Source organism: Glycine soja, chromosome 6, assembly GCF_004193775.1.
Source record: "Glycine soja cultivar W05 chromosome 6, ASM419377v2, whole genome shotgun sequence".
NCBI classification, from domain to species: Eukaryota; Viridiplantae; Streptophyta; class Magnoliopsida; order Fabales; family Fabaceae; genus Glycine; species Glycine soja.
Genome location: NC_041007.1, coordinates 41,974,143 through 42,118,321, shown reverse-complemented (window position 1 = coordinate 42,118,321; position 144,179 = coordinate 41,974,143). Strand labels below are relative to the sequence as shown.

At 31.9% G+C, this 144,179-nt stretch overlaps 8 protein-coding genes, 1 long non-coding RNA gene and 2 pseudogenes across 15 annotated transcripts; 7 read left to right on the top strand and 4 right to left on the bottom strand.

Moving 5' to 3' along the window:
• Window positions 1–8,414: 8,414 nt before the first annotated feature.
• Window positions 8,415–11,163, bottom strand: LOC114417010 (organelle RRM domain-containing protein 2, mitochondrial-like). The gene is made up of 4 exons (XM_028382071.1): window positions 10,913–11,163; window positions 9,750–9,818; window positions 9,516–9,622; window positions 8,415–8,891 (listed from the first exon to the last, which is right to left on the bottom strand). Exons 1-4 carry the CDS (start codon window positions 11,073–11,075, stop codon window positions 8,793–8,795), a joined length of 438 nt encoding a protein of 145 aa, XP_028237872.1. The 5' UTR covers window positions 11,076–11,163; the 3' UTR covers window positions 8,415–8,792.
• Window positions 11,164–25,447: 14,284 nt separating this feature from the next.
• Window positions 25,448–31,113, top strand: LOC114417009 (beta-glucosidase 25). Of its 5 annotated transcripts, none has more exons than XR_003667691.1 (13): window positions 25,448–26,171; window positions 26,415–26,481; window positions 26,590–26,648; window positions 27,367–27,442; window positions 27,523–27,594; window positions 27,684–27,771; window positions 28,023–28,278; window positions 28,740–28,855; window positions 28,958–29,181; window positions 29,297–29,328; window positions 29,716–29,818; window positions 30,144–30,265; window positions 30,605–30,748. XR_003667691.1 is itself a non-coding variant. In XM_028382067.1 (13 exons), exons 1-13 carry the CDS (start codon window positions 26,043–26,045, stop codon window positions 30,795–30,797), a joined length of 1,524 nt encoding a protein of 507 aa, XP_028237868.1. In that variant the 5' UTR covers window positions 25,449–26,042; the 3' UTR covers window positions 30,798–31,113. The 5 variants fall into 5 exon arrangements, 4 of the variants coding, with proteins under 4 accessions (XP_028237868.1, XP_028237870.1, XP_028237871.1 ...); XM_028382067.1 differs by having other exon boundaries at window positions 25,449–26,171; window positions 30,157–30,265; window positions 30,605–31,113; XM_028382069.1 differs by lacking the exon at window positions 25,448–26,171 and having other exon boundaries at window positions 26,418–26,481; window positions 27,411–27,442; window positions 30,157–30,265; window positions 30,605–31,113.
• A 6,936-nt stretch (window positions 31,114–38,049) lies between these two features.
• On the top strand, window positions 38,050–43,829 carry LOC114417008 (mRNA cap guanine-N7 methyltransferase 1-like). Its single transcript, XM_028382066.1, has 13 exons — window positions 38,050–38,400; window positions 38,739–38,878; window positions 38,971–39,039; window positions 39,131–39,202; window positions 40,463–40,564; window positions 40,817–40,873; window positions 41,363–41,501; window positions 41,754–41,818; window positions 41,939–41,989; window positions 42,237–42,299; window positions 42,408–42,531; window positions 42,691–42,752; window positions 43,399–43,829. The coding sequence occupies exons 1-13, from the start codon at window positions 38,325–38,327 to the stop codon at window positions 43,495–43,497; spliced, it is 1,119 nt and encodes a 372-aa protein (XP_028237867.1). The 5' UTR covers window positions 38,050–38,324; the 3' UTR covers window positions 43,498–43,829.
• A 3,315-nt stretch (window positions 43,830–47,144) lies between these two features.
• Window positions 47,145–50,144, bottom strand: LOC114417007. Of its 2 annotated transcripts, XM_028382064.1 has the most exons (5): window positions 49,860–50,144; window positions 49,624–49,772; window positions 48,452–48,632; window positions 48,278–48,371; window positions 47,145–47,854 (listed from the first exon to the last, which is right to left on the bottom strand). In XM_028382064.1, exons 1-5 carry the CDS (start codon window positions 50,022–50,024, stop codon window positions 47,493–47,495), a joined length of 951 nt encoding a protein of 316 aa, XP_028237865.1. In that variant the 5' UTR covers window positions 50,025–50,144; the 3' UTR covers window positions 47,145–47,492. The 2 variants fall into 2 exon arrangements, with proteins under 2 accessions (XP_028237865.1, XP_028237864.1); XM_028382063.1 differs by having other exon boundaries at window positions 49,624–50,118.
• Window positions 50,145–59,949: 9,805 nt separating this feature from the next.
• LOC114417006 lies at window positions 59,950–62,169 on the bottom strand. The gene is made up of 2 exons (XM_028382062.1): window positions 61,617–62,169; window positions 59,950–60,298 (listed from the first exon to the last, which is right to left on the bottom strand). The coding sequence occupies exons 1-2, from the start codon at window positions 62,068–62,070 to the stop codon at window positions 60,243–60,245; spliced, it is 510 nt and encodes a 169-aa protein (XP_028237863.1). The 5' UTR covers window positions 62,071–62,169; the 3' UTR covers window positions 59,950–60,242.
• A 19,506-nt stretch (window positions 62,170–81,675) lies between these two features.
• LOC114417004 (G-type lectin S-receptor-like serine/threonine-protein kinase At4g27290) lies at window positions 81,676–86,390 on the top strand. 2 transcript variants are annotated; one of them, XM_028382059.1, is made up of 7 exons: window positions 81,676–83,023; window positions 83,118–83,222; window positions 83,500–83,645; window positions 83,755–83,965; window positions 84,082–84,319; window positions 84,406–84,553; window positions 85,088–86,390. In XM_028382059.1, exons 1-7 carry the CDS (start codon window positions 81,730–81,732, stop codon window positions 85,379–85,381), a joined length of 2,436 nt encoding a protein of 811 aa, XP_028237860.1. In that variant the 5' UTR covers window positions 81,676–81,729; the 3' UTR covers window positions 85,382–86,390. The 2 variants fall into 2 exon arrangements, with proteins under 2 accessions (XP_028237860.1, XP_028237862.1); XM_028382061.1 differs by lacking the exon at window positions 83,118–83,222.
• A 2,524-nt stretch (window positions 86,391–88,914) lies between these two features.
• On the top strand, window positions 88,915–97,538 carry LOC114416290 (annotated as a pseudogene).
• A 6,243-nt stretch (window positions 97,539–103,781) lies between these two features.
• On the top strand, window positions 103,782–115,689 carry LOC114416998 (G-type lectin S-receptor-like serine/threonine-protein kinase At4g27290). The gene is made up of 7 exons (XM_028382051.1): window positions 103,782–105,221; window positions 105,366–105,476; window positions 114,063–114,208; window positions 114,312–114,522; window positions 114,642–114,879; window positions 114,981–115,131; window positions 115,218–115,689. Exons 1-7 carry the CDS (start codon window positions 103,934–103,936, stop codon window positions 115,521–115,523), a joined length of 2,451 nt encoding a protein of 816 aa, XP_028237852.1. The 5' UTR covers window positions 103,782–103,933; the 3' UTR covers window positions 115,524–115,689.
• Window positions 115,690–117,985: 2,296 nt separating this feature from the next.
• On the top strand, window positions 117,986–124,754 carry LOC114417001 (G-type lectin S-receptor-like serine/threonine-protein kinase At4g27290). Its single transcript, XM_028382057.1, has 7 exons — window positions 117,986–119,386; window positions 119,526–119,633; window positions 123,227–123,372; window positions 123,473–123,683; window positions 123,808–124,045; window positions 124,146–124,296; window positions 124,381–124,754. Exons 1-7 carry the CDS (start codon window positions 118,120–118,122, stop codon window positions 124,672–124,674), a joined length of 2,415 nt encoding a protein of 804 aa, XP_028237858.1. The 5' UTR covers window positions 117,986–118,119; the 3' UTR covers window positions 124,675–124,754.
• A 3,019-nt stretch (window positions 124,755–127,773) lies between these two features.
• On the bottom strand, window positions 127,774–130,300 carry LOC114416287 (annotated as a pseudogene).
• Window positions 130,301–133,315: 3,015 nt separating this feature from the next.
• Window positions 133,316–134,142, top strand: LOC114417003. The gene is made up of 3 exons (XR_003667690.1): window positions 133,316–133,373; window positions 133,512–133,599; window positions 134,109–134,142. It is a non-coding gene; the product is annotated as an uncharacterized LOC114417003 (long non-coding RNA).
• Window positions 134,143–144,179: the final 10,037 nt, after the last annotated feature.

The window sequence follows — 144,179 nt, the reverse complement described above, 5'->3', positions numbered from 1 at the left end:
AATTATATTTAATTAAATTAGGAAATTGGCAGCTTTCTATCAATTTTTTAAAAAATGAAAGGATGTTTAAGGACAAAAATAATATTTTATTTATAATTTATCTTATTTTTCCTTTTTTCGTACCAAACAAACTAATAAAATTATTCCTCCTTTGTTTGTTTTTCATTTTTTTTAATCAAACAATATATATTTTAACTTTATTTCTTACCTATTTATCTTTTTTCTTTTATCATTTACATATTTTTCTCATCTACCAAATATAGAACTAAAAAGTGCATAATGCACTGTTTGAAAAGAAAAAGAGACTGAATGCTTATCAGGAATTTGACAATTTAGAAATCATTAGGTATTTTAATTTAGTATGGATAATCTATTGTTAGGTGGCATGGGGAGTTATATCTTAGAAGTCTACCAAATAGATCCTTTATAGTCTCATCAACCATCATAGTGGAATTTATAGTTTGCTCTAAGGCATCAAATCACAAGATGTGATTGTGAAACTTTGTCATTTACATGCCTGTTATTACCAATATTTAGAGATCATTAAGGATTTATGTGAATTTGATAGTGTTTTACTCCAATAAAAATAAGAGTTCAATCAAGTTAAACGTTATTGACATAAAGTATTTAGTTGTTAAAGAAAAAATACAAAAAAATAAAGATATTTATGGAACATATAAAAAATACAGTATGCTAGCTAACTCACTAACTAATGATTGTCACTTAAGGTATCTTCATGAGCATATGTTGTTCATATGGTGTTATTTTAGTTGTTGTCTTGATTTAGTGAAAGTTTTACTTATGTTCTATGTTTAGATTTGGATTTCATATATTTGATTTTCTGCATAAATAAAGATTATGTTTTGTGAGTTTATTGTTTATTTATGTGCAATATTTAAGTTGGATAAGCTGAAAATAAACATGATTGATATCACCCTGTCATGTAACTGTCATGTTGTTCATCGATATTGATCTATGTCATTGAGTGTGGTAATGTGATGATCATTAGGATTTAGTCATATTTTACAACAATTGTAAAAGCCACGGGGTTTCATTATTGATACATGAGATGAACCATATTAATAAAGTGGAAGTCTAAATATAAATAATGTATGAATGCACCACTAAGAAATTTTATGTTTCAATAATTAGGGTGGGCTAATTATAAGATAATTAAATTAGTTATTTATTATTAGTAATTTTAAATTATGTGGTCAAATTAAGTGAATTTATTAAACTACTAAATAAGGTAATATATGACAATGTTACTCCACTATTATGGAGTAATGAGAACCACATTGCATTAACACTATAGGAAGACTATGATCTCCAATATAGTGAGTTGATGTACATAATTTCTCTTCTCTCCATATGAAGAGATGTGATGGTCTCATTGAGGAATAAAAAGGTTCTCCAGTTGAGGAAGAGTCGTAAAGTCATCAACGATAATTATTAAAGAACACTTAAATTAGAAACCAACAGCATATCCAAATATTTATTTTAATCCTTAATATATAATCAAACATGTTATATATTCTAATACCTTTGATAAATTATTTTAGATTGTATATTAGTGAATTTTGATTTCTACTAAATCAAATAAGGTAATATATGTCACTGTTGGCTCACTATTAGAGGATAATGGAAACCATATTGGTTAACAGTCTATAAAAAGACTATGATTCCCAATATATCAAGTCATTGTTCATAATTTATCTTCTCTTCATATGAAGAGATGTGATGGTCTCATTAAGGAATAAAAAGATGGTTCAATTGAGGAAGAGTCATAAAGTTATCAACAATAATTATTAAAGAACACTTAAATTAAAAACCAACAACAAATCCAAATATTTATTTTAATCCTTAATATATAATCAAACATGTTATATATTCTAAGACCTTTGATAAATTATTTTAGATTGTATACTAGTGAATTTTGACTTCTACTAAATAAGGTAATATATGTTAGTGTTGGTCCACTATTAGGGAATAATGAAAATCACATTGGTTAGCACTATATAAGAAGATTATGATTCAATATACCAAATCGTTGTTCATAATTTATCTTCTCTTCATATGAAGAGATGCGATGATCTCATTGAAAAATAAAAAGATGGTTTAATTGAGGAAGAGTCATAAAATCATCAACAATAATTATTAAAGAACATTTGAATTAAAAACCAACAACAAATCCAAATATTTATTTTAATCCTTAATATATAATCAAACATGTTATATATTCTAAGACCTTTGATAAATTATTTTAGATTGTATACCAGTAAATTTTGACTTCTGAGTAAAAAATAAATAATATTCAATTAAAGATTAAAGATTAAAATTCTAACAATTATTAAGTACATAAACTTTTATTGACCATCGTTACTTATGTTTAGAAGCTTTAAAATTGCAAGTTAAGAGAAAAATACACGTAATTCTATCGACAGCTCGACTATCTAGTTATTATTATTTTCGAAGTCAAGGCTCTTTTGCAGCCATTAAGGACAAAAAACCTCCACTTGCTATAACTAAAAACTTAGTACTAATCTAATCTATTCTAATTAAATCATGAGTGCTCGACAACTTTTATTTTACTTAACAATAACATGTCACTAGACTACTAGCTAGTGGAGTTTAAGGTTTAAAGTGCATGTGCAACCAAGTGTCCATTTCATTGGTGTGTACCATCTGGCCCCAACAATTACCACTATTAAAAAAGTTTCATAGCTATAGCCTATCAATAATCTCAAAGTCATCATCTTAGAAAAGAAAATATATTAAAATAATTATCGTATAAGTGTTATTGAATAATCTTTAAACATTTTTTCACATTTATATTTATAAAAGTAGAATACTAATACTAATTAAGTAATAGGAAAAAACAATATTTTAAAATATTTATAATTACTATCTTTCATTTAAGAACAATTAAAAATATTACTTTCAATTTATATTTATATTTATTTTACACATTATATCTCAGCTTTGTAAGATATCTTCAAAACCGAGCATGTGCATCAGTTGGTATGAATTGTTTCAAGCATCTTGTGGTGTTAAAAAAAAATGTAATATACCTGGTAAGTTTTAGAAATTGTTGTATTTATTAATCGGTGGTATCTCATGACTTCTTAAGTCATTACACGTTCAAGTAAACCTGAGTTTGCTAATAAATTTGTTTACAATAAGATTATTTTTATCTTCAATCTAAAATAAGACTTTATTCAAAATAAAGACCCTGATTGATTGAACTTTGAATGAGCGAAGCAGTTCTGATATGATCAGCTCAATTTGTTAAAAATTAAAGCCTTGAAAAAAAAACAAATAAATATATAGTTGAGATTTTATTCGTACTAGACTTCCTTCCTGTCCCTTACCTTTTGAAGAAGGTAGAAGAGATTCTCTTGATCAAGCTTTAGATTTTATTCTCATGCAACCATTCACATTTCATTTTAAGGTCTTGACAAAGACGCAACAATAACTAAATAAAACCTATTTCCCACCACAACATCTAAGTACATATATGCATTTATATGCAGTGGCTTTCAGTTCTCATGTAACCATTTTTCCATCGAGAAAACTCGTTTGGGTTGCCAGGTCCTCATGAAGAAAATTGACATGTCTGGAACAAAGAAAGTCCACATAAATGTTTTAGGGAAAATTTTGTCTTGCACATAGATAAGGTTGAACTTTGAAGCCGATGAGAAACGAAAACGCATTTAATTTCATCGTTCCAATTCCCTTCATTGAGATGATTGGTGACAAAGCACTTTAAATGCAAAATATCCACTGTTTCGTTACTCTCAATATTTGACTTGTGGTACGTGTTTATTCGTGTTGCTTTGACAAGAGGGCATTGCTCTAATACCATTGGTCCGTTCCAAAAATTGCTTTCATGGGGCTTTTTTATTTTGGTCCATGTGTGGTTTGGTAATAATGTTTGGGTTTAGAAGTTGTTGGATTACGAAATTGCATGGGGTCGCTAGCTTCATAGTGTGTGAACTTCATTTTTGACGACATTCTAATCAATGTAACAGAAAGTGAGATCAATAATTGTTAGGAAATATCAACGTAACTAACATTTGAAAGCAATAACAACAGTGTTTGCTACTTGATGAATTGAATTAAAGAGGGCGTTTTAATTCAATTAATAGAAATCTTGGCTACTTTAATTTATACGTCTCTGATCGATTCAGCATTCAATTTGATTTTAGTATCTAATCTTGTGGCATAGTCTTTATCTTTGTCCTATGCCCCATCGTCGGTGTCATTGAAGTTTTTAGAACGTTTTCTGTGATAAGTTTTTACGCATTACATTCGCACTTTATTGCACAAAATTGCATAAAACTTGATCATATTGTGTGCCTGTTAACCATATAGTATTAGTACGTGGTATTAAATAAAAAAGATTTATGTAGACAATCACAATGAATCTGTCTTTTCATCCTAGCTTCTAGTTTTCAGACTTTTCCCTTTCTTTTCTTTTTCTGTTTTTATACATTGCATATTTACATATATATTGGATACCACACAATATATAATATTATTGATTAAATAAAATGTCGGCACTGTCAAGTCCAAGGAAAAGTAAGATATATACTGTACAAGAACTTGTGTTGTATATGTGTCCTGTGCTATCATTAAAGATTTTAGACATTTCTTTTTTATTTTAAAGCGAAAAGCTTTTATACATCATATTCACATTTATCATAGGAAATATATTATATGAAATTTGATCATATATGGTATGCCTATTTTATGCTATATTGAAAGGGTGGGGCTATTAACATTTAACAATATCTAAATTGCCTTTTTTTTAATCTACGTCCTAAGGTTTGAATGCAGCATGTGATACAAATTATTCAAACTCTTTTTCAGATTTTTCACTCCCAATGTATCATGCGTAGAATTTTAAGCGAAAAAATAAGGTGCATACATATTTAAAATTAATTTTTTATCATTAAGGTTTATGTGACTTAAATATAAAGTGAAATATTATATTTTACTAGATAAATCTTAATTAAATGAATACATTGAAAGTTATTTTTGTTTCAACTTTTAAGAGAACTTGTTTATTATAGTTGATGATAATTTTCACTATAAATAAAGAAGAGATGAAGAAACAACACATGAAGAGAGAATGTGTGAGAAGAGAGATTATAAAACAAAGTCATTTTGTTGAGAAAAAAATATTTTATATGAGAGTGTTATCATTTCTTGTAACCATTGAGTGAGATACTTAAGTTTGTAGAATGATACACTATTTGAAGTGAGTTACAATCTTGTAATCATTTTTGTGATAGTGAAATATTTTTTGAGATCGTTTCGTGAATGTAGGCAAAAAATGTTGAACCACAATAAATTCTTGTATTTGTTATTATTCCTACGGTATAATCTTTGTTGCATTCTCATAATCTTTGTGAGTATGGGTAATTTTATTTGTGAGAGCGTTAATTACCGATGTCTAATACTGGTGCTTGCTCGAAAGATTGGTGTCGCTGGGTCACTTAAGATAGGGAGATTAATGCATAGTGATGGATCCTTGCAAGTGCTGATGGCATGATATGGATATTGCACATGCTATAATGTGATAGTTGGTATCTAAGACGTTGCTGTTTTTTTTTTCTCTTCTGTAACAGGGGAAGGGAATTGTATAAGTCTACACGGATGGTTATCAAATATTAGTAACCAGTTGAGGGAGGATTGTGGGAAACTGTTCTCTGTTGTGTTTCTTGTATAGGGTATCACTTATGCCCTTTTTACGTGTATATATATATCTTTTTGCTGACAAAAAAAACTCTTTTTTTTATTCTTAAGATTAAAGTATTTTAGCTTATTGACTTTTTTTTCTTTAGACATATACATTAGATTAAAATTTAGCCTATTTGCTTTTAAATTTATCTTCCAAATTATAGTATTTTGATTAGTATGTTGACGGGCTTCAAGTATTTTGAATAAATTATTTATTAGTACAATTTTTTCATACTTTATTATGTGTTGATCAATTAATGAAGTGTTGATTAGTATAATTACTGATTTACTTGTGGATACCTACATATATTACTAATAAAAATTTGTAGATATCCGCTTAATGAATACTCGTGTGAGTAAAAGATGAGCATGGGATTAAAATTTTATCTAACTAGACAGGTGATGAGAGACTATTACTTGTATCCATCGTGACCCATTATCATCCCTAGATGTTGGGAAGGTTTATGCTAAGAGGAAGAGTTCTTTTCTCCCTAACACGAGTTTGTGTTTGAGAATAAAATAAGAGAAAGGAAAGAAATTGTACTCATACACACCCGCTCACAAAAGAAAAGAAAGTTTGTAACATTTCATTAATCATTCTCTCTTATTTGGTGAATCTCTTCTTCATCATTTCTAGTTATGATTAAGTTCATTTACTTACACTAGCACTATAGCTAGTTTGCCATCTCATTTTTTCGCAAATAGGTTTCAGTCAGTGGGTGCTACCGTGCCACTTAATTAATGTCCACACTGCAATCTATCTCAAATCTCATACCATGTTTTTGGTGTGCGCTTCAAATGGTACAAGAATTTCTTTGACTTGCACACACAACTCTAGTGAGTCTTGCTTTCAAAACTCCTTATATATATATATATATATATATTTCAGCCTAGCTCACCATGTAAAAATGTTTTTTGTACACATCCATCTGCCCAGAGCCTCTGCCTATTGCTAGTTGCAAATGCTAGAAACAACAATACAACACTTATTTTAATCATTCAAAAAAAATATTTTTTATATAAGTATTTAAAAAAACAGATAGAATTTATTTCTTTAAAAATGTATAAAATTATTTATTTTAAGTAAAGAAAATTTAGAAAAAATACATAAAAAAATAAAAAAATTATTCATTTTATTTAAGAAATACTTATTTTAAAAAAATAAATTTAAACAAACTAATCTTTGTCTCGTCATAATGAGATAATCTTGTTCATACTTCTGTGAAATTTCTCCAATCACTAAACAATTTGTGCTCTCCACCAATCCATCAAGATGAGTCTTCGCCTCATTTACTCGTTTACGGGAAATGGTTGTACTCTAGAAGGTTGTGTTGTGGCACGAACTCTTAGGTTTCATTCTAGTTTAGGGCATTAATTGATCTCTTCCTCCGTTGCATTCCTTTGATTGATTGGGTTTTCCATGCACAGTTAGTTCTTTCACGTTATTATCTTTAATCAATGTTGCATTAGCATACTTTCGATTAAGTTGTGGAACTTCTTCCTCCAATTCCTCTCTTAGTCTAACTTCCTCTATACAATTTGTTAAGCGATTCTATAAAATGGGTTCAGTGCTTGCAATAATGCTGCTTGTAGGCAAAATTTGCAATCTGTAACATAAGCTTGTAAGAAAAAATTGGGTGCCTAAGGTAATAAGGAAAGATTATGACTTTTCATTTTGAACCTATGGGAGATTTTCTTCTCAACTTTTTTAAGTTGATTTTGGTTTTCTAACTTCCTTTTGCTATGTGTTTTCTTTCGTCCTCTTTGCTTCTGCTTTAGTTTGATTGTGTTCATCTTATGTTTATCATCAGTATTCTTCTTAGCGTCTTAGTTTCAGTTCTAATATTTGATCAGATAAAGGTAGTTCTTGCTGTCTTTTTTCATATTGTGTTTTTCTTGGTCTATTTACATCAAATATTTGTATTTTCTCACATGTTGATCACCTTCACAGTTTCAATTTTGATCTTGCTCACTTAGTTTGTTGCCTCAATAACATCTACACTCATTGTTGGGTTTGGTTCTGTTCATTTTTTGTGATACTGAAGTGCCTCCTATAAGGTAATATCCTTAAGACAATTAGGTTTTCTATGCAATTTCTACGGAAGAAGTTCAAAAGGATGTGGTGACAACAATAGTAGATACAAGTTCGTTGGAGGGTGATTTGATCCATCTTAAGTTAGAATAAGAACAAATCTTGGGGCTCGTATAATTACAAGGCTCCGAATAAAATTGCCGTATTTATAGTTTGGGGAAACTAGGAAGGCATTAGTAATTTTCCCACAAGCTGTTTCCTATATAAAACTTTAAAAACAAAAAAGAAAAAAAAATTTTGTAATTACCCTTAAAAATGGTTTCTATAATTGTGTAAGACATGCCTACATTTCAACTCTGATGTTGCTGCGTCTGTCTAGTATACAATTTTAGTGTTCATGGTTCTTACTAAAAGTAGACTAAAAAACCCATTTGGGTTGAGAAAATTGCGTGCACACCTACGACTAACAACCTAGCACCTATCAAATCTTGTGCGCGTAATTGTGCAAGACTCGCCATGGTAACCGTTAATATTCAGCAACAATCAAGTGCAGGAACCAAATAAAAACATCTCAAGTATCAATATGGTGGATATGCAACTGTTTTGCAGAAAGCATAAACACACAACACAAATAAACTCCCAGAAAAGTATATGATAACATGTTCATATATCGTAGACAATAATCATTTTTATCTCGTTTCAAGTATAAGGGTAAGGGATTATCAGACCAGATAACCCCATCGTGTCCAGACATTGGCATCAATCTACTTAAGTACAAACAGGAAGCTACTTTGGAGTAACCATAACCACAAAATATGCAAGGCTATCAACGAGAAATCTTGCATTACAACAATATCATAAGTTATCCTCCCATTACAATAATCTAGAACTTTTATAGATAATTAAAGATCACCCGAGCATCCATGCCCTAATAAATAATACTTTTTGAATTGCAATTGCTAATTGAGACAACCAGTTCAATGGGCATAAGAACGTTTTAGATAAATAACAGGAATCACTGCCGGCCATACTGAGAACTGTTGCTATTTAGAGGTTGGCCTGGTGGAGGTCTTGGTCTCGCATACTCTGCAAATATAACCCAACCGTCCAAAAACTGCATTGCATTGGGGAAATAACAGTCAGCATTACAGGAATAGCCACAGAAAGTTGGTAAGAAAAGCCAAAGCATAAAGTAACCACACAAGATCAGAGTTGATATATCAAACTATGCATATTTATGCCAACTTTGAAATCCAGATAAGGTTTGGGGTGGTTAAAAAGCAGATACTCTAAACGTTTGGTACACGTAATATTCTTTCGTCCCGGAGAGTCATGTTTCCTGAGATTTATGTTTCCTAAGAATGTCATAGATATGCTGTGCAAGATATTCCTGGGAATGAGACACATAGTTAATAAAAAACTTTCCCCTTCAAGGAATCTTAGATTCCCACCCCCTCCCATAGGAAAGTTTCAGTGGTGAACTTAGTTAAAGAAACGATTCCTAGGAATGTTAGATTCCAGGGAATTATTTTTAAAATATTCACACCAATATTTTTCATCTTCTAATGTGCACCTATGCTGCAGCAGTGGTATTTAATGCATAATTATCTCAGTTTGTCATACTGAAGTCTTTGAATGAATATACACAATCAGACACTAATCCAAGACAAACAATATTCTGAAAGAGATTTCCATGTCTCCACATTAGGTGTAAGCTTTAAGGTTTAATTTAGATTACCTTGCCATCCATGCCTTCAATGCCCTTTGCAGCATCTTCTATTGTAGCATATTGAACAAAACCAAACCCCTTAGAGTAACCTGAGACTCGATCAGTTACCACCCTTGCTGAAAAAAGCAAACAGTTGTGTTTCAGAGTATATTTTCAATTTTTCAATATATTACGACAAAGTGTAAAAATATAAATGGATGAACAATTTCAATGTTAAAATATGCTTAGACATGGAGAACAAACCATGAACAACTTCACCGAACTTTGCAAACTCCTCTCGAAGCCTTTCTGTATTAGTACGTTTACTAAGACCTAAAAGTAAGATACAATGATATATCAAAAATCAACATAGTCAACTACATAATACAAGTGACAAGGAGTTAGCCAATTGCATGGGAAAAAGGCTTTTAACTATAACAATTTGTGGGGCATTCAGTCCTGGAAATTTGGAGCATCAAAACTTAAAAGCAATATCTTGGTGGCTTTACATTTACAGTGATTTACTGTTTCTTGTGTCAGCAAACCAAACAATTAGAGCAAGTGTGGATTAAAGCAAAATGGCTAGGATGCCAGCAAAGCAAATCAGCAACCAATCAATGCAACTCATTCTGGCCCTGAGAGTTTGTTTTTAAGGAATATGTTTTTTTGATTTAGGTTGGTTGATGGTACTGATCATGTTCTGAGCATAAATTTGGGCAGTGATTTAGGAGTTTTCCTTTCTGTAGAGGCTTTCTCCAGCATATATCATCTCTCCAGTCTCTACACCAACTCATCTATTATACAATTTACACTTTACAGCCCCTTTATTTTCTTCTACTTACCCCTATTGGTCTCTAAACCAATTCAGATAGAAGAGTTTCATCTTTCAACTCTTACAGTGTTTTTTCTAGTTAGTTATTCCTTCAGTTTCTCACTCTTTATTCCAACCACCAAACCCTCTACTTCACCAACAGAGTTGGAAAAAGCTCTTTCCAAGGTCAATTCATTTATTCAGTGCTTAAAAATTAATAACAAAAATTGCATTTAGCAGATTGATACATCTCACCTATTCTATAGCTTCTAAAAACTAACTTATAAAGAAAAAAGAGAATCATGTGTAAAGAAAAACAAAAACTTAAGCTGTTTAAGTTAAGTTGTCAGTATAGCAAAAGATACAATCTAGAGTAGGCAATCAAAGTTAAACGAGAAAATCTGCTCAAAACCTTAACCTCGTCAAAACCTAAAAAACTCACAGCTACATCAAAACGCACACATTCAACTCACAATTCATAATAACACCTAATTATACTAAGTATACAGTATCAAACGACAACAAGTCTAAAACTTTCTATTGCCAACAACAACGATAGTAAATAAATAAAACTAATATAATTTGATTAACAGTGAAAGAAAATCGAGAGAGAGACCAGAGACGAAGAGGTTGGTGTTGGGCTCCGCCGTGGGTCGGGTTGGGGCGGGGGTGGCACCGGGAGGCAGCGTAGGAACGAAGGGGAAAGAAGAAGAGGCTGAGTTTGTGCAGAAAAACCGCCGCAAAACGCGCGGCGCCGCCACTGCTGCTCTCGTCGCCATGGCCGCGGGTTTAAGCTAAAAGTAAAACCCTGATGAGAAGTAGAAAGAAAAGAGGCGAGTGAGGAACAATAAGTGGAGCCCCTGGGGTTTTATTTTATAAGAAAAATTTATATTATTTATAAGAAAAACTGGCAAAAATGAAATTACTCAGATGGGCTTTGGTGTGTTGGTACCAAGTTTAGCAACTGTGGATCTTTGGGTTTGGGTTTTTTTGGGTTTAAGAGTTTTGGTATCAGTTTTTAGTTTTTCCTATCTTTATTCCTAATTATAAACGTTTATAACTGATTTGTACATATTAAAAATAATTAATTTAATTAATAGCATTAAATTTATCTATAATTATAATATTTTTTTAAAATTATCATTGAAATTATTGCAACTAACTATATTACTTTTCTACTTAATTAGTTTCCCCCTAAACAATTAATGTATGGAGAGACTAATAGTAGTGGAGTTTTAATCTTTGAAACTAAATTCTTCAATTCTCATATCCTTACAAAAAAAAAGAGAAAGAGAAATTTTATAGAAATTACTATTTATGGATAAATAATTAAGGGTAAAAAAAATACGAGGAAAAGTGAGAAAAAATGTTATAAAAAGGATCAAGGAAATTTCAAAACAATGTCTTATATTTAGGTACGGATTGATTATTTTTATATTATTATCACTATGTTATTGATATAATCCTGACTTTTGTTGATGATTAATTACTTAGAGAACTTGATTAGTCACCTTGAGAGATTTTCTCTCTTCCAACATTTTTATTTATCTACAAGGTTCAAATTCAAAACCTTTTTTTAAGCTATTTAAGTCTAATTCTACACAAATCAATGACATATTGATAGTTTCAATATGAGTTTATATATTTTTCAATTGAAAATAGATAGTAAAGTAAACCCTAAAATGGATCGTAAGTAATTTAATGAAGTGTATGGATTAAGCTAATAATGTTTAAGTTCAAATATATATTTTAATTAAGAAAAAAAAAGTGTTATACACCGACAGTGTAAATCTTTTTACATATAATCATCCGATCATAATATATCATGTATGATAAGTCTGTTAAATTTTAAAATAATTATCTTAAAATAATTCAAAAGTTGAATTATAATTGGATGAGAATATAAAATGATTAGTACATTTGCATTAAACTCTTATTTTAGCTAAACTTAAGCTAAAATGATTTTGTTTGACTTGAAAGATGGATGAGTTTGTTTAGAGTTAAGTTAAACTTGTTTTGTGATTCTAACTTTAGTTAACTAGTATTTTAGTTTTAGTAATGTATAAGATAAATATTTATTTTTATATAACTAAAATTTATAATAAATAATTTTATTTTAGTATTAAAATTATAATATAATTAAAATTCATAAGAAATACAGTTTAATGATAATCCACTGATACTTTAAAACAATTTTAAATTAAGTATATAGATAAAGATATAACATCTAAGGATTGATTGGTTTGAGATTGTCACTAATGAAACTTTTGAGCTCATCGCTGCAATTTTTTTGAAAACACAGTGTCCTAACAAACTTAAACACAGCTAATGATGCATGGTTAAAATAAACATTTTGTTAAAGCATTTGTGTGGATTAGATAACACAATTCAAGATTAGAACAATAATTATTTTATATAATTAACTTTGATGGAGGTGTTCATGGATGACTTTTGTGTTTATGGCACAAACTTTGATAAATATTTCCTCAATTTGCCTAAAATTTTACAAAGATATGCAGAGGTGAATCTAGTGCTTAACTGGGAGAAATATCATTTCATGGTATACGAAAATGGATTGTACTTAGACACCTAGAGGCACTGAGGTTCAGCGCGAGAGATTTGTTTTAATTCCATGGTATAAGAAAATGGATTGTACTTAGACACCCTTTCGCCCTGAGACCTCAGTGCCTCTAGGTTTTTCTTCAAACCTAGTCGCGGCCACGACAAAGTGTGTAGTGTAACATCAGCGCCTCTAGGTTTTTCTTCTAACCCACGATCATCCCTTTCGCGCTGAAAGCTCAGCACCTCTTGCCCTTTCTTCAAACCTCACCCCTGCTTGATTCTGTTCCACAGCCTCTTCGTTCCTTCTGACGACTTCAACCTTCCCAGCGTCGGGAGGGTTCCAATCGTGGACAATGACAAGCAGCTGTGACCTCCAACCTTACCTGCAAGTGGGGTAAAGTCACTGCCTTTTCAGCCCGATTTTATATTTCCAAAACAAAAAACAATTGCTAATCAGCATGATTGATTAGGTCTTATAAAAATGTTTTAATGGTCTAATGTTCAAATGGTCTGTTTTATATTTGTTCTTACATTCTTAAACATTTAGTTTTAAATTTTTTTCTTGAGTATGACATCAACTTCTATCTCTGTCATTTTGTTAATCAGGATCCTGGACCACAGGTGCCAACTAATGTGACTGGTATGCTTAAATTTGGGACAAATCTTCTTCAAGCTCTGGGCCAGTTCAATGGTAAGCATTTAAAACTATTGTTCTTCACTGTCATCCTAATAGCTATCAATATATGCATCTTACTATATTGTAACCATTATCATTGTGAAGGTCGTTATGTTGTACTTTTATGACTTAATGTGTGTTGTGATCCTCTGATTGGATGAACTGCATTTTCGTAATTCATGAGTCACATGCAGATAAAGCGAAGGATGTAAAGTTTGGTTGTGTTTTTACATTGTTAATTAGAATCATAATTTGCATAATGTATGCTACCAGGTGAAATGTCAATGGAGGTGTTGTAATAATTATATAGATTAGAGTATAATATGAGTCGTTTTTTTTGTCACCAAATTATTTGTGCATTCGTATAATTTTATAGTATGTGAAGCCACTGTAGGTTGGTATAACTGATAAACCAAACATTTGAAATTATGCATCAGCATTTTATTAATTACAGAAAGAATTTATAATATTAGCTATTGTAATAAAGAAAGACCTTATGGATGGCTGCAAAATGAGTGGAACTCTGTTCATGACAAAAGTAAGGCGCAAAAACACAACCTCTCACACATTTCCTTCTCAGGAACTTGCAGGCTCCACAAGGAGAACCAGAACCAGTCATCTTGGCCTTTTGTTTTGGGGGTTTAATTTGTGGTGTTTAGGGATTTTGGGTTTTTTCTGAGTCTATTCAGCTTTGTGCAAATCATAGTCATTTATCACCATCTTTATATACACCACAACAAGAGGAAAGGGTGGATTAGAGTAAGGAATATTTAATTACACTAGGTCCCCTTAATGGCCTACAGTGTTCATTATTTTTTCCCCATATAAAACACTATCAACCCCCTCTACCAAAATTTTATTTGCCACAAAAATGAGATTCCATTCAACATGCTTATACGACAAAAGAGGTAGCATTAACCAAACCCATTTTGTTTGATGATTGGATCTATCTGTTCTTGTCCTTTCTTTTCTGAATAAAATGTATTGGTACCACGGTCCTTGGGTATATATGCAATAGAGTACTGATAGCCGCAAGTTCATTTATTGTACTACTTATTCATATATACTTAGTTGACTGTGAGAATATGGAAATGGAAGAAACAGAATTCCATGGCTTATTTAATAATTGTTTTCTGATTAAGAACTCAATTGTCACAGCTTTAACTTATTAGTCTATTAATGTAGATGCTGATTTCTCTTGACCAAAGACATTTTGATTGAAACTTGGAAGCAAGAACTATCTTCCATTATATATGCGACAAAAGAAGAATGCCCATGCCAACTATTACCCAACCCAATTTTTCCTCCCCACATTTCGTAATTATTTATACATCATATATGTGTGATAAACCAAACATTTGAAATTCTGCATCAGCATTTTATTAATTACAGAAAGAATTTATAATATTAGCTATTGTAATAAAGTAACTGCACACTTTTTTGTATGTTCAAAATATGAATTGAATGATTGGATCGTAACTGTACAAGGTTTGATGATGAAAGGGAAATGATCTGTAATCTGAATGGCATCATTTGACTTGTGATACTGACTGTAAATATTTATTGATTGATATTTGATTAGTTTAAATTACTAAAACATCAGTGTGATAACAATAAAAATAGACAAGGCAAAGAATGTGATAATATTAATTTTACTTTAGATGAACATAAAGTTCAATCTAGATTGTTTGTGGCACTAAATTCTACATGATTGGCTTTAAAACACCTTACTGGTATAATTTATGGCCTCTTTCAGGTAACCCTTGCTCTAAAATCTTCCCATGATTCTGATTGCCAAATCTGATAAAGTACTTATTCCTCAAGATCAAGATAACTCTGCATCCTTGACAGATCAACTTGAAACTCCTGATATAACCTCATAGGATATGCAGGTGCTTTTCTCCTACTCCATATAGAATATGTTAATGTAATTAGTTTTGAATTTTTGTTGTCACACACCCTTCTTTGTACTGGTTTTCTTGCCAAATGCATCTGGAGCATGATTGAAAACTTTGTGGCTTTTTTATTGCAAAATTGGTGCAATTTAGGTGAGTTTTATTTAAATAAAATTATCCAAAAATTATCCGGGCTACAAAAGCTTTTTTATCCAAAAATCCTACCTCTGCATCTTTTTTAGGCTTGGATTAGTATCATTTGTTTCTGTAGTTGACATTAGGAGTGCAAGGCAGATACTTGTAATAGGTTCTGCTATGAGCCCTATTCTGGGGTGGACCAAACACTTGGCTGAATTTAAATACAGCAGATTTGTAATCTCAATCCTATACCTTTTAGTACCTGTGGTACTCATTTAATATACATATATATTTATTTTGGCTGACCAAAAAAAAATTTGTTTCTGTAGTCTCCTTTGTTTACAATTAAACTTTTTACTATAAGAGTCAAAAAAGGACACTAGCATGGCTTAATTGTTCAAAATAAGTATTAATCAAGTAAAAAGCCTTCCATCCATATGAATTTATGAAACAATAAACCTCTCTCCATTTTAACAGAATAATATTTAACAAACCATTTGTAATGTCCTTATCATTCAACAAGATATTGTCTTGATTCAAAGCAACTTGTCCTTCAGGTTTCATCTCATTGAGTGTTGCATCCCCGCCAACAAAGATTTCCTTACTATCATCGTTCGAGGTATGTATGTGATTCTCACACTTATGTGCTTAAGTATGTCATTCTCACACTTATGGCAACAAACTTTTGGGTCAAATTTTTTTTGTCTGATAAGCATGGTGTTTTGATATATAGTTTGGGTGTTAATTACTATTGTAAATATATTTGCATATAGCTTTTAGCTAGCAGTCACAATCGTTTTGAAAATATTAGCCTAAAAGTTCAAATATTTGGTGGGTTTAAAGTTGAAGTCGCATGGCCAGCCTCTTCTTTACTTTCTTGATTATCATCTGAAGGAGGAGTACCTTCTTTTTCTTCCTCTGGATTTCATTTTGCTTCTTGTGATGGTTCTTTGGGTGGTTCTTTTTCAGTTGGTTGTGTTTCTTTCTTAGGGACTTTCCCCGAAATCGTTGGAATTGTAATGATGACAGTTTTGCCATCAAACTTCCCCTTAATTTTGTTGATGTCATAATATTATGGAACTTGCTATAATGCATTGAAACGTGCCCTTCTATTGTGAAGGAAGGAAGAAAGATAAAAATGATAAAGAAAGAGAGAAAATAATAGATGTGAGGAGAAATTAATAGATAATTAAGGAAGAAAAATGAAGCTAAAACGAGATCAAAGAGAAAAAAGATACATATGATAATAACTACTACAAAAATTGTTTTAACAAACATAACTCATACACAAACCATAATAATCCAAGAAAAAAGGACTAACAAACAGAAAAATCATGGACAATACCTCCAATGTCCCATTTACCAAATTCCTACCAATTACTAACAAAGCATTAAACAAACTTTGTTATAAAATAATGCATTACATTCCTTTGGAATGATAAAACTAAATAATTCCATAGAATTGCAGAGATAATAATGTTTCTAGAAACCCTATTAGCCCAAAAAACAAAAAATACAAAATTTTAGTTTTTCTAACACCATTCTTGATTACTCAAATCATAACTCAAATTTCAGCCAGAACTAAAGGTGTTTTTAGCTTGACGATAATGACACCCTGCTAGCATAACCTCAGTCTTAGCCTTCGACATATTGAAGAAGCTCTTTCTGTTTTGGTGTAACTGCATCTCGATTCCTATCCTATACTATCAGTTCAAACTCATCTATACCAGCTTCCAGCTTATTAAGTAGTTCAACTCCATGTCATTTCTTTGATTCAGCTAACCCCCCAAAAAATATATTAGTAGAGTCTTATTCACCAAATCAATGCCCTGAAGAAAAAGAATGCCAAACTATAAAGCAACTTATTATACCCTAGGTCATGCAAAGCGTAGGAAAGGGATTTTGGGCCACAAAAGTGAATGCCGGCTTGGTAGCTGAACAAGTTAGGAAGGCGAAGTCAGAATCAACACTCTAAGGTGTATTTGAAGCTATTAAAAAGAAGCATGTAAATTTAAAAAATAAAATGGTAGTACAGGATTCTAGGAATCACAAACTTCTTAGGCGACTAAATGTCTCAGACGACACTTTTATCTTTTCTGAGTTCAGATCAGCAGACAAAGGTTAACAGAGTTCAGATCAAGCAAATTCCATCCAAACCAAAGAATAGCCTCAAATACCAATCCTAAGAATATTAGGCTGAAATTTATTAAAAAAATATTATTAACTTATATATTATTAAAATTTTATCTTTGTTATAGGTTATGACTTACTACCCCTGCCCTTAAATATAAAAAAAATAAATTGACTCACCAACTAAGAATATTACTCCCTCATATGTTAAATATAAGAATTTTTATTTTAAATATAAAAAAATATTAACTAATTTTATTTTATTTAATGTTATTATTCCTAAAATATCCTTCATTTAATTGAGATTTTAATTCCAATGACTCTTTTTGTCTATGTCAAATTCCACTAAAGGATAAATTAAAAAAAACTTAATCTTTAATTGAAATTAATTGATACAATTAAACGTGATTAGTTAATTTTCTTAGTTAGTATAAATCATTTTTTTTATTCTTATGTTTGAGACAGGAAGAAATAGTTAATTATATTTAATAGCACAAATATCAATTAAAAATTAATTTTTATCCAACTTATCCTTCATTAAAATTTGATATTAGAAATAAAAAGAATCATTAGAATCTAGAACTAAATCCTTGATTAAATGATTTCATACTATCTAAGAATGTTAAATAATTATATTTAATCGTATTAATTACAATTAAAAATTATTTTTTTTGGCAATTTAGAACTTTGATTTTTTTTTTAAAAAAAATCATTAGAACTAACACGTTAATTAAATGAATAACATTTTAAAAATAATAACATTAAATAAAATAAAGTTAAATTCCATCCAAACCAATCTGAGCATACAAAGGTTAACAGAGTTCAGATAAGTAGCAATAAGATAATGTGACCAACATATTTTAGAAGCAAAAATAAGATCAGGCATTTTCTATGAAAGTCGAAGTTTCTAATAAAATTTGCAACAAAAGTTAGTAAAAAAAGAGCAGTATATGAACAATAAGTATGGCAAAGATTTGTTGGTTTCTTTATACTAACATGTGTGTCTTACAATGAAAGAATAGAATAATCTTAGACACAGAGAGAGAGAGAGAGCATATCATATTCAAATTAACAGGAGAGTAATCTGTTAGGCTGAGTAAGTGAATATATATTAGCAAACTCGTCTGGACTGAAATTACTACTGCTTTGGATCAAAGTCATAAACCAGATATGAGTATCTCTGTCACCTATGCAACCGACCTTGCTAGACATCTTGTTCAACAGCTTCATCTATCTTACCCTCGTTGTACAGATCAACAGCCATGGCATTATAACTAGCCAAACTAGGAACTGAGCCCTTGATCAAAGCTTCGTGAATCATGCGTTTAGCACTTTCTATATCTTTACCATCCGAGAGGTGGCCAAGATCAAGTCGGCTATAGCATCTCTTTGGTTCCCACCCACCCTAGCACCTCCTTTATCCTTCCTGGGTTACTGCTCCAATAGCTGCAATTTTTTTAATTTTCATTATATATATATATATATATATATATATATATATATATATATATATATCAAATTAATTAACATTTTTTCATAAAAAAAATTAAAATACCTAGGATTAGGAACTTACTAGCTTGTTCCAGTGAAGGGAGTTGGTGAGGAGGTGGGAGTGCATGTTACAGGGACGACAAGGTTTTGAGAAAGTACTCCAAGTAGCAATATTGTCAACACTGTGGAAGAAGTAGGATTGTGCATTTTGCTCACCATTATTACTCACTGCTTAATTAGAACACTCTCGGAAAGAAAGAAAAAAGGTATATAGGACAGGAAAGAATGGTTTGAATGGAATTTGCTTGATACACGAGAATGAATTTATATAGAGGTACAAGAAACAAAATACCAAGATAATACGAGAAAACAGACTAAATCTAAACTAATGAAATAAGATATCAAACAGAAAAAATTATCCCTTCCTACTTCAGCACACATTATGTTCTCCCTTTCTGGTTTTCTATTATCAAGTGGGGAGAGAGAGAGAGACACTATAGCAACTCTTTGTGTGGCCTAAATTATGTCCTACACAAAAATTTGCTTCCTAGATGGGAAAAGGGAACTATTTTACTGGTTGCAAATCTTGTAAGTAATAACAAACTAAACTGGTTGTCTGTAGAACTGTTAAATTCTATAATTCCTTTCTCAATTTGGTTTTTTTTTCGGTCACTTATTTTTTTTAATTTAAATTTAGTTTCCATTTCACATCAATCAGACACTATTCTCAAACCTAAATGATAAACTTATTTCTACTGCTGACTAGTCATATATCTTTATCAATGGAATGCTGACTAATCTTATCACCACACAAATCTTCATTTTTCCTCAGCTTTCTTGCTTCCTATCTGTCTGCTTTCCTGCTCGGCCTTTTATTTGAGATTATGTGGAAGACAAACTAACAGACTAACCTTTAGTGCTTGATCTTCTCGTAAGTAACATAAAATGTACACACTGTTGCTTATGGAGATGATGTAGTAAGGGTGTGTGTTGACACTGTATACGATGGTGAAGCCATTGTCCTGTTACCCACTTCAGAGATTCAGTATGTCAGGGACGCCGTGAACTCATTCATTGGATGGCCCAGACATCTAGTGAAACCTTTATCTTATGTAAGTAATATAATAATCCCCCTGCCAAATTGTCATTTGAATACACAATTGTAATATTTGTTAAGTTGTTGATTAAATTTAATACTTATTTTCTTGTACCACTTAGGATTCTGACCTTAATGTGCGGAAGCCAGTTGAACATAGTAGTGATGCAAAGCTTGCAGGTGAATCCGATCCATTGGGAGAGTTGATGAAGATATTGTTTTATGTGTACCAGAAACCAGTGGAAGTGCCGTGGGAGGCGAACCAATTTGGACTTCCTGATATTGGGGCAAAAATTTTACATCACACATGCAGATCTAGCGGAAATAATATCAGGTGACAAGTGTTTAAACATAGCGATACTACAATTGGACCATGTAAGTCATTTTCCTGCAACCTTTTTGTTTGATTACCTGATAACCATTATTTTTAAATCTAAAACATTTAAAATAATCATGACTTGTCTTCCAAATAGATTTATGAATGAGTGCGGTAGAAGCAAAGTTGATCAGTCACTATATGGTTTGCAGGAGCCTCAATCTATACAAAATGCTAAGGAAAGACGTCAATAATGTCAACAATACATTGAAACATGGGTTAAGGAATCACAAAGGCAGTTGTATTTAAGAGCTTACTTGCATTAGTAAGTTCAATTGTTCTTTGAATTTAAGTATTTTTTTGTTGTTGTACAATTCTGTTATTATAATTGTCCAATTCAGGGCACATTGGCAACTATTTGTTCTCCACCCAAGGGAAAACACGGTCGTTTGGTTTTGTTCTCTGAGGAAGAAGCCTGATATTAACATGAAAGGCGCAATTAACAGGTTCTATTCAAATATACAAATCATGACATCCTTTAGTTGGTAATTGTTGTTACATATACAGGAAAAATGGTTGTCATATATATGCTATTTTTTTTAACTAGTGCAATGAAGACAATAACCAGTTCTTTTGAAGGCATGTCTAATCAAGGTGCACCTCGGTGGGTTGAACCCAAGGTAATCAGTACTTGTTTGTAATGAATCGTTTGTACATCTTTAAGTGTTGAATGTTAAGTAGCCATTAAAAATGTTATATGTAGAGTAATGTGCAAAGTGGAGGATTTGAGTGCGGATATTATGTCATGCACTGGATGTGGTGCATCGTGACTGTCGGTTTGAAGGATGACTGACACAAGGTAAACATAATGCATGGAGTCACAATTGTAACTTTGGTTAATATTTGTTAAGTTACTAATAATTTTATCTAATGTTAATTTTGTAGTGGTTTTCTGATGGCTCATCGTTAGACGTGGAGGTCATCACAACAGTTCGACAGAAATGAACAACTTACTTTTTATCTTTTAGGAAAAACAGTTGCTAAATTTGATTTGTATTATGTACAAGTACCATTTTTCCTGTGGTTTCATCAAAGAATTAGAACAATTATGGCTACAACTTTGTAAATTGGATACATTAGAGAATCATTAATTCAAAAAAGGGTATTCAATTTGCATGGACTTATATATGTAGGATGCATGTCATTTGATGCTATTGTTCAGATTTCAATTGATGCTATTATTTAATTTGCATGGTCTGATTTAATTTATAGGTACCAGAGATCAATGTAAAAAAAACATCAATAAAACGAAGAAAATAAAAAAAATTAGACATACAAAGACGGTTCCCGAAAACGTCGTAAAATAACAACATAACGTAGACCTACAAAGACGGTTCCCATAACCGTCATAAATTGGCATAACATACAAAGACGTTTCCCATAAAACGTCTTAGTATGCAGTCTAGATATGCCATCTAAGACGGTCATAAAAACCGTCGTAAATTGTCACAACATACAAAGACGGTCATAAAAACCGTCTTAAAATGTAAATTATGATTATTACAGTTAAGATGATTTTCAAATAACCGTCGTAGACGATGCGCACATACTAAGACGATCATTCTAACCGTCTTAATATCCCAAAATTATCTGTAGACTTTAAGACGGTTATAGAAAAAATGTTGTAATATTTAGCATATACTAAGACAGTTATTTCTAACTGTCGTAGTATTCAAAACTTACAACGATGGTTCCCATAACCGTCATAAAATAGCTTATACATTTTACAACGTTGACATCAGCGACGACGGTTGAAAACCGTCGTGACATAAGTATAAGAACCAACTTAAAATCCAATTTTTCTAGTAGTGCATGCAATCACTACTTATTTCTTTTTCAAAATGAACTCTTAATTTTTCAATATTCTTATTGAAATGTGAGTAAAATTAATATTTTCTTGAATACGATGTTTGCACCTCCCAAAATTAAGTTTGCCAACGAATCCAAAGGCTGTCATTTGCATTAGTCAGTTAAATGTCCATAAGAATGCATGTCATCATAATTTCAACTAGAACTCAAACAATCTCAAAGGGTTGATTTGAGTGCTGCTAAATTTAATATTTTTAAGTAAAATTTTAGTTCAAGTCTTATGAATAAAAAAAATATAATTAAATAATCAAACAGATGATTCTACTAAAAGTGACGGATATAAATTAATATTCCACAAAATTAATATTTTTTTTGTATAAGTACACTACTTCTAATAACAATTTTTATATACACAACTTTAGGAGATATCCTTGAGTCTTTCTCTTTTCTAGTGGAACTTCCACTTAATGGAGAGAAATGGACCTCCAATTTTAGTAGTAAAAATGTTTGTACGGATTCTTAAATGAATACTACTCTCCCATTCAAGCTTAGACACGTATGTTTAACTATTCCTTTTCAGTCAGAGGAAAGCAACAGCTAAAACCGCAACTCCAACTCTCCAAAACAATCTTAAAATTAAAAGCATCACATCCCACAGATGGAGCTGATCTAATGCTGGTCCCAAATTAAATCGCCATCTTTGTTTTATGCTAACTTTTCTTCCACCAAAATAGACTATATTCTGATTTACTACTATGAGAATTTTGGTATTTCAATTCTGATTTTTGTTTTGATGATTTTTGTCCTAAGGATGCAAACTATTTAGGTGATAGAGTGATAAATAATCAATCAACGTCACCTAATACAGTGCAAATGTGCAATGTAATGTTTACAAAGCTGAATTGCCAATCATTTTGACTTTTGAGACTTGTGAATAGGATGACAAAAACATCTGTGCCTGCAAAGGTAAATCTGTTACCTGTATCTACGAGTACTCGTTATCATCCCCATTGTGGATCCATTCAATTGAATATATAAATCATGTTTTGAATTTATAATAAATAATTTGAATTATAATATAAACTTATTTTTAAATACTGATAATTTCTTTTAAAACAAATAATTTTTAATATATTATTTAAAGATATTATCAGTAAAATACAAAGATAAAAGACAATATAATAAAAAAAATAAGTGGCTAAAATGATTAGGTATATAAATAAATAAAAAGAGGGATGTTGAGATGGTCGAGAGGGATTTATTTTACTAATTGTAGAAGTAATGTGTGAAATACAAATTTAAAAGAAAGAAAGAAGATAATATTGAAAATGTCTAATAAAGTGAATGGGAAAGTGAAAAGTCTATATATTCCAATTTATAAATGGGAAGAAAATAGTTTTTTTTTTAAATCTTAAACAAACAAACTATAAGTCAGTTAAATTTATGATTAAATTATCAATATAATCAACTTCATGGTCGAACCGATTCCACGGGGTCTAATCTTTTAAGTTAAATTATTTGGTGAGGTTGTGGCAGATTCAGAACACTCCAAAACTTTATCCAAAACACTCATGTCTTTGAAGATAGTTTGGACTTTGAACAACCCAAGTTCTTCGGTTCTCTTGGACAAAAGTGGGATGACAAATTAGGTTGTTAAGTTTATCACAAAGTTGCCAAACTAAATGTCCAATTGTTATTCTTATCTTAAAATTTCTTTATTGTATAAAATAGGTTTGGCACGTCTATGTTCAGCTAATCATTATGCGCATTCCACGTAATGAATTTTTTATTTGCAATCTGTGTATAAAACATAATAAAATCAGGGAATCTAATTGATGTTGGCTTGGCTCCTCCCAAAAGATTGAACTTATTTACATGTAAAGTTTTTCAAAAATGAGAATTATTTAATATGACCCCAAGCTTAACATTACATGAGTTTGTATAAATTTATTTTTTTTAAAAAAAACTATTTTAATAAAATAAATAGTTTTCTATTTTCTTATTATGTTTGTCTTAAGTTATTTCTACTTAAAAATTATTTTCTATTTATTAGAGAAATATTTATTTATTTTTAATTTTATACAAACCAACCCATTATCTTTCTAATCGGGCAACCCCAAACAATTATTGCACAAGTATGATCCCCAAAAAACTATATTTCGCAAACTTGTCATTATATTTTTTTTGTTGACAAAACTTGTCATTATCATTATATTAGCACTAATTTTGGTTTAGAATTGGGAGTGCCACTAATTAGGACATATTTTGGCGTGGTAAGCAAATTTAAAAAAAAAAACATGTTAGAGAAAAGTATAAATAAATGAAACGGTGTGATTTGTCGTTGTCTGTGATGTAATTGGTCTCTCTCTTACGACAATTGTGTTGCTCTCTTCAATTGACAAGAATTTGCGTTCATAAACACTGATTCTTTTTAATTTGGATTTAGGACAAAATATGAAAAAATAAACTACAAATTAAGCGGGGGAGTTATTTTCATGTTTGAAAATAATATATGCATATAATTCAAATTGTAATAATAATAAAAAATACATTTAATTTTTTATGCCACACCGTGACCATATTTGGCAGTACTTTTACGAACCATTCCAAACGAGAAATAAAAGATTCCAATTGGTGCATAGTACATCATAAAACGTGACACAAACGCTCAAATGATTATTTAACTTGTATAGAATTGTAATAATTATGACAAAGATTAATCTATTTTAAGAATGCTTCTACACGTGTCAAATAAGGATTTGAGTGTTTAATAAATAATGTGATAAACTGGGCTTAATTAAGTTTTTTCTTTGAATTTACTTGTGCCAGGGTGAATCACATACCTTTGCGTGAACACTGAACAGAAATGGATTAGAGTGAGAGACACACAAGTTCAACTTGACCACAAGAAAAAAAGAAGATAATTATTACCTAATTCAGTGGAGAAGTATAAAAAGGGTAAGGCACCCCACAAGGTGGCATTTAGAAAACAACACAAAACAATCTCTTCCCCGCAATTGTAACCTCTTATTGACGCAGACTGCACCCCCATTCCCTGATGTTCAAGTTTTCTCATCATCAGAATACACCCTTTTCAATCTTCATCTCTCTTCACACACACATACATCAAACACTTCTATCAACAACAACAAAAGAGTGTGAGATGTTGTAAATTCTCTAATATGTGTCTTTGATTTTTACATATAAAAAAACAACACACACTTCTACCAAATTTTGCTCTAAAAAAATACAGTAAAATATCTTGCTTATCAAATGTGCCATGTCATCCCAATTCCCTAGGGGTTTATCTGTCTTTGATTGATGAGAATATATATATATAGTCCCTCAAAGAAGTTGAATAACAAGAACAAAAAATGGGAATTTATATCTCACATATGCTAGTTTCCAAGGAAACTCGCCCTCTTTAGTCTATTTCTTCTTCAGCCATAGCCTTCACCTTTACAGCAAAGATAGCTACATTTTTGCTGTATATAAATAAAAGCAAAGCAATACAGTCTCTAACCACAAAAAACTCACTAACCATCTACAGAAAACTTTTCATCATCAACCATTATGAGGATTACTATTATTTCTATTACTCTTTTCCTCGTAATGACCAAACTCCTTGTGGGGGCAGAATCAATAAGCAGAGCAGATTTTCCAGAAGGGTTTGTCTTTGGAACTGCTTCTTCAGCTCACCAGGTATGCATCTCAGTTTTCCTTCTATATATATATATATATAATCCACAAAACTTATATACAGTTCTATAGATGCTTCTGGTGGTGTTGTTCTTCAATCAGAATCAAAGTTCTGTCTCGATAATCTGTGTTAAAACTTAATACAAACCTTTATTAAGCGAGTCAATGAGGTGAAACTCCAATTCAGATTGAAATGACACGAGTCTAACAAAGAAGATATCAATTGTGTAATGTTTTATGTCACAGTTTGAGGGAGCTACTGATGAAGGAAACAAAGGAGATAGCATATGGGATACTTTCTCAAGAATACCAGGTAAAAAAAAAATCAAATGTGTCATAAAAATCAAAAATAATAAAAGGGAAGATTTCAAGTTGTGGAGAAGTTTCTCATTTTTTTTCTAGTTTTGCATTATGATGATAGGGAGAATTGTGGACTTCAGCAATGCAGACAAGGCAGTGGATCAATACCACCGATTTCAGGTGAACTATAGGAAGACACATTTGTTGACTTCAATTTTACTCTATCCATATTACTTGCTTCAATTTTCTTTTTCTGCCTCAATTTTTGGTGCATGTGGTCATTATCCATTTTGAAATATGCCTTGAGTTAGAATATTGTATAAATCGTAAACAATTTGAATGAGCACCGCCATGGGGATGATGATGAGAACGTTTCACCAACCTTGACGAATAAAAAAATAAAAAATCAGCGTAAAAGTAACTCATGACATAAAGTTCCATAGCGTGTAAAGAGTTGCAAAAGATCTTTTTATTACTATATAATAATAATAATAAGGTACTTATTGTATTTTTTAATATAAAACGCCCCACTACTTTGTTAATTGACTTCAATTCTTTTTTTATAAAACTGTTATGTTGATGTGACTTCAGTTTTGTTTTTCTTTTAATTTAAGTAAAATGTACTGATAAAATCATTTTTTTATAACATCCTTCAGTTATAAAATGTAGTATTGCATATGAAAAATGAAAAAATTGTTGATTATTGTAATAATAAGTAATTACTAATTTTTTGAGAGATTTTTTTATCAGTTAACCGTGTTTTTCTTTTATATTTTTAAGAGTGTATGAAATGAAATTAAAGTCTTTTTTTCCCTCTTTAATCGCTTCGCATAACTTTGCTCAAACGTCAAAAAATAAATTTTCACATTGAAGCTCGCACATATTCCATTTCACACAGAATGATATAAACTTGATGAAGGATTTGGGAATGGATTCTTACAGATTTTCCATATCATGGCCGAGAATTTTTCCAAGTAAGTCTTTCTATTTCCAAACACCATTTAATTTTTGTGTAGTTTGGTCCATGTTAAATGCTAACTGAATTTGTGACCAGATGGAACAGGGGAACCCAATAAAGAGGGAATAAAATATTACAACAGCCTCATTGATTCTTTACTTGAAAAAGGTTACTCAAGAATTTATTCGGGAATTTGATCTTAAAATATAGCAACAAAAAAAAATAGCATTAAAATTTTAGCTCTTCTTTTCGATCAGGAATCCAGCCTTTTGTAACACTATATCATTGGGATCTTCCACAGATGCTAGAAGATAAATATGAAGGATGGTTAAGCTCACAAATCATGTAAGTTATTCCAATGTTATTTAATTTTTGGGAAAAAATTTTGCTATAAAGTATCCTAAGGCATTGGTTAAGAAATTAGTTTTTATTATTATTGATAATCATATGAAAAACATTTTAAAATCACCGGAAATTGCATTTTAATGCATTCCAATACAAAACTTTTTCCTTTTATTTCCTTAATTAAGCACTAGTTAGCATTTGCCTTGGAGAAAAATGATTGAATTTCATATTCTCCCTCTATTTACTCACAGAAAAGATTATGAGCATTATGCCAATACATGCTTCAAAGCTTTTGGAGACAGAGTTAAGCACTGGATTACCTTCAATGAGCCTCATAACTTTGCACTCCATGGTTATGATTTAGGCATTCAAGCACCAGGAAGATGTTCCCTTTTGGGTCATCTTCTATGTAAGAAAGGAAAATCATCCACTGAGCCATACATTGTTGCTCATAACATTCTCTTGTCACATGCTGCTGCCTATAGAAGCTACCAACTACATTTCAAGGTTTCAAATAGACCATCTTCACAACTCATAATTTTTTTTTTATGAAAATAAGAAAGTTAACCCTCTACTTATTCTTGAGATTCAGTTTGTTTGATTTTAGTCCTTAATTTTACAAAACTTTTACTTTAATTGCTTGATTCCAAAAATGTTGCAAATGTCATTGCTTTAGCTTCTGATCGAATGCGCGTTTTTCTTCCTGTAAAATGTGGTTCCAAACACAGTTAGTCCTTTTCACCACATTTTGGCAATGACACTAACCATTGAAATAAATGATATTTTGCAACATATTGAAAATTGAAGATTAAAGTGAAAGTTATGAAATGATAAGGACTATGATTGAAACTTACATATTAGAGACTAAAGTGGGGTATTTACTTGATTAAATTATCACTAAACAACCGTCTTCAGAGAAGCTAAAAATGTCAATAATGATTTCTTTTTTATTTGGATGGATAATTCAGGAACAACAAGGAGGTCAAATAGGAATAGCACTAGATGTCATTTGGTATGAACCTATAACAGAACTTGATGAAGACAAAGACGCAGCAGCAAGAGCTATGGACTTTTCACTTGGATGGTAACCTTTCTTGTAGCATAATGAATAAGGATTATCACAAAATTTCATTGCTTAGTGGCAAAAACTAAGAACTCATCTTCCACAAACACCAATGTGAATCAGGTTCCTTGACCCACTTTTCTTTGGAAAATATCCTCTCTCAATGGAGAAACTTGTAGCTAAGAGATTGCCGGAGATTTCTGATACAGCCTCAAAATTTCTTGTGGGATCTTTGGATTTTATTGGCATAAATCACTACACCTCAGTCTATACTCGTAACGACAGGACTCGGATTCGTAAACTAGTTATGCAAGATGCTGCTACTGATGCTGCTGTCATTACAACCGGTAAGCTATTAATGCTGAAGTTTTTCGCTTCCCTTTCTGTTTCTTCTTTGTCTTAAACAAGCATAACTGTAGTTCAATGGAAGTTTCTGATATTTGATTTTGTCCTTCATCGCAGCATACCGAAGAGGATCTGCAATTGGAGAAAAGGTATGCTCAGAAAACCATTATAGGCTGTGTTTGGATAGATGGCAAAAGATGAAATGAACTAAAATAGAATGAAATGGAAAAATGATAAATGCTAACAACACACTTTCTAATACACTCTTTAGAACACATTCTATATCATTGACTGAAATTTATTAGAAATTACAAAATTTTAAGACCTCTTTGTGAAAACATATACTCAATTTCTTTTCTTCTTTTATCATAAAATATCCTAACAATGGACGATGCAATGGTAATTTTATTCTATTTTACTCCTGTGCACTCTACTTCATTCCAATTCATTGGTCACTATGAATCCAAACGTAGCCTAAGGCTACAATGTACATGTACACAGACACAGTAGACTTCATGCTAATTCTTCTTTCTCAGGCAGCTTCAAGTTGGCTGCACATTGTTCCATGGGGCATCCGAAAGTTGGTAAAACATGTGAAAGACAAATATGGGGACACGCCAGTAATTATAACGGAGAATGGTGAGTTTTATGGTTGGGAAACTGTTGAAGTTATATAGTTATAGACAGAAGGAGGAAAACAGATAAAAGAAAATGAAGCCTCAGATATTAACTGAAATGTACTATATATTCATGGAACCTATAGTACCAACCTTATTTATACTAACCATAATTCTAGCTAATTAGGAAAACAAATCAAGATAAGATGAAGAATACAAAAGCTAATCCTAGAGAATAATTTAAGATATTCTAAAATATGATTAGACATTTTCATATAATCCAACAGAAACTAATATAATCTAATCTCAATTCTTTAGTAACCATAAACATTTTTAACATCTATTAGATTTCTGATGCAGGAATGGATGACCCAAGTGGACCCTTTAGGACCTTAGAAAAGGCCTTGAATGATGACAAGAGGATAAGATACCATAGAGACTATCTCTCAAACCTATCTGCTGCTATAAGGTATATGATGGCATAAATATGTTTTTAGTTCCCCAAATTTGGAATTTGTCTTTTATAGTCTAGTAAATTAAAATTTGCACTTTTTAGTCTTTCAAATTCGCAAAAATATTTTTTTAGTCCTTACTAACTGATAAAATCATTTCATGAATTTGAGGATTAAAAAAGTTTTTATTTTAATTTGGAGGGCTAAAGAAGATAGACCACTAAAATTGATGGACTAATTAAAAACATATTTAAGCCCTATATTATTACAAGTCCTTCAATATTTCTGTTTCTGGGTTCTGTAACATTACTTGCTAGTCTTCTTAATCATGACAAAATCTTATGAACTCAATGCAGGGAAGATGGTTGCAATGTACGTGGTTACTTTGTATGGTCATTGCTTGACAATTGGGAGTGGAACATGGGATACACCGTACGGTTTGGACTCTACTATGTGGATTTCAGGAACAATCTTACTAGGATACCAAAAGATTCGGTGCAATGGTTCAAAAACATGCTCAGAATAGAGACAGAACATAGTGAAATTTGAATTGCTTTATCATATATCAAATTCATTTTGTAATTGTATAGTTCTTTGAAAATTAATGAAGGAAGTGGCATCTAAAAAGGAGTGAAAAATGTTAATGAAGCCAACAACTGAGAAGGAAGAGAGAAGGAGGATAACGTGTCATTCCTATCTTTCATCTCAACTCCATGAGAAATTATTAGGTAGCTTTAGACCATCATGTGTTCATGATTCTTGCCAGTTTCTATCTGAATTTGAGAGTATTCAAATTTTTCAAGTATCAGAAAAATTAACAATTGACTATGTATTATTCGAAGATTGGTGTGGATCATATATGTTAGTCTATGTTGGACATTTTAGTGTAATTGATCTCTTTATTATGTTAAAATAAGAGTGCACGTTTGTTTTAATGTAACAACGAGATGTTCGGTTTAGGCAAAGGTTGGAAGTTACATGGAAGTTACTAAAACTTCCATCAACGGTTGGAAGTTACATGGAAGTTACTAAAACTTCCATTAACGGCAATTTTTAAAAATAAATAACTTCCATCAACCGCCAAAAACCACCTGTTCTTTGATTATAAATAATCATCCTGGTTCAGAAAGCATAACGTGTGAAAAACTCACAAGACCAAAACAAAACTCTTGAATTATAATCTTCTGATTTTATCCGATTGAACAATTTTGGTTGAGCCCCGAAATTTGATTCAATCTGAAAGTGTTTATACACGACTTCAGATTTATCCAGGATTATCTCGATTTTCAAAATTAACCAACAAAAGATTGAATCAAATCTTTCGAGATGACGAACGATAGTTCGAAGATGACAAGCAAGTTTGCGAAGTTGGACAAGTTTGAAGGACAGGATTTCAGAAGATGGCAGAAGAAGATGCACTTTCTCTTGACAACATTGAATGTGGTGTATGTGCTGAGTACACCGATGCCGGTGTATATGGAAGGCGAAACTCTGGATCAAACAAGGAAGCGTTCGAAATGGGAGAACGACGATTACATTTGTCGTGGACACATTCTGAACGGTATGTCTGACTCTCTCTTTGATATTTATCAAAATGTTGAGTCTGCTAAGGAATTATGGGACTCTCTTGAATCCAAGTATATGGCAGAAGATGCCTCAAGTAACAAATTCTTAGTTAGTAATTTCTTTAATTACAAAATGATTGATTCGAGGCCTGTTATGGAGCAATATAATGAACTGCTGCGGATTTTGGGTCAGTTTACTCAACATGATTTGAAAATGGATGAATCCATTGCAGTTTCATCTATAATTGATAAACTGCCTTCTTCTTGGAAAGACTTCAAGCATACCATGAAACATATGAAGGAAGAGTTGACTCTGGTTCAACTCGGCAGTCATTTCATGATTGAGGAGTCGCTGAGGGCTCAGGAAATTGACAAAGTCAATAATAAAACCGTAGCAGGTTCCTCTTCCGTTAATATGGTAGAGGAAAGTGGAACAGTTAAGCAAAATTACAATGCTAAAGGTAACAAACGAAAATTTCAAGGAAATAAGAACAAAGGTCCAAACAAACAGACAAAATTGTCATGTTGGAAGTGTGGGAAACCTGGTCATTTAAAGAGGGATTGCCGGGTGTTCAAAGGAAAGAACAAGGCTGGTCCAAGTGGGTCTAATGATCCTGAAAAGCAACAAGGTCAGATTGTAGTGAATAATTTTAATTCGAATACGAATTCAAATTATGTATCACTAATATCTGATGCATTCTATGTGCAGGATGATGACGTTGCTTGGTGGTTTGATTCGGGAGCAACAAGCCATGTGTGCAAAGATCGTCGTTGGTTCAAGGAATTTAGACCAATCGATGATGGCTCTATTGTGAAGATGGGCAATGTTGCAACTGAACCAATCCTAGGATTAGGTTGTGTGAATTTAGTTTTTACTTCCGGAAAAAGTTTGTATTTGGATAATGTCTTATTTGTACCTGGTATTCGTAAGAACTTATTGTCTGGTATGGTTTTAAATAATTGTGGTTTCAAGCAAGTACTTGAAAGTGACAAGTACATCTTGTCAAGACATGGTTCGTTTGTTGGATTTGGTTATCGTTGTAATGGAATGTTTAAATTAAACATTGATGTTCCTTTTGTTCATGAATCTGTTTGTATGGCCTCGTGTAGTTCTATAACTAATATGACAAAATCAGAAATTTGGCATGCTAGATTAGGACATGTTCATTACAAAAGATTAAAAGATATGTCAAAAACAAGTATGATTCCTCCTTTTGATATGAACATTGAAAAATGCAAAACTTGCATGTTGACCAAGATCACTAGGAAACCTTTTAAGGATGTTAAAAGTGAGACTAAAGTCTTAGACCTTATTCATAGTGATTTGTGTGATTTGCATGCTACTCCATCATTAGGTCATAAAAAATATCTTGTTACTTTTATTGATGATGCATCAAGGTATTGTTATGTATATTTATTAAATACAAAAGATGAAGCTCTTGATAAATTTAAAATTTATAAGAAAGAGGTAGAACTTCATCAAAATGGGCTAATCAAAACTCTTCGTACGGATAGGGGAGGTGAGTATTATGATCCGGTTTATTTTCAATCTACTGGAATAATACATCAAACTACAGCTCCCTATACACCACAACAGAATGGTGTAGCCGAAAGGAAGAATAGAACCTTGAAAGAAATGGTGAATTCCATGTTATCCTATTCGGGTTTAAGTGAAGGATTTTGGGGTGAGGCTATGTTGACAGCCTGTTACTTGTTGAACCGAATTCCTAACAAAAGGAATAAGGTTACCCCATATGAACTTTGGCACAAAAAGACACCAAATTTGAGTTATCTCAAAATTTGGGGATGTAGGGCTGTAGTCAGGCTTACAGAACCTAAAAGGAAAACCATAGGTGAAAGAGGTATAGATTGCATATTTATTGGATATGCTGAACATTCTAAAGCATATAGATTCTATGTGCTAGAATCTAATGATTCTGTTGCTATGAACTCGGTTATAGAGTCACGGGATGCTATCTTTGATGAACAAAGGTTTACATCTATACCTAGGCCAAAGGACATGAATTCCATGTCGAAAGTCTCAGTTAATATTGAGGATATACCTTCAACTAGTACTGAAACTAGAAAGAGTACGAGAGTAAGAAAGGCTAAGTCATTTGGTGATGACTTTCAACTCTATTTGGTTGAAGGGTCAAGGAATGATATTGAATTTCAATATCAATATTGCTTTAATGTTGAGGAAGACCCAAAGACTTTTAGTGAAGCAATGGCTTCAAGGGATGTTGTATTCTGGAAAGAAGCAATCCAAAGTGAGATGGATTCCATCATGCAAAATAATACATGGAAATTGGTTGACTTACCTCCTGGATGTAAGCCATTAGGATGTAAGATGATCTTTAGGAGAAAGATGAAAGTGGATGGTACTGTTGACAAGTACAAAGCCAGATTGGTTATCCAAGGCTTTAGGCAAAAGGAGGGTATTGATTTTTTCGATACATATGCTTCTGTTGCTAGGATATCCACTATTAGACTGTTGTTAGCACTTGCTGCTATCCACAATCTGATGATTCACCAAATGGATGTGAAAACTGCATTCTTAAATGGTGCATTGGATGAAGAGATATACAATATACTGGATTTCCTTCGGTTATTGAAGGTTACTCTGATGCAAGTTGGATAACCAATATGGAGGATTATTCATCCACAAGTGGTTGGGTATTCCTCCTTAGAGGAGGTGCTATCTCTTGGGCATCCAAGAAACAGACCTGCATTACAAATTCAACAATGGAATCTAAATTTGTAGCTTTAGCAGCAGCTGGTAAAGAAGCTGAGTGGCTAAGAAATCTAATCTATGAGATTCCATTGTGGCCCAAACCTATACCTCCCATGTCTATCAGGTGTGATAGTCAGACAACTTTGGCTAAGGCATATAGTCAAGTGTATAATGGGAAGTCTAGACACTTGGGTGTTAGACACAACATGGTTCGGGAGTTAATCATGCATGGTGTGATATCAGTGGAGTTTGTGAGAACTCAGCATAATTTGGCCGATCATTTAACCAAAGGGTTAAGTAGAGATCTCGTAAAAAGGTCGGCTGTGGGATTAGGATTAAAGTCCATCTGAAATCTCTTATGTTAAGATACCCAATTCCCATCTAATATGACATTAGGTGCTGAATTCAATGTGGAAAGCTTAACATGTAGAGATTGGAACACATCATCGAAAGTATCCCAAAAGGAATGTGTTCGGTTCTGTAAGTTAAGGAGGTTGAAGTATAACTTCTCAATGGTTCTTTTGAAAAATTGCATTTACATGTGCAAGAAAGAAAAGGACTACCTATATAAGCATGAAGTTTAGCCGCTTCAAGAAGCTGGGACTTGGCTTTGATATGCTTATGAAGGATAGGGACACAGGCTAGTAAAACTAGTGTCGAGCAAGAGTAATGTTATAAACTATTGTGCAGATTATCTTCATGTATTCATTATGAATAGAAAGGGTTCAATCCTTAGTGACACCCTGATATTCGAATATTTGAAACGTGTAATTTGCTAAGATGAAATTCAATCGTCACGATATTTCATCTATGCAGTAGTTTGTGGTATGTTATGACTTTGGTGATTTGATCGGTAATTACACTAAAATGGGGGAGGTTTGTTGGACATTTTAGTGTAATTGATCTCTTTATTATGTTAAAATAAGAGTGCACGCTTGTTTTAATGTAACAACGAGATGTTCGGTTTAGGCAAAGGTTGGAAGTTACATGGAAGTTACTAAAACTTCCATCAACGGTTGGAAGTTACATGGAAGTTACTAAAACTTCCATTAACGGCAATTTTTAAAAATAAATAACTTCCATCAACCGCCAAAAACCACCTGTTCTTTGATTATAAATAATCATCCTGGTTCAGAAAGCATAACGTGTGAAAAACTCACAAGACCAAAACAAAACTCTTGAATTATAATCTTCTGATTTTATCCGATTGAACAATTTTGGTTGAGCCCCGAAATTTGATTCAATCTGAAAGTGTTTATACACGACTTCAGATTTATCCAGGATTATCTCGATTTTCAAAATTAACCAACAGTCCAAAACTACCTAATAATTTCTCAAAGTTGAGGGTCATTGAGATGGTACTAGCCCATGCCTGATACTCCAAGTGACAAGATGCTTTGATTTCCTTATATTTTATGTTCAATTCTTGTGTACGTAGAACATAAGCATTGATTCCATGCATGGTTCAAGTCCATGTATTGGTTCAATAGGCAGATAATGACCGATACAAAGTGAAGCTATGATTATCTCAGGCTTATTTGAATATGTTTCTAATTGATTCAAAGATGAATGAAATATAGTTGTCTAAGGTTGAGTTCACTAATTAACCATGTATTTGTTCATTATTTTGAACTGAAATAACAAGATATATGGCGAAATAAGGCATTTTTACTAACAAGTCGGGCACCATGGGTAATTTATATTTATATTTATATAATACTACAATTCAAAGGTAATTCATCAGTAAGTTTTGAAGTAATTATAATTTAATATGAAGGTTAGAAAATTAAGTATTTGGTTTGCATTTTCATTTTCTGTTTTTATTTTCTAAAAACTGTTTTTATTTTTAAAAGATTAGAATTCTAAAAACATGTTTGGTTTGACTTCTTGTTTTTAGCTTTCAAGAAATAAAAACACTAAAAATGCATTTTTAAAAGGAAATGTATTTTTAGATTTACTTAAAATTATATTTCATGTCACCGCGTTTTCATTTTACCTAAAATGAGGTTCCTGATTTCAACTGAAAACGAGATTTTATTGTTTTCAGTTTTTGGTTCGTTTGAAAAAATATTTTTACTGTTTGGAAAAATATTTCCACTGAAAATATTTTTAAAAATCCAACCAAATACATTTTCATCATCATTTTCTACTTCTCTCTCGTGCTAAAAAATAAGGGTGTAATCCCATGTGGAGTTTATTAATATACACACTCTTTTTTTTTAGTGCATTAACGATTTATACTTTTCCTTATTTTTAATTTATTTGTTGTAAGGATAATACAGTAATTTAACATTTAATTTAATTTAAAAAACTATTAAAAATCACGTTCTCTTTCTCATGCATTATCTCACATTTCAAGTTTCAGCCCATTTTCTTTTATCACTTTTATGTTTAATTTATCTTCCCTTAGACTCTTATCACATGATCGTACATAAATATTAGTTGTTAGTTTATTAATTTTTGTGAGCCAAAGATTTAAATTCATGACGAATTCTTCTCTCCTTTCACCCTTTACACCACCTTCCAATAGTTACTCCAATCCAATTTTTTTCTATAATTTTACTTACACATAAGTCATTGGATTGGAGTAATTGTGCAATCCAATTTTGAGGTGCGAAGAAAGTGAAGAATGAAGGAGATCGTCCATGGACATAATGAGGACCTCCACATAGTAGAGTAGTGCATAGGTGAGGGTTCGTCCAATCACACAACCCAACCCTTCTTAGCTCTTCATCGTGGCTTCTTAACGGGTAATGAAGTTTCTTTATTTTTAATTCTTGTAGTGAATTCTTCTCTAGAGAAAGTAGAAGCTTTATGTTTTCAGTGAGTGAGTAGGAAGTATGAGTTTTTTTATGATAGGGATAGGACACGGTTTACAAAAACTCACATTCTATTCAAGTAATCGTGCTGGACTCTTTTAATAATGAGTGTGAGTGGGTGTATTTGTTCATATGATGTGAAGATATGTTTGGAATTAAAGAGATAAATAAGATTAAAGAGAAATGTGTACTTTTTTATGAGACCTATATTTTTTACACTTTAATTTAAAAAAAATCTTATATTTTTTACACTTTACAAAACTCACACACTCCATTCAAGTAATCAAGCTGGACTCTATTAATAAAAAGGAGAGTGAATGAGTGTATTTGTTAATGTGGTATTAAAATATGTTTGGAATCAAAGAGATAAGTAAGATTAAAGAGAAATGTGTACTTTTTTATGGGACCTATATTTTTTACACTTCAATTTTTCAAAAAAATCTTATATTTTTATTTTCTCTTTTTATCTCATCTAAACCAAAAACACGCCAAGGGAGTGCAAAATCAGATGTTCTCAGAATTTAAAAAAAAAAAAGTATTATATCAGGAATAAAGGGGAGTGCAAATAGCAAGTCCCCCATTTTGAAATGTCACGCAGACCACAATTCCCACGTGGTACCCCCCAATCACAGTTCACAACGAGTTAGGTCCATTTACCCCTTTCACCGCCACCATCTTGACACCACCTATAAATTCTTCTTCCTTCCATAGACACGAATTCTTGTTCCTTTCTGCACATCCTTCACTTTCACTTTCCTCTTTCTCTCTTCAAATCAAACACTCATACCCCACGCACACGACCCAACACAAAACCACACCCGATTCTCTCTCTCTCTCTCTCTCCTAGTACAACTTGGGAACAGTTTCGATTGTCTCTCTCTGACACCCTACGATTTCTGCGGCAGCATCATTCCACACGCAGAGTCAGTGTCGTTCTTCTTCTAATTCATCGCTCCCGATGAAACGAGGGTACCAGGAATCCCCTTCAAGCTCGTTAGGTCCACCTCATTCCAGAGCTAGACATGATCCTCAAGGTAATTTTTTTAGCGCTTTTGGCACTACCCTATTTGTTTTTTCCTTTTGATTTCACCGTTTTGGAGGGTATGTGGATCTGGGCTTAATTGGTTTTGACACTTTGGGTTGGTTGAATTTTTGAATGGGGGAAATGGGTTTAAAGGGAAAGTTTTGGGAGAGTTTTTGTGGCTGTATTGCTACTGAAATTGTGGTTGCATCATGTGCATTTGTCTACAATTTTCTATAATATCAAGAATTGCAATGAAACCACTACCATAATTGCAATTTCTTTGCTTGTGGCAAGCTTATAAGGGGTTGTGATTCTGGTGTTAATTTTCATTTGATGCATTGTGTTTAGGTGGTGCACACTTTGTTGAGGATGAAAGCACAAAGATTTTTGCTCGGAAAGTAGCAGATCATTATAGTGCGAGATCCAACCAGACTTTGGAAGAACGGGAGGCTAGTCCGATAATTCATTTGAAGAAACTCAATAATTGGGTATGTGTTGCATTCTTTAATATATGATTTGTTTCCCATGGAGTATTATGTGATCGCTGATTAATTGTATTGTTAATTTTGTCATTTAACAGATTAAAAGCGTCTTAATTCAGCTTTATGCTCGTCGAGGAGATGCAGTACTTGACCTCGCCTGTGGCAAGGTGTTAATGGTTTTCATTTGTTGTTTATATACCAAAAGACATTCTCAGTTTCTTGGCTAACCATCCTTTTTTGTTTCATAATGTTTACCAGGGTGGTGATCTTATCAAATGGGACAAGGCCAAAATTGGATATTATGTTGGTATTGACATTGCTGAAGGCTCGGTAAGTATTACGTGCTGCCATAATTGGCTGCGCCGGTTTTCCTTATCTGTTTGTGTCCATAATCAATTCCATCAATTCATACTAAGATGCAGTTGACTAAGGATTTTCTAACTCAATAAAGTCATTTGTAGGCAACAATTAAGGGTACACTTGTTGCCAATGAAGCATCAATCTTGCATTTTCTTCATGTATCCATATCGGATAGATATCTGATACGGATACTCTAAAATAGTAGTCAATAGCAAGATAGAGTGGCGCTATAGTGGAGCAGAGTGGCAATCTTTTTGTGTGCTATAGTGGTGCTACCACGATGTAGGGCATCAAAAACCCATTTTTTCCCGTGTTCCATTTTGTTTTCTTTCTTTAGATTTCCCAATTCATGGTCTGCTAATTTGTATCTATTTTGTTATGTTCTTTTTCTTTTAATTTCACCACCATCTTTCATTTTTGGACCTCATCACCATGTTCTTTTATTGCTCCAAGATTGAGGGTGACTGAGTGTCTAAACTTGTGACTATTATTTATCATGGATTTCTTTAATTATGGGGTTTTTGTTTTGATTTTTTGAGTATTATTATGTATAAATTTTAGTTTGTATTAAAATATTTTTAATAGCAGTCATCCTGATTCCTGCTATAGCATTTTCAGAGTTGTCCTCTGTGTGTCACTATCTGATATTGATAACTATGCTCTCAAAAACTTCACAAGTTCACTTATATGTATCTATGATCTATCCAAAGAAGAAAAGTTATGAAAATCTAATTTAGCCAAATATGAGACATAGAAGCATTGTCTCTTGATGAACAAAAAATGGAAGTTGTTCTTTTTATGGATGATGCTCGAGAAGAGAATGAGATTGATACTTTTTCCAATTTGTAGAGAAGGAACCAGCATTGATTTATGATGGCAATGATTTATAATTATTCATTTTGTTTCTAGTAATTCCCAAGAAGTTTGTTCTTAATTTGGATTTGTAGAATTTCATATATATATATATATATATATATATATATATATATATATATATGTATTATGAATCCTATACTTCCAATGCAGAACTCAAGTATTTGCTAGTGGTAGTAAATTTTCCAGTGCAGCTATATATTTCCCCAACTTTAAGTGATGAACTTACAATTATATTTTATAGCTCAAATCCTTGCCGTTACATGGTGAAACACTGTATACCTTGTCATGTCAAACTATTTGTAATTATCATGTCTGTCCTCACGGTCTGCTCATTGAATTCAACAATCTTTCCAGATCAAGGACTGCCGGACACGTTACAACGGTGATGCTGACCATCATCAGCGACGTAAAAAGTTTACATTTCCTGCTCGCCTTATATGTGGAGATTGTTATGAGGTGATTAACATTTCTATCCTTTGAAAATAACATTTCTAACACTCTTTCATCTTCTCCCAATTCTATTGTTTAACGATTAGCATCTGAAAATTGTTTTGAATAATAGTTTTCCAAACTAAAAAACTAAATACAATCAAACACATCCTTAATTTTCTCTAGAGAAAGCGATCTTGTGATCCACAGCTTCAATATCAATTTCTGAATTTTGTTTAGATGTTCAAAGAAGGTCTAATTGTTCGTATCATTCGCTAGGTTCGCTTGGACAAAGTTCTTGCAGATGATGCTCCTTTTGATATTTGTAGCTGCCAGGTAAATGATACACTCTTGAACTAATTATATATAATTGGTGTATTTATGCAGAAAGAGAAATTCATTTGCCCTGCTAGAAAATCTAATACCTTTCTTTAGAAGTGGTCTCTCCCAGTATTTACCTTGCTCTTTGCTTTAACTTTTTTCCCATACATTCTTGTTAAACATCCTTATGTTTTTCTTTAGTTGCATTTAAGATGATTTATTTGATGTCTAATTTTGTTCTTGCAAAGCCCTCATTCCACTACAGTTGTCCTGATACAAATTAAATAAAAATGCAATTTGGTGATATGTCTACCATTTTTTTCTTCATAACTACATTTTCCCCCCTTCAATATGCAAAATAGCCTTACCATTTTGTCAGTACAAGCAAAATCAGCATAATGTTTGCAGTTAGACTATTCTATTCAATACAAATTATGTTCTTTCCATCTTGAAAGTGTATATTGGTTTATACTTTCTAGTCTGATAAACTTTTTAATGCTGCAGTTTGCATTGCATTACTCATGGTCTACGGAGGCCCGTGCCCGGCAAGCATTGGCTAATGTGTCAGCTTTACTTCGCCCAGGAGGCATTTTCATTGGAACTATGCCTGATGCCAATGTGATAATCAAGAAGCTTAGAGAAGGTTTTTCTCTCATGTTCAATTCTGTTTTTATTCTTTTAAATTAAATTTAGTAGTTGATGATGTCCAATGACATGAATTGAACTGCGATGGCGTTTTTCACGGCTTCCGCAATGCCATCGCAATTGTGTTTTTGCTGAAAACCACGGCCTGATAGCGTTATACGCTGCAATGCGCGCTATTTGACTTGTTGGGTATGGCAGATCTTTTTTGTCATTCTTGATTGGAGATGTTATTTTCTCTGTGAATTTGTAGCTGAAGGATTAACTTTTGGCAACAGAGTCTATTGGGTGCGTTTTGATGAAGAATTTTCTGATAAGGTAATTTTGTTTTCCTGATCCTGCTGCTTCATCATTTCTTTGTTAATGTGTGGAACCTCGATAATTTTGGAAATGATTTTGTGAATTCTACTTACCTGGATTTCTCCTTGTCTCTTTCAGAAATTTAAATCTTCCAGCCCTTTTGGAATAAAGTACACGTTCCATTTGGAGGTAGAATTTCTTTTTGACCTTCTTTTTCTGAACATCAAGTAGCTGTTTTCCCATCACAAAGGCTGATTTGGAGTTTCCTTGTCAAATAACTAAGATGTATGACTTTGTGTTTGCATAAACATTGAGAACCTATGTGTAACAAGTGTTATGAAGTTATCATTCAAAGACTGCTCTTATTTAGGGCCCTGTAAAGCTGGCATACTGTTAATACCTATGCTTCCATTTAAGACACGATGTCTTGTTTCAGGACGCTGTTGATTGTCCTGAATGGATTGTCCCCTTCCATGTATTCAAGTCATTAGCTGAAGAGGTATGCATCACTGTTTGAAACGCTGTGAAATTCTAGATTTTCTAAGGCTGGTATCAGATTTCAAAGGCTTGTACTTCTACACTACTAATTTAAACTTGTTGTTTACAGAATGACTTTGAGCTTGTTTTCGCAAAGAACTCACATGAATTTGTGCATGAGTATATGAAAAAACCAGAATTTGTGGAGCTCATGCGAAGACTTGGTGCATTGGGAGATGGCAACCAAGATCAAAGTAACACTTTGTGCCCAGTCTCTATCTTTTCAATTTCCATTTAATTTCATTGAACTATTTTTTTCCCTGTCTTTTGTATGTGAAACCCCACCTTTACCTCTCCTGATTAACAGGAAACCTAGTAACATAGTGCATGTATGTATGTATTGCTATTGTCAGGTACACTCTCTGCTGATGAATGGGAGGCAGCATATTTGTACATGTCATTTGTATTGAGAAAGGTCAGTATCAAAAGCACTTGAGTTGGCTGCTTCATGTTGACAATGAAAACTTCTCAGTTCACCTTTAGTGTGTACTCTCTCCCCTTTAAAGCAAGACATGTCACGTATATCATTATTTTTTCATAATTTAAATTTTGGCTTAAATATGTTTGAGGTCTCTCCAAATATAACACTATGATTAGTCTCTGCATAATTTTTTTAAGTTTTTGATCCCTCCTATGTTTGCTGTCATCTGTTTTGGTCCCCACCATGACCTGCTATTAGAAAAAATGTTCTGTCCTAACAAATTTAGCTTTTGATTCCTGTAAGATATAGCAGTTTTTGTTTAGTCTGTGACTTGGTGGCCATGCAAGTGGGTTTTACGCCAAGGATCGTAAGAAGTGACAACAAATATTGCAGGATCATAAACTCAATTTTAGAGGGACTAAAAATCTGTTACATTTGTGGGGGGGAATATATTTAAGCCATAATTTTTTTTTTGAAGTAGAAATAAGGAAAAACTGTCAATTAAAGATAAACTGCAAGGAAACAGGTATTATAAGAATACTAAACATTTGCATGTTCTAAATAATGCCACCATTGTCAACTTGTTCCTTAAAAATTGTGATCACAAAGTAGCTGAAGGGTTTTTCTTGTGATCACACAGCGAGGTCAACCTGACAAAACCCAACAGAGTGGCAGAAGGAACCGAGGGTCAATGCACATTTCAGAGGAAGACATCATGTACATTAGCACTGATGATTAAACGTGAATAAGAAACAGCCAGTGACTGAATTTTATACAATGGCATAGGGCATGAATCGGCTTGTATTGCCATGTGCCAGTACCATTGATCTCACAACCTTGAGCTCCAGCAATTTTTTTTGCTGCAATATGTACGTTGAATTTTGTAGGTCTACTATAAATAATTGAAAACAAAATCTCTGCCTCCGGATTTGTATTATCTTCTTGATTAGATTTGTGGCAGGTTATTTTTAACAAACTTCCTCTGTAATATATTCTTCCCTGTTACAGCAGATGATAATGTTAGTGAATATTGAAAATGATCCATTGGCACGAGTTTTTATTTTTACTGAAGGAACAATTGTCTGCCAACACAATGTTGGAAATCCTACGTTGATTAGTAATATGTCTAAAACTGTATATAAGTGAAGGGGTAACTCATCTTAACCTAATGAGCTAATTTTTTAGATTTAGCCTCATTTAAATTTTTAGATGGTATCAATGTTATCCTATAGTTGTTATTGTTAGGTTAACTCTGCCACTCATTTATTGGCTACTCGTGGATGTCTGTCCTATAAACTTAAGGCTTAAGATATTCAATCTTTCATATGAAAAATCGCTCTCTTAGATGAACTCTATCTAGTCACTTATACAACTTTCTAAAAAAAATCTTGGAAAATAGTATTTTTCCAAATCTTGGATATGGATAAGCAATTCATTTAACTACGGGTTTTGCTATTTTGTTACATTGTGATTGCAAGGGACATAATTGTTACCAATGATGTGATATAAGAAGAACTAGTTGACTTTGAATCTTTTTAAAAGCAAATGACCTTCCTTAAATTCCCGAGTTGGTGCAGTCCAGTGTTCCTAGCATGCACTCGCAAACCAAAACCAGCACTTCTCCCATTCCATTGCTCCTCTATATCCAATCACCAAAATACCATCTCAAGGTGTGTACTTTACTAATACAGTGAGAAACCAGTCACCCAGCACCAAAATTTTGCTACAGAATGCATGGATATTCCTATAACAAACCAACATATGCTTATGCTACTACACACCACTTTCTTGTCATTCCTCTTACTATGAACCCCAAATGGACCATGGATAGGGCAACCCATCATCTTACCCATTTATACTTAAATTAGAAGCTTAACCATGCATGCTTCTGGCCACTATGGTTCAAACTGTAATTTCATTTTCTTAAGTTATTTTTTAGTTAATTTAGTCTATATGTATTTTCTTAAAATAAATTAAGTAAACTTGGTCTTATTTCTAGTTTTCCACTGCTTAAAATCATGGTTCTAAAATGTTTTTGTGGTTGCAGTTACAACTTTGTCGTGATCCTTAACATTGCGAGATACTGTGACTACAAGCATGTTTGGATTGGCATCACATTGGTGTGATCCACCGCAGGCTGAAGCAATTTTTTATAACTTTCACATTAGTTTTGGCTTACTGGATGTGAATTTGGTGTTAGATGTGGTTGGAAAATGCAAATCCAAAATGCTACACAATTGTAATCACAATGTGAATGCAGTGAATCAAAAAATCTATATGTTGCGGCAGTTATTGCGGTTGCAAACCACAATTTAAAATATATTTAAAATTTTATATTCATATTTTCTACTCAATTTTTGAACAAATTTATTTGATAATTAAACAAATCACCAACCAAAATAATCAAAATATAAAGAACTTTCATTGGTTCATTGTATTTGTTAGAAATCATGGTAATAGAAAGGATAAATATATTTATTTCATGTTTGATCAGAAAGGATTTACACCCACTTATAAAAAAAAACTAATATTATATATTAATTAAAATTATAAAAAAATTAAATATATATTAATATTTTTACTGATTTAGTGTTCGTTTGTTTGAGTTGAAAAAAACATAAAAAAGAGAAATAAATAATAAACTACAATGAAATTTACACTGTTACATTTGACTTTAATTTAAGACTATCTCATCTTAATTCACTTTCATTTCATTTATTTCTACTCTATGGAAAAGGACCTTGGTGTGGCTGATGGATTCAACTTTTGATGCGTGATGGTGATTCAGCTTCAAGTTTGCAAGCTAGTCGTGCAGGCATCGCATCACTACATCTCCCATTCCCACGTGTCTTTCATTGTCTAGCTTAATTACGCAGTTTCTGTCGAAATAAAGAAACAATAAATTGCCTGTAATTCTACGATATTAATTTGCTCAAAGAGTCACCAAGCTTCCCTTTAATTTTTCCACGTCCATTTATTATGTTCCAGACTTTGAATTGGTCTACATCACTACGTTGATAGATGTTCCAGACTTTTTGTGTTAGTCTACAGTGAAAACTGAGACTAGATTATGAAAGTGATGTACGTAAATGGATAAAATCTTCTGCATGGATAACATGCTGTAGAGTAATGATATCTATATATCAAACGTTTCAATATTAATATTTTTTTTCTCTTTTTTTATTATATTATATCACCTATTATATTTATACTTTTTTTTCTTTTCTCTCTAGAGTCTAATTCGTGTAAAATAGGGTTAGACATCAACCAAACTTTTCCCCAGCTTCAAATATCACCCAGAAGGTTTTGACCAAGTCTTCTCTTCCATAAGCTTAACTTTTCCTTATCTTTTCAAAAATATTTACGATCGACATTGGTTACGGATTAATATATTAATGTTCTTCCACTACTTAGCTGTACTTCATGTATGATGATTAATGCCATAAAATGTGTGTTATAAAAACTTTCTTAGGTTTTCTTTCAATAAGCATGCACCTTAATTCTTTTATCAACTAACCTAATTAACTAACCAGTAGTATCTAAGAATCCTACATGATTTCTAATTCCTATGGGATTGAAGTCCAGCACGGAAAGCATCAGCTAAGTAGTGGAAGAACAACTTGCATGTTGCTGTATTGTTGTTGATGGAGCGATCATCCTTGTGTTCTGTTAGAAGCCCGTATGGAGAGTGCATAGCTATTGGCTACATACATGGCAAATAAGGTGTTCAATCGCCATTTCTGAATACTCAATGTCCACATGGCTATGTGTGACATTAAGTTTCTTAATGGCTACATGGCAAATAAGGTGTTCAATAGCCATTTCTGAATAATCAATGTCCACATGGCTATGTGTCACATTAAGTTTCTTATTCTACTCAATGTGAAACTCATAACATGGTCACTTCCTTTAAGGATTGGTGTCCACCACAACTTTCACTTTATTGACACTAACCTTAGTGGCCATTTTTTTCCTTTTAAGACTTCACTCACCTATTAGTATTCTATTTGTATTGCATCTTAATCCAACTTGTATTGCATCTTAATCCAACTTATAAGTAGTCCTTTCTGTGGTCTATCTCGCAATGCAAGCACCAATTGTTAAAGACTGATAAAGAGGGTGAAAAAATAAAAGACTTTCAATAGGTGAAAAAATCTCGTAAGTTAAGAACCATATTAAAATTCCTATTCTACTCAATGTAGGAATACTTGCATTCATCAAGTAGTTTTTAAGATTAAAGTTGAAACTTTCAAACATAATGATATTTTGGAAACCAGTTTCAACTTTACATCACACAAGATTTCAGCTACGGTATGTGCTTGTATTCAACAACTTGAACAACCATCACTTATCTTTTAGTCCAGGTAGAGCTATAAACTACAGTGATTCGGCAACATGTTCAAACTTTAAATCAATGTTTGGCCAACTTTAAATGCTAGCCCTTAAAGGAACACAACCAATTCACTCCCTACTCATCCAAGTGTGAACCATTTCAAACACTTTCAGAATTAACTTTATCTATCCACACTGGACTCAAAAGACAAACAAAGATGATATAAAAATAAAAATAAAAAGCTTTAAAAAACTAACTTTCCAGGACGACTTTCAAATTTTATTTTAATGGAAATAAATCACCAAGTGCGACACATCTCAATTTAAAAACAGTTCATATTTAATAACATGGTTTCAAAACTATCAGAAAAGTCGACAAATTGTAGTTTTGCTTGTTAGAGTCTAAGCTCTCTTTGTCACGATTACCATTATCACCAGCACTGCCAAACCTATGAAGGTTCCTCCCATGCTAATTTTACTATCCATGAAACTTGCTTTAGTGTTCCCATCAGCATCGAAAGACATTTTCTCTCTCATAGCATCAGGTGTTGGGAATATGTTCTGAAGGAAACCAGACAACCTACTTACCAATTCAATAACTGTAAGCTTCACATTCTGCAGAAGACCCATGAAATCGTCAAACATGTTCCCCGGGTGAGACTCAGCCGACCCTTCCAATTTCTCAGGGGATTCGACTGTTTCAGAAGCACAACTTGATAACTTATCCACTTCCTCAGAATTTTCTGCTGCTCCAAAACCAGCCACTGCAGCACAATTTGCATTAACATATGGCATCAACTATTTAATTTCTAATTAAGAGATATAACAACAAAAAAATCCCATGCTATGGTCATGTGAAAATTCAACATGATAAGATTCACTATCAAAGTAATGGGACTAACATTTAAAATAAGGACAATAACTAGATCCAACTCCTTAAGTGCTTTTAATGTTGTTCTCCAATTGGAATTGGAATTCTACCTCAGTAGCTTATGCTAACCTTTAATGTAAACCTTTACTACATGGATTACTGGGTGAATTAGAGAAAAGTGCCAAAAGCACCTAAGACTCCATTCAGTTTTAAGTGTTGAAACTTCCAAAATAGCACAGCCAAATTCAGATTTTTCAGTTTTTACAAAGTTTTTATCCTACAAAACCAAGACACACTGAATAGGAATTAAGATTACCTGACTGTTGTGATTGGAAGAAACTACTGACAGCAGAATTTTCCATGACTGCATTCCATACATTTGGGTCACAAGCAAGTGAAGCCACAACAGCCTGGTTGAAACCAAAGACAAGTGAATAACTTGATATAGCGAAAGAGACTGTAATTTTGACTTGAAACATCACCAGTTTACCTGGGCCTCACGACTAGTGCTAAGAAAATGAAAAGCCTGAATGGCATGCTTTGGGGCCGTAGGATCTGAAATAGCATCAATGACACAAGATCTGTTCACTGGCCCATAGAGAGTGGGAGACAAAGCAGAGACTTGACCACCGGGAGATGAATATTGAGAAGACCCAGGACAAAGATATACTCTGAAATACAATAAATATGATCTCAGATAGGGATAAGTGTATCACGACATCGAAGATATCCCACCATGTGTGTTTATGTGAAAAAGAATAACTTCCTCCTCCAGAGAAAAAGCAGTAAAGTAAGGTTCAAAATACAAAATTTAACATAACCATTGTTCCCCATGATTGCACACTAGACCCAAGAAAGGGAATTCATAAATATAACTTCATCTCCACCAAAACAAATGAATTAATACATGTTTGGATAATAACGGTTGCACCTTTTCAAAAATACATTCACATATGTTATTTTCCAAAAGTGTGTTCAGAACCCAAAAGTTACATTTAGGACCGATATTCAAACATGCACTACGTCCTACACATCCCATAAGTATGTTCAGAATGGTTATTCAAACATGCACTATGTCCTACACTTCCCAAAAGCAATACCTTTAAACATTACCAAAATTTACTCAGACAATAATCATATCTAGAAACAAGGATGAAATAAAATGTTTAAAAAGAGAAATAGTAGGAAAAGATAACAAAGCCAACAACAGTGTTTATCCCTAATATTACCAAGAACAACATCATGCTCAAACATACTATACAAAGGTCAACAAAAGCCGCTGCAGCAACAACAACGATCGAAGAAGCTGTCATTTTCAATAAAAAGTGAGTTTCCATATTCATAAAAAAAAACGGAAATTTATATATATAATTTAATTGTCCAGCATGAAAGAAAGAAAAAAAAATTTCATACTCACTGATAGTGTGTGCCAGTGCACTAACCTTATCTATCAAAACCCAGTGGACTAACATTATCGATCAAAACCCAGTTTTAACCAATTCGATGGTTACCAACCAAAACAAAAATAACTTCACACTAAGAGCATAAAAATTAAACCTTTAGAAAAAAAACCCAGCACAGAAAATCAGTTAAAATTCAAAACAAAAACTTTAAAACTGAAACCACAAATACACAAAAATAATACTAAAAAAAACAATATACTGATCAATAGCGTCCTTCAACTCTGCGGTGGCTTCCTTAGCTTCATCGAGAGTGGGGACAGAACCGAACACCATCCTCGGCACGACCAATTCGCCATCCTCGGCGAAGTCCCAATCGTCCCAGGCAGCTGCCGTGTGCAGCGGCGCCACCTCCGCGGATTTCGCCGACTGTGACGACACTCCGGAGACCGCCGTTGGTCGCGACGCGTTGCGGACCGTCTGCTCCGTAGGGAGCACCTCCGCGGATTTCGCCGACTGCGACGACACTCCGGTGACCGCCGTTGGTCGCGACGCGTTGCGGACCGTCTGCTCCGTAGGGAGCGCCGAAGGCCGGAGCGCCGCCTTGGACACGCCAATTCCGGCTATTTTCGCCGCGGACCTCATAGCTCCTCCCCCACCCATTTTTTTTCACTCGCACTCGCAAACAGACTGAAGAGAACAAAACAAAAAAGGATATGGGATGGCTTAGATGACACGGTTAAGAAGTGTTGTTTATTCGTAACAGAAAAGAGAGGATATAGGGTTACACATAAGGAACAAATCATGGAAATATTTGATAGCTTAACCATGTTATCATGGAAATATTTGATAGCTTAACCATGTTTGAAGATTATATCTGTTTAATTAAAAATATAATTTTTTTTACTCAATTTTAATGTAATTATATTTAATATGATATTAAATATTTAGAAAAAAATAAATTTATTGATATATATATATATATATATTAAATAATATTAGATACCAATAAAATATAAAGAAATTATATTTTTAAGAAATTAAGAAAGGGACAGGCTTCTACAAAATAAAAATTTAATTTTTTAATAATTATAAATTTATAATAATAATAATAATAATAAAATAATATATTATTTAAATTTGATGGGTTGATGGGCGGACCCACCAATCCACGGGTTGAGTCCATCTAACCCACGGACTAAGTGGGTCGGACCGGAAAAGATGTTGGAACCGATTTTAAAAAAAAATTGAACTCGACCCACCTCTAACCTGCAGTAGGTCGGACTGTCCCACGGGCCGGAACCCATTTTGACGGCTCTAAATAGTAACTATAAATTTATAATTATTTAAATTTAAATTCATTAAACTTTTGCATTATAAAATATTTATAAAATATATTTTTTATTATTTTATAATTTATTATAAATAATTTATTATAAATGAAATTTGTAAGTATTATGAATATCTTTTAAAATTAAACATATTGATGATCAATCTTTTCATGGGGTTATCATCATAAAATACAATATATCAAATATTATGATTTATTAAGGTAACTTATCATATATTTTCTTATAACCTGTTTATTTCATATTTATTAATATTTAAATAAGTAAAAAGAGTAAAATATAAAATAATTAACTTAACTTTGAAATCATCAAAGATATGTGTATAGTTTTATAGCATATAATCATAATAATTGTTCTTAAAATAATCATAACAATAATGTGAGTAAATTTCACATTTATATAATTTTTCACTCACATAATCAATATGAAGTCATGGGTAAAAGCATAACAATAATTGTTCTTAAAATAATCATAACAATAATGTGTGTTGTTTATTTATTTGACTTATTAATGATATTGTTTATTTTTTTTTGTCTTTGTAGATGAAATTAATGATGATGTTGGAAAAGAAGAAGTTATTCTGGATTTCACAGTCCATGACTCTAATGTTTAATTTCAATAGTTTAGAAGTTTATTTTTTATGATATTTAAATTTCAATTATCTTAATGTTGAATGTTTATTTTGAAGACTTCAATCACTTTAATATTGAATGTTTGGATTTGATTTAGTTTGGTTTTTATATTGGATTTTATTTTAAGTTGTTTGGAATAATTTTATTTTATTTTTACAAAAAAAAAAGGCAGAAAAGTGGGTCAGTCCGCATAACCCACCAATCCATGATAGGCCGGGCCGGGCTGACATTTTGTTAGCCCACACAAAAGTGGGCCGAACTGGGCTAGCCCACTTTTAGCTCAACCCGTTGCAGGCCAACCCACGTGGGCTGGACTAGCCCTTTTTGACAGCTCTAAGATTCTGTACTTGATTAATAGTATCTTTTTTTATTTGATGTTATTTTTTTTATCATCATTTTATTTTTATAATTTTTAAATTTCTTTATTTTTAACTCAATTAATTAAAGAATTGTAACAATAATTTTTTTTTTAGAATTTATAATATAAACTTAAGAATTATAAAATTTACTCATTAATTATAAAAATTAAGAGAAATAAATTTATAAACTATAAATATTAAATGAATAATTAAATTTTTTATTTTATTTTGAATAGAATTTGTTATTTCTTTATAAGTAAGTTTATCATTTATACATATAAAGTATCATTTTGCTCATTACTCTCCTTTTTTTCTCCAACCTTCTTACTTACTCTCATTTTTATATGCATGCTAAAATTTTATTTGCTTTGAAGAAAACTCTAGCAGTTGATAATGAAATTGTTCTTGTATTATTTTTTTCTTTTCTAGGGGTTATTCTTTTCCTAACTACAACTATGATTTTTTAAATCTTTTTGTTCTAGTTATTTTATAATTACTTCAACATATAGTTTTAGATTAACAGATTTTAGCTTTTAGTTAATTTTTCAATTTCTAGCTAATTTTTCAGTTAATTTTATCAAATATGATCTAAATTACATTAATGATTTCTCAAGTTTCATAAAATTGCACAAATACTTCCTATTTTTTAAAATATTTACAAGAATCTTCCTTATATTACCTGCAAGCTCGGCCTTGAGGGTTGTCTGGAGGAGCAACTCCTCTGTGCCCATAATTAAGGGGGTATAATAAATTAATGTGAGAAGAAAAAAAGTTTCAAATTCTTTTGGCAATAACTTAATGTTATCGTCATTTAAAAAAATTAATTATTAAGTTTAACTTATCTGAATATTAAAGTTAACATTTTCAACAAAAAATTAAACTTCACTTTGCATGTAACATTTTTTATTTATATGCATTTTTTAATAGAGAAAATATTTTGCATGTAATGATATATTTTATCATTTTAAGGAAATTACTGTCTACTTTTTTAATGGAACATATGCTTATTTTTTTATATTTGCATATAGTTTTCACCAACCTATTCATCTATAATTTTGGTCACTCCATTCTAAAATAGAGTCATTGTGTTCTCCTATTTTTGGCTTTTGTTTTATTTTGTTATTTTAGTCTAATTGAATTGTAGACTTAATATATTCATTTAAGCTACCATCAAGAAATGATTTAATTAATTAAAATGTAAGAAATAAAAATAGACAAAATTGATAATATGACCAAAAATACAAATTTTCTAAAATAGGGGAATCAAATATCTCTATTTCAAAATAAATGGACCAAAACTATGAATTTGATATAATTCGAAGACCAAAGTTATATGTCATCCTATATTTTACAATAAACTTAAATATATTTCTTATCTTTCATATTTGGGTCCTTGTTGCATTTTGTCTATGAAATTGTATTTAAATCTGTATTTTACAATGGGAGGGTCTACAAAGTATTTTTAAAGAATAAGAGACTAGAAAAAAGAAATTAAATCTAGGGAACCAAAAGCAACAATAGACTAAATTTAAGGGACAACATATTTTTAACTTTAGAATACTTATTTATAAAAATATTCTTCTATTGTTTCCTCATGGACCCTCAAAATGTGAGGACCGATCCTAATTATATGCAATAGTTTCAAACAATTAAAGGAGTCAGTGTAATATATAAAGAGAGTCACGATAGTATTTTGTAAATAATTAAGAAAAAGTTAATGTAAAGATAGAAGAAAAAAAATAACTAGCATAGGGTAGAAATAGAAAACAATAACTCTTACAACACAATGACCATTCTTAAGGTGGTTCATAAGGTGAGAGGCAAAAGAAGAGGAACCAAAAAGAAATAAAGTGGATAGGGTATAGGATAAGAAGATGCTCCATAGATTAATCATAGGGTTGTTAATAGCAATGCATGGTGAGTCATTTGTAATGGTGGTGCACCTAGAAGCCATCAACATTTGTTTTCTCTTATAATTTTATTTTCATTTGATTATAAATTGATTTGGAACTTAAAGTTATTTATTAACAGATGCTAACAAGGCAAACTTATAAACACGATATAAGAGTTTCACATCTTAAACTTTAAAACACACCATCAAATATTCTTTCAGTTAAATATGATTATACTATGTGTGACATCCTCTATCCCACACATATATGTACTAAAGTAAAAGAAATAAGAATGCGGAATTTAATTAAAAGTTTTTAAAACACATTTAAATAAAAGCATTTCAAAGGGTGAAAGGCTCACATTCACTTTTCTAACATCATAATAGAATATGTCCAAAATAAATAATAAAATTATCTCGACTCTAAACAAGATCATCCAAGACTTCATGTAATTAATACAGAAACCTATATCCCAATGTCATTTTCTATCAAAGCATCGTATTCTAATGCCTTTTAGTATGAGGTTCTTTAAAGTTATTCACCTAGTCATTTGTTTCCACGAACATAAGGTTCAAGATCATCACAAGATTCAAACACAAATAACACACCATAAGTGAGTTATCACATTTCTAAAAAAAATACAAATAAACAAAGACTTAATCAAAATAAATTGTGGAAGTATTTATAACATAGTTCAACTTAATACAATTCAAGTCGCTTCACCACTTTATCATTTAAAATTCATTTTTCAATCATCAATCACATTACACATGAATCACACACTCGGGTCAAGACGTAATAACATTCATCAATTTCATAATAAACAATTAGCAAACGTTATGCAACAATTATACTAAGACTCGAACCTATATGCAATGTGGTACCATGTCAATGAAAAACCACAATAAGTATGTCAAGTCACTCTCACTATGTAAAATCATAAGGTGACCAGTCAGGGTCATTCTATTTTGCAATAATGCTCCAACCATACGGAATCAACATAAACTTAAAGGAACACTCAAATCGAGTGTCTTTACTCCCAATACCTAGACTCTAAAGAATTCGTTAGGGTCTCACATTCCTAATTCAGGTCCAACCCCTAAAATAATTTTTACACATAGACATTACTCATGAATTATACAATATTCATGATCACACACTCATGTTTCAAACACGTTTAACACATTGCGCTACAATTTAATACTTTAGATTCCTAACTAGGAATCCTACATTTTCCCCTTTAACACTGCGCATAAATATTTCTCAAGGGAAACACCAGTATGATTATTGTATAATTCACAGCTCACACACACAAGTATTGTCACATCAAGTGTTAACCACGCACTTGTTCACAACCAAATCTCATGTCTACAATTTAACATCTCATAATGTTATAATCCATCATCACATATTTACTTGTATCTCACAAATTAACACATGTTCAACTTTACACTTATATTCAATCTCAATAACAATATTATAATCTCAAAGCAACGTGTTATCCCACAATATCACATATACAATTTATCACTTATACACAATTTCAATCACAATTTCGTGATCCCAATATAACTATTTATCACGCTAATCTTATTAAAAAAAACATATTATACAAAAATATTTCTCAAAATACGGGGAGTAAAACCCCTCAAACAATTTCACATAATCATACAGGAAGAATTACAATACAATAAGCATCCTAAAATAAACACAAATTTGATCCCCCAAGGATCCTTACATATGTTCATTACAACCCTAATTGCAATAAACTCATCTCTTACCTCTAAGCGGGATCATGTGTGTATTTTGGCAGTGATAGTAGACTCTTTAAAAGTTTTATAAGATTCCTCAAGTTTTTTCTCTGGTTGCTCTATTAGGGTCTCCAAGTGTTAGGGTGAAAGAGAAGGAATCGAAGCCTCTATTTTACTTTCTCCGTATGAGAAACATTTCTGTCTATGGATAGGTTTTCGTAAATCTCAATGGCAGAGATGTGTGAACTTGAATTGCTAACCTGATGTTTAAATTTCACGAAGATCCAACGATTAATGAGTCTAGGATCTTAGTTTTATTGGAACTGGTTTGGGTGTATGCGAGAAAAAGAAAGCTATGATGTGAAGACATTTCTCTCACCTTAGACATTGTTTCACAAATTCCTATGGTGAGAATGTTTGGGGATGAGTTCCGAACTTGATTCTCAAATTTCACGACTATTCAACAATTAATGAGTCCAAGATCATCATTTTACTAAGACATGTTTGGATGTACGCAAAAAAAAAAAAGTTTTGAGAGAAAAAGAAGGAAAACAAAGTTGAGAGGAAGAGAAAACGTAAAAACGTATCATAACATAGCCTATTATTTACTCTATTTTTTTTAATTTATAAATAAGAATTCTATTTTATTTCCTATCAAATGAATAAATAAAATATTTTTATTTTACTTTAAATCATTATTTTAATTAATAAATTTATTTATTTATTTATTTATAAAAATCTTATCATTTTTCTAAATTATTTATTTTTAAATAATTTTTTTAATTTATTTTACTAAAAATAAGATGTTAAAATATATGTTTTTTTTATAAGGGGAACTTTTATTTTTCAAAACTAGCAAATCCGGTAGATTTTGAATAAAAATAGCCGCCCATGGTAGGTCATAAATGGAAACACAATTTCAGTGGAAGTCGTAAACGTAATTTCGACTTCTAAATTTTTATTTTTCTCTTAGAAGTCATATATATATTGGTGGAGCTTCTCCATGTTTTTGTTTTTTCTAGAAATCATATATTTATTTATGATTTTTGATTTTTTTTATTTTTAACTTCTCATCAAAATCAATTTACGACTTCCACCTAGAATTTATGAAACTAATATAAACTTTTGGAAATAGAAACTAAATATTAAGTTCTACTAGACCTATTGAAATTTACTTTAATGGATTTTAGACTTTTTATAAAATAAATAATCAAGGTAATTTTCTTATTACAAGATCATATAAGTTATATTTTGCCCCCTAACTTTATATTGCTGGGTCAGCCTTTGTTACAACTAACTTAACTATTAGCCTATCAACTCATTTTTATCAAACATAACCAAAATTAGTTAAAAAAGTAACTAAGATGAGTTCTCAACCAATCAAACAGACTTTCCAGCTAATAAAACATTAAAAATTATCTGAAATAATTTCTCAAATACACTCATTATGTTTTATTATGTTAATTAGTATAATAATTAAAATAAATCATCTAATAAAAACTAATGAAAACGCTTGGATCGGAGAGCACTTGTTGGGTTAAAGATTTTATTGTTGCTAAATGTTACGGAACTATTGACCCTATACATAAGTAACTTAGTGCAACATGGGAAATTTAATTGAGAGAAATCAACAAAGAAAAAAATGGGTCAACATCTTAATGTGTATTTTAGAGAGATTATCTTAGGCTCGGGCTGAGAAGTGTCCACATCTGTCAAATTTGCGAAGTTTAATGTTAAAATAATAAATCAAATATTATAATTTTACAATGGTTAAAATAAATAATATAAGATAAAAATATGTAAGACAAATGAGTGAAAAAACAAATGAATAATAAATCTATATTTTATTTAAAATGAGTGTTCTTACTTAATTCTTCGCTTGTTCGATAGGGTAAGTATTATTTTTTCTTTAGGTCGAGTTTTTTTTTTATATTTAAAATGAGGTACTTGAAAAGAAACTTCAATGATAAGAATCATAAGATAAATATTTGTTTGAGATATATATTTCCTACTCTGATGTCTATCTCACTTTATCCACTATGGAGACCGACTACCTGTGGGTCTGGTACAACACGTAATAAAGAAATTTAATAAATATTTTAATGATAAAAGAAAAATATAATAATAAAGAAATTCTTCATGTAGGAGGTTGGTTCAAGGAAAAGAACTTCTAATAACTCATATTTTCTCAAAAAATGTATTCTTAATGTCTTGTTTCCTAATTAATTTGAAATGTGAAACTAAAAAAAAAATGATTAAAGAAGTTGAATTAGAATTTATCACTAGAAAAAAAATAAACAAAGATCTTGCATCATATAAGACACTATAAGACTAAAAAAATAATCCAAAAATCTAAAATAAATTATTTCCTTAGAAATGTTGTTAGTTTTAATTTTTTAAATAATGATTGGTCCTTTTAGAAAAGTGAGCGTACACCCCAAATCGATGCACATGTACTAAAGTTGTTTATTTTTTTTAGGTTTTTATTGACTAAAGTTGTTTATTTATTATATTAATAAAAAACACTCCTTCAATTTTTTTTAATAAAAAACAGAACAAAAGACATGATATACGACATAGGGGGGAGTGGGAGAGGCAGCAGCCTATGCAAAGCCAATTGCTCAAATGAATTATATATATCCACAATACTTTCTTCATTTTTTTAATATTTTATCATGAATTTATGTTGGTGTTTTACCTCCATTATTGGAAACAAACATTCCAATAAGGCTTTTCACAAACAAATAGCAATGAAAGGACAAATCTACCTTGTATGTATATCACCACCAACCTCCCAGCCGGAATAGAGAAAAATCAAACCAGGATTAGTTGAATTAAAAGAATTCACTACCTTTTTTTTTTTTTTTTTTACTAAAATGGGGTCTTACAGTTTCTTGGAGGCGTTCGATCGTGACCATATTTAAACTAAGGAAAAAAATTATTAGAATTTTTTATTTCAATAATTAACTTGAGTTAATATTATAAGATAATTATATTAATTATTTATTATTAGTGAATTTTATTTTATTTGATAAATTAAGTGAGTTCATTAGATTAATATAGAGACGTTACATAAAATTTCTCTTCTCATAAGGTCCTATTAATGAATAAATTTCTAATAAGAAATAAAGAAGTTTAGATTAAGAAAGAAACATGAACGGACGATTATCTAGAAAAGATTTTGTTACGTTTGTCGATCAACCATCATGAATGGTTATTGATATTTTATGAGGATTCACTCAAATCTCAACAAAAATATATTAGAATTTTTATAAGATTTTTAATTTTCTTTAAGAAAAAACCAAACTTAAGTTTGGGAGAGAGAAGAATATAATTTGCCACATGCATTTTTTGTCGACATTTCCTTCTCGTGAAACTTTTTTCTCCTCCGTTGTTTTGTAAACTTGTCTCAAGAAAAGAGAATCTTATTGTTCTATGATTTTTGACTTCTTGATTTACAGCAATAGACGCACTTAACACAATCATGGCATTATTTGAGTAGTATGACTTTCGAACAGTTTCACACTTCAACCTACTATACTCCCCTCCTCATTTCCAAATTCCCAAAATCCATCTAAAGGATAATATTAACAATAAAAAGTTGTTAACTTTTTCACCGAAAAGAAAAGCTAAACTCCTAATAAAAGCAATTATCATGGAAATTGTAATTTTGTGCCGTTGCAATTCAATAACTCGTGTTGCATCCAGCAAAGCAATCAAGTTTGCTTTTATGTTGGTTTGACTAAAAAGGCTCAAATTAAACATATTTTTTAAAAACACTTTTAATGTTTATTCTAAAGTTTTGTCTAAATTTAAAAATCTCATACCATGCACATGATACTAATTCCATTGAATGACCCAAATTTAGATATTTTTTCAACGTTGATATTTAAGAGCATGTACAAATAACGTGGGTAAGCAGTATATTACCTTTTTTTATCACGAGATTAGACATAGCAAAGCTTAAATATTATACTATGATCAATCTATTTAATATGGTATGTGAAAGAAGACTCGCATGCCATTGATGCTCAAGAGGAGTTCAATGCTACATCAACACCAATTGTCCTTTTGAAAGAGAAGCTTTTCTCCTTTCAAAGTAAAGGATTCTTTATGCAAAGTGTGCAAGCCTAGACGATCAAGTTAACTTTTTGGACAGCGAAGATCAATTTTTTTATATAAATTATGTTTTTATTCCTCATAATATCTTGAAACTTAGTTTTAGTTCTTAAAGAACAGTTTGATATGTTTTTTTATTTTTAGTTCATTTATAAAAACAGTGATATTGTTTTAGTTCATTATTAAGACTGAAAATATGTTTTTCTATTAAAAATGTATTAAATTTTTTTAAGAACTAAAATTAATATTCTGAGGGCCAAGAATATATTATTTTTCTCTCTAAGAATCTTAATCAATTCTTCCAATCAGTTATTCCCCTAACAAAAAGTAAAGAACAAAAAAATCCAGTTGTAATATCAATGTGCCAGAGAAAGGCATAAAAAAACGAAGGGACAATTAACATATTCCTAATACCTCTTCTTCCCCATTTTCGTTGGCAAGTTTCCTAGTCATTGCTTTGCGAATTCATAAACCTAGATTTGATCCTTTGCTTTGACAATTATCATATCTTTTTATCTCAAAACAGAACAACACAATGAACAAAAGTTAAATTTGATTACGACATTATCAGATTCCATAGTTTTTTTTCTTCTTTTGTTCTCCTCTCTCTCTCCTCACATTTTTACAATGCTCAACCTCTACGCTACAAGCACCTACTTCCATTAATTCATATGACTACTATATAGTTGCAATAATATTGCAAGGCTAAAATTTATATAAACATGACCAAAGAAAAAGACAACAAGTGAAGCCTGAAAAAAATAAGGTGGCATCTTTTTCTACCTCAGGGCCTCGAAGAAACCTTTTTCCTTCCTCACATGATTCCTCAACCCACCTGCACAACCATACAATCAGCCTCAGCCACGAGTTTTGCATATGAACAAAAAAATCTCGTCTTTTAATTAAGCCCTTCGAAAAATTCACGCAAAGTTTCAAATGATGACAATGCAAATAAAAAGAAAAAGAAAAAGAAAACAACTAGAAACAACAAAACAGATAAAATCAAGTAATTAACCCCACCCACATGAACCTGCACTGATCTGGCCTAAAAATGTTACTGTGAGATGCAGAATAAGGAGCCTCAGGAACTGACATATTGCGTAGAATATTGTACTTTTTTCCCCCTTTGAACACAGGAAAGTTCCTCTTAATTGTTTTTGTCTGAATGAAAAAGTTGAGTGAGGATGTGATTGTCTTGAGCTTCTTGTTTTTTTTTAAGGACAGTGTGGTAATTGGGATGTGAAAACATGAGAGGTAAATTCAGAGAAAGCAAATAATTTTTTTGAAAGTTAGTAAAAAAAATTAAGAGTAAACTACCCATTTAATACTATATGATCCTTAAAATAAAACAAATTACATAAATAAATCCAAAAACATTAGAAATTATGTGGATGGAGTAGTACTAAATACTAAAAAAACTATTTGAAGTAGTTCCTGAACTTTACTTAAGTATAACATCTCAGGAACTAAACTGACTGATACATATTCAACAACTGAAAGATTACTTTAAAAAATAATATTATTTTAGGGGACTATTGTAAGAGAGAGAATAACGTTAGAGTAACAAAATTGGTTTTTTTATTTTATTTTATAAAATAGCTTCTGCTGTAACTCCACAAGTATTCAGTTCGTGAAACCGAGAGTCATGAATGAAGCTGTGAGAAGGAGCAGCTGTTTTTCTTTTGCACAAAACAACAGAAACCTCGATCAACACAAAATTCCAAAAAAAATTCAGTGCCTCACTCACACTCCCAAAAAATGGTAAAAAAATTTAAAAATAATGTAGAATCATTCAGAAAGACTGCAGGAGACAGTAGATTGATAATTGATATGGTCAAAGAACTCTCAATTGTTTGCAGTGTGACCCAATATTGTTGCATATATAGTTTTGGAAAGTAGTATCAAAAGGGTAGTGGCAGATCTAAGTGAAAACAAAGAATTATAAGTTTTACTTAGTGGGAAAATGAAAAATAAAAGAGAAAAAAAATCCTGAATACAATTTTCTTCTTTAAAAAAAAAACTACCAATCAACAACTAACATTATATAGAAAAAAATCTCAGTGAAAACCATGTTTAAAAGGAGATCCAAATAAAAAAAATTGAGGGGTAGTAGTAGTGTGATCGAAATTATTATAGTTATAATTAATTTATACCTTGATTTTTGCAGTGAGGTGGATCTTCAAAGAGGGAGAGCGAGAGCTGTTTGTGGGCGAGGCCAATGTCAAAGAGTATCAACCCGGAAGAGGGGTCATTTACGATAATGTCCTTGACAGGTAGCCACACGAAGAGTTCTTCTTGCTGGAGACCCTCCACTCCTATGAGGCTTCCGTAGGTGAGGTTAGCAGTGACGACTTGTTCGAAGAGGACTCTGTTCTCGTATTTGGTGAGGCACGGTGCGTCCAGGAACACTTCCAAGTGCCCAGTTTCAGAGAAGGTGTAGGATTTCACCTCCTCCGGGAGGAGCCCCGGTGGTAAGCCTTTGGAGCGGAGAAGGTCGTGGATGGTGGTGGGGGAGGAGAGAGAAAGTTGGAGGAGAGAGAATGAGAGAAAGAGTGTGAATGTGAAAGAGGAGAGAGTGTTAAGGGGAGTTTTTGCTCTTGATGCCATGGTGGTGGTGTGGTGTGGAGTGGTGGTTTTTGCTTAGAGCAAATAGAGAAAAGAAAAGAACGGGGGGGTTTAAGGGGAGTTTTCTTTTTTCTTGTGACGAGGGTGGAAAGGAAAATGTAGAGGCTGTTTAAGAAAAGGTCATGGGTGGGTGTGGAGTGACTATGTTGCCCTTGGGTTGTTGGTGATTTTTTTTAAATGTTGGATATTGAATTTTAACCAAACAGAGAATTTGAATTTTTGTAATTTAGAATTCATTATTTAAATATTTTTTTATAAAGAATTTAAAATTTTGAAATTTTAAAACGGAATTTTAAACAATTAAAAATCTGAAATTTCAATTTTCTTCTAAAATGTGAGAAATTGAAATTTTCTTCTTACCGTCTTCTTCAAGAAATACCATATGAGCTCCTAAAACCAACTATATCTTTTTTTTTTCATTCTCATAATTTTAATTTTTTTTATCCAAACACAAAATTTTAAAAATAAGAGAATTTGAATCGAAGTATTTAAAATTTATCAGAATTTTAAATTTCTCCATCTAAACACACTCTTAGGTATTTGGAGACTTCTTACTTAAAACTTACTAAATTTTTCTCTTTTCCCATGGTTTCATTTTGGACTAAAGTAATGTTTCAAGTATTAATAATAATGAAGTGATACTGATTTATGTCTCTACTGATTCAGGATTTAAGTTCTAACTTTGAGTATTAAAAAAATTATTTTAAGAGAAAAATATTTATTTTATATGTGTTTGCATTCTTCGACAAAAAAAATATTTATAATTTTTAATAGAAATTACTTAATATTAATACTATCATCATCAAAATAATAAAAATATCTTCAGTTATAACTCTATATTTAAGTTAAAAATCAAACTCCACACTTTAGTTAATGAAAATAAATTTAGATTACAGTTCGATATTTAAGTTAAAAAACAAATTTCAGACTTTAATTAATGAGCTAGTGTTGAATTATTTGTTCTAATTAATAATTTTTTTTTATCTGCTGTGTGGTGGTGTGGGTCTCATTGGATGATGATGAATGGATGGCTTCAGAGGTTTAATTTGCAACGATATTTTATGACCCATGCTGGTTACTCTACTCAATATCAAACTATATGTCTCAACTACATCTTACGTTGATTTGTTTTATGCTTATAAATGTAGTTGTTGGTCCTTTGCTTGAATGTATGTTGTAACTTATCTTGAAAGTTCCAAGCATTGTTAGTACATGCTAAAATAATTAGGATGTTTGCTTGACCTTAATTATTGCTTCTTACCCTTGCCCGAAAGTAAAAGCAAAACACTGCTTTCATGTCTACTACTCTCTAGCATCTCGTTTTCAATATACGGGTTTCCACCTTGAATAACCATTTTTTTTTCCTTTTAGGCAAACATGATAGGTATTTTCTATCAAAAACAATTTTGTTTGCTATGAATTATATGTAGTAAATTTTTTTCTCTAAGTATTAAAATAACTACTTATCATGAACTCAAACTTAAGAACTACATATCTTGGACACAAACTTAAAATAAGTGATTAAGTTAGAACTCAAATTTAAAATAACATATTAAGTTGGAATAATTTCTTATTAGAACACACTTATTAATAAATGTTTGATTAGTTGATCGGCATCAGGTAAGTAACCTATTTTACTCTATATATATACTATATAAAAAATTTAATAGGTCTTTTTTCTTATTTTTTTCAGAAAAGGTGTAGAAAGAGACACACGAATAACATTTTTTATTTTTCGTTCCTGTTATAAGGAGTATATATTGATCTATATTATATATTGTCACCATCTTCAGCCAACTCGCTTTTCATTTGTCTAAAATGTCTTTTATTAAGTAATTGATTCGAATTAATAATGCATTAGGATTGATATAAATTGATTTTATTAAATCTAGAGTTCTATTATTAATTATTAAATTTCTTTACAACAATTTCTAATATTTATGAATAATATTTTTATATTAAATGATATTTGTAGCTAAAAACACTTGCTTTAATAAATATTCAAAGAATTGGACTGATAATTGAATTATTAAAATTATTTATTTAAAATAATATTTTTAAAATTAATATCAGTTGAACTTTTTTATTCGCAAAATAAGCTAAAACTCCTTAAAATTCCAAACATACAAATAAAATTTTCATTAAAACCAAAAGTGTTTTAATAAAGATTAAATGAATTAACTTTATTAACGATAAAAACGTTAAATGAAATTAATTATCACAAATTAATAAGTAATTTTTATATCTTAAATAATCTAAAAAATAACACTGAAATAAAAAAAATTATTTTAATAATTTTTTAATTGGTTTATAATGACTATTTTTAAAATTTTACTTTGATCTAAATAACATTGAACCATCCTTGTAAGTGAATAAATATTTTTAAATAGAATTTAATATCAAAATACTGTTATTATTGTGTTTAATTTTATTTTCTTAATAGAGAATATTGATATTTTCTAGTAGAGATAATTTTACTTTGAGTTGAATATGATTATTATAATCAACAATAATCTCATTTTAAATATTTAACACAGTTATATATTTAAAATTTAAAGTTAAGATCACTTTTTTTTAAGTCAAAGATGAGACCATTAATTAAGTTAAAATAAATTTGTGTAAATTGATTTATAGCTAATTATGTTTTTTCTATGTCAAGTGTCATTCAATAAAAAAAATGTATGAAAATTAAGCGAGTAATATGGTTAAGAGATTACTTTTGTTCAAAATTAAAGAATTATAATTGTTATTTAAAATTTTAATTAGATAAAAGAAGTTTTAATAAATTATTCATTTTATTAATTATCTAATAAAAAGTTTTAAGTTAATAATAATAATAACAATAATAATAATAATAATAGAAAATATAAGAGTGACAAGGACAGCTCTTCACATTATAATATGAAACTTAATTTATGTTATTCTTTAGATAAGAATAAATGAATAGTCCACATGTACATTTTCAAATAAATAATAAGTGTGGAAGTTTAGAAAATGGATTGTTAATTTCCATTATTCAATTTAGATGAGATTAAAAAGCATCTGAAAAAATTGTTTTTTTAGGTCATATATCAGTAATTAGAAATTAGAAACACAATTGCATATCATATAGGGTATTGTGAGATTCACACAAAATACCAAATAATGATGCACAATAATTTATCTGGCCCAATCAGTTCAACTGGCACTCTTATTTGTTTAGTTGGGTTGCATCATGGAAATGGATGGACGTTGACAGGAGGAAGGAAATTATCAATCACCACAGCCAAAGTAGGTGCATTAAGAAAGCATAATCAAGACTAACATAGAAAGCAAGACACAATCATAGAAGGAAAAAAAAATATTAACCCTGGTTAGATCCCAAAAGGGTAACTTGGTCATTTCATCAAGACCAAGAAGGAGACAAAGGGGTTAAGGGGAGTAACGGTCAGAGTAGGCTCAGAGCTGGTCAGAAAACTAGCATCTTTCAGTTTCTGTTACTGATTGGGGGGTGAAACGGTCATTTAGAACTTTCATGGTTATGAACTCATGGGAAAGATTCAGTGTGTGTAAGTGTGAAAGTGCTAAACTCTTTTTGTAGCCTTAAATTAATAAATTCATTTAGTTTAGACAATAGCCTACGACCTGAATGGGTTGTGGTTAATAAAAGAGACTAAATTAGGCATGGTGATTTTCAGTTACATATTTAAGAAAACATATAACATTTGTTACAAGAGTTTGATTTTAAGCATTTAAATTTGTTGCGATATTATAAAGTACAGTTACTTTTATACTAACGATGATTGATTTTATAGGAAGGATTAGCTTTCTACAAAGTGATGTATTATACAATTTGAATTTTTGTTAGGTGTTTAGTATTTAACCGTCTTTTAATAAATATTGTCTTTTATGAAAGATATATATGAAAATGTACATTTACTTTTAAAATCTAGTTATTGGAATATTATGTACAGATATAAAATCAGAATGATAATCCGTTTAGATATTTCAAAGGATTTAGATCTAGATCTAGTTCAGTTAATTAATTTAATATCATAGGTAAATGTTGTAAATTTCTTCACATCATATCTAATTTTTTAGATAAAAAAATAACTAATAACTTAAAATATAGTACTATTTTTCAAAAATCAATGTCATTTTTTTTATTTTAATTCAGAATAGTAGTGTTTTTTCAGTTTCTCACATATATTATTTTTAAAGATGATTTTATTCAATACATACATAGTAAAGTATTAAATGTAGATGTCACACCTTTAGTAAGAATTTCTTCCCCTAAACTCAATTCTTGGTACTCAGAGTATCAAATTAATACAGTAAGAAAAAACGATCAAATCTTTAAAGTAAACTTACCTGTGAATCTTGCAAATCTATTGGACCCAGGCTAGTAAAATAAGGCCAGTATAAATTAACGTGCACCTAATATATTTTTTTATGGGTAAATGCTATATCAGTTATTAGTATTGTTAATTTTTGTTAATGAGATTTTTTTCTTTCTGATCACTAAACGAATCTTATATTTCTTATGTGCACTTAATATAATAATGAAGCTGTATTGCATTAAAAGGATTATCGTTTACAAAATAAACGGAATGGGTTGTTTTATATTGTTTAGTACCCAGTAACATAATAACATTTGTTTATCGGTTAGAAAAATTTAAAGAGAGGAGATTTTTTTGATGGAATGTAGAGATAAGAGATAACACCTTATAAAGGGGCACTTAAAAAAAATTATCTGGCCTCCGAAAATTAAGAGATGGTTCAAACCAGTAATTGATCAGGTAGAATTACAAAGAAGCAAATCAGTAATCTTTTGTAAATAATAATAATAACAATACTTTGACCAAAAAACAGATGACTAGGACTCATTAGGATAAATTTATGGAAAAGGTTTCAAACAATTTTTATATATTTAATAAACATTCTACTACATGGATATACTAATATTTTAAACAGTACTTATTCTTTTACTTAGTTTAGATGGGCCCTGTAAAGGTAACCCTAGAGATGCACGTTGCTGGAGGTATATATATTGGATCAAAAGTTAATTGCACTTTTTTACAAGCGTTCAGGTATCATATAGGATCTAGTTCAATTCCTTTTTCCAAGCATAACATGGCTCTTCAATTCTTATGGGTCAAAAGTCAAAACATTGGTCTGCTGGGAAGGATGGCTACAGAAAAGTAACCTTGGAGAGTGAGTCAGCAATATACTTTCTTATCAATTAAAATCCAATGGTGCTCCTTGTAACAAGAGACAAAAGTTTGGGATTCTGAGTCCTATGCAATTCCCTTAAATATTTAAAGAAATTTTTTTATCGTTAACAATATTTTTATCTTATTTAAACATGAATATTTCTAATAAAAAATATATGTGATTTAAGAGTATAACAAGAATTGCGGAAACTTAATTGGTGAAACGCATCTATCACATGCTGGACAAACCTTGGCCCTTGGGAGGTGATGACTAGTCATATTTGTAGACAGCTTGGAAGGCTAATTGGGGCATAAAAAAACCATGTGGTTTTAATGGAGTTAGTAATTCATATGGAAAGCCTAGGTAGTTAGTTTTTTATGATTATGGGTTGGGGCCACAGTACCAATTCAAAGCAATTTTCCTTGGAGTTTTCTCTTTGTTGCATCTTCTTTAATTTCCACTAAAAGAAGGGATATTGAATTCATTAAATTCTTTTTTTTTTTTTTAAAAAAGATATTTTTTTACTTCAAAATTTAGAAAATAAAATTCATAATAAATAGTTCTTGAAGGACAAAATTTTGAATCCAATGGTGCTCCTTGCAATACATTCATTAGCTTTTTCTTCTACAAGTAATGTTATTTTAAGTACTATATTTATTCACTTTCTGTTTTACTTGTTTAAACAAGTAAAGAATCTTATTAAAAAAACTTAAACTATGTCTTTTTTCCTCATAAAATTAGAGATGTGTGTTTTTTTATTTGTAAAATTTTTAGTATATATTTCATCTTTATAAAATTAAAATATGTCAAATTTTTATCTTATATAACATATAGATTTATCTTAATTTACATGTAACTTGTTAGGATTTTTAACTTCTCAAGATTCTCATGTAGCTTTGAATTTACTAGTCCAACCTTTGTGGATCAAATTTGACATATTTTAATTTTAAAAGAGTAAAAATGTACTAAAATTTTTATAGGAATCAAAAGTGTATATTTCTAATTTTATAGGGACGGAAAAATATTTTAGCAAAAAAAAGTAAAGAAAATTTGCTGCATTCTCATATATATATATATATATATATATATATATATATATATATATATATACTCTCAAATAACACATCTCTTTTTTTATTTTATTTTCTTTTATTTCTCTCTTTTTATAAGGAATTTTATTTCTCTCTCTTTTCTATTCCCCCAAAGCATAGAAAAACACAGTTTAAAAAATTTCGATAAAACATATAAATTTTCAACACAAAGATGTCTAATTAAGAGCAATTTAAAAACAAGTACAGAATACATATTTAAGAGATGCACCGAAATTGGTCCGGCTGGTCCAATTTTGTACATACAAGCCTACACATCTCACTAATTTGTTTGTATCCCGGAAACACAAGTTAAAATATAAACATTTTAAAACTAAAATCACCAATATTAATTGTAGGACATTTAATATTTGAAATACATGAATACTTATGTTGGTATTTAATTTATATAAATTTAAAGCAACTTTGGTTAGGAACATCGAGCAGCTAAATATTCCTCTAAAGGCGAATTTTTTTATTTATTTTAATTTATATTTCTTGGGATATGAAAACAAACTCAAGAAATTGTTCAAAAGTTAGCTATAAGTTTCAAGTGAATGTGAAGGTTAAATAAATGCACATTAATATGAATGGGCATTTAGAATCATTATAAGTGGAATGATCTACGAACCTCCTGTCTCAAAATTTTGGGGAAGATTTGATATGCACTATTATAGTTTTTCCATAAGTCTATTGAAAACACTTTTCCGTATTTAACTTTTCTGTTTCCTGTAACTGAAGTAACTTTACATTTACCCCAATGATGTGTTATTGCGTCATTTAATTTTTTTTTTTACATGAAATCTAATTATTAACGGAATAAATACTTCTTAAAAAAAAAATACTCGGTCTATTACTTTTTAGAAACCGAAGTATATTTCATGAGAGATAATTACATATTTAACTGTATTTAAGTATTTAATATAATTACACATGTTTAAAACTTAAATTCAAAATCTATAGTTAAGTTAAAATTATTTTGTATAAAATAATAATTTATTGGTTTCAAGAATATTGAATTTAGTTCTCTTAAGTTAAATATTAAATTTAAATTTTATGAATAAAAAAAATATAATTAAAAAAGAAGAATTTATTAAAGATAACTAATGTCCAATGAAAATTAATCATTAATAAAATCAATAAATATTTTGTATTAATAATGCAGTAATAAAAAATAACTTTCGGTAACATAATTCATATGCTTAATGATATCACACATGATTAATATGAATTTATTACCAATAAAATTAATTATTAAATGTTTCTTTGAATTGAATTTTTATATATATTTAATTAGTTCCATAACTAACATATGTAACACTTAAAACAAAGAATATTAATCAAAGTAGAATAATCTTATATATATCAATTAATTAATTGATGCAGACTTGATAATACCTACACAAATACACACTTGATAACATTTACGAGTATGTTTGGATAGAGAAATTTAATAAGATAATTCAATTTTTTAAAGAATTTTAATTACTTTTCAATTAAATAAGATGTTTGGATAAAAATTTGAAAAAAAATTAAAATTTGAATATTTTGATGAGGAATTTTAGTTAATTTAAATATTAGCATTTCAAATTCTTTCATTTTAGGAAAGAATTTGAAATTCTTTTGTGAAATAGCTTCTCTCACCATTCTGCTTCTGATCTTCTTCCTCTGCTTTCACAAGAAGCGGAACCTGGCGGCGAAACACAGCTCAGGGAGCATCCCTCTAGTGTCCAAGGAGATCACCATGGTCAAGGCCTCGGATCCGAAGAAGATGGAGGAGGCGGAGGTCAAGGTTGAAATTGGTGGGGCCCAGCACCACCGAAGCAGCGAACTAGTGTCGATGGAGGATCTCGATATAGGGTGGGGCCGCTGGTACACCATTTGGGAAGTGGAACTCGTCACGCGCGGGTTTGTGGAAGGGAATATTATTGGGGAAGAAGGCTACGCCGTTGTGTACAGAGGTGTTCTACATGATGCTTCCGTCGTGGCTGTCAAGAATCTTCTCAACAACAAGTATGTCACTTTCTATAATTCTCCAACATCTTTTTTTCTTCAATTTTTTACTCTGCTAGGATTCCTCCAACAATTTTTGACCACCTACAAATATATTCATTTAGCATAAACATCTAATTTCATCCCTCAAAAGGAAATAACCTTTTATTTTTTATTCTCAATTATTAGAAATCAATAATCAATACATCATTTTATTTTAACTTCTAACTGCTGTTACAGTTTTTTTTTAAACACAAAAATGAAGAAATTCAATTTCCTTATCTAAACACAAAATTTTGAAAATGAAGAAATTTAATTTTTTATCCAAACACAAAATTTTAAAAATGAAGAAATCTAATTTTTTATCCAAACACAAAATTTTAGAAATGAAGGAATTTAAATTGAAGCATTTAAAATTCCCAGAATTTAAAATTTCTTAAAATTTTAAATTTCCTTATCCAAACACACTCTACATGAATACCCTACACCTACTTCTAACCTTGTATTTGGATCAGGAATTTCAAAATTTTAAAAAATTTGAAATGCCTAGAATTTGAATTGCTTTGATTTTAATTTTCTTTATTTTTCAAATGTTTTGTTTGGATAAATCAATTCAAATTTCTTTCATTTTAAATTCTTTGTTTGGATAGGGCAATTCAATTTTCTCCATATGCAAAATTTCAATTTTATATTTTAAATAGATGAAATTTTAATATTAAACTTTATAGAAAATAAACACAATCTAATTTTGAAATATTAATTAAAAAATATTTTCAATTTTTAATAATTTATAAATACAAAATATTGATAATTTTAACTAGGACTGTTTTGCCTGACCACAACCAGTGATGTTTTTAAATCGACATCAACCAAGGCTATTTTTCGGTCGACATCAAATAAGATTTTTTTTGTCAAAGTATGCCAGGAATATTTGTCAGCTAACGTCAGTCGGGGTTATTTTTTTGCTAACGTTGGTTGAGTCTATTTTTCAGTCGATGTTGGTTAGATTTTCTTACCAACGTCGGCTAGGGTTTGTTTGGCCGATACCGGCTAGGGTCTTTGAACGACATTGACCAAGACTATTTTTAACCAACGTCGACCTAAAAAATTCTAGCAGGCGTTGACAAAAAATCTACCAAATATCGGCCAAAAAATAGCTTGGTCGATGCCGACCAATAGAACCTACCCGATGTCGGCTGAAAAACATCATTGGTCAACGTTGGCCAAAAAATCTCTAGTCGAAGTTGGCTAAAAAATAGCTTTGACCAATGTCGTACAAAAAACCCTACCTAATATCGCCTATAAAATAGTCTTGGCTGATGTTGGCTAAAAAATAGCTATGACTAGTGTCGACCGAAAAAACTCTAGTGGATGTCGAGTGTAAGAACCTAGTCGATGTCGACTAAAAATAGTCATGTCCGATATCGGTCAAAAATACTTAGCTAGTGTTTGCAAAAAAAACCCTAGTCAACATCAACCAAAAAACCTAACTAATGTGGTTAAGAAATAGCTCTGACTGATGTCAACCAGAAAATCCTAGTCGATGTTAGCAAATAAATCCTAACTGACGTCGGCTAAGAAAATCTAGTTGACATCAGCCAAAACACCATATCTAACATTGGCTAAAGAATAACCCTAGCCGATATTGGCTAAAAAATAGTTTTGGCTGATATTGGCTGGAAAAACTTAGCTGGCGTTGGCTGAAAAATCTTAACAGGTGTCTACTCAAAAGTTAGTCATGACCGATTTAGTAGAAAAAATCTAACCAACGTCAGCCAAAAAAATCATTGGTCAACATCAACTGAAAAAACCTGGATGATAACGACCAAAAAAATCATTGGCCGACGTTAGCCAAAAATTTCCCATGACTGACGTTAGTGAGAAAATAACCCTGACCAACATCATCTAAAAAAAATCTTAGCCGATATCGATAAAAAATAACTTTGATTGACATCATACAAAAAAGTTCTGACAAAAAAAAAAACTTCGGCCAACGTTAGTGAAAAACAACTTATGTCGATATCGGCCGTAAAAACTTTGGTCACCCGTAGTTGTGAGTGTTGAACGAGAAAGAATCGCGAGCAAGAACATGAGTTAGAGTAAACATCTTGAAAAAAAAATATTTCAAATTCTATATTTTTTGAGAGAATTTGAAATCTCACTGTTTTAGTCAATTAAAATGATTCATAAAAATACCAAAAATTAAATCTCCTTTCAAATACTCTATCCAAATAAGTTATTTTATCATGAATCATTTGAAATTCCTTAAAAAAATGAATCCTCCTATTAAATTACTCCATCCAAACACACTAAAATCTATTTTAAAAAAATCTTGTTTACTAGAAAAATGACCATGAAGTCATCTTCTATGAAAAGTTTAGCCACTCAATATCAATTATCAAAATGAGAACCAACATTTCACCTTGGTTTGCGTTGTTTTGACGAAAATGGTCAGAAAAAATATCAGGGTCTTTTACATGTTACATGTTTGACACTGTGACGTGGGTTAGCAAATTTTCAAGCCACAATCATGACATTGCCCTAAAGAGGGACCCGAAGTAGCTGCCTCCTGTTTAATATGATTTTGAAACACGTGGACCAGCGTCCACCGGCAACTCACAAATATCTGTCTCCTTTGTGCACCCTTATGCAATGCTTCTCATGATTCGGGGCTATGTTCTTCCGGTTACCGGTAACAATTGGCCCATGTATGGGTTGTGAGGTCCCCCAAGCGTGTAGTACTAGCATAGTCTTTTCTATGATGCTATCTTCCCCTAATAAAATTATTTTGGCATATATGTTAAAGCACCGACATTAATCGAAAAGAAAAGATACAATGATATATTTTTGCTTAATGTTTCTAAATATAGTTTTATGTTTGGAGTGAAATAAAAGATGGTTACTATCGGTTTTTCCAATTTTTTTTCATTAAATATATTTGAAAGTATTTGTCTTGAATATACCTCTATTTTTTTTTATAAGTTTTTCTCGTATAAATTGAACAAAGCACTTAAAGAACATATAAGAAGATGATGATAAAACATTTTTGAATTGTTTCTAATTTTTGGGTTTTAAAATACTTATTTTGGAAATAATTTTTAAAATATAATAATGTGAAATTGTTTTAGAAAATCCAGGTTTTTAAAATAATAGGTTTTAAAAAAATTAAATTTAAAGTAATTTCTAATTAATTCATAATATAATTTAAAAAAAAAACATATATATGAAAATTAAACTCTTTAAATTGGTATGTTTGATTTACTCCTCACTTTTTCATTTAAATAAAGAGTTCAAATCATATATATAAATCCACCAAAACATTCATAACTTATTTTACCCAAAAAAATCCATAATTTAAAACAATATTTTCCATCATCATTTAAGAGAGTAAGAGTATATCTTCACTAGATGACAAATGTATAAGCATTTCTTACAACATAGTAAATTTATAATTTATAATTTCATCTCTAAAAGTTTTTTTTTACTATAAAAAAAGTTTAGATGAGTTGAATTTTGAGTCATAGTATGTCTCAAGAATCATTAGGATTAGAACATACATCAAGATTTATTGAGTGTTTACAAAGATACTTACACATCACTCACCCACCAATAAGATCCTTTGACTTACAAAAGGTTCAAACTCGTAATCTTGTGGAATATGAATCTAATTCTTCTTGAATTTTTTACTCAACCCGTAACTCTAATACACACCCCATTGTGGTAGCGACAACCCTTTTCCCCTTCATCTTTGTTGTGTGTCATCGCTTCCTATTCCTTACCACTTCGTCAAAAACACTATCAAAACGCAAGATATTACCCAAAAATCATATTGAAAAATGACCATTCCAGAAGTGTGTAAGTATTCTAGAATAGGAAAAATCCTATTCCGAAATAGGGCGCGTGATAACTGCTAAATAATTGTATTTTGATGATAGAAAATAAGGCAAAATTGTCTTTAAAAATAATTATTTAGCAGTTATTTGCGCTTAAATATTAAAAAATTGATGTTTTGTTTAATTTTGGTTGCAGATATAAAAACTGGAGGTGTAACAAGCAAAAAGGCCAGAAAAATTGAAGAAAAGAAGAAAATCTGAAGCAGGCCCAGTCCAATACGCGTGCTGAGCGCGTGTCACGCGCTAAGCCTATGATCCAACAGAAGCGCGCGCTAAGCCTGCAACACGCGCGCTAAGCCCGCGATCTAACAGAAGCGTGCGCTAAGCCTGCAACATGCGCGCTAAGCGCGCGATCTACACGCGCTGAGCGAGGGGGTGTCGCGCTGAGCGCGCCTACGAAGGCCCAAAGCCCACTTCAACAGCTATAAATAGAGAGTCAGTCCAAGGGACAAAAGAGACACCACGACAGAACCCCCTCTCCTAGGGGTTTCATTTATTCCCTTTCTTTCTTTCACCCCCTTTCTCATTGTAAAGCCCTCAATGGCCATGAGTGGCTAAACCCTTAGTTAGGGCCTGGCAGGCCTAGAAGCCAATGTGATGTATGATGTACTCTTCACTATTTATCAATGCAATATCAGGTTTTTTTTTCCTATTTTCTTTTTTGTTTTTATCTTGCATACTCATCTTTATATTCTATTAAGGGTTAGATGCTCGGGAGAGGGTAACTTCTAAATAAGATTTAAAGAAGATATGCATGCATTAGTTTTAGGGGTTAGACGCTCGGGAGAGGATAACTTCTAATAGAACAAGAAGAAAAGATATCATAATAAAATCATTGCTAGGCATAGAGTGATTGCATTATGCCCATGCGTCAAAGCAAACATCTAGAATTAGAACTTCATGCATTTTATCTATTGAGTCTTTGCAAAGGCATTTGGGGGATAGATAGGTAAAATAGGCTTGTCATCGTGAGGCATCAGGGGCAGGTAAATGAATAGATGTGGGTGGGATAAAATCACCTGAATTGGTAAAGAAAAAATCATAAACTCATACATCCTAGGCAGACAAGGCAAGTCAGTTCCTAACACTATTTTATCTTGACTTTATCTTTTTTCTTTTATTTTAAATTTTAAATTTCTTATCTCTTGCTTTTAAATTGGGTTTGCATTAATCTAAGTACAAACAAAGTCCTTGTGGATTCGACACTCGGACTTCCGAGAACTTTACTACTTGTAACGATTTGGTACACTTGCCAACGAGTCAACAGCGTGGTTGTTCCTTATAACTTTACTCAACCTTGGAGCGCCCACACTAATCCATGCCACACCACATCAACCTCACAAACCTTGTTCAAATTTCAACATTCACTACCTCAATCTCACCAAATGATCATTGAAAACACTATCACACCCTCAACCGCACAATTGACCCAACCTTTCAAACATGGTGTAGGAAAGGTGCCCATAAATTAGAGATTTTTTAATCATTAGAGGGTGCAATTCCCTTATTATTAATCATGGATCAATGCATGAGGCTCTCTCCAAAGTGGTTGAAGGTGATGGTGACTTGGATGGCAATGTCCGAGTGGTAGTGGTCACTATGGCTGAGCAACATGACGCTGTTGATGTGGTTGAGCCCTAACAACGTCGATGTGGTTCAATCTTCTTTCCCTGGTCATTGCTATGTGTTGGGGCTGGAGTGCCAAAAGGGATGGGTTTCAGAGAAGCAAAGGGTTGGGGCACAATAAATCCATCAAGGATAATTTTGTCCAATCACAAAAACTCAAGGGGCGCATGAAGTAAAAAGGGAGTGCAGGAAGTAAAAATTGAAATAACGTCTAATCGACTCCATTGTCGGGGCGAAGTTACAACTTACCACCATTATGCAAAAAGTTGGTTTCAACTTTTATATATATATATATATATATATATATATATATATATATATTTATTTATTTATGGTGAAGACAACATTTATAATTGACACCACAAACCAAGGTGGTAATATAATAGTATGAGTGAGTTTGAGTTGTGTCAATGGGTGATGCCAGCTCTACCCATACACATCGATGGAGAGATTTCATTTTCTTAAAATTCCATAGCCAATAAGTGATTGGTCAATTTGGGTTGTGGTAGAAAGGATAAAAGCAATGAGCTCAAGGTGGTTCTCCAATCTGAGTTAGGGTTGACACATGGTAGTGATAAGGAGTTGTTGGGTGGTTTCTTTGTAGGGTGCTGATGTATTTGGTTTTGATTGCTCGCGGTTGAGGTGTCTATGATTAGACAATATGGTTGTAAAAAGGGGCACAATCTCAGGAGCTTTGAGAATTTGGTATTTAAGGAGGGTACTGCATAGCCTTTCAATTGGTATTTAGGTGAGATTTAATTTTCGTTAAAGATATAGTTAGATAAATATCTTAGTTAAGTATTTATTAAATATTTTTTAATTAAGTTTAAATTTCTATCATAAATTTATTAATGAAATTTATTAAAATATGATTTTGATAAGTCTTAATTACTAAAAAAAATACTTATTGAGGATAAAAATTGTTTTCATAAACCTAGAAAAGTTTTATAATAGTTCTTTCGCATCCCGATTAGTGTGCGCTTGGGAGAATGTTTATAAAGTTGATTTTCAATGAAACCATATTTAACATTGATTTTGATTAAAAGTTAATTTTGAAATAAAATGATTTATATTGGGATATTTTTATTTTAAAAGCAAGTTAAGTAATAAAATCAGTATAATTTTTTATTTAACACAAAACGTAACTGAAACTACTTTTAACTCAATAAATTTTAGATAAAAATGAATTATTTAGCGTGAGAACAAATATGTAAATAATTACTTAAAATTATGTTTGTTTTAACGTGTTTTTAGACTGACATCTTTAATACATGCAGTGGAGGATGAAGGTTACTAGGAATGGCGACAATTGCTTTCATAAGAATTTTTTAAATGAATATTTTTTTTACTAGAAGACTAAATACATGTTGGAATAAAATAAAAAACTAATTGACTAGTAAAATATTTAGACCTCCTCGCTAAGATGTGAATGCTTGTCCCGGGGCCAACTCTAGAAGTTAGGGGAGGAGGCAAATACAATTTAGATGATTTTGTAATGAAAATAAATATATTAACTATTTATTTTATAAAAAAATATAAAATCTATTAAAGTGAATTCCGATAAATTGTTTTTCTAAAGTTTATATAATAATGTCAGTTTCGTAAATTTAAAATTATACGATAAAATTAGATTCATCTTATAATGTAACTATAAACATGTGGATCAATTGGTGTTAAATACTTAAAAGGAAGAATTTTTTTATTGTTTATAATAGTCTTATTCATCAAACATAATTACCTTCAACGAAAGATATACGTGATTTAGACCCAAAAATTATACGATGTAACAAAAAAAACTAAACTCATACACTCAAAACCAACATTAGGGTGAAACTAACAATGCCAACTATATGCAACCACACATCAAATTTGGTTCAAAACTGTTTCATGATTAATTGACTGTGATTCTTGAAGGTGTAAATTGGCAACAAATTAATCCTTGAAAGAACAAAAATTCAGATTGAATTTCTTAATGTGTAAAAGTATAATAGTTTTGTTCCATACAACTTAATAATAAATTAATTTTAAATTTTACATGTCAAATTGATTTTTAAATTACATTTCAACAACAAAATAGTCTCATGAAAACTTAATGATAAAATGTAATTATCATAATTTTCGTACATCCATTAAATAAATCAGAACTTTTATTCATTCCAAAATTAAATTATCATTGATTTACACATTCAGTAAAAAAAAGAAAGAAAAGAGAGGTCAATTTCCCCTGTTTCTTCCACGCGTTTACAGTTATTGTTGGGCTGAGAGCTATTGCTTTCATGGCTTTCTTTCGGTATTTTCTAGGATTTGGGCTTATTCAGGTCCAATAAATTAAGTGGTCACACTACGAAGTAGTATACTTTGGTGCAAAGTAATTTCAGAGGAAGGTTCATATGCCTCATTTCATCCGTTGTTTATCAATAAACTTTATTGGCTATATTTGTACCTTTGTGATGTTTTTTTCAATGTGCAGAAGCAACTGTCACGTCCTTAATTAGCTAATTGGTCCTATATAAGAATCTGACCACTAGTCAAATAATGTACTCATCATATAACAAATTGGCAAGCTACTCGATCTGCATTCAATGATGAAGAAAAATCAAGTTTGTTAGTTACTTGACTTCCTGGGCATTCTAAGATTCCATTTATTATCGAGAAATCACCTAGCAAAACCATGAACCTTAGTTTTTTTTTTTTTTTTTAATTCATAAGAATTAAATATGACACTAATTTATAATACTCACACTGCTAAACCTATTAAACTAGATTTCGATTGAACTTTTAGATCTTTAGATTCTCAAGATTAATTTGTTTTCCTCCTTTAATACTACTCGACGTATACATAATTAATTGGGCGCGTTTTGAAGTAGACAATTATCTATTGAAATTATGTTTTCCAAGTAATTCTTGTATAAGTATAATTAAGTGATTCAGTTCAACCCAAACATATTAATGGAAGCAACATTAGTCGTGAAAAAAAAAGAAACTTGTTGCATAGATTTGTTTTCCGTAGAAATTTAATATATTAGTGTACCTTTGTATGTGTGTATATATATATATATATTTGTTTTATTTATTTATTGTAATTTGTTAGAATTTCTGAATTTTTATATGTTGATCTTCTGCCTGTTTTTGGGTTCATGTGAGTCTAAATAAATTATTTTTTCTCTAGACAAAGGAATTAATTACACAGACTTATAGTAGTATTGCTGTGAAAAAAATGTAGTTTTTTTATAATTGCATCGTTTTCACACAAAAATAGTTGCGATCCTTTTCCAAATTAACTATCATCAATTTCCCAACGTGTCAGTGTGAAAAGAAAACATGATAACTAACATTGCTAGATGCTGATGCCTTTACTCTGTAAGTGGTGTGTGATTCATGGAAATTTTCTTGCATGACCCCACACTAATTTCCTTGGAAGTTCCAATATTACGACCATTCAAGAACTATCAAGGACAAGAGATATTGGCTGCGGTTCTCATGGTGAACTTTTTGATGCGACTCGGAAAATATGCATGCTTGACTTTGAATAGAGCAAAGAATGGACTTTTCTTAATTATATTATTTTATTTTATTTTAAATATTTATTGGTGTAAAGTATCACTGATCCACTTTACTGATTATTAATTTTTATAAAAAAAATTTCACTGATAGATAATCTCTATAATGTAATTTTTTTCTTCTATTTACAAATTTTGAATTCAAGATTTTACTTTTAAGAGATTTGAGCTTGGTTTCTCAATCACAAATATAATGTTAGTTTTTCTTATTTTATTTAGAAACCTCAAACTTGCACACTTCTCATAATTTAAAGGAAAGCTGCAATAAGTTAGTAATTCACATTCGTCACGTAGCTGTATTATATACGCTCCTCTTAATTGAATTTACTGTTTCTTACGTAAACTTTTAGAAACAAAGAGTGAAGTAAAAAATAATGCGAAACATTTTTTGTAATTAAGGAGAAAAATATAAAACGTTTTTCCAAATGAAATTTAAAGTTATCAAATTTGAATTATATGTGACATATGCATGTAACTCGATATTCTTATAAGGATAATTAATTAAGGAAGGGAAACAGATAGGAAAGAAAGTTAGTTATCTCTTAATGAGAAAAAAAAATAGTAAACCAAAAGGAAGAAACATGAATGCTTTACTTTTTCTTTGATAATCTAAGATTGCTTTAATAAATGAAAAGTTAATAAAAAGCAACGTGCTTGCTTTTTTGACTAGTATAACATCAAACCTTCGCCTACTCCGCCTCACATAAACTGAAATTCGGAAATTGCATTCACATAGCTGCCCATGTGGTGAATAGAAATTCTTTGTTGAATAAAGAATTGTGTAAATATAGATCTGTATAAGTAGATTGTTTTAAAGCTAAACATAAATCTACGTGTTATATGAATACTTGAAATTGTTTTCTCAAACAAAATTAAAAAATATTATACAACTCAAGAAAATAAAAAACTACTTAACATGCAACATTTCGTCCTGTTAACAAATAATATGGAAATGCTATTCATCCATTCAAGTTGAAAATAAAAAGGTAAGCAAAAAAGAAAAAAAAAAAACAAGAGAGAAAGGGGACCATAAGTTCAAAGGTTAATGGAAAAGAACAAGCATGAAGGACACTAGCTAGCAAGGGAAGGTTGTGGTTTGAGATTATACAATGTAGATGGTATAGATAACAATGGTGATCCAAAAGTCGGGGGAATAAGAAAAGGGAAAATGAACGGTTGGCAGTTAGTGGTTATTGTTCACTCATTTTGACAACTAATGAAACATTGTGAAATAGTTGAAGCATTATTATGATTAATAACGGTTGAATGATGTGGTTTAACAAACATTCATGATAATGTAACTTTGATTTAATAAATACTTTTTTAACATTTACTATGCTTAAGTTTAGATGACTTCTGGTGTAAAAAAGAAGTTTATATGATTTCTACGATTTTGTGAACAAGTAGCCAATGAATATTCGCATCATTAATATAATGACAAAAAATACAGCTGTATATTTAGCAACACCACGTTAGACTCTCTGTCTTTGGCACCACGTACGACACTATTGACTTTGAATTTTCTTAGTTCAGCATTCAGCAATGTACTTGTCATCTTGTCCTCCCTTGTAAATTTTGTGCATGTGAGTAGCTAGACTCCATTATTGTTAATGCATTACTTCGGTCGTTTACTCAATGTATGGTAAATTTTGGTGCATGAGTAGCTAGACTCCATTATTGTTAATGCATTACTTCGGTCGTTTACTCAATGTATCGTAAATTTTGGTATCTCTCATTCAAAGAACACACTTTTCACATTACACATCAACTCAATTCTTTAATTCTAAAATTTATGAGTTTTTTATGCACTTATATGTTTATCAATTTTTTTATTTTTATTCAATGTGAAACTTCTCTTCACTTGTATTTTTATTTTTATTTTTTCATAAATCTGATCTGAGCTATCGATATCAATCGTGATTCTTAGATACGAGCATTACAATTTTGAGTTAAATATGATGTTAAATTCACTTACGTGATTATTGATGATTCATTGATGAAAATTTCTTTTAAATTAACCTCTCGATTTTTTAACACATTTGAATATATATTTTTTGTATTAATGAAAATTTATTGAAAATATTAAAATATTGTGGGACACTTTTTTATTTAATAGTTTTCTCTTTTAATTTTGTAGTTTTTAATAAGTTTTAACGGATTAGAGAGAATATATTGAAATGATGACTTCTTAACACTCCTCCTTTATATATAACACTTGTTTCAGTTTTCTTAATCTACAACATGTTTGTTATATACTATTGCTAACTTAACTCTCAAGCTTAGTACTGAATGAAGTTTATTCTTTCTCTAATGAGTATCATACTTTATACCCTCTTTATCTCTTCTCTTGTAGTTTCCATAGCAGCCGACAAATCATCCAATTCACAGTTTCAGTCCCTCAGTCATGAAGAAACCATAGTTTCCCCAAATGGAGTCTTTGAACTTGGTTTTTTCCCTCTGGGAAATTCCAACAAAAGCTACCTCGCAATTCGGTACAAGAACTATTCGGATGAAACCTTTGTTTGGGTTGCAAACGGTTCCTACCCAATCAATGACTCCTCAGCCAAGTTGACACTACACAGTTCTGGCAGTTTTGTCCTTACACACAACAGCAATCAGGTTTGGTCCACAAGTTCTCTAAAAGTGGCACAGAATCCATTGGCAGAGCTATTAGACTCTGGCAACCTTGTGATAAGAGAGAAAAGTGAAGCAAATTCAGAAGACAAAGAAGAATATCTGTGGCAAAGTTTTGATTACCCTTCTAACACAATGTTGGCAGGGATGAAGATTGGTTGGGACCATAAAAGGAAGCTAAATAGGAGACTCATAGCATGGAAGAGTGATGATGATCCAACACCAGGAGAGTTATCATGGGAAGTTGTGTTGCATCCCTATCCTGAGATCTACATGATGAGGGGAAAAGAGAAGCACCACAGACTTGGACCATGGAATGGATTGCGTTTCAGTGGCATGCCAGAAATGAAGCCTAATCCTGTTTTCCATTACAAATTTGTCTCCAACGAGGAAGAGGTCACCTACATGTGGACCTTGCAGACTAGCTTGATCACAAAAGTGGTGCTCAACCAGACCTCACTAGAGCGTCCTCGCTTCGTGTGGTCCGAGGCCACTGCATCGTGGAACTTCTACTCAACCATGCCAGGGGAGTACTGTGACTATTATGGTGTTTGTGGGGGGAATTCGTTTTGCAGCTCCACTGCATCGCCAATGTGTGAGTGCTTAAAAGGGTTCACGCCAAAGTCTCCAGAGAAATGGAACTCAATGGTTAGGACACAAGGATGTGGCCTTAAAAGTCCATTGACTTGTAAGTCTGATGGATTTGCTCAGGTTGATGGTTTGAAAGTGCCAGATACTACAAATACGTCTGTGTATGAGAGTATTGATCTTGAGAAATGCAGAACCAAGTGCTTGAAAGATTGTTCCTGCATGGCATATACCAATTCTAATATAAGTGGAGCAGGCAGTGGCTGTGTCATGTGGTTTGGTGATTTATTAGACATCAAATTGTATCCAGATCCAGAAAGTGGGCAGCGTCTATATATAAGGTTACCTCCTTCGGAATTAGGTAAATACTTTATTAACTTTTCCAAATTAAACCTTTTAATTTAAGCTTGGTCCTTGAATATGGAATTTAATGATTGTTGTTTTGTTTGATGAAGATTCTATCAGGCCCCAGGTGTCTAAAATAATGTATGTAATATCCGTTGCTGCAACTATAGGAGTTATACTTGCTATTTATTTTCTCTACAGAAGGAAAATTTATGGTAAAATTATTCTTCTCTTCTCTCACATTTGACAGAAAAAATAGCTGAATAGTTCTGCACAGAATATTTTAAGTAGAAATTCTGCTGTTTGTCAATTCCCTTGACAAGTGCTGTTATTCAAATTATTTGATTTTTAGAGTATGCTGTGAAATTGGTTAGGTGGCCTTATAGTAGGGTTCTGTTCTGTGTCTCCTGGACAGAATTTCCTAGTTGTATAGTTTGATAATGTGAAGGCATAAAAAAAATTCACATAATACTTACGTTTTTCTTTTTCCAGAGAAATCAATGACAGAAAAGAATTATGAAAGCTATGTGAATGATCTGGATCTCCCATTGCTTGATTTGTCAATAATCATTGCAGCCACAAATAAGTTCTCAGAGGGGAACAAGATTGGAGAAGGTGGCTTTGGATCCGTATATTGGGTAATTCAGTATTTTGGTTCTAGTAATAATATTCATACCCAAAATAAAAATAATGAGAAACATGTTTATATTACAAATAGCATCTATTCATATGAATGTGATCATGCAGGGAAAATTACCCAGTGGGTTAGAAATTGCTGTGAAGAGACTTTCAAAAAACTCGGATCAAGGAATGAGCGAGTTCGTAAATGAAGTAAAACTGATTGCAAAAGTTCAACACCGAAATCTTGTAAAGCTTCTTGGCTGTTGCATTAAAAAACAAGAGATAATGCTAGTTTATGAATACATGGTTAACGGCAGCCTTGACTACTTCATTTTTGGTAAGGAATATCAAGAAATCTAACATTAGTACTCACTAGTGTTTTATGATTATAGTGATGGCTTGCATATTCAATACTTAATGATGCAGTTGCTATGATTCCTATGAATACCACAGATAGTACCAAAGGGAAATTGCTAGATTGGCCAAAGCGTTTCCACATAATTTGTGGAATTGCTCGCGGGCTTATGTACCTTCATCAAGATTCTCGATTGAGGATTATCCATAGAGATCTAAAAGCAAGTAATGTTTTACTAGACGACACTTTGAATCCCAAAATTTCAGATTTTGGAGTGGCTAAAACTTTTGGAGGAGAGAATATTGAAGGAAACACAACCAGAATTGTTGGAACATAGTAAGTGTCTTAACTATTTAGCACCATTCTGTTATTTTAAAGAGACATGTCACATTAATATTATTCCCCTCAACGGTTAATTGCAGTGGGTACATGGCACCAGAATATGCTATTGATGGACAATTTTCTATAAAATCTGATGTCTTCAGCTTTGGTGTTTTGCTGTTGGAGATTATATGTGGGAAGAGAAGTAGATGTTCTAGTGGAAATCAAATCGTTCACCTTGTTGATCATGTAAGCATTTGGCTGATTTTAATTTAGGGTTAACCGAGTCTTTAATAAGTAAACTTTTTTTAAAATCTGGTTTATAGTCTCTAAACTTTTGTTTGATTATTCAAGTTCTCTAAACTTTTTTTTCATTAAAATGTCTAGTCCTTAAACTTTGGTTTGAGTGATCAAGGTTCTTCAATTTTTAGATATTTGAGTTTTAAGTATTTATAAACAAAATTTTGAATCTATTATATTTATTTATTTAATGAGATTTTAAGAATAATTTTTTTTTCAAAAGTTTAGAGACTAAAAATCTTAATTAATGGAAAAATATGAGGGATCTTAACTAATCAAACAAAAGTTTAGGGATTAAAAATTTTAATGAAAAAAAACTGAAAAATATTGACAAGTCAAACAAAAGCTTAGAAATTTAAAACTGAATTTCGAAAAAGTTTAGAGACTAAAAACTTAGATAATTATTTGATTTATCTATGTTAGACTTCACATATTTTTGAACAATTTTGCTTGGCTAATAACAGTTTTCTTCTTGTGATTTAGGTGTGGACACTCTGGAAAAAGGATATGGCTTTACAAATAGTTGACCCAAACATGGAGGATTCTTGTATTGCATCTGAAGTATTACGTTGCATCCATATTGGACTCTTGTGCGTGCAACAATATCCAGAGGATAGGCCTACAATGACCTCAGTGGTTCTATTGTTGGGGAGTGAGGTGGAATTGGATGAAGCTAAAGAGCCAGGGGATTTTCCGAAGAAGGAATCTATTGAAGCAAATTCAAGCTCATTTAGTTCAACCAATGCAATGTCCACAACCTTATTAACTGCTCGCTGATAATCAATGAGATAGATGGATATATATATTGTTGTAAATTAGATATAATCTATTTATAACCTATAAAATTGAAGTGCATATTGTGATGGTTTGATGTAAATTTTTTCTTTATGTATCTATTAATTTTTTATTATTATCATGGGATAAAGGATGATTAGTTATGTCAATGACCAATAAAGAATTTCTATTAAAAAATTCTTCTAATTGATTATTTTATTACAATTTCTCTTCTAAACAATATTTTTTCTATACATAAAACTTGAATATATAATATAAAATTAAAATGCAAAACGAAAAGTTATATGTTAATATAAACATTTTTTATTATTATGTCACATCATCCATTTTCATACATTCATACCTTTAGTTGTTCTCAATTTTTTCATTCTCACTCTAACATTACACTAGAATAGAATTTCGTTTTTTATAAGTACTATGTATACATTAATTGTATATTGAAATCACATAACAATTATTTAATTTTCTTCTCTTTTATTACTTCTTTTGTGTTAAAACGACATGAACTTAGCTTCTTTTGAGTTTTTATCTAGAAGATGCTAAAGTTAATGATTTTATAGTAATTTTGGTTGCATTTTTTTTTTTGTAGAAATATAATAGAGATATGAAAGTGGATTGAAGTACTGAATGGTCGTGCTCAACGTGAAATCCTCGCTTAATGCATAAAGGAGGTTTTGATTGGCCATCGAATGAGAATATATTTGCAAAAAGTGAAGCATTCATTCACTACCTTCCTTCACGATGAAGCAAAGGAGAAGTAGAGGAAAGCAAAAGAAGCTAAGCCATAGCTGTTGTTGAAGGAAATCCATTTTCGGAGCTTCGGCCTATCCGTTTCACTCGATTCCTCTTTCATTTCATTTCACCTTTTACATTTTTAAGCTTTTCATAACAATGAGAAACTCCCTGTTGTTGGGAGCTCTACAAACTAAGCTCTTTTGGTGAAATGATTCTAACTATCTATTTAATATTATGTTGATATTATTGTTCTTTTCTGTTCTTTTTCACATATCTGTGATTTGATCATCCATTCTCATGTAATGTTTTAAGATTTAGACATTGTGAAATGTTCATATTAAGAACTTGGAAAGAATATCTAAGTGATCCATATATAGGAATATAATGATATTGTTTAGCCTAATTTATGCATCTATGCTCGTAATGCAAATTGTTTAATATAACTCTTAAGGGATTAAGAGCGATATTAAGTGATTTAGACTCTCTCACTTGAGGAATTATAGTTAGAGTTGTTTAGAGGATGTGGGTAATAATCAATTTAATGTTAAATAGAGAAAAATCATTTATGATTGCATGAAGAGTGGTTATTGTAAGCTGAGCCCCCAACACAGTTCTATAACTCATCATCAACGTCATTTCACAATTTTGAGCTAGCGTTTGTTTTCGTACCTTTGCACATTCCTTACTTTGCAGTTAATTTCCATCAATTGTATTTATGTGTCATCACTCAACAACACCAATTCAATTCATTAATTGCTTAAAATTTGACATATACAAACTCTGAGTATAAACAAAGTCCTTGGGGACTCAACACTCGATCTTATCGTTCTAAAATACTACTTGGACGAATTGGTATGCTTGTCAAGAAGTCAACAATTTTCAATTTTTAATGTACATCCCTCTTAATTATACTTAACTATCCAATAAATGAGTGTTAATATTATTAAATTGAAGAGTCATGTATCCACTTTAGTTTCAAAATACAATTGCATGTTTTTTGGTGAATGAAAATATATTGAGAACCTATAAACCTCTAGGAAAACTAGTACAAGCACGATTGTTACACATATGAGACCTAACATCTTGGTTGCTCACACTCTCCGACACTTGACTCAATGACATTTAAATTAACTTTCTTATTGGTCACAAGAATCTGCCAGTGAGAATCTTATATCGGTAATCTTTTCTAAGATATTAACAACCAACTTTGATATCAATTGTAGGTTGTAACGACTCACTATTTTCAGAACCAATGAACGTCTCTATAAATCAACATAAGACTTTTCGGAGTACTTTAATCTCACTCATCTTCTTTCTAGGAGGTCACCCATATCAAAATTATTCAAAGTCAAACATACTTAACTGTGAAATTCTTAAGAGATGATTTACAAAAAAGAGATGCATTTATATAAATAATACTAATTAATTTCTTTAAATCATTATTAATTGTGCAATGCTATATTTTCACAATCTCTAAATCCTTCTCATTCTTGTGTGCATTCAATTCATTTACAACGTTACACTTTTAGGGATGAAAGTGACAATTTATCATTATTATTATCATTGTGATTTAATCATTAGTTCATTTAATATATTCTTTGGGGTAAATGATCACTTTTATTCTTGAAAGTGTAAAATGATGATAATTTGATCGTTGAAAGAACAAATGTTCTAAAATAATACTTGAAAGTGTAAAAGGAGTGTAAAAAGAAGTCCGGTCATAAAGTGTGAAGTGTTAACTTTAATTTATACTCTCGTGTACCATTTTGTAATTAAACTGTAATGCTTAAGAATTAATTTGACATTTAGTTGTAAATCTTAAGAACTAATTTAACATTAGTTAAGTTATAAAGTTCAAGGACTATTGAAATAGGACATAAAGTTAATGTTCAACCCTTGATACAAGAAGTTTTTTTATGCATTTTTTTTATACTTTTAGGGATTATTTTAGAATTGTTTTTCTTTCAAACACTAAATTGTGCATTACACTTTTGGGGATGAAAGCGGTAATTTATCTTATCCTTTTGATTTAAATATGTTTTTGATCCTTAATAAATATTCGAGTTTTATATTTATTCCTTAATAAATTTTTGTTTTGCGTTGAATCCCTAATAAAATAACACATTTATTTTTTATCTGTGATATTTTATTTTATTCCTTGATAAATTAGATTTTTTTTATTTTCTAATAAATTAACAAATTTTGATTTATTTTGTATCAATAACAAATAAAAAATATTTATCATGAAATAAATATAAAATTTGTTAATTTATTAGAGACTAAAAATAATCGTCAAAGATAAAAAAATAAAATTATTATTTTATTAAAGACTCATCATAAAATAAAAATTCATTAAAAAATATAAAATTAGATATTTATTATAGATGGTTGTAAGCTGGCGTTTGAGGACTTCGGTAAATAGTCCTCATGAGCGTCAGAGCATCCATATATCCTATGTTATTGTCTGACATTGTTTTTTCAGATGTCTCAAGGCTCCAGCTCGTAGATTACACGGACAATGACCGAGCCGCAATATTCAAGACTGCGTACAGTCTAGAAAAACACAACCAAAACATGTAAATCACGAAATATATTGAAAATTTTACTGAAAAGCTCACGTGATTTGCATTTACAGGACAAGTTAGAGAGTCTTTGCCTTCTGCATCACGTTATTGTTTATTAATCATCAATGAGCCACTGTCTAATCCATTAATAACTTCTGGTTACTTCCTAAACTATGTTTTAAGCTCAACTACTCAATGAAGTTTATTCTTTTTCTGATGAGTTTCATACTTTACACACTTTTTGTATCTTCCGTTGTATTTTCCATAGTAGCAGACAACACATCATCCATTTCACAGTCCCAATCCCTCAGTTTTGGAAAGACCATGGTTTCCCCAAGGGGAATCTTTGAGCTTGGTTTCTTCAATCTTGGACTTCCAAACAAAAGCTACCTGGGGATTTGGTTCAAGAATAATCCGTCACAAAATGTTGTTTGGGTTGCAAACGGTGGCAACCCAATAAATGATTCCTCTGCCATCTTGAGACTAAACAGTTCTGGCAATTTGGTCCTTACACACAACAACACGGTTGTTTGGTCCACAAATTGTCCAAAAGAAGCACATAATCCAGTGGCAGAGTTATTGGATTTTGGCAATCTTGTGATAAGGGATGAGAATGCAGCAAATCAAGAGGCATATCTGTGGCAAAGCTTTGATTATCCTTCTGATACAATGCTGTCAGGAATGAAGATTGGATGAGACCTCAAAAGAAATCTTAGTATTCACCTTACAGCTTGGAAGAATGCTGATTATCCATTTATGTTTTTTTTTTCTTGAAGCAGTAGTTCTAGGTCGTCTCACTTTTTTCAAAATGTTTTTCATTATTAAGAAAAGGTAACGAAGATCAAATTCGAGCTTGTTTTATAGCCCAGGAGACTTCACTTGGGGTATTATTCTGCTCCCTTATCCTGAGATCTATATAATGAAGGGAACCAAAAAGTACCACAGAGTTGGACCATGGAATGGTTTGCGTTTCAGTGGCGGCAGGCCAAAAACTAACAATCCCATTTACCATTACGAGTTTGACTCCAACAAGGAAGAGGTTTATTACAAATGGCCCTCAAGAATGCTAGTTTATTATCGAAAGTGGTAATTAACAAATCCACACAAGAACGTTCACGTTATGTATGGTCAGATACTGGAAAATCATGGATGCTTTATTCAACAAGGCCCGAAGACTATTGTGACGATTATGGGGTTTGTGGAGGCAATGCGTATTGCAGCACTACTGCATCACCAATGTGAGTGTTTGAAAGGGTTCAAGCCTAAGTCTCCTGAAAAATTGAACTCAATGGACTGGTTCCAAGGATGTGTCCTGAAACATCCATTGAGTTGCAAGTATGATGGGTTTGCTCCTGTGGATGGCTTGAAAGTGCCAGATACTAAAAGAACATATGTGGATGAGACTATTGATCTGGAGCAATGCAGAAGGAGGTGCTTGAAAGATTGTTCCTGTATGGCATATACAAATACAAATATAAGTGAAACAGGCAGTGCCTGTGTCATATGGTTTGGTGATTTATTTGATTTGACATCATACTATTTCCAGTTCAGGAAGTGGGCAGCGTCTATATATAAGGTTGCATCCTTCATAACTAGGTAAATACTATATTAACTTTTTATTATTCTTCTCACCGTAGTTTCAATCTCTGAGAATTTAATCTTGGTCCTTCAATGTGGAATTTAACCATTGCTGTTTTGTTTGATCAAATTCAACCGGAACAATGCCGGTAAAATAATAATAATAATAATTGTAACCTCCATTGTTGCAAGTTGTAACCTCCATTGCTGCAAGTTTAGGAGTTGTACTTGCTATTTATTTCATCTACTGAAGGAACAATGCCGGTAAAATTATTCTTTTCATCTCTCACATTTCACTATTGTTAATTCCCTTAATTAACAAGTGCTGTTATTGGTTTTGTAGAGGATCCTTTAAAATTTGTATAGCAGGGTTCTGTTATGTTCCTCTTTGACAAAATTTCATATTTATACAGTTTCATTAATAATGTAAAGGAATGAATAGACAATTTAATCTCTGAGGTTGTACCCATTTTGCATATTAGTTCCTAACTTAATATTAAATTCAAAATAGTTCCTATCTTTGCACAAGGGTTGCAAAATAATCATTCCGTTAAATTTTAAAATAATGCAGTTAGTGAGGTCAATTTTAGTGTCACATGGACTATCCAACGTGGCACTAAAGGATGACGTGACATGACATGTGGACGTGCCTCCTAAAAGATGCCACGTCATTTGATGATAACAAAACGAGTAAATAGACAATTTAGTCCCTAACTTTGTACCACGGTGTACGACACTTTCTGCACCTTGAAATTAGTTCGATCCGACCCGATAATGGCTTGGGGCCCCAACTTGTGTGGAAGATGATTTCGACAACATTGCGCGAAGGGTGGCCTTCGAGAAGTTCAATGATGCCATGCGACGAGGTTGTTGTTGTCATAGTGCTGCTTCGAGAATGTGTCATGGTGGTTCGTGCTTCGAATTCAGGTTGCATTGTTGATGATGGGTATTTTGAGCTTGGTTGTTTCTCTCCAAAGGTGGCTTGGAGTGAGGTTGTGACTGGGGTTGTTGTGGTTTTGAGGGTGGTGGTGATGGTGAAGAAGAATATGGGTAGTGGAAGAAAAGACGACGTCATTTTTTACTCTTTTTTTTTTTAAATTGTACGTGTCATCTCACTTAGACAAAGATTACATGTGATTGGTTAACGAACACGTTAGCAGATAACGAATTCCGACTAATGGCAGAGACCTCAAGCAATTTTTACAAAAAATATTTTGTTAAATCAGTTAGGTAAAATAAAATAAAATAACATTATGCAATTAAAATAAAAAACTCATCCCCAATGTCACATCCTATCAGAGCATTGTGTCCCAATGTAATCTGGCACGAGGTTTACACGTAATCCCCAATTTCAACATTAATATTATAATCAAACACTGCTCATGAATTATACAATATCTATGACCCCACACTCATGTTTCAAACATGTTAAACACAGTGCGCTACATTTTAACATTGGTTCCTAACTAGGAACCTACACTTTCTCTTTAACAATGTGCATAAACACTTTTCTCAATATAAACACTCGTCAGGTTATTATATACTTCACAACTCACAACACAAGTATTTTCATATCAAGTGTTAACCACACACTTATTCACAACTAAATCTCATGTTCACAATTTCACATCTCATAATTTCAATATAACAATTTATACAAAATTTTTATCAGAACATGGAAAGTAAAACCCCTCAAATAATTTTGCACAATTATATCAAAATCAATTAATCAAAATCATAGGTATGAAAAATGAAAACACGAGGAGAACTCAATTTTATCAACCAATTTGCATCATGACATCGATATTGTATTTATAATCATAAAGGAAAAATTCAATAAACATCCCAAAATAAACCCAATTTAATCCTCTAAGGATCCCTAAAGATGTTCATTCTAACCTTAATTGCGATAAACCCATCCCTTACCTCTAAACGGGCTCACGTGTGTATTCTAACAGCGATAGTGGTATCTCTAACAATTTTCTGAGATTCCTCAAGCTTTTCCTCTGAACGTTCTCATAGGGTTTCTAAGCATTAGAGAGAGAAGAAGGGATTGAAGCCTTCATTTTACTGTCTATGTGCGATGAGTATTTCTCCATCTGCAAACATTATTTTGAAAATCCCGACGGTAAAGATCTGAGAAAATGAATTGCGAATGACATACCAAAACTTACAACAATCCAACAGTTAACGAGTTCAGGATTGTAGTTTTACCGAGATAGTTTTGAGTTTCTGCAAGAAAGGAAAATCTATGATGTAAAGGGTATTTTTCTCATCTCTGACATGTTTTCATAATTATCAACGGTGACAATGTTCGGAAATAAGTTCCGAACCTGATGCTCAAATTTCACAACGATCAACGGTGAATGAGTTCAAGATCGTCATTTTTATGAGATAGGTTTGGTGGTATACGGAAAAAGAGAGGGTTTTGAGAGAGAAAAAAAGAAAACGAGATTGAGAGGAAGAGAAGGCATATAAACTATCATTAGTCTCAAACTGACATCACATGTTTCTATTTATAGGTAGGGTAGTCACAACCTATCATTTACTCTATTTATTTATTTTTATTATTTTATAAGAATGAACTCTATTTTATTCCCTATCAAATGAATAAATAAAATATTCTTTTTATTTTCTCTCAAACCACTATTTTAATTAATAAAATTATTTCTTCCTATTTATTTGATTATAAAAATTTCATCATTTTCTAAAATTCTATTTATTTATAAATTACAATCATTTTTAAATTAGTTTTAAAAAAATGAGATGTTACAAATATTTATCAGAGACCAAATATATATTGAATCCAAAACAATAAGAAGTAGAAGCATTTGTTACATGGAGTTGTCAATTCACTATGCTGAATGAGCTAGTGTTTTTTCAATATATTCTCAAAAAGAGAATTTTTCTGTCGCAAAACTAGAGCTTACTATGGCAAGAAAAAAAATACTTTATGATTTTCGAATAGATTTTTGGAGCAAAAATATAAATCAAAGAGAAAAAGGTTTGCTGGCTCTAATTCTATAGCATTCAACATAAGTGATTCAATTTCAAATCATTTTCTTAGGTCAATGCAAAGAAGATTTAACTCAATTGATTAATTATAATTTCTTAGGTGATTAATCCTTGATTCCTATGTTAAATTCCTAATTCATTAGTTAACTTAACCTAGAAATTAGAATTGCACAGTGAATCTTTAATATGATTTCATCCCTAAAATTAGGTTCTCACACGTTTTCAATTCAGATCTAGAATCAAATTTGTTTCCACAAAATTCAATCCCTAAAATTAAAGACAGGTTGATCAGGCAGCATCTAAGCAAGGATTTGGAAAAGGATCACATGACTAAGAAAAATGAATCACAAATTGAGAATCACATAAACTACTTCATTCAATCCAGCAACTTCAAGTTTAGCTTCTATGGATCATAATTTGATCCAAAATAACACCAAAATCAAAGACTACAATGAAGGGAGAAGAGGCAAAAGAGAGAGAGCAAAAGTCACAAATCTATCACTGAATCTAAAAATGTGACAAAAGGTTCTGATGTTGATGTTACAAGCTCTTTTAATGAGTGCTGGATCTATATTTTTTTTTGCCATGTCTGACTCTCGCTGTAGGGAGGACAGTTCTTTGCTGCAATGAAACTTCATCTTTTGCCAACAATAGAATATGTTGGTCATATATTATCTCAAGTCTCAACACAAGTGCTGCATATAGTTTTGTTCATCTGGATCAGCCGTAATAATGCTCGTCTTATTCGCGGGACTATGTGAAAACAGAGCTTAATTTCCAATGTTGTAGTGGCAGTATCATCCTCTGGAAACTTATCATCTCAGTTCTCTATGTTTGGGAGCTTACAATATATAAAATACGATTTCTAATAGAAATTTCCATAAGTTCACACAATTTATTTTTTGTTTCCTTCTCTAATTGAATATTGCAGATTTATCTATTTAAACCAATTTGAATCCCCCCTTATGTTTCATGATACTGTTGAATGTTTTATTCTTTATACTGATTCCAGATAAGTCAAAGACAAAAGAAAGCATTGAAAGACAACTAAAAGATGTGGATGTGCCTTTGTTTGATCTGCTAACAATCGCTACTGCCACTAACAATTTCTTATTGAACAATAAGATTGGACAAGGTGGCTTTGGACCTGTATATAAGGTAATTCAATATTTTAGCTCTAAATAAAAGAAGAACAACTAGAATCAAGAGAAGAATTATTCATTTTGAAAGCCACTCCTAAAATGAATGCAATTATGCAGGGAAAATTAGTGGGTGGGCAAGAAATTGCTGTGAAGAGGCTTTCAAGTAGGTCTGGAGAAGGAATAACTGAGTTCATAACAGAAGTAAAACCGATTGCAAAGCTTCAACACCGAAATCTGGTAAAGCTCCTCGGCTGTTGCATTAAAGGACATGAAAAACTACTAGTATATGAATACATGGTTAATGGTAGCCTAGACTTCTTCATATTTGGTATGTAATATATGAAGAATGCTTAAACTAGGTTCACTTGTGTTCTTTTCTTTAAGTTATACTTAGCAGCTAATTAATCTTGAATATCCAATATTGAAATAAATTTTTTATGCTTAAATATGTTTTTATTCCTAATAAATATTCGATTTTGTATTTGTTTCTTATTAATTTTTTATTTTATGATGAGTCTCTAATAAAATAATAATTTTATTTTTGGTCCTTGACACTTATTTTTAACCCTTAATAAATTAAATTTGTTTGTATTTGTTCTATTGTAAATATTTTTCATTTGTTATTAATATAGACTAAAACAAAATTTTCTATTTTAGTAGAAAACAAACATAAAATTTTCTAATTTAGCAAGACTAAAACAAAACATCAAGGATAAAAATAAAAGTGTTATTTTATTAGGAAATCAATGCAATTTTTTTTTTATTAGAAAACAAAAATAAAAATCAAATATTTATTAGGAATCAAAAACATATTTAAACAAATTTTTTAACTTTTTCATATCAAATAAAACGTTAATTATTGGATTGGCCTCCAAGCTTCCAGATAATACTTGGAATTATTAAGGGACTTTTGTATCTTCATCAACATTTTTGATTAAGGATTATTCATAGAGATCTCAAAGCAAGTAACATTTTACTTGATGAAAAGTTAAATAAAAAAATATCAGATTTTGGAATGACAAGAGCTTTTGGAGGAGACCAAACTCAAGGAAACACAAACAGAGTAGTTGGGACTTAATGAGAGACCAAACTCAAGGAAACAGAGAGAGTAGTTGGGACTTAGTGAGTCTCTGTCCAATTATAATACACCACATCTATTTGTTTATCTCTATACATTTGGATCGGATTTCTAATATTTGAAAACTTGTCTCAGATACCTACGGTTAATTCAAAATCGTTATCTACCTATGTAATTATTAACCGACCACACAAGCATGCCGTGTGAGGTGTTACATGTGATTTTTATTTGACTGGAATTACAAGTGGAAAAAGTGTTTTGTGTTTAAAAAAGTAAAAAAGACATCATTTTGCATGTTAATTTTTTTTCTTTTCCCAATCTATTACCCCTTCTAAACCCCAATCTATTCCTACTCATCACCACCCTTTCGATCCTCTTCACCTTTGCAACAACTTCTGGCATCAAAATCGTTGCCAGCCACAAAAACTTTCACTATGATACAACCACCACCGCAATAGTATGCAAATGCCCAAACCCCAACAACTTCCAATATCAACCATAGTGACAATCTGCAAATATTACGTTCAAAATATTTGCTTCTAATTCATAGCTTTCATTTGTCTAAATCTCAACCATCATAAAAAATATTCAAAATCAATAAATCTTGTATGTCTCAAATACATGTTCAATTCCAATGAACATTCACTAATTTGCAACAAGCATTGAAAAAATTAGGTAAATAATTTTTCAATGGAAATAAAATTCAGAAACTACCAAGAAAACCATTTGTCGGTGCCCTCCATAACTACCCAACCCGACATCAACAAGGTAGAGGGTGGAGGTAGCGCAATAGATCAGAGATCTGGTTTATCGTGGTCGCACACATGTCCTGGGATTATGGTGGGTCACGCGCATATTCAGATGAGGGATAGAGAACAACATGGGGTGTTGGGGAGCAGGGGTTGTGCATGACACAAAGGTATTGGCTGGGTTGTGCCGATCTAGACAGAGAAAACATTGTGCGTATTTGGTCTTGGATCCTAATTCGGTTTCGGATTCGGAGAAAGAGTGTTGGGGTTAAAGGTTTGTGGGAAGGGAGGAGGGTTTTTGAAAACTGGTGGTGGTGGGAGATCTTCCTTGAAATCGGAAGAGGTGGGTGGCTCGTTAAGAGGAGAAGGATGTAACTAGCTCAGCCTCTCCAGATCTAAGAACGAGATCACTTGGTGCGGAGTCACCGCAGCAGCTATCGATGGGGGCAGTAGAAGCGGCACAGCCAAGTTGATGAGTGGGAGAGATGAAGACAATATTTTTTTAGAATTACTTTTTAAAAATAAAACAAAACTTTTTCCTCGGAGATCAACTGCAAAAAAGTTATTAGGGACCCGAGTATTATTATATTAGTGTTAATGTGAATTGTTTGCTCTAATTTTTCTTGTTGTGGATACATGGCCCCAGAGTATGCTGTTGATGGGCAATTTTCAATCAAATCTGATGTTTTCAACTTTGGTATATTGTTGTTGGAGATTGTATGTGGAATAAAAACAAATCTCTTTGTCACAAAAACCAAACTCTTAACCTTGTTGGTTATGTAAGCGTTGAAATTACTTATTATTTTCTATGCCAAAGTTTAAACATCAATAATTAATATTTTGCTTATTTAATGTTTCAGGCATGGACACTTTGGAAAGAGCATAATGCTTTACAGCTGATTGACTCAAGCATAAAGGACTCATCTGTTATCCCAGAAGTACTGCGATGCATCCATGTTAGTCTCTTATGCGTGCAACAATACCCGGAGGATAGGCCAACCATGACTTCAGTAATTCAAATGTTGGGGGGGTGTGAGATGGATGTGGTTGTGCTAAAAGAGCCTGGTTTCTTTCCACGGCAGATTTTGAAAGAAAGAAATCAAGGCACAAATCTAAAGCAAATGACTTCAAATGATGAATTAACCGTTACCTCATTAAGTGGTCGGTGAAAATGCATGTAGTAAATATCTTTGATAAGAAATGAGCTTGAAGTGTATGATAGGAAGTGGATTGTTGTTTAGGCAGTGGCACTAGATTTTATTTGGCAAAGTAGGAATAAAAGAATATTTGATAATTGTAATGTCGAGCCCGTTGGAATCATGATCCATGTTTTGAGACAAGCTGATACTTTTTCAATTAGCAATCAGCAGCATTTGATCCTTTCACCATGCACCACTATCATTACCTCTTCTATACATGCTTTATTGCTGTGCTAGGACTATACATGCTTTAACACTAGCATTTGGTCCTTTTACCATGCTTTATTGCTGTGCTAGGACTCAACCAACTTCTATACATGAGAAAAAATCAAGACAATGGCTAAACTATGCACAAACATTATTGATCTTGATATTTATAGATTTGCTTCCATAATTAATTGGTACCTCGATAACATCATTATGCTTCCTAATAGAGTAATGACAGTAATAGCATTTTGTAGCAAGTCAATATTTTTCTAGGGGCCAGCACCACCTGACAAAACACCATCAGCTGGAAAAAAAAAATTTATCGATGGAGGAAAATATATCTCCATTTGACAATAATAATAATAATTGTTACACTGTAATTTATATATCAATTTGGATTTCCCGTCCTAGATGAATAATTAAATGAACCATTATGTCGAAAAATGATGGAGGAAAATACATCTCCATTTGACGAAGGACAATGGCAGCCTCGTTCTCCAATTCATCTAATTTTGTCGGGTTAATGACTTTGCCACAGATAGCATTAAAACAAAGCACAAACATGTTATGACAAGCCAAACTTTGTTGCTACAGGCAATAGTTGTTGCATTAATACATGACAATCATGAGATTTCAAGCCAACCAATTTCAAATCATTAACGAATACAATGCTCTTGATATTTGAAGAGTATCCTTGTGGGATTTTTAGCATACACAAACAATGACAAAAACTCCTCTTCTCGTTTGTTGACATTGTGTGACATGCTGGGGGTAGATACGTTTGCGAACCTTATGAGATTGGATGCAACTACTCTCGTATACCCATTTCAACCAAGTCTTGACGACACTTCAAACCATCCTTTGTTTTGCCTTTAATGTTAAGAAGGGTGCCAATTAAAGTATCACAAGCATTTTTCTCCATGTGCATGACGTCTCTGTAATGTCTAACATGAAGATCAGACCAGTATGAAATATCAAAGAATATGAACCTTTTCTGCCATATGTTTGTCTCAATTGCAAATTTCTTTTGTGTCTTTCCAAAGATAGTTATGATATCCTTCACGCGATCATAAACTTCTTTTCCATCTAATGGTTTCAATGCACTTTCATTTTTCTGAGATCCATTAAAAGCTTTCTTCAATCATCGATATGGATGATACCGTTTGAGAAATCTTCGGTGCCTTGTGTATATTGTCTTCTTTCCATGTTTTAGTTGGAAGAAGCTAGTATGTTTCTCACATATAGGACATGCGTGATGACCTTTCACACTATAACCACTTAAATTGTCATATGCTGGATAATCATTAATGATACAGAAAACCATTGAACGCAACCTAAATGTCTGCTGCAGATTACCATCCCACACATCAACCCCGTATTCCCATAATTTTCTCAAGTCTTCGATCAACGAAGCCAGATAGACGTCAATATCATTCCCTGGCTATCTTGGACCCGCTATCATCATACAAAGCATTATGTATTTTTGCTTCATGCACAACCAAGGAGGGAGATTGTAAATCATGAGCAAAACAGACCATGAATTGTGATTGGTGCTTAAGTTACCAAATGGATTCATTCCATCTGAAGCAAGACCAAGCCTTAGATTTCTTGGCTCATTCCTAAAATCAGGATACAAACAATCAAATTCCTTCCATGGCGGACTATCAGTCGGATGTCGGAGCAATCCATCACTTTTTCTCCCGTCTGCATGCCATGTCAAGTGTTTTGCATCATGTCCATTAGCAAAAAATCGCTTAAACCTTGGTATTATTTGAAGATACCAACGGAACTTTGCTGGGCAACTGTTGTTTGCGGTTGCATCACGAATGCATTCACCATTGTTGATCTTGTAGCGTGATACACCACATATAGGGCAATTGCGCATTTCTGCAAACTCATTTCTATACAAAATGCAATCATTTGGACATCCATGGATTTTCTAGTACTCCATTTCCACTGGACATAAAATCTTCTTCGCTTCATATTGAGTCTTCAGTAACGTCTAATCTTGAGGAGGCAATTTCTTCAATAGAACAAGCAATTTAGTGAAGCTTTTGTCACTCCAGCTAAATCGTGCCTTCAAGTTGACCAAAGCTAATACCGTTGACAACCTTGTGAAAGCTGTGCACCCAGGATACAAAGGCATCTTTGAATCATTTTCTATTTTCTCATACAAAGGTACATGTGCTTGTTGAAATCTGTCCTGCCCCAGATTGCAAATCATGTCTTCTATACGGTATCCCATGTCTACATCGACTGACTCAGCGTGAGAGACTGATGGCTTGTTTGGCAATTCCCCATGCCATATCCATTTTGTGTAATTTGGAATGATCCTATGACATATATTGACTGGTGTCTCCTATTCCCACATTTTACGCATGGACAGAAAAATTTACCCCGCAAACATGGTGCATTGAGTTCAGTAAATTGGAGGAATTGTTCAACTCCATTCTCATACTCGTCACTGATGTGTGATGCTTGCATCCAACTTTGATCCATGTTTTCCCTTTGCTGTAAGATTTTATCAAGTTATCTAACATGCATGTAAACCTCACTTTTTTCATTAAAGGTGTGACCCTATTCCATTCAAGAAGACTTTTTTTATAGTAGATTCAATACTACATGTTAATTGTCTTTTCTAAATTTGTTGAAATTTTGGAAGCAATTTTCCTATGTCCCAAAGTACACCAGATGAAAGTGGTGGCATGTCTTCATCCACCACATTCAACTATGCACTCGGAGAACAAATTGAAATGAAGTATATCAAAATTTTAACAAATTTAAGAAAAGACAATTAACATATACATATTAATCTACTATAAAAAATGAGTATTCTTAAACTGTCCAAATGAATAATTCAAGATTCCATATAGAGATTAATGCAAACTTTCCGTATTAATCATTGTATAGAATCTCAAATGGGAAACTACGGTTCACTCACAATGCACATAATTGCTTATATAACACAAAATTGATATATAAATAACCATGTAATTATCATTGGTGTGAGTCAAACAAATACATACATGATAAATACGGTCAATAACAAGAGGTACGAGTGGGATCAGAGCAGTGACAAACCAAACACAACAGTCTAGAGTCAACTCTGACGCCTATCACTCAAGAATAATTAACTTTGTAGCTTTTTGGCTCAACCTACTACCTGCAACCAAAGAAAATATTCTCAGATATTCAAAGACATTCTCAGTAATTCAAGTTGGATTCTAGTTATTTTAAAAATAAACATAAAAGTGGAAGCAACAAAATTAATAAGGGGCCTTAGGTTTGAAGAAATGACGTGTGCGTAGCGCAATGCAATTATGTAACATAACTATGAATGATGAATAATGAAGAGGAAATGGACATTTCGGTGTACAACACAAGCTTCCAAAAGTGCAATTGTAATGAAACATGAGGGAATGGGATAATATTATTGATTTGGGAATGATCTTGTTTTGGCCCAAATTTTGTTGCCATTTGTTTGAAAAAACGGTCACAATTGGGTTGGTTCCCTAATCTTTTGTTGACACTGCCACCATCAGTTTCCTAATCTTCTATAATGTGAAATATTCTACAAGCCTATCTACACAATAAAAAAATAGGAAAAACCTAAGTCTCACATCATGTCAAGGTCAACATAAGGCATATAAATAGGGCAACCCAAGTAGAAAATGCAAAAATTATTCTAAGCATGCTCCCTATATTTTGTTGCTCAATCATAATGACCCTTTGCTTAGCACAAGTCCAAACCTTCTCTATTTAGCAAGGCTCCACCATGGACACCGGGATCATAAAACATTTTAACATCCCTCTTGCATCCCTCCTAATCATCCCAATTGGTTTCTTAATCATTATAGTCCCTTTCTATGATCGCATTTGTGTGCCTTTTCTTCGTAAATTCACTGTTATTCTATTGGTTGCTATTCATGAGTTATTATTGTATTGAAAATTTGCGAGAAAATAGCAATGTGCCTTCAATTTATGGTTCTTTTTGCGGAAATTATATATATTTTCTTTCTTGTGTGATTTTAAACTCCATTTTTTGTGACCTAATGTTGAAGTCAACTCAGTTTGTAGGCCAAAGAAGAGAAGGTGCAAAAAGCTACTAATGAACTAGCTTAGCGAGGCATATTGACTGAGTGAGCTTCATCCGCTTAGCGAGGCAGCCAGCTCGCTTAGCGGATGAGAAACCCTAGAAGAGGATAAGTCAAAGATAAGCCTGCCCAACGTGCAGCCAATCCACTTAGGGAGGACGTTGTCTCTTCTTGTGCTTAGCGCACCCAAGCTTGCTTAGCAGAATTTCACTTACTCTCGCTCAGCGAGACATACTAACTGAGTGAGCCTTCGTGTGTTGAGACGTCCAAGAGTCTATAAAACACTTAGATTGGCGGAAAACCAAGAGTCACCACCATAACCAGAGTCTAGCCAAGCATTTGCTATGTGAAAAACAAAGATAAATAGGGCAGAGAGGTTGGAGAAGACATTCTCCTTCATCTTCTTCTATTTTCTTTCACCAAAAACATTGCTTTCTTTGTTGTTTTGAAGCTTTACTTGTAATGAAAGGCTAGAACTTCTTTGTTGGGGAGTAAACTACTGAAACTCATGATGTAATGTTTTAACTATCTATTTAATGTTATTTTCTAGTGTTCTTTTTGCTTCTATCTACAATTATTTTACATGCTTGTGGCTTGATCACCCATTTGTATGTTTAGTTAGGTTTTTTAGTCTTGGAAAATGCTTTAAAACCTTAGAACTTGATAGAGCATGCTAGAAATCTATTTGTGTAGGAATAAAATACAGTAATCTAGTATATTTTACATTGTATGTTTAGTACAACTCTTTTAGAACGAGTTTGTTGAGGAATCAAGAACAAAAACTAAGAGAGTTAGGCTCGATCATTCATGTGAAGAATCATGGTCTGAGTATTTTCTCAGTATAAGAACACTAGGATAATATTAAATAGAAAAAAAACCTTTTATAAGACAAGAGAAATTTCAATAGGAAACTCTCCAACGCTTTTATCTTGATATTTGTTGCATTTTACAACTTTTAGTATTTTACTTTTGTCTAGGTAGTTAATATTGCAGAAAACTTATTTCACCACTCAATTTTTATTTCATTTCAAAGCTAAAAAAGTGTTTACCTACTAAATATACATAACCTAGGTGAAACAAATTTTCTGTGAATACGATACTTGGTCTTACCGTTTTATATATTACTTGTGTGAATCGGTAAATAGTCCTTACCAAACAATGAATACTATTAAGTATAACCGTTGAAATTGAGTAATGAATTACAATAAAAAATAGTGATGAATATTAAACTGAAGATTAAATTTGAAATTGAATAGTAAACATTAATGATTATGGAAAGAAAACAATGAGTAAAAAAAGCAGTAGAAGAATTGGCATGTAAGCAATTGTGCATATGTGACAAGATTAATAAAGTGACATGACAGCCTATGGTTGTGTGCCTCAAAATTTATAAATAGATAGATAGGTTGTGATGGTTCAATTATTATGGACACAATAAAGCTTGCCAAGAAAAAATCAATTTGAATGTCTAGTTTATTTGTAACAAAGACAAATCATTGCCAAGAAAATATAAATGTCAATGTCTAGTTTATTTTGTAAAAAAGACAAACCATAGACACCAAAAGTAAAACAAATATAATTTATAGAGATTAAAATATTTTTTTTTGGTAGGACAAAAATAAAAAAATACTAAGTTACAAGGAGAAAAGTATATTTCAGCTTTAGAAAGTATGACTTATTCATTAGTCCAATTAGCCTGTTAAGAAAAAACCCCAAGTTAAACGGGGAGCTTCTTCACTTTGGTAAATAGTCCTTCCTATGCTATGAGCACCCAAACCTTCAATTTTGCTAAACACTGTCTTTTTCAAATGCCTCAAGAGTCAAAGCCGTGGGTTACACGCATAACGACTTAGAGCCAAAATATTTAAGACTGAGTTCCTTCTAGCCTTACACTCACACAGGCTAGAAAGACAAGCCAAATATATTGAAAATCTATTGAAAAGCTTACACTATTTGGATTTACAAGAGAAGTTAAATTGTTCCATTCCATCGCACATTACTACGTGACTTGTCTTTATTCAGCATTGAGCCACCGACTAGTCCACGCGTTAATTCAGTTTACTTCGTAAAATTTGTTGTCTTGCACAAGCTTTTCTCTCTATTCAGATGGTTTCAGTTTTCATAGTCTTCTGCGTGGCTGTTTTAAGCTCTAACTCTCAAGCTTAGATACTCAATGAAGTTTATTCTTACTATGATGAGTTCGATACCTTATATACTGTTTGTCTCTTCTCTTGTAGTTTCCATAGCAGCAGACACATCATCCATTTCACAATCCCAATCCCTCAGTTTCGGAAAAACCATAGTTTCCCCAAGTGGAACCTTTGAACTTGGTTTCTTCCATCTTGGAAATCCAAACAAAAGCTACCTCGGGATTTGGTTCAAGAATATTCCGTCGCGAGACATTGTTTGGGTTGCAAACGGTGGCAACCCAATCAACAATTCCTCTGCCCTCTTGAGCCTAAAAAGTTCTGGCCACTTGGTCCTTACACACAATAACACTGTAGTTTGGTCCACAAGTTCTCTAAAAGAAGCAATAAATCCAGTGGCAAATCTCTTGGATTCTGGCAATCTTGTGATAAGGGATGAGAATGCAGCAAATCAAGAGGCATATCTGTGGCAAAGCTTTGATTACCCTTCTGATACAATGGTGTCAGGAATGAAGATTGGATGGGACCTCAAAAGAAATCTCAGTATTCACCTTTCAGCTTGGAAGAGTGCTGATGATCCAACCCCAGGAGACTTCACTTGGGGTATTATTCTGCACCCTTATCCTGAAATGTATTTGATGAAGGGAAACAAAAAGTACCAGAGAGTCGGACCATGGAATGGTTTGCAGTTCAGTGGCGGCAGGCCGAAAATTAACAATCCCGTTTACCTTTACAAGTTTGTCTCCAACAAGGAAGAGATTTATTACGAATGGACTCTCAAGAATGCTAGTTTACTATCAAAATTGGTAGTTAACCAAACCGCACAAGATCGTTCTCGTTATGTATGGTCAGAGACGACTAAATCATGGGGGTTTTATTCAACAAGGCCGGAAGACCCTTGTGATCATTATGGGATTTGTGGAGCCAATGAATATTGCAGCCCTAGTGTATTACCAATGTGTGAGTGCTTAAAAGGGTACAAGCCTGAGTCTCCTGAAAAATGGAACTCAATGGACAGGACCCAAGGATGTGTCCTCAAACATCCATTGAGTTGCAAGGATGATGGGTTTGCTCCATTGGACAGGTTGAAAGTTCCTGATACTAAAAGAACATATGTGGATGAGAGTATTGATCTAGAGCAATGCAAAACCAAGTGCTTGAAAGATTGTTCTTGTATGGCATATACAAATACAAATATAAGTGGAGCAGGCAGTGGTTGTGTCATGTGGTTTGGTGAGTTATTTGACATCAAACTGTTTCCAGATCGCGAAAGTGGGCAGCGTCTATATATAAGGTTGCCTCCTTCAGAATTAGGTAAATATTTTATCACCATAGTTCCAATTAATCCTTTTATTATTCTTCTCACCATAGTTTCAATCTCTGAGAATTTAATCTTGGTCTTTCAATGTGGAATTTAACCATTGCTGTTTTCTTTGATCAAATTCAATGGTGATGAAGAGTCTAACTGGCACAAGAAGATCTCTAAAATAGTAAATATAATAACCTTCGTTGCTGCAACTTTAGGCGGTATCCTTGCAATTTTTTTCATCTACAGAAGGAACGTTGCTGGTAAAGTTATTCTTTTCTTCTTTTAAATTTCTTGAAAGATGGCAGGATAGTTCTTTATATCTTTTTAAAAAATGAACACTCTGATATTTGTCAATTCCCTTAACAAGTGCTGTTATTGGGTTTTTAGAGGATCCTTTGAAATCTTGGTTAAGTGGCCCTATAGCTGAACTCTGTTCTGTGTCTCTTTGACAAAATTTGTTATTTGTACAATTTAAAAATGAAGGCGTAAAAAGAAGTTGACACAATATTTATATTTTGTTTGTCCAGAGAAGTCAACTGAAAAAAATAACTATGAAATGTTAGAATAATGTGACTCATATGAATTAAGGGTCTAAACTTGATTTAATAAAATAAAGGGACCTATTGGTAAATATGAGAAGTTTATTAACTTCTCATAAGTTTAACAAACTTCCATCAAGTTAGTTATTGGAAGTTTATTAACTTTATCACCCAAAGTATTTACTGGCCATGTAGTGAATATGGGCATTATGTTTGCTAGTGAATGTTGAATGTTATTATTATTAATAATGTCTATTTGACACTTTGAGCTCATTATTGTGTAAGTTTATGAAATTTGTGTTTTCCACTTTATGTGTATATGCATGCAAATTATGATGTGGAAAACATATTATGTTTTTGAAAGAATGACTTTTGTTTGAATCCATTATGGAATTCTCATTTTATAGTCATATTAAAGAGAATAATAATATAGTAGTACATGAAAGAGAATATGTTGATTAAATGACATGTAACCGCCATGAATCTTATTGTTTTTATCTTTAATTATGATTAATGATGGAGCCAATTTATCAAAAGTCTTTTAATGCGCATTATGATTTATGTAATTATTAAATCATGAAGTGTTATGACATCACAAGAGTCAAGTGGGAAAATGTTAGAAATGTGACTCATGTGAATTAAGAGCCTAAACTTGATTTAATAAAATAAAGGGACCTATTGGAAAATATGAGAAGTTAATAAACTTTCAATAACTAACTTGATGGAAGTTTGTTAAACTTATGGGAAGTTATTAAACTTCCGATAACTAACTTGATGGAAGTTGGTTTATAAAAAGCAAAGGATTCTATCTCTGCCATAAGCGTTTTTCCTCTAATGACCATCAAGAACGTGAGAGAAAAAATAAAAGAAAGGAAAGGGATAGATTGAGACAAAGAAGATTGAAGAACTTATGTCTTTCATAGATCAAGGTAAGTTCTACTTATTTTCAAACTATATGAGAGAATCATAGATTCTAAGATCCTTACAATATGTTATAGATTCATTGAACATAATTCTATGGAATCTATAACTTAAATGAAAAGCCTTGGAGCCGATACAACTGAATCAATATTGGTAAATTATTCACCCTTATTTTTGTCTCCAAAGTCTAAAATCATGATAGCTATATATATCTTTTGAAATTAAAAAAACTTAAAATTATATGAAGAACTCGCAGTGTAATCATCTCAGCTTAACTGGGAATTTGGGCCAGGTGGCTTTTTAACAAGGCCATTAATCTCACATGGGTTTAGTGAGTTGAGTTGGAACTTGTTAAAGATTAAGTGCATGTTTGGATAAAAGTTTGTAAGCTTAAGTGTGGACCAACTTATATTTGCAAAAGCAACTCAGGTTTTACTTCTATAAAATTACTTTTGGATACAACCAAATATGTCACTAAAATGAGTTATTTTTCAAACTAAGTTTGGAGTTTCCCCATCGGAAAATCAATAGCATGAAGAGTTGCTTGGCATTGCTTATAATTTTTGCTTTGCCAGATTCTATCAAGGAATTTGTGGTTGAGTGACACTTTAGGCCTTAGGACCTGGGCAGTTCTCATGCAAGAGGTAAAGAGCCAAAGCTTAATTTATGCTATTACATATGTGACTTTTAGTAATATTTTTTGTTTAATACTTAATAAAAATGTTGCTAAAAATCTTTGGTCACATTAAAAAATGTTGTCAAATTATAAATAAATGTTACCAATATGCTTTACAACATTTTATCAAATATTGTATATCGTCTATGTTGTTAAAGTCTAAAAATGTCACAAAAAAGCTTTAACAATATGGGCTATACAAAATATTTGATAAATATTGCAAAAACATATTAGTAACATTATACATAATTTTGCAAAATTTATTGAATATCGTCAAAAGTTTTTAGTAATATTTTTATTAAGTGTTAGAATAAAAATATGTTGCTAAAAATTATATTTGTAGTAGTGTTAGTAAGACACTCTCATTAGGAACCTCACCTAAAAGATTTAAAAGACTTAGAGATTTGATTGGAGTAGTGTCCAACAAAAATTTCAAGATACACTAGAAAATAGGCTTTTAATATCGGTTATTATCCAATGTTGAAACTATCGACGTTAAAAGTTTCAATGATAACATTGGTTTTTCAAAATCGATGTTAAGTAAATTACACAACATTGATTTTATACAAAACCGATGTCGTATCATACAAAAAATTACAAGAAAAATAAAATATTTAGAAGTCCTGATTGTTTTTGTATTTAGTAAAATTCCAAAGCAATAGCAGACCAGACAATCTTTATCAACCAGTTTAAATTTTGTCCACTATATATAATTGAATATTTACAATGAGTTATAAGAAAAACGAAAGTCAATAAATAAAATCATTTGTAACCTAATCTAAATTAATATAATAACTACTCTACAATTATAAAATCACTTAAATTCCAAGTGTTTGAAGTTTAACTTCGAAATAATATCTTGCCCACTTAATGTGAATTGCCTTCATTTTCTCTAGTTCCAATGATCTTTGATAAGTAAAATACTGTATGATACAATAAAACACATAAGTTATTAAATGAGTCTAAATAATAAAAATTATAAGAAATTGAATTAGTTTTGAAGTAAACAATTACTGTTTTCCAGTTATCCTTGAAACCTCCTAGGACTATTATTAACATCCAATGCATTACGTCGTAGTTGCACTCAATGCTTCCTTTTTTCTTATTACACTAACTAAATAGGATATTTAGATATTCAAAGTTAACTCAAGTGTAATAAAGTTTAATTTTTAAGACATGAAACATTGTTGAAATGACTTATTTTAACTACAATCCATCTAGTAGTACCCGTATATTTACTTCTTTGTCTATCGTTGAATCCTTTCAAAGCACTAATTAAAAGAAACATGCATGTGTATTATTCAATAACAATATTGAAGTCAAATTGTAATCATAAAGTAGATGTATTACAAAATATATCTGACTTGTTAGTAATTCCTTTCAAGTAGTTGTCGAACCTATTGTGCTAGGAATAAAACCAGATGACAACATTGTCCTTAGGCAAAATGATGACCATTTGCCAATGTGCACTGCATTGGAGAACATTAAGTTATTATAAAACATACATGATTTAAATTGATCTGTTCAATTTAACTTATCCATTCAAGTAGGATCCTAGGTACACATCTCTATGTGAATTCTGCATCTATTTCTTAATATAATCTTCTGATTTGAATTGTGATTGCCTAGTTCTTTGTATAACCCGTGGCTTGAGGAATCCATACACATCGACATTTTCCACTCGCATAGTTGTCTCAGTCATATGCTTATTGTTGTTAAAATATAGTACATTATGCAAAAATATAAAACAATCAGTTAGGTAATACACAATAATGTAAAATGACTTGCATAATTCACAATTGTATAATAAAGATGCTCAGACATTGACCACCGTAAGTTATTTCAGAAAGATATGCTTTAGGTACAATGGGAAGTTATGATTATACACCCCAAACACGCTACCATCTCACGACACTTGTAACGACTTCAGGAAAAACTACGGAATGGTCAATGTCATCAGGTATAGCGGGTCTACATCAGGATCTGGTATATCTACAAGTTTCACCGGTCCTTCGGCTACCTGCTTATCCTACACAGTTAATAAACATTAAGCGAATGATAATAAAAAATTGATTTGTAACAAATCATTTATTAATAATATTAAAAAAATGAAATGAAATACCAATTTTAAAAAAGGCTTTACGAGATGTGTTGGACAAACAAGGAAGGTGTTAAGTGTCTACCCCACTACTGAATCTCTTGAGTGGCAATAGGAACGCGAGCATCAACATCTTAGACATCCTCAACACCGACCTTCACTTGATCATTGCCTAAAGGAACGTTGTGGACCCCTCATAAACTCTTCCAAGAGCAATAAGTTAGGGAGGAATGTCATCGACATACAACCTAATTTTGTTTGAGTCACCCGTTTTTGGGTCCTATCTCAAGAGATCGACACAACTTTCCTTTGTGCTAACATGAGCAGCAAAAGGACCAACCTCAGACTCAGGAGGCAGTGTGAGTCCTTGTGATTTCATCTGGCTGAAGAACATAATTAATTGTTGAGTCACTTTTTGTGTGATCGACTCCTCCAACTGGTCTCTAATCTTTTTTGTTAGCAACTCTAGGTCTTCAGCAACCATGGAGGAAGAGGTGCGGGAGCCCTTTGAAGCCTGTCCAAAGTAGTGTTTGATTGTCACGCCGGCTCTAGCAGCACAGACACGACTAGGGTGCTCTGGTCGCCTAATGGCAGCAGTGAGTACATCCTGATATCCATGGGCGACAAAGCTGTCTTGTGAGCCCTTCTCCTCAAAGGAATCCTGTAATCAACAGATGAAACAATATTGGTTTACTCATCCAAAAATTGTTATAAAAAATGACCACTGACAAATAAAAGTGACTTACAATCCTGCCTGTAATTTCCTTTACAACCTTAGACGTCATTTGATTAGTTTTCTTCGTGCGGACCATCTTCCATTTCACGTGTCGTCTGATGGGAGATGGAGGATCAACGATTATTTTAGTGCTCCCAGATTGGACTGCTTCCTCCAATCGTTTTGTTTGCTTCTCCTCCATCAACTTTTTTTTCTAGAAAATCATATCCCCCATGAGACAACATGTGAGGGAACAATGTTTTGTTTCTGGGCATGTGCCTTTTTTCAAACATCCTATGACAATAACACATAATGGTAACTAGTTTAGTTGACAATAATAAATAAATATGAAGATTTAAAAATGTTGAAAATCAACTAACCTCCCCTGAAGGATCTCTTGACTCTGACAAAACTAGGTCCACTTCTCTTTGCTTATTCCATACTTCTCATAGACTTTGTCTTCCTTACCTTCCCTGCCGTGTGCCAGGGCCCATTTAGAGGTTAGATCTGACTTAATCTACCTCTACCACTCTCCTATGGCCTAGAGTATTTTTTTCTTTGTCCTCAAATCGGATGATTCAGGGATATCAAATTCAGCTTGCGATCCGATAAATACATTTTGTAGTTAGTAAATTACAAATTAGGATTTTTAGTACAACATATTACAACAACATTCAACATTTAATTGAAATACTTGAATATCCTCCTAGATCAGATCATTTTGAGCGACATAGACTTATTTCCAATTATCATATGTAACATCTACCTTATCGTGAGTGACAATCCCAAATATGTTTGTAATTTCTTTCTGTGGGGACCATTGGCTTTCTTAGTGACAAGATCAACATAAACCACTGGTCTCTCCACCCGAGCTGGTCTAGTAGGCAACGATTTGAGTTGTGTTGCTTTTTTAGTCTTCTTCGACGAAGACGGTGAAGAAGGTGCTGCTGACTTAGTAGGAGAAGGAGGTGAGCTGGGTGGTGTAGCCATGTGTCTATAAAAAAAACAACAACATTAATTAAACAACATATGAAAACTATCTTAAGTTATGTAACTAGAAGTAACAAACCAAGTATATATAAAATAAATTACATTATACGATGTTAGTTAATTCTCCTTCATTTTGATCATTACGATTTGTGAGGATGTCATCAACTTCATCTCCGTTGATGTTACTCGGCATTTGTGTGGAGAAAGAAGTGAGACAACTTTCAAGGGTTGAATCATCATCTTCAATATTAACACCAAATATATCATACATAGGAGCATGTGATTGCTGAAAAGATTCTTGTCCAAGATCACAAATCATTTCCTCTAAGCGATCTCCCATTTGTACATCAACTGGTTCAGATTGGGACTCCCTTTGCATGTGTGTCAATTTACCATGCCATATCTATGTTGTATAATTCTTCTTAATTCCATCATACAATAGATGTTCTCGTATGTCATTGAGTAGTTGTCCTCTCCCATTCAAACAATTTATATAAGGACAAAAATATTTTCCATCCTCATCCGGTTGACTTCTTTCAAAGGCGAATTACAAAAAATGTTCCACACCTTTCTCATACATAGGGCTCATGCGACATGCGTTCATCAAACTTTGATCCATCTAATTATTAACTCTATGATACTCACAAAGTTTTTCGATGCATGAAAATATCACTTTTTCATTAAAGGTGTGACTTTATCCCATTCAGGAAGACATATTTTGATAGTATATTCATGCGTAAAGGTTAAGTCTCTTTTCTTAAATTTGACGAAATTTCGATAGCATTTCGCATTGGTTCCCAAGTATACGACATGAAAGCGGTGAGATTAATTCCATGACAATCAAGTATGCACTCAAAGAACAAAGAGAAATGCTTTATACCGAAATTTAAGCAAACTTAAGAAAATAAACTTAACCTTGACGCATGAATGACTTTTGGACATACATACTAGAGGAATAATAATATAAGGCTACTTTTTGTTTCAAGCATACAACATTTTTCTACCAACAAATCAACAATACATTTTCATGTACTGCAAGGTGTGCATATTTTACAAGCATTGCAGTCACTAGCTAATGAATATTGCTATACCTTTATCCTTTTTTTATTCAAAAATAAAATCATTCATTAATAAAAAAGGACAAACGAGTCCATCATTATAGTTTTATAGAGGCTTGTCGAGGCACTAAGTCTTCCCACACAATTTTGGTAGCACCTACCAAGTGGTGCCATAACATGTGCTGGTTTATTCCTATCTAATTGAATGCAGTCCTTCAATTTCAAGAGCAATTGTGGACTTCCTTTACTATCCTTAAAGCATGCACAAACAACTTGAAAAATTAAAATCAGGCTCAGTCTCAATCCTCTCCATCCTATAATTAATTGTCAGTTGTAGACTCCATCTCAAGGCTAAAACTTTTGCTATCTATGGTGCTACATTAATATGAGAAAAAAGCACGCTTATACCTGTGTTGCATCTTAGTTTCATGTTGAAGTATTGAATATACATACACAATACAATACATAAATTGCTGATCTATGCATAAAACAGATTCCCTGCAAGAGGAATATGTCTCTGCTTCTTTAAGCTCAATCCACTACAGCCAGACAACACCAATGTATAACACAATCTAGTGTAACAAGTTTAACATTATAAGGTTGCTATATAGCACAATCCACTATACATAAAACATAACCTTTTTTTTCATGACACGAGGAATAAGTTTAGCATTATAAGGTTATTGTACATAACCTTTATTGTATCAACAGACTTAGGATTTCTATGCCCATAAATAAAGCATACCATAAAATATTAAATGCTTAGGTCGAGATGAGGCAGGGAAGGTACTTGGCGTGAGATGTACCTGGCGCCACAAACAAGCCAAATAGAAAGAGAAAGAGTAGAATAGAGGGACGATACCTGATAGAGACACGAGATGTCACAGTGGCGGAAAACGTCGACACCGGAGTGCAAAGACTAGAATTCGAAGACACAATGCTTTTACTAGTAGGGACTTTAAGATAGAGATGCCAAGAGTGGAGGCAAAGAGGGTGCTGAGATTGAGAAGACGAGAGCGCGGGAAAATAGGGCTTTGATTCATATTTTTTAAATGTAGGTTCAACATCGATTTTCACTAAAAAATAAATGTTAATCAAGTGATGTTCACAATAACCGATGTTAACTAATAATTTCCCAACATCAATTTTTTGAAAAACTGGTGTAAACGCTCTAATATTAACATCGATTTTTTCAAAAATCAATATTAACGTGAGTCAGTTAACATCGACTTTTGAAAAACCGATGTTAACGTGACTACGTTAGCATTAGTTTTTAAAAATATCGATGTTAATGAACTCGCGTTATTTACAATTATGTCACTGCATTTTTTTTACCTCAATTTTATCGAAAATCGATGTTAATCTAACGATGTTAAATCTACATTTTATAGTAGTGGGAGGAGTGTTTATGTTCTGAAATTTTTCATGCACATGCTGAATTTTCTGATGTGTATTTATTTTGTGCATATTGCAGTAGTTAATGTATTTTCATATTAAAGTACAAGTATTAGATTTGATATTTAAGAGATGTAGATGAGCGCTTAAGCTGTCAGGTAGAAGTAACTTCAGTTATGGCTTATGTAAGCTTTCTATATTTGTATAAAAATAGTTGCATCCTCTGTATGTATGAATGAATATCAGATTTCAGTTATTTTTTCTTCAGAGAACTTTGTGGATTTTCTGATTTAGTGAGTAGCTTGTGCCAACAATTTCTATAAAGTTCACAAAATTTATTTTTTGTTTCATTCTCTAATTGAATATTGCAGATTTATCTGTTTAAACCAATTCCAATTCATTCTTAGGTTTCATGGTACTATTGAATGTTTAATTGCTTTATTCGGGATTCCAGATAAGTCAAAGACAAAAGAAAGCATTGAAAGACAACTAGAAGATGTGGATGTGCCTTTGTTCAATCTGCTAACCATCACCATTGCCACTAACAATTTCTTATTGAAAAATAAGATTGGACAAGGTGGCTTTGGACCTGTATATAAGGTAATTCAATATTTTAGCACTAAGTAAAAGAAATAAGCAACTAGAATCTAGGTATGAATTATTGTTATAGAAAGCCACTCCCTAAATGAATGCAATTATGCAGGGAAAATTAGAAGGTGGGCAAGAAATTGCTGTGAAGAGGCTTTCAAGTAGGTCTGGACAAGGATTAACAGAGTTCATAACAGAAGTAAAACTGATTGCAAAGCTTCAACACCGGAATCTTGTAAAGCTCCTTGGCTGTTGCATTAAAGGAAAAGAAAAATTACTAGTATATGAATACATGGTTAATGGAAGCCTGGACTCCTTCATATTTGGTAGGTAATATGAATAATGCCTAAATTAGGTTCACTTGTGTTCTATTCTTTAAGCTAATACTCAGCAGCTTATTAATCTTGAATATCTAATATTGAACAATAATTTTTAACTCTTTCAGATAAAATAAAAAGTAAATTACTGGATTGGCCTCAACGCTTCCACATAATACTTGGAATTGTTAGGGGGCTTTTGTATCTTCATCAAGATTCTCGATTAAGGATTATTCATAGAGATCTCAAAGCAAGTAACATTTTACTCGATGAAAAGTTAAATCCAAAAATATCAGATTTTGGCTTGGCAAGAGCTTTCGGAGGAGACCAAACTGAAGGAAACACAGATAGAGTAGTTGGGACTTAGTGAGTGTTTGTCTAATTATAATGCGTCACATTTATTTAGATACCTATTCATATTTTATATTTTTGTTAATGCGAATTGTTTGCACTAATTTTTCTTGTAGTGGATACATGGCCCCGGAGTATGCTGTTGATGGGCAATTTTCAATCAAATCTGATGTTTTCAGCTTTGGAATTTTGTTGTTGGAGATTGTATGTGGAAACAAAAATAAAGCTCTTTGTCACGAAAACCAAACTCTTAATCTTGTTGGTCATGTAAGAGCTCAAATAACTTTCTTTTTATCTATGCCAAAGTTTAATGAAACGTCAATAATAGTGAAGTTTTTCCTTCTATGTTTCAGGCATGGACACTTTGGAAAGAGCAAAATGCTTTACAACTTTTTGACTCGAGCATAAAGGACTCGTGTGTTATCTCAGAAGTACTGCGATGCATCCATGTTAGTCTCTTGTGTGTGCAACAATACCCGGAGGATAGGCCAACCATGACTTCAGTAATTCAAATGTTAGGGAGTGAGATGGATATGGTTGAGCCAAAAGAACCTGGTTTCTTTCCAAGGAGAATTTTGAAAGAAGGAAATCTATGCACAAATCTAAACCAAGTGACTTCAAACGATGAATTATCCATTACGTCATTAAGTGGTCGATGAAAATGCAGTAAATGATTATGTTTGGCAAGTCGCTTAGATTGTCTTGTATCTGTTTTTACTAGTTTTAAAAATACTAACTTCTAATTTTTATGTTTTTATATTTTATTCCCCTAAATTCTTTAAGTGGTCGATGAAAATGTAGTAAATGATTATGTTTGGCAAGTCACTTAGATTGTCTTGTAACTTTTTTTACTAGTTTATTTGACTGTTAGCTAAATAAACTCGTTAGCTAAATAAACTCTTCTAAGTAACTTCTATTTTTGAAACATTATTTCAACTATTTATTAAATTTATTTATTACACTTTTAAATAAAACAATGTAATATTATATATTAAATTATTTAATTCAATCATTACTCTATTGATTTTATTATTTTAGCATTATATATCAAGATAAGTTATAATGATAGATAATATGGGTTTATTTTATTTTATATTTATCTTTAAATTTTATATTTTTATGTTAAATTATTTATTTTTACCATCATACTATTTATAATATTTAATTTATTATTTCAACATTATAATTCATAAAATTTGCAAAGATACATGTTAGATTTATTTTATTTTTATATTTGTTTTTAAATAATTTTATATTAGAAGATTTTATTTTAATTATTATGCTAATTAACATAATAAAAATATAATGTGTATTTAAGTGTATATTTTTATAATTTTTTTGTAAATTAATTAAAAATATTTTAAGATATAATATAAGATATATAATAGAATACACAATATGAAAATTATAATAATTGAAACTAAAAACGTAATTGAAATAATTTATCTATGAATAAAAAATTAGAAGAGATTAAAATTAATTAAAAAATTAAATTATAACAACTAAAAAATATTTTTATTCATGAAATAAAATTGGAATTTATATATCATACAAATGTCTATTTTTTTTTTCATTTTACATTTCTTAACTGCTTTAATATATGTTTTTATCAAATATTTATACTAACTAACTACTTTTTAACTTCTAGTTAGTTTCGCCTAATATAGTTAATATCTTTACTAATTTTAGGAGGATAGATAAATATATTGTTGTTCCTTTCTTATTTTTCTACTTTTGTTTTCATGTTAGTTTTCATATTTAGCTTATAAAAGAGGATATGACTTTGTATTACAAGCACATTGAAAAATATTGATATTTAGTTCCCTGCATTTTGAGTTACGTTAAATTATATTTTTGTCCTTTTATTTATTTACAAAATTTAATTTGATTTTTTTTATTTTTAAAATATTCAATTTCATCCTCTATTTTTTTTTTTAAATTAATGTTACGATTTCATCTAAATTGATCTAAGGACGTACATACGGATATGTGCAATGTAAGATTTAAAATTTTTGAAGATAACATTAGCCCAATTAAAAATATAACTAATCACCTTCCACAATTTTGATTTAATTATATTTAATATATGTTGCTAAATATTCTAAAAGATGATAATTTATATATATATATATATATATATATATATTAAAAATTATAAATATAAAATATATAATTTAAATGAATCCATACATCACATCAATTAAAAATATATAAGTTGAAATGTAAGTATGGTACTTGGAGAGACAATCAAATGATAAATAAGTGATAAAAAAGATTAGTTTAATTGATTAATCATAGTTCATGAATGTTGAAAATCTTTAATATATTATGTTGAATTTTTACAAATAAATAATAATAAATAAATGTGTAACAGTACTTGCCTGTCAGGAATAAATGTAGGCATAATCGGCATGACAATGTCACCGTCTCCAGATTTTTTTTTAACCAAGGAAGATTCTCATGCATCTATCCTTATCTCTTACTACTAACTTGATCCTAGTGCCTTCACACCTAAATTTTATTGATTTTTAATATATATCCACTACCTATGACCACCCAAACTTTGTTAAATAGTACTACCTCGGGGAACCCAAACTTCAAATGTTTCTAACATTGTCTTTCTTTCTCAAGAGTCCACTCCGTAGGCTACACGGACATGCCACCAGAAAGTCAGAAGAAGCTGTTGAGAAGTTTACATGATTTTGCACTTGCAAGATATATTAAAATTTATGATAAAATATATTTATAAATTTTAATAAATATTTTAATTTTATATTTATTTTTTAATATTTATTTTTTCGTTTTTGTTCCTTAACAAAACCAAAATTTTCGTTTTTTGTCTGGTATTTTTTTAAATCCTTGGTAAATTAGAAATTGTGTTTTGATAATTTTTTTTATTTATTATTAGTATTTCTCAAAGGAACTAATAATTAATGAAAAAACAAACACAAAATTATTAATTTATTAGAAATTAAAAATAATATAAAAAACCAAAAATAAAATTATTTTTTTATCAAATATTAAATATAAATAATTTTTTATTAGAAAACAAATAACAAATAAGAATATTTATTGAGCATTGAAAAGATATTTTAGCCTAAAATTTACTATTCCAATCAAACATTACTCTCCGAGAAGTCTTAGAGCTTATACGTTTTGCATTTGTAAGAGAAGTTAAGGTTTACCACTCCAATCATACATTACTCTCTGCCTTCTTCATCCAGTAGTTGTGACTATTCTCAAGCTTTGTACTCAATGAAGTTTATTCTTACTGTGACGAGTTTCATACTTTATATACTGTTTGTCTCTTCCCTTGTAGTTTCCATAGCAGCAGACACATCATCCATTTCACAATCCCAATCCCTCAGTTTTGGAAGAACCATAGTTTCTCCAAATGGAGTCTTTGAACTTGGATTCTTCAATCTTGGAAATCCAAACAAAAGTTACCTCGGGATTTGGTTCAAGAATATTCCGTCTCAAAACATTGTTTGGGTTGCAAACGGTGGCAACCCAATCAATGATTCCTTTGCCCTCTTGAGCCTAAACAGTTCTGGCCATTTGGTCCTTACACACAACAACACTGTTGTTTGGTCCACAAGTTCTCTAATAGAAACACAGAATCCAGTGGCAAAGCTCTTGGATTCTGGGAATCTTGTGATAAGGGATGAAAATGAAGTGAATCAAGAGGCATATCTGTGGCAAAGTTTTGATTATCCTTCTAATACAGGGTTATCAGGAATGAAGATTGGATGGTACCTCAAAAGAAATCTCAGTATTCACCTTACAGCTTGGAAGAGTGATGATGATCCAACCCCAGGAGACTTCACTTGGGGTATTATTCTGCACCCTTATCCTGAAATCTATTTGATGAAGGGAACCAAAAAGTACTACAGAGTCGGACCATGGAATGGCAGTCCAGGACTTATCAATTCCATTTACTATCACGAGTTTGTCTCTGACGAGGAAGAACTTTCTTTCACGTGGAACCTGAAGAATGCAAGCTTTTTATCAAAAGTGGTAGTTAACCAAACCACACAAGAACGTCCTCGTTATGTATGGTCAGAGACTGAGTCATGGATGCTTTATTCAACAAGGCCTGAAGACTATTGTGACCATTATGGGGTTTGTGGAGCCAATGCATATTGCAGCAGTACTGCATCACCAATCTGTGAGTGTTTAAAAGGGTACACGCCTAAGTCTCCTGAAAAATGGAAATCAATGGACAGGACCCAAGGATGTGTCCTCAAACATCCATTGAGTTGCAAGTATGATGGTTTTGCCCAGGTTGATGGCTTGAAAGTGCCTGATACTAAAAGAACACATGTGGATCAGACTCTTGATATAGAGAAATGCAGAAGCAAGTGCTTGAATGAGTGTTCCTGCATGGCATATACCAATTATAATATAAGTGGAGCAGGAAGTGGATGTATCATGTGGTTTGGCGATTTATTAGACATCAAATTGTATTCTGTTGCAGAAAGTGGGCGGCGTCTACATATAAGGTTGCCTCCTTCTGAATTAGGTAAATACTTAATTGACTTTTTCCAATTAATTCTTTTATTATTCTTCTCGCATAGTTCCAATCTTTGAGAATTTAATCTTGATCCTTCAATGTGGACTTTAACCATTTCTGTTTTCTTTGATAAAATTCAACCGTGAAGAATCTATCAAGAGCAAGAAGAACTCCAAAATAATTATTGGAACCTCTGTTGCTGCAGCTTTAGGAGTAGTACTTGCTATTTGTTTCATTCACAGAAGAAACATTGCCGGTAAAATTATTCTTTTCTTCTCTAACATTTCACTAAACATATGGCAGTATAGCATTGCTCTGTTATGTACTTGCTCTCTGTATTTTTTAAATAAAAATTCTGTTATTTGTTAATTCCTTTAACAAGTGCTGTTATTGATTTTTTAGAGCATCCATTGAAATCTTGGTTATGTGGCCGTATAGCATGGTTCTGTTCTGTGTCCCTTTAACAGAAATTCATATTTATACTGTTTAATAACGTGTAGGCATAAAAAGAAATTTACATTAAACTTATGTTTTCTTTTCCCAGGGAAGTCAATAAAATTAAAGTGTAAACCCACTATAGAATTGAAGTGTAAACCCACTAGGATCAAATTAGTAGTAAGAGATTAGGATAGATGCATGAGAATCATCGTTGTTACTATCGTAAAACAAAATGTCTGCGGATGGTGGCTTTTTAACAAGGCCATGAATCTCATATGGCCGGTTTAGTGACCGGAGTTTCAACTTGCCAATCAGGGCCCATAATTCACTATAAGAAGTAGTGAGAGAAAGGGGGAGTTAGTTATGCTGAGAGAAAAAGTTTTTTGTCTGTTATATAAGGAAGAGGGTAGTGTCAGGGGTATTTGAAGCTATTGAGGACAAGGTTAGGAAGAGGCACAATATAGTGGTAGATGCATATGTATTGTATTTGGGAGGAGTGAATATCATTCTAGAGGTTGAGTTGTTAGAGACCTTATGCAAGACTACAAAAATTGGAGAAAGAAGAGGACAAGTTTTCAGGATAACGGTCACAGTACTTTTACACTTAAGGGGTATTAAGTTCTAGATATCAACCAACCTGCAGCTTCGCAACGAATAATATGAGACATGGAATAGTTGGTGAGAACACCTTGTCCTTGTCAATGATAATGCAACCAGGGTTCTTCCTATGGAGAAGAACTAGAGCATATCCTTCATATGCATCACTCTTTTTTTCTATAATAGCAAGGGCCAAGGGACTACCACCTTGTAGATCCAACTATCATACCATCATCGCGCAACATAATAGTAAAACAATAAGTATTAGACCGTATTGTTGGATTAGTTGCACGGGTCACATCTTTTCTCTAAGATCAATTTAAAATCTGGTTTCCATCAAATAAGCGTGAGGGATGAGGATACTCACAAAACTGCTTTTTGCACACATGGGGGGCATTATAAGTACCTTGCCATAGAAGAAATCTGGGCCTAACTCAACCCTAAAAACTAGCTCAAAGGGTGAGGGTTGCCCTCACCTTATATACTATATCTTGACACTATCTCTAGTCAATGTGGGACTTGGGGGCTTGGGTTTTTTTTTTCCAATTCACCCCTCACGCCCAACACTCTTTGGGCTTGGTGCGTGGTCTTTTTGAATGGATCTAGGATAGGCTCTGATACCAAGAAGAAATCTGGGTCTAACTCAACCCTAAAAGCTAGCTCAAAGGGTGATGGTTGCCCTAACCTTATATACTATATCTTGACACTATCTCTAGTCAATGTGGGACTTGGGGGCTTGGGTTTTTTTTTTTCCAATTGCCATGCCATTTGTACCTCCAGCTTCCAATCCACCATGAATTCAATATTTAAGTCATTTTACAGAAGCATTGGTTAGTTTTCTTTGACAATATATAGGTCTATTGTCCAACTTGACTATGCCATGTTCATCATTGATATGAAGTTTTATGCTTTTGACACAACAACAATTTATAGCATATAAGGTACAATATTCCTTTACATATCCAACAATAGAATATGTTGGTCATATTATCTCAACACATAAGGGGTGGAAATGGTATCAAGGCCTTAATGGAAATTGATCATTCTAGAGTTCAAGCTGTCCTAGAATGGTTGATTTCTTAGGATGTTAAAGGAGTAAGAAGCTTAGTTTGCCTTAATGGATAAAGACTATGGAAAATTGGCTCGAAGCACCTGCTCCACCAAAGAATTACCACAACTGATTGACAATATTGGTTGTCCAAGCTTTTGAGGCACTAGTTTGAAGTTGTGTATAAACCTGGTCCTGAAAAACAAGATCTCAGGAGACCTTTCAAGAATGGATGATAAATGATAACTCTGAATTGGGAAACATATGTAAGAGTTTGAGTTGGAGAGAATGGTCGCTTTTCTCTGAGGGAAGGTTGTTACTCTCGAAAAATTCATCCTAGATCCCTATCTTACTACAAGAGTTTCAGTGGTCTACTCCCACAAGGAGACATTCTGAATTCACAAAAACATGCAAGAGGCTAGTTGGAAGTTTCTTTAGGAAAGGGGTGCAGAAGAGAATTATTGATTTCATTTGGGGTTCTGATGTGTCAGTGATATAAATACCAAAAATTGTCCTCTGCTTGTTTGTTACAACCAAATCCTCACTACAACAAATATAATCTTTAACAATATTTTTTTACCTAACGCTTATTAAAAATGTTACTAAAAGATTTTGGCAACATTTAAAAAATATTGTCAAATATTAATAAATGGTACTAATATCTTTTTGTGATTTTTTTTTATCAAATGTTATGTATATCCCACGTTGCTAAAGGTTCACAAGGATTTTAGTGACATGGACTACACACTATATTTGATAAAATGTCGTGAAAATATGTTAGTAACATTTATTTATATTTGATAATATTTTTTAAATGCTGCCAAATTTTGTTAACAACATGTGTTATAGTGCCTATTCTGGAACAAATATGAATTTTCATGGATTATATATATATATATATATATATATATATATATATTTGATTTTAATCATAAATTTTAACCGTTGTTATCGTAAAAAATTTAGGGATTAGACGCTTCATACATCTTTGGTTCCAAAACAAAACCTTAGGGGTTTTGGCTATCTTTGTTGGGTTTTGGTATAATACATTATACCACTCAACAACAGTATATGCAGAAAAAAGTAGACTCCCATTGAAGGCATGTAGCTTATGCAGTTGGAGATTGGGTTTACATTAGATTAAGGCCACATAGACAACATTGTTGTTCAAAAGATCAATCCAAAGTTGTCACTTTGCAATTTTTGTCATTCCAAATTATGGTGCGCATATGGGATGTGGAAAATAAGGTGGACTATCATATAGTTCTAGAATCTTCCGATATTCCATGCTTCTCAACTCAAGCATGCTCTCCAAGATAAATCTGCTGAAACAACCATGCCTCCTAAGATGGAAGTTAAAGGTACTAAACCAGTTGTTCTAGACGAAGTTTTGGCTTGTAAAGAAGGCAAACATAATGATAAGATTGTAATTGAATAGCTATTCTTTGGAAGACTCAAACAAAGGTAAATGCTACTTGGGAGAAAGCAACTATGATGTCATGTTATCACTTAACTGACAATAAGGACTTTTTGTTTTGATATATCATGGACTCCAAACAACGAAAAAATTAATAGGGACCCAAAACAAAAATCAATAATTTATCAGAGACCTTAAACATATTTAAGCCAATTTCTATGAAGTTCACTCGATTTGTTTGTTTCCTTCTCTAATTGAATATTGCAGATTTATCTATTTAAACCAATTCTGATCCCCCCTTATGTTTCATGATACTATTGAATGTTTCATTCCTTTATTCTGGTTCCAGATAAGTCAAAGACAAAAAAAAGCAATGACAGACAACTACAGGACGTGGATGTGCCATTGTTTGATCTGCTAACAATCACTGCTGCCACTGACAATTTTTTATTGAACAATAAGATTGGAGAAGGTGGCTTTGGACCTGTTTATAAGGTAATTCATGTTTTAGAACTAAATAAAAAAAGAACAACTTGAATCCAGAGATGCATCATTGTCATAGAAAGCCACTCCTTAAATGAATGCAATTATGCAGGGAAAATTAGAAGGTGGGCAAGAAATTGCTGTGAAGAGGCTTTCAAGTAGGTCTGGACAAGGAATAACCGAATTCATAACAGAAGTAAAACTGATTGCAAAGCTTCAACACAGAAATCTTGTAAAGCTCCTTGGCTGTTGCATTAAAGGACAAGAAGAATTACTAGTATATGAATACGTGGTTAATGGCAGCCTAAACTCCTTCATATTTGGTATGCAATAAATGAAGAATGCTTAAATTAGGTTCACTTGCGTTCTTTCTTTTCTTTGAGTTATACTTAGCAGCTTATTAATCTTGAATATCTAATATTGAACAATACTTTTTAACTCCTTCAGATCAAACAAAAAGTAAATTATTGGATTGGCCACGACGCTTCAACATAATACTTGGAATTGCAAGGGGACTATTGTATCTTCATCAAGATTCTCGATTAAGGATTATTCATAGAGATCTCAAAGCAAGTAATGTTCTACTAGATGAAAAGTTAAATCCAAAAATATCTGATTTTGGAATGGCAAGAGCTTTTGGAGGAGACCAAACCGAAGGAAACACAAATAGAGTAGTTGGGACTTAGTGAGTGTCTGTCTAATTATAATATACACCACATTTAGTTATTTATCTATTCATTTATATTTGTGTTAATGTGAATTGTTTGCTCTAATGTTTCTTGTAGTGGATACATGGCCCCGGAGTATGCATTTGATGGAAATTTTTCAATCAAGTCTGATGTTTTCAGCTTTGGTATATTGTTGTTGGAGATTGTATGTGGAATAAAAAATAAATCTCTTTGTCACGAAAACCAAACTCTTAACCTTGTTGGTTATGTAAGTACTCAAATAACTTTTTGTCTATCTATGAGAAAGTTTAAACATCAATATAACTAACTTTTTGCTTATTTTATGTTTCAGGCATGGGCACTTTGGAAAGAGCAAAATGCTTTACAGCTGATTGACTCAGGCATAAAGGACTCATGTGTTATCCCAGAAGTACTGCGATGCATCCATGTTAGTCTCTTGTGTGTGCAACAATACCCGGAGGATAGGCCAACCATGACTTCAGTAATTCAAATGTTAGGGAGTGAAATGGATATGGTTGAGCCAAAAGAGCCTGGTTTCTTCCCAAGAAGGATTTTGAAAGAAGGAAATCTAAAGGAAATGACTTCCAATGATGAATTAACCATTAGCTTATTTAGTGGTCGGTGAAAATGTAGAAAATATCTTTAATAGCATTATATATATATATATATGAACGAGTTTTTTCAATGGATGTTCTGTTTAACCCACTCTTTTTGGCAAGGAGGATCGGGGTTTTTAACCCACCAACCTATTTTGGCTAACCAAAAGAAGAGCTCATGATAGGTTGAGGCAAGCCAACAACTTTTTATTTTTTAAATTATATTAAAAAATTAGTGTTATGTTTTAGATTTTTTTGTATTATTTTGATATGAAAGTATTGTTTTATTTAAGATATAATATTTAAAGTTTAGAGATATAAATAAAAGTATATGTATCTCGAGCCAATAATATTGTTGTTATTGCTAGTATTGAAGACAAACAAATTAGCAGAATAAGATGAAATAATATATTAAGAAATTAGCTATGAGAGTGAAAACGATAATAATTATTAATAAATTAAATCTATTTTCTTTAGTAATATTTTTAGTTTTACAAATTTTTACTTGCTCTCGATCCTGCCAACCTGCCTATAAATGGGACCAGTAATACTGTTGGGTGTACCTACCAACACTCACTACATTTTAACTCGTTTGTGTTGAGCAGACCAGCTCACTATGACCCGTATTTTACAGGTGGAAAGTAGAGTGAAACTAAATTGGTTCAAAAACCCATTTTTTCATTCCTACATTTCACACACTATCATGCAACAAGCGAAAATGTCACTAACTCAACGACCTCTTTCTACCTTAATTTTTTTAAATCTACTTTACTTTTCTCTATCTCTGTTTACTTGTTATATTACAACATTAATTTTATCAATTACTTATTGTTTTCTCTCTCTTTTTATTTCTTTATTGGTGTCCACACCTCTTGTGTCAATAAATGTACAACTAGAAAAATTTAATTTAGTGATGACCTTTAGTGACAGAATATAATTCATCCCGAGTAGAGACCCATATTGTCACGGTCGCAAATCATGTGACGAACAATAACTTACATTGTCTAGTTACGGGTTTTGTTATGGAATAATTCCTTCTCAAAACATATTGCCACAAAATGTGTCAGAAAACAAAAAATTATACCTTAGCCTGGGAATTAGTGATAAATTATTATCCTCTTTAATTACTCTTGTCACAAAACCCATCAAAGAGTAAACATAATTACTTTTGTGACAGATATAGTGACAATAGTTATCCCTCTTTATAATATCAATCACAAATTCCATAGCCATGTGAAAAATAAATTTTGTAAAGAATGATTCCCTCTCTAAATTTTTCCATGACATAATCCAATGAAATTGCAATAAATTATTAGAGATGAATATATCACTAATAAATTTTGGGGAAAATATTCTTTCAAATATATTTCTAAAAAAAGGTAAATATTTTTAGACATTTAAACTATATAAGAATTATTACTTTCATTATTAATTAGAGTATATAAAATTAAGATATATTTATATATCGTTTAGAAAAATAATATTAATTATTAGCAATAAATTATTATAAGAAAATACACAGTATTGATTTCAAAATTGAAGATGAAAAAAGATAAAGGAAAATTAAGGACCTATATATTCGGTTTGAAGAAAAAACCTTATTAAGAATATATCTATAATGAAATAATAACGAGTAAATAAATTTATTATATATGGATTGTATTTGCCTAACTTAGTGGAGATTGCATACAAGGTCGATGAAACAAGTTATGGCGTGAAAACATTAGTTTAAAGTTATTATCAAAATAGTTACAGGAAATCTTTCGACTAAAATTAATCATTAGTAAAGCTGGTAATACTCTACATCAATATTAAGATAGTGTTAATTTTTAAGAGCATATTGAGATGTTTTAAATTTTGGGACTCAAAGTTAATTTCGGTAAAAGTAGTTTTGGGGCCTTAATTAGCTAGGTGTGGAGGGTGATGTGAGTTTAAGGTATGCCCGACTCTTAATCGTAGACGGCTTTCTTTGTCATTCACATATCTTGGTATGAAGACTTAGAAGCCAATGATCGATAAATTCAAGAGGAAGTTGTCATGTTGGAAGCACAAAGTGTTATCTTTTGCGCAGGAAATTGTGCTTGATTAACTTAATTTCGTCCTCTATGCCTTTGTTCTTCCTTTCTTTTTTCAAAACTCCTCAAATGGTGATTGATAAATTGACTTTCTTACAAAGAAACTTTTTATGGGGTAGTGGGGAGGGGAGAAAGTCTATAAAGTGGTGAGTTGAGATAAAGTGTGTAGTCCTAAAATTCAAGAAGGCTTAGGGGTCTAGAATATAGGAATGTTCAATGTGGCTTTGTTGGGTAAATAGAGATGAGAATTGTTTCATAATAAAAATTATTTGTGCGGAAAGGTGTTAGAGTCAAAATATGGGTTGTGGAGGGGATTGTTGAGTGAACATGTTTACGAGAGGTTCGTGTGTGATATGGGGAAGTGGGAGGATGGTGGTCTTGGGATCTTAGATGGCGTCGTGAGAAGTTTTTTGGGAAGAAACCATGGCAAGAGATCTTCTGCAACTAGTATCACGAGTGAAAAATCAAAGGGAATCCCTTGATGGCTGGGTCTGGAAAGAAAAATAATGATGGTTCCTACATGGTTCAAGTGGCATACAAAGAGCTTCTCTTGGAGGCTTTGGGTAGACAAGATATCCAACTTTTTAATACCTTGTGGAAGTAGGATATTCCTCCAAAAGTACGTAGCTTTTATATATATATATGTTATGGAAATTGTTCATGGAAAGATCAGTTTAGCATTAATATTTGTAAAAGGCAAATTACTAGGGATTTGTATTTCTAAAATTCTAAATTGTGAGAAATATATGTATTCTAAAAACAACATCTATTCTATGCGTCAAGTCCTTTCCTTTGATACATACTCTAATGCAACAATGAATTTTCCTGCTCTGGTTGCTCAAAATATTGTTTAATGGCTTCCAAACTAACCTTAACGGAAGAAAATGTAGGGTAGAGATGGATCAATTCGATATTTCTAGGTCGATTGCTCGGAATTTTAGGACAAAATATGATGGCGACGAGTTCCTGTTAGTTTTATACCGCAATCCATGATTAACATCAGAAGCTATTGTTTCCCCTGGTGGCAGAGTAAAATTGACAGGAGTGATGGAATTAACAGTATCTTTCAGTCAATACTTGCTGAATGTCCCTCCAGTATTCCTGATTATTGAGAAATGGAAAAAGAGAAAGAAGAATACCAGTTTGAAAACTCAATCAGCAGAAGCATTATACAACAATGCTTTTGTGGGTAGCAGGAAGAGCTAAGCCTTTTTTCAGAGCAGGCCTGCGTTTGTGTTCCTTTGTCTTCAGTTGATTACAATGAAATCATATTAATGTTTCAAAGGCATGCTGTAAAATAACTATTTGGTTTAAGAAAAAAAATAAATAAAAGAGTAATGAATACTATTAAGTATAACCGTTGAAATTGAGTCATGAATTACAATAAAAAATAGTGATGAATATTAAACTGAAGATTTAATTTGAAATTGAATAGTAAACATTAATGATTATGGAAAGAAAACAATGAGTAAAAAAAGCAGTAGAAGAATTGGCATGTAAGCAATTGTGCATATGTGACAAGATTAACAAAGTAACATGACAGCCTATGGTTGTGTGCCTCAAAATTTATAAATAGATAGATAGGTTGTGATGGTTCAATTATTATGGACACAATCACTGCCGGCGAACGTCGTTTCCACGATATCAGTACAACGTTGGTGCTTTGGTGAATGTCATTGAATCTATAGCGGTGACATTTTTGTAAATACCACAACATTAACAATGGCGTTTTTGGCCAAACCCGAGGTCGTATTTGAGCGCCTCACAAAACAACGATGTTTCAGTGAAAAAGTCTTCGTATTTGACTACAGCCAATGAATACAACGATGTTTTTTAAGAAATCACCGTCGTTGTTGCAATTTTGCAAATTAAATTTCATTTTTAGAAAAATTGTACCACCATTACCTTTTAATTTGTTGTGCCCTTCCTGTCTGTCATGCGCACACCCTAGCAACCTCCTTCGTAGCCTCGTAACCATTTGCCCTTCATCTCCTACGTTGTGCCCTCCCTCGTGGGCTTCCGCGTTTCGTCGGTGCTGGTAACTTGTCTGGGATAGGTTGTGTCCAACTTTTGTGAGGTAAGTAAACTTTGTTAATTACTTGTCAGTTTTGCTCATTTACCAGTTCCTTATACTCTGGCATTAGGCTTGGTATTTAGAGTTGAGCTCGAACTCTAGGGTCTGTTGGACTAAGTTGTGCATAAGCAACACGAAAATATAAAAACAGTACAGTTAACCCAGCTTGTCCTTAATTTATTGGGTGCTATGGTAAGTACTGTGTTCGAAAGTGAAAATAGTTTTTTAAATTGGAATTGTACACTTTGAGGTAACAACATATGTATGATAAAGCTATATAGGTGAGTCATGGTTTTGAGGGACAAAGAGAACACTTCTTGAGGCGGGAATGGTAAATAATGATGATGATGGTTTGTGGGGTTTGCTTAAAATTAATATGAATATGAGGGTATACAGAGAGAGACAATGAAAGAAATATATTTTTGGGATTGTGTTTTTTTGGATGAGTACAGAGCTGTTTAACAAATTGCACTACTCCTTTTTTGTTTTATTTTTGGTTTAAGATAGATAGACCAAAATTAAGGAAATTATTAGACAGCTTGAGTTATTAAAAATTATATATTTGACCCTTGATTTATTGCTACCTATACAGTGATTTTAATGCTTTGGCATAATTGTTCCATGCTTGTGAAAAAATGTTTCTTAATTTTCATATTGCTTTTTATAGTGTGTAACTTACATTGTTTGCATGAGTTCCATTAGGGGGCCTAACCTGAAAATTTAATTGAACACTACAGCCCAGGAACAAACAAATAAAAACACTTTACCTTTCCCTGCATTGATACACAGATGGTAGATGTTAATTGAATCCCAACTCCAATTCCAATAACATCAAAGAGAGTTGAAAATGCCTCTCCTTTAGCAAATAGGTCACTGAAATTTCCTTCTTTGGCAAATGAAGAATATATAGGCAACCTTGTTGCTCTTGCTACAACAACTGCCATCCCCTGATAACTCCATAATAACAAAAAGAGATGTTAATAGTCTAAAATAAATGTTACTTTTATTGGAAATGTACTATATATAGGATGCTAAGAAAGATGACAAACAGATGGTTGAATGAACTACGGGCACTGAATCAAAATGTGTAATTATTAAAAAAAAAATAAAAAAATATAAACCTTTGCAAAATTTCCTAAGCCTGCCATTTCAAGAAAAAAATGTGGGCATAATAGAGAAAGCACTTCCAAGCCAGTGCCTATATCATAGAGCGCATCAGCTGCAACAAATGTAAAGCTAATCACAGTTCCACAACTTGAGAACTTAGCAACTAAGACCTAAAATAACAAGAAGAGAAGGCAGTGAAGAAAAGCACCAGCCCAAATGCAAACCTAATAGTCTCCATCGTTTAGGTTAAGAATCCATTGTACCTCCCAAATTGCTACATATTAGCTTCCCTACATCGCGAGAAGCGCTAAGCGAGAGAGGAAGCACAGGCGCTAAGCGAGACGTTAAACACAAAGATGTAGGATTCGTTACGCGCGTTAAGCACGAGGTATACGCCATGAGCGCGATCCAACAGAAGCACACGCTATGCCTGCAGCACGCGCTAAGCGCACGATATGAACGCGCTAAGCGCGGGTGTCGCGCTAAGCGTGCCTACGAAGGCCCAAAGCCCATTTTTGCACCTATAAATAGAGATCCAAGCCAAGGGAGAATGTACACCTCGCCTCAGAGCACTTCCCTCAGCATTCCAAGCCTGAGCTCTCCCTTTTCTCTCTATATTCTTTATTTTCCTATCCATTCTTTCTTTCACCCTAGTTGTAAAGCCCCTCAATGGCCATGAGTGGCTAATCCCCTAGCTAGGGCCTGACAGGCCTAAAAAGCCAATGATGTATGGTGTACTTCAAGAGTTATCAATGCAAAGAGAATTTCTTCCAGGTTTTATGTTCTAATTCTTTTCTTTTCTATCTTGCATTTATGTCTTAAATTTATTTTGGGTTTTATTCGCTCGGGAGAGTGTATTTCCTAACAAGGGTTTAAGAAGCAATGCATGCATCGATTTTAGGGGTTATACGCTTGGGAAAGGGTAACACCTAATAGAACAAATAAAGAAAAAGGATCGTCGGGCTAGCATTGCTAGGCATAGAATGATGGCCCAATATGCGTTTAGCAACATCTAGAATTTAACTTAATGCATTTTAATTATTGAATCTTCACAAAGACATTTGGGAGATAGGTAGTTAAAATACGCTTGTCATCATGAGACATCAGGGACAAGTAAAATTAATAGATGTGGGTAGACAAGAGGTCCCTCATGGAACGTGTATGACATGAAGTAAAGCACGAATTGAAACAGGTAAGGGATTAAATGTTAATTGCTTTTAAAAGTCTGCATTCGAGTCCCATCATTTTGAATCTCTTCCCCCGTGATTGACCTCAATGTCTGTTTTTTTTTTAAAATTATTATGTAGGGTTATAAAGAGAAAATTGTGGACATAAGAGAGAAAATTTTACGCAAGAGATGAGTTGGGAAACTTCCTGGTGACACGACCTCTGTCCTTAAAGCTTGGTGGCTTTACTATATTTTTTTTTTCTTTCAGTAAACCCTATTCAAACATATTTGAACGAATTTAAATTGTGATTTTGGATGTTGGTGTGTTTGGGTGGCCCTGGTCAAAAGATGTTTTTATTAAGTGTTTATGTAATGCAAGGTTGGTCAGTTTGGTTTTGCACTAATGTATGATTACTTTGTGGAATATACTTAAAGTTGAAGATTTTTTAAAAATCTCATGTTTTTTTTTCCTTGTATATGTGTAATCAGAAGAGCCAGAGAGGGGTGTTGTATTGTACGTAACTGGCCATGCTAAGTTTTTTAATAAATTGTGTTAACCACTTGTTGCAGTAATCAAGAGTTAGATCATTCATTTCAATATTCTTAGATTTTGTTTGCTGTTAACCACAATAATGAACATTGAAGATAATGGTGGCTTACGTGTACTTGCCATTAATATCCTGGGAAGATTCTTGTCAAACCGTGACAACAATATCAGGTTTATTTCTGCTCATTGCTTCTCTTTCATAAGTAACTGAAAGTTTTGAATAAGACCTACTAACACCAGCACATGGAGTGTTCACATTGCAAAGTTCCTTACTTTATATGTTTTCACTTTAAAGGCATGTTCTTGCTCCAACAATTTATAAACTCGACCTTTTTCTATTGTTATAATTATAATAATATTTTCATAGATCGTTGGGCACTCGCTTGGTGGTGGTACTGTTGTGCTGTTGACATATATGCTTAGAGAAATAAAGCAGCTCAACTTGTGTCATGTTTGGCCCAGGCATGTGGTTATACTAATTAGTACTTCTTAAATTTACATCTAAACTTTTAATTTTTTCCGAAATTATTTGGTAACTGATTTAATTGGTTTTTATTATAATTGATCATCAAATGATTTTTTCTATTAAGCAGATGTAGAATTAATAGCGCGTTATGAAGATGTAATTGTAGTCTGACAAACTCAAATTTTGGGTAGCTAGGATGCATACATGGTTTTGTATATATAGACGAATGAAAAATGCATGTACAAGAGTTCAGCTACATGAAACACATTTGTTTTGAAATAATTGTGTACATAAGTTCTGCATATCTTATTTAAATTTTTTATTGGGAATGAATAAGTGATAGATATAAAAATTCACATTGCTAAGTCCTTGTTTCACAATTGTAATTTTTAGCAAATATATTGATTTATGTTTATTAATTGCTTAATTTCTGAAGATGTTTTATTTTCTGTTTTGGGTTTAGGGAATGTTTCGGTAACCCGTGGCACCCAGGTAGCTTTTATATATATATATATATATATATATATATATATATATATATATATATATATATATATATAACATTATTTGTATGTTAATTTGGAACTTGGAAGTGGGTAAACAGCATCAAGAGGAAAGAAAAGTACAGATAATTATATATATTTTTTTCATTGGTTGAAAAGAAAATAAAAATTCAAACTTTTTTTTGTTTACTTTCCTCATTTCAAATTTTAAATCTTTATTTTCTTCATTATTTTCTCTCCATCATTCTAAACACAACATATATATTTGGATAAAAAGAAAAATAGAAAATATATATGAAAAACTATGCATTTCTATTATTTAATTAATTAAATAAAAAATTGAACTTATTTTTTTGTATTTTCCTTTCCCTGAATATTTTAAAAGTCTCTACTCCCATGGAAGATATTAATAGTAGTACTCAACACTCCACAGGGATATATACTGTCCTATTAGGTATTGACTAAACATATAGTTGGGGCATGCCTGCAGCTTAATTTATATGCTCTGTCAGTGTAAAAAATTTACACTATCAATTTTGTTACCAGTTCAATTTTGAGTACTGTTACTAGTTCAATTTTGTTATCTGAGTTGGGTGCAATGTTTTGGACATCATTTCAATTGGCTCTGTACTTGTTGAAAATATTGCTATACTTGTATTATGTTTGTTAGAGCTTGTATAGTTGTTCCATTCTTCAGTGGCCTTGTATCAGGTGAATCTTAACCTTGCATACTTTATGCAGGTGGAGTTCTAAATCTGGCCATGGTTGAGAGTGTGGACAATCAGAAGGTAGACATGTAGAATCAATGTTACTTGTGAATAACTTGTTAAAATTTTAAATTGTAATTTCGTTATAGCTAATTTTCTAACGAATATCATTAGCTATTTGACAAACCTTAAAGTGTTCTTGTACCTTTGGAACTGCAGGTAGCAAATCATCTTGACCGTATGGTATCAACCCTTGGAAGAAATCCTCTGAAGGTTTTGGTGCAAGTAAATACAAGTGGAGAAGAATGTAAGTTCAGCTTAAAATTATAATGAGTTACTCTAACTCCTTGTTATACTTTTTGGATCTTATGAGGTTTCCTCACTCCCTTTGGGTGTGAGGCAAATTATTTCTTAAGGCATTAGAAATCCTTCTTGTGTACATTGTAACTTGTAAATTTGTGTTCCTGACTTGTCTTCATGTACTGAGACTTCTTGATTTGACATTAGGGAATTGTTATTCGTATTTAGTTCTTTAATGCTTTGCATGGAATTCCATCAATTAGAATATATATTTTCCCCCTTATCCCAGCCCCCAGGGTTATTGTACTGCATTCAAACTTCTATTTATTCATTTTAGATAATGACACAGTAATGTTACTTATTGTTTGTTAACATAGTGTATCATATTCTTCTATTATGTCTTGGTATTTCAAGTACTTTGTTGGCATGCATTATTTGTCAGTATATTATAATGCTCTCATTTCATACATATTTTACATAAATGAACTTTGTTTATGGATTCTTATATTGTTGCAGCCAAATCTGGCATTGATCCTTCCAAATGTGAAGAACATTATTTTTATATATTATAATTTTAGCTGCTTAATACTCCCATAACATATGGGAACTGGGAAGAGCAAAGGATATCTAGTTATTTGATTACACTAAATATTCAAGACTGAAATTTAGATAATTGTACTGTGAGTTACGGGTGAGTTTGTAACTGCAACTTCATTATGTGAACTTCCACACTGCTGCTAGGAAACTTGTCAACAGTGTATGTCTTCTAAATCTATTCTTATATTGTACTCTTCAGGTAGAGGAGGTTTACAACTTTTCCCAAGATGATTTGTTAATAGAGGATATCCTGATCCTTGACACACACAGAAGTGTTTGTATGGATTGGTCAGTGTGTGTGGACCCAAAAGAAAAGCAAAATGCTTCTGAAATTTTCCCAGTAAACATGCTCAACAAATTAGAGCCTTCATTTCCCTTATTTCCTTTTACTTGATGTACAATAGAAATTTTCTCTCAGAAATACATAGATTAGGCTGCATCTCTGGAGGGACTATCTCCTCATGTACCACTATACAAAGTAACTGAAGGGAATGAATGTTGCTTTTTCACAACATACTTTTCTTGGGATCATACAAAAGGTATGGTACGTGTCAAAACCTTAAGGAACTCCATTTTTTTTTTCCTGTTTTCTAAATTCAAGCTTTGCATGATATACATGAAGTATAATGTAAAAAATGCTAAAAATAATACGAATTCTGTGTTAGATATCAATCATGTGTCATAAAGTATAATAAAATTTAAATCATTAATTATTATTTTCCAATATAAATAACTGAAAAAAATATTTGATACTTATTATATTTAAAATAAAAGATGAGGAAAAATAAAAATAAGAATTGAAACTATTACTAACATTTCATATTTATAATATATATAGTAGCGTTAGTTTTTTCTTCTATAATTAAGTATAATAATAGGTAAGGTATGAGTAGCATAGTGTAGTACCTATTCCCAAACTTATACTTTAAAAAAAAATTGCATACCCAAATCCATTCATGCGTGAAAGTTAACTTTAATTTTCAATCACTTTGTTAAATTATTAAAACAAAAAATAAAAAATAATTAAATACAAATAAACTATACAAGTCAAGTTCAATTTTTTGTTTTCTTAAACAATACATTTAATTAGTATCATTTAAAGAAATGAGTTAAGCTTAACTCACTAATTTTTTTTCACGAGTTAAACTTAAATTTATAGTAGTCAATTTGATTCATTTATACCTCTAACATTTTTTCTAAGATATATATTACCAATAACCCTCTAAAAAAAAGATATTACCCGTAGGGTCTTAGATACAAATCGCAAAAAATCACACATCAAAATATAATATGGATATTTTATTTAGTATAACATTTAATTAAAAACTAAAATATTGCTTGTAACATAAAAAAAATAAAAATTCAGATCTCCCTTCACGGATGCTTCGGATTATGGTGTCTTTGGAGGTTTAAGGAGTTCTCTGACTTGTCTTTTGATGGCTCCAAAAGGGTTCGGGTTCCTCATTTAGTTAATACCAAGGTAAGCTAAAAGAAATAACAGATCATGTTTTTGAATAATTTGGTGCGATTTTGTTCTACTTAGGAAACAAAAAGTTGAAAGCATGTTGATTGGCGAGTATTCATATTGATTGTCAGCAACCTTCTAAGTTGCAGCGGTGCCATAAGTTCATGACTAATTCTTGTTGTTGATAATTGGTGGTTATAACAAGAACCCACAACTTGACCTGCAAGCTCAACATCGTGCTCTTAGGATTGGTCAAAAGAAAGAAGTTCAAGTTTTCCGATTTTGCATTGAGGTTTACAATTTTGTACCTTATTATTTGTTATTCTGTTCATCGTAGTTATGTTTCTAGCTTTGCTAAATTTGGTTTGATTGATGATGTTAAAAATCTATTTTGTTGTTTAAATTTCTGTATGCCCAAAAGTTTTATGTGTTGCTCTGCACCTTTGAGTCATAGTGGAGGAGCCTTGTTGGGCCATCCTTTTGATATCCTATGATGGAAGAATGAACTAGTTAATATGTCCTTATCCTTGTGTTCATCCTTGTGTACCTTCTTTGTCTCAATGACATTTAATTATAAGTTATGGAAATTTACTGCTAGACAAATCTTAATTTTAATGATACGTACTTATTCATTAACATGGTTGATTGTTGAAATTTCACTAGGATTTATAAATTAAGTTGCATATGAGACATGTTTTGGTATTTTCATATTTGTTACTGGCTGAATTCCATGAAACAAAAAAAAAAAAGACACGCATTCTACATCAGTTGTCAAACAACCGATGTAGATGACTCAACATACTAAGATGGTCAACCAATGTAGAATTAACCCATTATGGATAATATTCTACATCGGTTGGGCTGAAAACTGATGTAGGTACCTCAATATACTAAGACGATCGTCCCAAACAACCAATGTAGAATTAAGTCATTATTGGCATCATTCTACATCGGTTGATAGAAAATCGATGTAGAATTGCCATCATTATACATCGGTTTTGTCTTTAGAACCGACTTAGAATGTTCATCATTCTAAGACGGCTCTGACTTGAGGCCCGCCTTTGTATCATGTCTTTCTACATCGGTCCACCAATCGTGGTTGTAGGGTGTGGGTTTTCAATGACTCCCGCTACAACATCGGTTCATAACCGATGTAGAAAGGGCCAAATAACCGGTGTAGAAAGCCTAATTTCTAGTAGTGTACATCTAACAGTGAGAGCAGGCCTAGCTAAACCCTATGTTTAAGTTTGTTATTTCTAGTAACTACCATATTGGGAGTGAACAATAAGAGCATTTTTAAATAATTTCCTATGTTAGATTAGTTGTGAATTGTGATGAGATTAAAATGAATTTAACATTATTTTTATTCCAAATTGGAAAGTTTCTCTTCAGAATTTACATCATTATTTCTAATTCTGTTTTCAATCATAGCAGATTTCGCATAAAGTCACTAGTCATATCATATTTATTTTTCTGTAAATAGTAAATACTGTCATTGAAGGCGTGGTATATGGTGTTGCATGTGATATGGGTCCTTCACCCGCATATCATAAATCACATCAATAATAATAAAGAAAGAAGGGAAAATATAATTTCATTTCACAGACCATATGTGCACATGCACCATTGCATGCTAGTTACAAGCAATCTTTCAGCACGACAAGCGTTCACACCATATAAAGCTTTCACACCATAAACCAAAATAGATAACTCAAGCTTTCATAGATAAGTACCATAATGTTTACATCGTTCAAGCTTTCAAATTTAAAGTACCAAAGTACACAACATAAACTAGTACCTACTGAATATAAATTAGTCATATCCAACTACACATCCTAATAACAAAATAAAACAAGAAATGGGTATTCATTTTTCTTCATTTAAAGTAAGGGTGTTGTTGGTGGGCCATCCACAACAGGTGTGTTTACTGTTGAAGTGCCTGAAATGTTCTTTTGTTTGGGTCTTCTTATGTTTAGCTTATACCTTGCTACTGGTGGAACATCAACAATAGGTGCAGGGACCTACATGCAAATGTCAAACATAAATAACACTTGTAATATATAAAAACAAATTGGTTAGTCTTAGGAGAACAAAATATTTACCATGAACTCCATGTCACTATCTTGTGACAAATTAGGCTGAGATAAATTAATCTCCACCAGAACTCCTATGTCCTATGGCATTGTCTTCATCTGCATCTCTCCTTCTATTTTTCTTAGGCCTTCATCTTTGAACCTTTTTATGTGGTAGAACAGGTTGTCCATTCTGTGTCTGGGCCCAATATTTTGGTCCTTGGACTAACTGAATAAAATGGTGATATGTCTTATTATAAGCCTCTATGGACAACTAGTCATGACACAAGTCCTCAGGTTTGCCTCCTTTGTGACTTATTGCTACAATGGCATGTCTGCATGGCATCCCTACATTAAAGTTGTAAAATCAGCACACATGTAGGTTACGAATGAAAAAAAGAAAAACTGTACAGAACACATCTGCATCAATGGTGACCAAGTACAAATAAATTATATTAATCAATTATAAACATTAAATTCCAAAATTATTCAAAATTATGCTAACCATGTTGGACCAAGTAGAGATCAATTAAAATTTAGCTTCCTCATGGCCAGCAACAGGTACATCATCTAAATCATCCTTATTACTAGCTTATGGAATTGGATGACATTTCAAGTCCAACATCAGTGGGACTTCTTTTGGAATCTACTTCATGATGAAAATAAACGTTTATCTCATTCTCATTTTCCAAAGCAGCCTTCACTGTAACATCCCATTTTTTTTCATAAATAAATTTAAAAAGCTTTTTAGTAAAAATAAATAAATAAATAAATATAGAGCAAATAATAGACTGAGTATCATAAGTATAAATAGTTATGTTAAGTCAGCTGCTTCCTTTTGGCCTCATTTTCGTTTTTCCGCTTCTCTCAAAACCCTTTCTTTTTCCCGCAGTCCACCAAACCTGTCTCAGAAAAACGACGATCTCGAACCCGTTCACCGTTGGATCGTTGTGAAATTTGAGTATCATGTTCACAACCCAATTCCGAACATTCTAACCGTTGGGAATTTCAAAATCATATCTGAGCTTAGAGGAAAATCCTTCGAATTGTAGCATTTTAATTTCCCGCAGAAACCCAAAACTGTCTCGGTAAAACTATGATCCCGGTTTCGTTAGCCGTTGGATTTTCATGAAATTTGGATATGTTGTTTGAAATTCAGTTGTGCACACTTCCACCGTTGTGATTTGTGAAATAATATTCGTGGAGGGAGAAAAAGGAATCTCATGAAGACAATACAAGTGGAGGTTTCAATCTCTTCTCCGTCTCTCTGAGGTTTGAGAATTCTATCGGAGCAGTCGGAGGAATAACTTAAGGAATCTCAGGGAACCGCTAGAGATGCTGCTATCGCTGGCTGAAGACACGTGAGTCCGCTCAGAGGTAAGGGATGAGTTATTCACGATTGGGGATTAGTGAGAACATGTGCAGGGATCCTTAGAGTATCAATTGGAATGAGTTTTGGGGTGTTTCTACAATTTTTACTTTATCCTTATAATTATAACTATGAGTTATATATAAATTATATATGTTTGATGAATCATTTGATGTCCCAATGAGAAATTTTTGTGAAATTAATGTGCTCTTGTATTGAGTGTGAACCGTAGTATGAATTGATGAAATTAAGTAAGAAGATATTGACTTTGTATTTTCCCCTTTTCATGCTGTTTAGTTTTTTTTATAGTTTAAAATTGATATTATATTTGAAATTGAGAAAAGAATTCTAATAGACTATGTGTTGTATTCTTAGATAATATATATATGAATTCATGTATACTTATATATATGAGAAAGTGTTTATATAATTATTTAAAATTGATACATTGAAAACTTTCTTTAAATTCCTAATCGAATATGATATACGTTGCTGGATTTATATATATAGATTTAGTTATATATTTATTTATATTAATATTTTATGTAAATAATGTTGTAGTGTTGTTATTGTGTGATTCCAAAAATTATTCAAATGTTGGAGTTCGAAAATACTATGTTTAGATTTGAGATACATGTGTATTGAGATGTGTGTATTGAGTTATGAGCTGTGAATTATACAATAATCCGACCAGTGTTGATATTGAGAAAATTGTTTATGCGCAGTGTTAAAGAGAATGTGTAGGTCTCCTATTTAGGAACCAGTGTTAAATTGTAGCACAATGTGTTAAATGTGTTGAAACATGAGTATGAGGTCGTGGTATTGTGTAATTCACTAGCAGTGTTTATAAATGGAATATGTGATAAATTGTGAAATAACATGTTGCTTTGAGATTATAATATTGTTATTGAGATTGAGTATAAGTGTAAAGTTGAATATGTGTTAATTTGTAAGATACGTGTAAACATGTGATGGTGGATTGTGACATTATGAGGTGTGAAATTGTGAATGAGTTTTGGTTGTGGATAAGTGTGTAGTTAACACTTGATGTGACATTACTTGTGTTGTAAGCTATGAATTGTACAATAACCCGACCAGTGTTATCTTGAGAAAAGCGTTGATGCGCAGTGTTAAAGAGAAAGTGTAGGTTCCTAATTAGGAACCAGTGTTAAAGAGAAAGTGTAGGTTTCCTATTTAGGAACCAGTGTTAAATTGTAGTGCAATTGTGTTGAACGTGTTTAAAACACGAGCGTGAGGTCGTGGGTATTGTATAATTCATGAGCAGTGTCTGCATGCAAAATTGTTTTAGGGGTTGGACCTGAATCAGGAGGGAGAGGCCCTGACGGACTCTTCGGAGTGTAGGCCTTGGGGGTCACCGGGTTTGAGTACTCCTTTAAGCCTATGTTGATCCCATATGGTTGGAGTATTCTTGCAAAACATCGTGACCCTGACTGGTCTCCCTATGATCTTACTTAGTGAGAGTGACCTGACAAACTCATTGTGTGGTGTGTCTTGTTATGTACTCCTAAGCGCCCCAAGGTGGTTTTTCACTGACATGGTACCACATTGCATATAAGCTTGAGTCTTAGCATAACTGTCTCATGCGCTTGCTAATTGTTTATTATGAAATTGATGTGTTATTATGTCTTGATCAGAGCGTGTGATTCTTGTGTAATGTGATTGATGATTGAAAAGTGAACTTTGAATGACAAAGTGGTGGAATTACATGAATTTCGTGTAACTAAGTTTTATTTGGTTTATATGATATGTATATCTAGTTGTCTTTCTATTAGTTAGGAATGTAATAACTCACTCCCGTGTGTTGTTTGTGTTTGGATCCTGTGATGATCTTGAACTTTGTGTTCGGGGGAGCAAATGACTAGGTGAATTGCTTTAAGGAACCATGTGCTGAAGGACGTCGGGACACAACGCTCTGATAGGATGTGGCATTGGGGTATAGGGTTTTATAGACGGCCTTGTTTGAGCCGAAGTGAATTTATTATTTATTTAGAAAAGTTTTATGATAATGTTAGAAAGGTGAATGTGAGTCTGCTACCTTCTTGAAAGGCTTGTATTTAAATATGTTTTAAAAACTTGAATTAAGTTTAATTTTTTTTTATTCCTTATTAGTATATATGTGAGGGGTAGAGGGTGTCACATTCACTAAGTATAATATATCCCTATCTGTTGTATAGCTCCTTAACCCATGATTAAAATCTAAGTCCTTATCAATCAACCAAAAACAATCTCCTATCCTGCTATACTTCTTACATGCTTGCACCAGATCACATAGGATAAATGTGTTCATCTAATCTGCAGATATATCCTCCCAAACATCAAATTTTCCGCCTATATATTCAACATTTCCATCACTAGCACGTGGAGCGAATCTTTCTCCATGGTACAATATTAAAGTTATCTTGGCATCCATTATACACAATTAGAAACCAAAAATGCCATATATTAGGAAATAAAAAACCTAACTCAAACATAGGCACATCACACAACAAAATGCAATGTCATGTATAAAAATAGAGCATCATAAATCAAAATAATAAAGGACCATAAAATAGAGTAACAATGGATCCATGCTATATCAAAATCCTTCAACATATAAAAGCCCAAAAATACAAGATAATATAAATCGTTCTTCATCAAACCTTATTCAACACATCACAATGATTTATATGAATGATGAGCAAAATGACAAACTGGTTCACCAAAACAGAGACCAAAACAAAAAATAAAAATGTGAAAACACAAAACAACCACGAAAAAAAACCCTTCGCGCAACAGGGCGATGAACACGAAAACAAAAATGACAACATAAACGACTACAAATGAAAATGATAACGTACATTATGCGAACCTGGAGCAACAATGAAAATGAACACACAAAAATTTCAAATGATAACGTACATGACGCGAACCTGAGTGAAGAGCGAAGCGCAAAGAGTGGCAATGACCAACGAAAGCTAACAAACGTTCGCTACTGGCGGAGGGAGGGGTTGATGATGATAACGAGGGAGATCACGATTGAAAAATGGAGGGAATACAAAGAGACATTCTTGGATCATAGTGAAAAAACCCAATGCAACGTAGTCTGAGGCAGTGAAACCGTTTTGGGGAAAATGAGTTTACTTAATTTTTGAATGGTTTTCCAAAGACTTACTACATGGGTTTGCTTACATGGAAAAAGACTTGCCACATAGACATATGACTAACAATGGAAATTAGATTTTAACGGTAGGAACTTATTTGCATAACAGATGTAAATATAGAGACTATTTTTTACATTTATAAAAGATAGAGACTAATTTACAAAATGGACCAAAAGTTAAGGACCAAAATGCCTATTTACACGATTTTTTTTAACAATATTAACAAGAAAGATTCTCATGCATCTATCCTTATCTCTTACTACTAAGTTATCTCTTACTACTACGTTGATCCCAATGCCTTTACACATAATACTTGGAATTGTTAGGGGGCTTTTGTATCTTCATCAAGATTCTCGATTAAGGATTATTCATAGAGATCTCAAAGCAAGTAACATTTTACTCGACGAAAAGTTAAATCCAAAAATATCAGATTTTGGCTTGGCAAGAGCTTTCGGAGGAGACCAAACTAAAGGAAACAGATAGAATAGTTGGGACTTAGTGAGTGTTTGTCTAATAATAATGCGTCACATTTATTTAGATACCTATTCATATTTTATATTTTTGTTAATGTGAATTGTTTGCACTAATTCTTGTAGTGGATACATGGCTCCGGAGTATGCTGTTGATGGGCAATTTTCAATCAAATCTGATGTTTTCAGCTTTGGAATTTTGTTGTTGGAGATTGTATGTGGAAACAAAAATAAAGCTCTTTGTCACGAAAACCAAACTCTTAATCTTGTTGGTTATGTAAGAGCTCAAATAACTTTCTTTTTATCTATGCCAAAGTTTAATTAAACGTCAATAATAGTGAACTTTTTCCTTCCATGTTTCAGGCATGGACACTTTGGAAAGAGCAAAATGCTTTACAACTTATTGACTCGAGCATAAAGGACTCATGTGTTATCTCAGAAGTACTGCTATGCATCCATGTTAGTCTCTTGTGTGTGCAACAATACCCGGAGGATAGGCCAACCATGACTTCAGTAATTCAAATGTTAGGGAGTGAGATGGATATGGTTGAGCCAAAAGAACCTGGTTTCTTTCCAAGGAGAATTTTGAAAGAAGGAAATCTATGCACAAATCTAAACCAAGTGACTTCAAACGATGAATTATCCATTACCTTATTAAGTGGTCGATGAAAATGTAGTAAATGATTATGTTTGGCAAGTCACTTAGATTGTTTTATTACTTTTTTTTACTAGCTTTAAGGTTTATTTGACTGTTTGCTAAATAAAGTCTTCTAAGTAACTTTTATCATTTTTGAAACATTATTTGAAGTAAGTAATATTTTTTAAAACACTAATTTTTAATTTTTTATGTTTTTATATTTTATTCCCTTAAATTCTTTAAAAATTCACTAAATTTATTTATTACACTTTTTAAATAAAACAATGTAATATTATATATTAAATTTTTTAACTCAATCATTACAGTATTTATTTTATTATTTTAGCATTATATATCAAGATAGTTATAATGATAGATAATATGGGTTTATTTTATTTTATGTTTGTCTTTATATTTTACATTTTTATGTTAAATTTTTTTTTTTATCATACTATTTATAATATTTAATTTACTATTTCAACATTATACTTCACAAAATTAACAAAGATACATGTTATATTTATTTTATTTCTCTATTTTTTAAATAATTTTATATTATATGATTTTATTTTAATTATTATGCTAATTAACATAATAAAAGTATAATGTGTATTTAAGTGTATGTTTTTATAATTTTTTTGTAAATTAATTAAAATTTTTTATGATATAATATAAGATATATAATAGAATACACAATATGAAAATGATAATAATTGAGACTAAAAACGTAATTGAAATAATTTATCTATGAATAAAAAATTAGAAGAGATTAAAATTAATTAAAGAATTAAATTATAACAACTAAAAAATATTTTT

Bases quoted from the DNA above. Each gene is read 5' to 3' on its own strand.
- LOC114417010 (XM_028382071.1), bottom strand. From the start codon at position 11,075: ATGGCGACGAGAGCAGCAGTGGCGGCGCCGCGCGTTTTGCGGCGGTTT. The intron at 9,819-10,912 runs GTCTCTCTCTCG...TCTTACTTTTAG, and splicing joins CACCAACCTCTTCGTCTCTG to GTCTTAGTAAACGTACTAAT. The intron at 8,892-9,515 runs GTAATCTAAATT...AATGCAATGCAG, and splicing joins TTGAAGGCATGGATGGCAAG to TTTTTGGACGGTTGGGTTAT.
- LOC114417009 (XM_028382067.1), top strand. From the start codon at position 26,043: ATGAGGATTACTATTATTTCTATTACTCTTTTCCTCGTAATGACCAAA. The intron at 27,595-27,683 runs GTTACTCAAGAA...CTTTTCGATCAG, and splicing joins TGATTCTTTACTTGAAAAAG to GAATCCAGCCTTTTGTAACA. The intron at 27,772-28,022 runs GTAAGTTATTCC...ATTTACTCACAG, and splicing joins TGGTTAAGCTCACAAATCAT to AAAAGATTATGAGCATTATG.
- LOC114417008 (XM_028382066.1), top strand. From the start codon at position 38,325: ATGAAACGAGGGTACCAGGAATCCCCTTCAAGCTCGTTAGGTCCACCT. The intron at 40,565-40,816 runs GTGATTAACATT...ATCATTCGCTAG, and splicing joins TATGTGGAGATTGTTATGAG to GTTCGCTTGGACAAAGTTCT. The intron at 42,532-42,690 runs GTAACACTTTGT...TGCTATTGTCAG, and splicing joins AGATGGCAACCAAGATCAAA to GTACACTCTCTGCTGATGAA.
- LOC114417007 (XM_028382063.1), bottom strand. From the start codon at position 50,024: ATGGGTGGGGGAGGAGCTATGAGGTCCGCGGCGAAAATAGCCGGAATT. The intron at 48,372-48,451 runs GTAAACTGGTGA...GGTTTCAACCAG, and splicing joins GCACTAGTCGTGAGGCCCAG to GCTGTTGTGGCTTCACTTGC. The intron at 47,855-48,277 runs GTAATCTTAATT...ATTGTGCTGCAG, and splicing joins CTTCCAATCACAACAGTCAG to TGGCTGGTTTTGGAGCAGCA.
- LOC114417006 (XM_028382062.1), bottom strand. From the start codon at position 62,070: ATGGCATCAAGAGCAAAAACTCCCCTTAACACTCTCTCCTCTTTCACA. The intron at 60,299-61,616 runs GTATAAATTAAT...ATGGTTGTGCAG, and splicing joins ACCTCACTGCAAAAATCAAG to GTGGGTTGAGGAATCATGTG.
- LOC114417004 (XM_028382059.1), top strand. From the start codon at position 81,730: ATGAAGTTTATTCTTTCTCTAATGAGTATCATACTTTATACCCTCTTT. The intron at 83,223-83,499 runs GTAAAATTATTC...TTCTTTTTCCAG, and splicing joins CTACAGAAGGAAAATTTATG to AGAAATCAATGACAGAAAAG. The intron at 83,966-84,081 runs GTAAGGAATATC...TGAATACCACAG, and splicing joins CCTTGACTACTTCATTTTTG to ATAGTACCAAAGGGAAATTG.
- LOC114416998 (XM_028382051.1), top strand. From the start codon at position 103,934: ATGAAGTTTATTCTTACTATGATGAGTTCGATACCTTATATACTGTTT. The intron at 114,209-114,311 runs GTAATTCAATAT...GCAATTATGCAG, and splicing joins GCTTTGGACCTGTATATAAG to GGAAAATTAGAAGGTGGGCA. The intron at 115,132-115,217 runs GTAAGAGCTCAA...TCTATGTTTCAG, and splicing joins CTCTTAATCTTGTTGGTCAT to GCATGGACACTTTGGAAAGA.
- LOC114417001 (XM_028382057.1), top strand. From the start codon at position 118,120: ATGAAGTTTATTCTTACTGTGACGAGTTTCATACTTTATATACTGTTT. The intron at 119,387-119,525 runs GTAAATACTTAA...TCAACCGTGAAG, and splicing joins GTTGCCTCCTTCTGAATTAG to AATCTATCAAGAGCAAGAAG. The intron at 123,684-123,807 runs GTATGCAATAAA...TAACTCCTTCAG, and splicing joins CCTAAACTCCTTCATATTTG to ATCAAACAAAAAGTAAATTA.